The 144,179-nt window shown below is 37.2% G+C and overlaps 1 protein-coding gene, 1 long non-coding RNA gene and 2 pseudogenes across 2 annotated transcripts; 3 read left to right on the top strand and 1 right to left on the bottom strand.

Annotated features, from left to right (window-relative positions):
* Positions 1-19,257: 19,257 nt before the first annotated feature.
* Positions 19,258-20,192, bottom strand: LOC141372646 (uncharacterized). Its single transcript, XR_012378009.1, has 2 exons — positions 20,114-20,192; positions 19,258-19,755 (listed from the first exon to the last, which is right to left on the bottom strand). It is a non-coding gene; the product is annotated as an uncharacterized lncRNA (long non-coding RNA).
* Positions 20,193-26,395: 6,203 nt separating this feature from the next.
* On the top strand, positions 26,396-33,393 carry LOC112825965 (large ribosomal subunit protein P1 pseudogene; annotated as a pseudogene).
* Positions 33,394-35,721: 2,328 nt separating this feature from the next.
* On the top strand, positions 35,722-114,642 carry ARSJ (arylsulfatase family member J). The gene is made up of 2 exons (XM_025874022.2): positions 35,722-36,943; positions 109,604-114,642. Exons 1-2 carry the CDS (start codon positions 36,540-36,542, stop codon positions 111,006-111,008), a joined length of 1,809 nt encoding a protein of 602 aa, XP_025729807.1. The 5' UTR covers positions 35,722-36,539; the 3' UTR covers positions 111,009-114,642.
* A 3,444-nt stretch (positions 114,643-118,086) lies between these two features.
* LOC112825773 (cytochrome b-c1 complex subunit 7 pseudogene) lies at positions 118,087-118,417 on the top strand (annotated as a pseudogene).
* The last annotated feature ends 25,762 nt before the right edge of the window (positions 118,418-144,179 follow it).

Here is a 144,179-nt window from a genome sequence, read left to right as displayed (position 1 = left end):
GTTCATCTAAAAACACTATTTTACTTGATCTTCATAGCTACACTGAAAGGTTGAGTATTTTTATCTCCATTTAACAAAAATTTCTAAGACCTGAATTAAGTTTTCTTAAGGAAGAAGTGGAGAAACTAGAAAGCCTTCACTGAAAAGTTTCTTTTGGAAAGTAAGTACCAAGAAAAATTTCAATGTAGATTACCTTCACTATCAATCTTTCCAGCCTACTTCTAGAAAATTCCAACTTGCAGCTAGAGGAAATCCTCCCTTCAACCAGGCAGAGCACCCACACACAAATAAATAACCATAACGGGTTGGTCTAGCAAAATTCTTCAATCCTTAGTTTTAAATTCTTTCCCCTTTGCTCAGAAGAATTCAACGTTGATTCTGGGTAGCTGATGAACATTTGGTTCTCATCACAGGACTTCTTGCATCAGGGTTTGGCTTTAATCTTAAGGAAAGAAAAGCCACCATGTTGAAAATGGTCAAAAGATTTCACTAAGTACTTGAGACTAAAACAGTCATCCTTACTTAGAAGTGAAGGGGTAGTTTCCATGGCAGCAGCTTTGGGGAAGGAGAGCAGCAGCTACAGATTTCTCTAACTGTGCCTTAAAAAAAAAAAAAAAAAAAAAGAACCAGATATTCAAATATATCATAAGCTATTCAATTAAGCTCAACAAATATACTTTGGGACCCTACTCTATGGCCTCCTTATCTGGGAATGTCTTTATTTTACTTAGACTAAGCTCTTTGCAGGAGTTCCAGCACTTTCTCAAGTCCATGGGGATCTCTCTACAGGCCTCTATATCACATTATTCTATCAGACCACACAGATGCCTTTTCTCCTGCTTCTCTTTGCATTTTTTATTTCATTCTTTTCCTTTTTTCCATGGAATAAAAAAAAAAGATATCTTCTTGCATATACTCAGGCAAAAATCTAATGAGTTCTGTTGTTTCTATTTAGAAGCATTTAGATGTAACTAAAACCTACTAAAGAAATACCTGGAAAGCTATGACTAAAATGGTGTATTTCAGGGGCACCTGAGTGGTTCTGTCGGTTAAGCATCTGCCGTTGGTCCTGCGATGGAGCTCCCTGTCTGTCTCCCTGCTCAGTGGGGATCCTGCGTCTCCCTCTCCCTCTGCACCTCCCCCCTTCTTGTGCTCTCTATCTCAAATAAGTAAAATCTTTAAAAAATTAAAAAATGGTATATTTCATCCTTTATAATATTCATTTGCTTGTGTTTCTTTGTCAGGCATAAAGACATATAAGAATCACTAATGAACTAAGCTGGCTAGAAGTGTTTACTTGTTTTTTCACATTATGTTTTTGCCGATTCAAAAACTGTTAAATGATTTTATTGTTCTCTTGCTCCTAAATGCCATATAATAGAATACAATTTTTAATTAATCTCTCTTAGTGGTGTATATAAATGATATCTATAGCGTATTTTCTATGTTTTTCCAAATGGGCGACATTCGAGCAGGTAATACAATTTCCCTTTAAAACAGTGTAACAACAACGACAATAAACTAATTACAGAAAAAGAATTCCATTTCAACATGAAAATCAGTTCCACTACATAACAATGATTTAGGACATTTATGCCCTGTTTGCCCATTCCATCTCTTCCACTATTTGATAAACTGGATCTCTTCATTTGTATCCTTCTGTAAGGAAGGGGCAGTGTTGTAGCCTTGGTAATTTTCCAGGTCTGCCCAAAACCATGAAATGAGTGGTGCCTATGGCCTTTTCACAATGGACAAGCTGTGAACTGGTTTGTTTTCACACCTCCACCCAAATGGCAGCTCGAAAGTAATTCTCGGGCTCAGATGTGGCACAGAGCCTGACACCACCAATTGATTTATATAGCCTATTTGCCAGTTGAAAAGAAAAAGTAGATGAGATTAGATCTGGCATAAAATTTATATATATCTATATATAGAGGTTGTGTTTTACCATGTTTTTAAGATAAACTGTCTTCATACTAGAAAATATGTACAAACGAACCAGTTAATTTGTAACAGAACCTTATTAGCAAGTCTATGAATTGGCAGATGTTCCGTTTCTACTTACATATTGAGTTCAGTGCTGGCATTAAACTCAGTCATATAGGCAAAGATGTAAACTTTGAGGTATTTTTAATACAAAAATCCATATGTCGACCTTTTCATTTTTTTTTTTGTTGGTCAGAACATAGAAAATCAGCAGTAAATTCTTAAGATATTACACAATCAATCCATTAGTGACATGTTTTCATGATTTCTGCCAACTGGCACCAATATAAGAACTTTACTTACAATATTAAGCAAAAGTTTAGCAAATTTGTTTTTTAAAAAAGGAAATGGTTAGATCTGAAGGAACAATTAATCTAAAAACTCTTACTAAGCAGAAGTCACTGGGCTGATCCTAAGGATAAAATGTGGTTTAAGAAGGAAGGGATGCCTTCAAGAAGTTTATAAGATACTTTCGAGGAGAAGCCACATAAATCTAAAACATACCAAAAACTAATCACTGAATCCTATTATTTTGAGAAATGGGATATTTAATAGATCAACAAACATTCTCTCATACTCCTTTATAATGAATCTTAAGACATTTTTCCTAAGAGGTTATCCTACATGTATAAAATATCTTACACTAATTATTTTTCCATAAATATTTAAAAGCCCAGCATCTTGGGCTTGCTAGATTTTAAAGACCCTTAAAAAGATTATTGGCTAAAAATATGAAAATTAAATTATACATTGAAATTATTAATTGATAATAAAATGTATACAAAATAGTGCATTATATCAAACTATTCAGCTGCACTGAAAATCAATTTAACATAAATAATGTTTAATGTGGGATCTGGGAGCATATGAATATAGTTGATATATAGTAATAGAGAATCAGATCTCTAAGAGTTCCTAAACTCTATGAAGGCATTTAAATGGTCATGCCCCAACCAAATTTCCAAATGGCATTGCTAAACATTTTGAGTAAACAACAATGAAACACAATTAAATAGCAGGGTTAAAATCATATGAATAATGTAATAAGCCTCAAAAAAATGTCTTTACCAGAAAAATAATAGAAAGAATACAAAAACATTTTTTAATATATAATAGTCCTATGATCTGGACCAGGTAGTAAAATTTCGGACACCTAAATCAGGATAGCAATAATACTCTGATTGTTCTATTTTCAATCATTTCCTCACTTCCCATCTACTAGTAACTGCTGGTTGACCAATTTTCTCTCTGAAATGATGCTGCCATTCCTACCTCCAAGTCTCAGTTCATGCTTTCCTCACAAGGCAAGTTTTTGCCTTTCTCTCTCAGATCCAAAGCCACCCACTTTTCCAACCATTGCACTGAAAAAACTTGCTATGCTATTTAGTGAAAACGTGGTATCATATTATTGTTATGAAAGGCCCATCTATTTCTTCATGTTCTTTTCAAATATGAAAAGAATTTCAACTGCCCTGTTCTTTTGCCCAGTTTCTTCATATCCACAGAATGGGAAGCAAATGGGGGAGAAGTGTCACCTCACCTCAGACACCGTGGTCCAGAACTGCCCGTGCTCACCCATGATCCATAATTATGAGCTCCCCACTGCCTGATCCTATCCCCTAAATCTAGGAAAGTTGCTCCAACAGTAACCTAGTGCTGGACTGTGTGCCACACTCATGGAGGTGGCTGGTTCTCCTTGGATTTTGATCTCTGTTGCCAGTCTCTCTGCACTGGTTCTTGGCCAAGAGTTCAGGGGCTTTCTCCCTAGATTTTGGATTGGTTGTCTCTCCAATCTGATCCTTCAACATTATTTGACAGTTTGGTTCTCATTCTCTTCATGGCTCTGACCTTCACTATTCCTGCCTGCCCACTTTGTTGCTTCCCCCATCACTTTGAATTACTCATCTACTTCCTCATGCACCATTCTCTTTTGTTATTATATTATTTCTTAACCCTTAGCTTCTGAACTCTTCTTTAGTCCTACTTGACAAATCCTGTTCACCTGACTAAAGTTCATCTTTATAAGATCTATTATCAATTTTTAAAATAGTGGTTATCTTCTGAGTATCAATTTTTGACAGGTGTTTTACATATGATTTACTCTAATCTATATAGCAGGTTATCATTTCCCCCTTTTCAATGATGAGAAAAGTGAGACTCAACAAATTGAGACCTTAGTATCTCTGACATCAGCTCTCTTCTGGCGATTGCAGTGGGAGCTCCCATACTAGAGAGATTTTTAAAATAGGATTCTCAGGACATATCCTAGAACTTCTGATTGTAGTGGTTGCAGGGGCTATGCCGAGACATTTCAACCATGAGCCAGGTTTGGGAACCATGCTACTGCACATGTTGTCACTACCATACTATGTGTAACCTGTATTGTGGGGCACACCACCCTTAAAATGAAACTTGGGATCATTTTTAAAACTGGCAGTGTGTTCTTACAGATTATGAAGTGTAATTTTACTCAGGGTCCTTCCATGTACTATTATGCTTATCTGAAGAATATGTTACACATTCTAGATTATATGTCATCCATATTCTCCTCTTTTAACCCAGACCTCAAATTTGAAGAGCAGTTGGTTAACGCCAGTAGTCTTGGAGTGAGAATTTTTCTCCTGAGGCACAGAAGACCTACATAAAAACAAAAATCATGACCATGAGGTCAAAATCATATGGACACAAGTTTACATTGTGTGTTAGGAGAAAATAATAATACGGTGACAGTATGCTCTTTTAGTCATTAGCACAAAGAAGTATATGCAACTGTATTGTTCTTACAACGAGATCAAACTTTAACCTAACTATTCTAAAATAAATCTTTCTACTAGAAAATAACCATGAACATTTCTCATGACTTGAGGATATACTTTGTTGTGTCACTATATTCCAACTAAAAACAAGAGGCAAAAATAATTCATTCCTCTGAGACCTGAGACCTTCTAGGTGCTTCATAGCTTGAAATCAAGTATTAATTTTTAATGTAAATTGAGATGCATAGGATAGTTGCAATTAATATTGCTACTTGTACTCCTTAATCAAATGAATCATTAAACACTCAGATATTTTAAGGGGATAGTGAGTGAATCTTCATACTGATGGATTAAAAAAATAAGAACAAAGCATCTAGATAGCTATTTTACCAAACATGATAGTGACCATAATTTTTTCCACACTTATGCAAGAGAGAGAAATAAGGAATAGAGATATCCAGTAATTCTCTGAATCAATTTAGAATTTACTGGAAGATACAGAGAGGAAACCCAGGATGTATGACTTATGATTGCTCACTAAATGCAACAGTGCCTCATGACGCTCACATTAATGTTCCCACCTTGCTTTCCCATCGTTACAGAATTCTTAGTTGACATTATCAATTGTGTTTTTCCTACAGGTCAATAAAATAATCTAAAAACTGATGTTTAAAGTACAAAGTAAATCAGCACAGCAGTGGAAACCATCAACAAAGTGAAAAGGCAACATACTGAATGGAAGAAAATATTTGCAAATCATATATCGGATAAGGAGCTAACGCCTAAAATGTATAAAGAACTTACACAACTCAATAGCAAAAAAATACAAACAAGCAATTTAAAAAATGGGCAGGAGATCTGAATAGGCAGTTTTCCAAAGAAGACATACAGATAGCCAACAGGTACATGAAAAGATGCTCAATAGCACTAATCATCAGGGAAATGCAAATCTAAACCACAATGAGATATCACCTTACCTTATCAAAAAGACAAGAAATTACAAGTATTGGTGAGGCTGTGGAGAAAAGGGAAAACTTGTGGACTGTTTATAGGAATATAAATTGGTGCAGCGACTATTATGGAGGTTCCTTAAAAAGTTAAAAATAGAACTACCACATGATCCAGCAATTCCACTTCTGGGTATTTATCCAAAGAAAAAAAATCAGTAACTCAAAAAGATATATGCACCCACATATTCACTGCAGCATTACTAACAATAGCAAAGATGGAAACAACCTAAGTGTCCATGAATGGATGAATGAATAAAGATAATATGGGGTGGGGGGGTGGAATACTATTTAGTCATTAAGAAGGATGAAATGTTGCCATCACAACAACATGGATAGACCTCAAGGGCATTATGCTAAGGGAAATAAGTCAGACAGAGAAAGACAAATACCATATGATCTCACTTACATGTGGAATCTAAAACAAAAATAAAAGCTTATAGATACAGAAAACAGATTGGTGGCTGCCAGAGGTGGAAAGTGGGGGAATGGGGAAAATGGGTGAAGGGGGTCAAAAGGTGCAAACTTTCAGTTACAAAATAAATAAGTCATGGGGATGTAATGTACACCATGGTGACTATAATTAATAACAATGAAAGTTGCTAGGAGAGTAGATCTTTAAGGTTCTCATCACAAGAACAAGAAAAAAACATTTTGTAACTATCTAAGTTGACAGATGTTAACTAGACTTATTGTGGTCATCATTTTACAATGTATACAAATATCAAATCATTATGTTGTATACCGTATATTCATATAATGGTATATGTCAATTATACCTCATTAAAAAAAAAAGGTATAAAGTAAAGAAGACCAAATGAGGTATGTTGCTTTTGTTTGGTTATTTTATCTGTGGTAGCACCATAAGAAAATAGATCTGGACCTTGGTTGGTCAAAACTCCACATAAAAGTTCTGAGTTGAATATAGTTGATTTTGGAATAAACCCAAAGAAGGACGAGAATCTACTTCTGAGATGGCAGCCCAAGAGGGCACTATGCCAGGAAAGAGTTTAAAAGCCAGGAAATGAATCAGGCTTGTGAATGGAGAGAGTCAAACACATCACTAAATCAGGAAGACCAGGCAGATGGAGAAGCAGAAAAATGTGCCCAGCTTTGAAAAATGCCCATTGCAAAGGAGAATGAGGTCAGATGGGCTGATGTTTTACTGGTTTAATCATCTATCTCATTGTTCTTTTTATCCACAACATGCTGGGTCAGGGTAATTTCCATAAAGCAAGGCATATCTACTTTCGTTATGCTGTGTTCCTTTAACAGAGAAACCATGTTTTCTAAATTCTGACCTGTTGTCTGGATTTACACCTCTTGTGAACTCTAAAAAATAGGCTAAGAGAAAGATCTCAACATTTAATATAAATAGCATCTTTTTTTCAAGGATGGGAATTTGTCATATATACTAGTGTTGAATTTCTGAAAATTATTCATTCACTTATTCATAATGTATTTTTACTCTAGACAAAGCAGGATTGTGTCAAGTGCTAGGGACTGCATATTACCAACTGGCCACAGCCTATATTTAGTAATGTGAATTTCAAAGGAAGAAGAAATTCTCTAGTTCTTCACACATATTAATATTGCTCAAAGCAAGCTATTATGTATAAACCTGAGCCAAAAAAAAATTAATCTATGCCTTGGAGAGCTAAGCAAAAGGAGAATGTTTCTAATTTTGTTCTGTTAAACTCCATTGGCTTTACACCTTGTCAAAAGATTGCCCTCTTTGCATAATAACTTGATAGTTTTAAAAATCTTATATTTATAATTTGACATTCAGACAAAGCATCTCTAAGAGGTATTTCAGGATTCTTATCAATTAATTTATGTATCACAAAATTAGTATCTAATGACTTTTTAAGGTTTCTCTGCAAATCTGTAGTTAAAAGTCAAACCCTCACCTTACTGAAACAATACTATTTTCTATGCCATAAAAATTTTCCAGTTATAAAAAGTGTATATACTTTTTCATCTGTTATGTTTTCTTTACTTCATCTATAAGCTTTAACACTTTTGCTGTGCTGGGAGAGCGGGGACAGAGGATGTCCAAGCTTTGCTTCATAAAGCCTTAGAAAATGGGGGTCTGTAGGTAGAAAAACATTCCACTGAGTTACTTATGAAATCCAAACCAAATTTAAACCCTGACATTGGGAGGTTTATTGTGGTTTCTTTTTATTTAACATATAGTCACTAATAAAGTAAAATACCTCTAAAATGGACGTTTGAAAGTCAAAAATGTTTTTACTTCTCCTCTAACAAAAAGGTGGGGAGACCTGGAAATTGAGTTTCTTTGTGTGTGTTTGAGGTATGCTTAATTACCTACTTCTTTAGTTTTCCTTTAGAGTTTAATTTTGCTGCTTATTATAATACTTAGTTATATAAAGTACTTAAAATAGGCATATATGTATACTTTAAATCCTCACAATAACCCTATGAGATAATTAATTATTATCCTTATTTTATGGATTAAGAAACTAAAACACAAAAAATGGAAATAACTTGTCATGAAAGTTACTGGCTTATATTTCAATGGTGTCACTGACACATATCACAAGTAAACTATTTCTTGAAGGATTGTCATGTAATATAAAATAACAGAAAGAGGAATTTTCTTCCTAATTATTGATTTTTGAGGTTAAAATATAATTACTGATTTAATATACTCTGCTTACTTGAAGTTGAACAACCAGATACAATGTGCACATGAGTTTAGGATAAAACTCAAGTGAGGCATTTTCTATAGAAATTAACAGATGCAAGTATGTCATTATTTTGAGAAATTTTCACCTAGCATATATAAATAGCAAAGATTTTTATATGAAGCAAAAATAGTTACAAGAATCTTTCTTTCTCTTGCCTCTTTCCTTTCTAGAATTGATTTTTCTTTTCTCCAAATATAAGTATTTTTTACATTCTATTTCTTGACTTTACATCTGCATCAAATCCAAAAAGTATTGAATTGTTACCTGTAAATACTTGTGTAATGGCAATTTCTTGATGTTAAAGTAACCATCCTTAATAAGTATTACACAATCACATATGGTCTAGGGGAGTCTTTCATTTGTCAGTTTTAAAATAACACAGTCCTACTCAGGATGTAGTAAGAGCGCAAAACTCCACCCAGGTGTGGGATATAAAGCATGATCATTTCCTGAGAGAGGGCTTAGAGCCCATTCTTCCCAGATGCTTCAGTGTTTTTTTTTAGCAGTCTTCTATTTGCTTCTTCCACAGGGAACAGCAGAATTCCAAGCATCTCCTTTATAACTTTCAAAGTAAGACTTATCATTTGCAACACATATTGTGATTTTGAAAAGCTACCATCAAAAGTTTTAGACTATTTACTCAGAGGCCGTTGTAAATCACAGGGAATCATTTTGTTGCTAAATGTTGACTCTGATAATCTAACTAGGTTAGTGGGTCATTGAAATTTTTTCCCTCATTTTAAGCAAATCTTTTTTTAGGGGAAAAATACTATAACCAAATATCAACAGATCAGTTTTTCTGTGGTTTTTAAGAACTAGCTACAGAAAAATAGCAAGTCTGTGAACTACATTTCAGAGTTGAAAAGAAGCTATGGTTTGGCTCATCTCTCTTTATGTATGCTAGCAATAGTAGAGTGACAGATGCTCTTTTTCTGCCCCTGTGTCCTAATTTACTTTATTCACTGGACCAACTTGCAACATACATAAACATAGCCTCTGCTCTTATTTTATCATGATAATGGTGAAAAATTCTTAATTTTTCCCTTGTTGCCTCTATGTCTTTCTATATTTTTTAGCACTGAGACTTGTATGTGCTTGGTTTTTCTATTCACACAATTCCATTATGAATAATCTGATTAATTATGTTTATTTCAAGTATTTGCCTCCCCTTTTATAAATTCTCTGTTAAGTTCAGATTCTCATGTTCCTTTGTTTTCAGTTAAAAGACAGAATTATTGGGGCGCCTGGGTGGCTCAGTTGTTGGGTGTCTGCCTTTGGCTCAGGTCATGATACCAGGGTCCTGGGATCGAGCCCCACATCAGGCTCCCTGCTCAGCGGGAAGCCTGCTTCTCCCTCTCCCACTACCTCTGCTTGTGTTCCTGCTCTCACTCTCTCTCTCTGTCAAATAAATAAATAAAATCTTAAAAAAAGATAGAATTATTTATTGAACAAGAGAGGAAAAGGCAGCAAAATGTGGTTGAAATCAATGGACCCGAGGGTAAGGGCCTGAGTCTAAAACCCAACTAATTCATTCAGACTTTGTCCAAAATAAGCTAGAATTCCATACCCTCCTGAAATCAACGGACCCGAGGGTAAGGGCTTGAGTCTAAAACCCAACTAATTCAATCAGACTTCGTCCACAATAAGTGTTTTTAAATCTCCAATTCTGTGCCAGATAATGAAAGAATATGGCATACGAAGTATTTATTGTCCTCACTCTTGTGACACAATCTGGTGGGGAACTCACCAGTGATAATCAGATAATCACACAAATAAAAATGTAATTACAAAATGTGAAAAATGCATTAGGACGTAGGAGAGCTTGACTCCACCAGAGAGGCTAAAGAATGCTTTCTGGAGAAAGCAACATCTAACCTGAGAAATGAAATAACAGGGTAGTAGGGTAAGGAACAGGGAAGATTGGTCCAGGCAAGGAAAAGGGCAAGGGAAAGCCTTGAGGCAGAGTAGTTTACTTATTTTTTCTATTTTTAAAGATTTTATTTATTTGACAGAGAATGAGAGCAAGCAGAAGCAGGGGGAGTAGCAGAGGAAGAGGAAGAGGGAGAGGGAGATGGAGAAGCAGACTCCCCACCGAGCAGGGAGTCCAATATGGGGCTCCATCCCAGGACACTGGGATCATGATGGAGCTGAAGGCAGATGCTTAACTGACTCAGCCACCCAGGCACCCTCACAGAGTAGTTTAAATAAGGAATTCTAAGCCCCTAGATAAGAGGAAGAGAGATTCCAGGTATCAAAAAGCATACCTGTAATATCGTGTAGGATCTACTAGGAGTTGTTAGTGATTTTGGTCTCGATGTTAATAGCAATCTGAAGAAATTGAACTGGTGTGATCACATTTGCATTTTAAAAGAATTACTGTGCCAAATCCATGGAGAATGGATTAGGAAGATAGAAGAGCAGAATCAGGGAAGAAACTATTACAGGAATCCAGAATGTAGATCATGGCCATTTGGATCAGTAGGAAGAGAGAAAAACAAATGGATTCAGAATATACTTCACTTGAAAAATAAAATCAGTAGGATTTCATGATAGACTGGATGTGGTAGATGAGAGCATCAGCAGGGACTTGCAATTTGGGGGCTTGCATATCACCACTGACTGAAATAGAACATGTTTTCAAGGAAGATCATGAGTTTGGCTTTAGACTGCTAGAGCTTTGAAACTGAGGCTTGTAAGGGGTATCTACAAAATGAGAGTGAGTAAATCATCTCCAAGATTCCCTTTCAGCTACATATTTTGATTTTTATTCTGTCTCTTTTAAATTTTACCTATAGGAAAAACCAGGAAATTGTCCTTGTTCTAATAAGTTCCTTGATCATACTCAGAAAATTTTAGAACTGGGAAAGAAGCAACTTTACCCTAGTGTTGACTAAGTATATTTTCAAGTGTACTTTCAAGGAAATGACTTTTGGAGTTCAATCTGTCAACTATAGTTTACTATTTTGGCCTCTAAATGAAATACAGTTAAATTCCCTATCCAATTTTTTTGCCAGTAGTTCTCAAACACTTTTATAGGCCCCTGTTCCATGGAGAAGAAGGGGAGTGATAACAAAGAATTGGTAAAAATGAAATGCTATTAAAAAGTAGAAAAGTAAGGGTGCCTGGGTGGCTCAGTCGGTTGTGTCTGACTCTTGTTTTGGGCTCAGGTCATGATCTCAAAGTGGTGAGATCAAGCTCCACATCAGGCTCCACACTCAGCCGGGAGTCTGCTTCTCTCTCTTGTTCTCTCTCTCTCTCTCTCCCTCTGCTCCTCCCCCCACTTGTGCTCTCTCCCTCTCTAAAATAAATAAATCAAAAAAAATAAAATAAAATAGAATAAAATAAATAAATCAATCTTAAAAAAAAGTAGAAAATCAGTACACACACAAAAATAAAAGGTCAGGAAAAGTAAATTTTAAGGTCAAGTTTACAAATGTATTAAATAATGCATTCATTCCAGGAAGTATAAATCATGGTTAGTTCAAGGCAACACTACATTCGCAGTGACAATACAGAGTCCTTCCTGAAAATGGCAGTAATTCCAACTACCTACATGGACATGTTAAAAGAATTTGGCTGCTGTGGTAAGTAGCTTCTAAGATGGCCCTCAGTGATCCCCATTCCTTGGAATCCACACCCTTGAACGAAAGCTGGTCTTTCTAGACGATACTAGAGACTTAACTCCATATCTAACTAAAAGGTGAGAGCCCATCAGAAAAATTTTACTCACTCATATTACATGCAGTACAGAGCTCCATTTTTTAGCTCCTCTGAAAGATTCAACTGTCAGTAGGAAGAGGCAGTGCAAACTCTAGCTATGACTGAAACCTTTTAATTTCCTACCCCAAAATTATATACATCTTAAATATACCTCCACATTCTCTCATGAGAATATCATTCATCCCCACATGAACTTTGAGAAATCTTGAAAGGATAGAAATAACATGTTAACATGGTAGTCACACTTTGAAGCTCCTGGGATATACCCATTATTTCATATAATTCTTACAACTTCATAAAGAACATTGACTAGCACCTTCATAAAAAAACCTGAGACACTTAGACAAGCACATTATTCAAGGTTTTATCTAGCAATTGATAGAACAGGGCTTGTATACGAGTCTATCTATCACATTCTGAACTGCCTTTTTCCCGTGGCCCTATTCCCATCCCTCAAAGATATGCTTGAAGAAGGCAGCTCCCAACTACCCAAAGGGTCTTTCAGACCCTTTCAGATGTCATCAGCTTTCATAAATCCTTGTTTCCTCACAGGACCAGTAGATTTCCTTGCATATTTCATTATTAGCAATGCATCTGATTGTTTTAGAATTCTCCAAAAAGTATTAGATTATCTTTTCAAAGGATGAACCCTTTCAACGGATGTCTTTCCAGTGGTACAGAATGGCTTTTCTTTGTATCTTCTGTCAATTTCTTCTCTCTCTCTTTGTCTGTCTCTCTTACTGCCAGATGTGTGTTCCTTTCATATTACTGAAGTGTTCACATTCTATTTTGGTTTTATGCCCTCCATTAACTCTAGCAACTCTTTCATCTCTAGACCTGCAGAATGTGTGGGGAAGTGCTCCTTAAGCCTTCTCCGTCTCTCAAGCATGCTGTATAGTCTGTTTGTGATGTTGGCATTCACCTTTGGCAGGAAGGAGGAACTCTCCCACCAGCCACTTAAACAGCCTTCCAGCTTTGAATCCTCCTACTTAGGGCTGGCATTGGTAACATAAACCTTGCCTCTTAGGGCACAGTGCTTAACTTGCTTGGCTAACTGTGCAATAGGAAATGGATACATACATTGTTTTCTATGTAAGCTGGTTTGAACAGGGCTTCATGTTAAGTTTCCATATGGGAAAGAATGGGTAAGGATGGCGGGGTTATTTTTCAGTTTGGGCTCCATCCCCCTATAGAGGAAAGAACCTCTGCTGGCCAGCTAAGCTGCATATTAATTCTTTAACCCACCCTTTCTGGAAAGGAAACTGTTCTCTCAGGTGAGCAAGCTCTTGAGTAAGGAAATTGCCCTATGAGTTCAATGCACAATTGCATTCTGCAATATTGCTAGTTGAGAAAGAAGACCTGGGTAGATAGTTAGAATTCCTCTATTACCCTCTATTCTAATGTTTGCCATAATATACTTCTTAAATATTTATTGAGTGGAAATCCAAGAGTAAATTAATAAATATGAGAGTTAAGTTATCCCAGTGTACCTGTGGAAGACCACAGCAATTTTTTCAGCCAGATATTTGATGGAACTTAGCAGCATCAGGAGCTTCTCAACCAATCTCTCCTTTCTAAAGGTGGGGATTGGGCATTTAACTGAGGCATTTTTAGAAGCTAAGAAGAAATAGCAAATATCCCAGGACTTTCATATTCACTGAAGATGATTAGACATAATATAGGAAGGAACTTTGTTTCATGCAACATCAGTTTCCATGGCCCCCTTTTCCTTCAGCTAGTATTTATTAAGTACTTGGTATGAAACAGGAACTATGGTAACCCCGGGCCTAGAATAGTGAACAAAACCTAACCTAGTCCCTATTCCAGTGTGGGGACTGGCATTAATCAAATACTCACAGTGTCTTTATAAGCTGAAATAAACATTCTGGACAAAAAGGAATATGGAGAAGATGGAGGGCAGGACTGGTGCATAATGAGATCTGTGATTTTTTTTTTAAAACATAATTGCTGAATGTAGAAAATCAATTGGAGGAAACCCAAGTAATTACTCAGTAGTAAAATGTTCTAATGTCGCTTTGCAAGGGAACTGACTTTTCATATTAGTTAATAAAGGTACACATAGAAGAAACCTCATTTTATGTGCACTTGTCTGGAACTTTGAAAAATAAATTTTATATTCTATGTGGGAAAACATGTAAGCTGGGCAACATTCAGGCAAAACTACTCTATGTTCATGGTACTTTTGATGTTTATTGTGTATCCTTCTTATGCATGTTTTAGCTGGAGTAGGGTCTGAGTGGGTGATAAGCAAGCCCCCTTTGTTAAAACTTGCTCTACTCATTTGCTCTATAAAGTTTCAGACTATGGCTACCAGTGGGACTAGATTCAACTAGTTATTATTTCTGAATCAAAATATTAGGTCAACATGGATCCTTAAAATAAACCATAATATAAAACATACCATCACAATAGATTCCTCTAGTTATTTCCAGAAAATAACATTGACAGGTAATTCAGCTAACAAACATGATATAGAAATGTTAAATTAGAATAGTACAAGAAAATAACTTTCTCCTGAAAGTAATTTAAATAAAATATATTTCAAAATGTTTAATGAGACAGATTTCCCATCTTTATCTTTTCATCTTTATATAATACATATTTGTATATGTGCTGTCTCTGAAAATTCCATTATTCTTCCACTATTCTTCTATGATCTTTTCCTATTTAACCTCAAATTAATTGAAACACCACTATTTGCTTACCACTCCCTATACAGTCTAAAGTTTAGAAAGTCTCTGACATTATATTTACTTCCTTCCCTTGCATTTGATCTTTTCTACTTCACGAGGTATGAACTAGAAATCCTCTCATTACAAATGACATCAAAGTTTACCACACAGGGAAAGTATGCTTAACCAAAATCAGAATTATTTTCTACCTATTAATTATGAATTTGAAAACCTTTCATCACACTAGCTATACACATATAATTATTGTTTTTTTATGTTGAATTCAAATACACATAAATTAATTGTATAGTTGCACAAAGAGATACTATATGATTAAATGTACATTTACATGTAAAATTTTATAAAAACTATTAACATATCATCGTAAAGTACAGATTCCTTAAAATCATTCCAAATTTATGAATGTTACAAAACTTGTTTTGATGTGGTATTAAAGTAAAAGAAACAATAAATACATTCAATTTCTTTCCAAAGGCTTTTAAGGAGCATACAGGTTTTTTTTTAAAGATTTATTTAGTTAGTTATTTGAGAGAGAGAGCATGAGCAGGGAAGGGGCAGAGGGAGAGGGAGAGAATCTCAAGCAGACTCCCTGTGAAAGAGGACTCCATCCCAGGACCCCTAGTTAATGACCTGAACCAAAATCAAGAGTTGGACACTTAACTGACTGAGCCACCCAGGCACCCCAAGGAGCATATAGTTTATAAAACACTGTGTGGATCAAAATCCTCAATATGTTAAGAAGAACATCTGCAAAAATTCTGTTTTTTTTTTCTATTGTGGTAAGTAAACACAAGATAGCCACAAAGGGAAACATGTCTTATAAAACCTTATTTTTATGAGCCAGATCTTCAATATTAAAAGGAAATTATATTAATTGCAATAACATTTAAAGTACTGAAGGGCCCTTCTCATGAGATTATTTTAATATGAAAAGCTGACAACACTTTTTAATAGGGAATGCTGTTTTAAAAGGCGTTTGAAAAAAATCTTATCAGCAAAATTAGTGCTCCCCATTTTGGACAAGAAATATTGCAAGACATCCGTATTTGTTTTAATGTTGCCAAAAGATGGTGTTATTGCTTCAGCTGACCCATTGACTTAAAATCATTTGCTTCCTAAGAGTTGGGGGTGGGGAGGCTAAGCAGGGGAGAGGAGGAGAGGTCCTCTTCAAGAATACATCACAATATAAGAGCATATTCTTTGCCAAATCTACTTATTTTCTGAAAATTAAATTCCTTCCAAATAACTGAGTATAAGAACTGACCTTACTAATGATGTATTTATGGAGTGCTGTGTTTTAATTTTTTTAATTAAAATCCTCTGGCCTTTAATTATAAACAAGAGGGAAGACACCTACTTTAAAAAATAATAATCAAGAGCATGATGTAGTGAAAAAGGAAAGCAGAGGCAAGAGGTCTGTACTTTCGCTGACTCTTCAGTCACTGATTGCTATGTGACCTTGAAAAGTCAAGGAATGACTTGAAGCCAGACTCTCTTTACTCATTTGTGAAGTGAATACATATAGTAATGGTTACCAGCTGTTTCCAGGATTGATGAGTTTGGGTGTGATCCTCCCATGTTACAGAAATACACCCCAGCTAGGCCTGGCTGAGCCTATTACCAAAAGGAATGGGGTATATCACGAAGCATCAGGCCTGTGCCAGGCACCACACAGGATGCCACCCAGCTGAAGGCGGTCCAAGATGAAAACTAGGAAGATCCTGAACCTGCCTCCTGCAGACTCACCAAATCTATAGCTACACATGGAAAAATTCCCTCAGAAAAAGACCTGAAAACTTGCTAAACGTTTCCTTCTCAGCCACAAATGAGAAAAGGGGAGGAGAGGCTGAGACGTGGTCTCGTCATAAACCCCAGCCCCAGCACAGCAACTCACAATCAGAAGAGAACTTACAAATCCAGAGCTGCTTTCTGAGGCATGAAAGGTTGGTACCCCACATCAGGCACCTCAACTTTTACAATCTGCACCTGAGAGATGAGACCCCAAAATATCTGACTTTGAAAACCAATAGGGCTTTTGTCCACAAGACCCAAAGGGCTGTAGCAAACACAGAAACTGCCCTTAAAGGGATCATGTGCAGACTCACTCGCTCCCAGGCCCCAAGCAGAAGTGGAAGTTTGAAAAACACCCAGTCTATACGTGATGGAGATTCACTTGCTAATCTTAAAGTGTCCACCGGATGAGCAGAGGCCTGTCAGGATACTCTCTGGGGAATAAGGTGCAGGCAGGTGTAGTTCCTTAAAGCCAATATGTGTCAGGCAACTTTTTTTTTTTTTAATTCTGGGGGTGCTTTCTTCATGCTCTCCCTCTGCAATGCTCCACAATGCCAGTTTCTCTGGGGTGGGGTGGGAGTGGGGCTTTTATACACACAGCTGATGCCCTGGTTTTTATGTCTGGTGTTCTGGTTTTTGCAGCTGTAACCCAGGGAGCACCCTTTGAACTCCTGGCTCTAGTGGTCAGGGAGACTTGCATTCCTGGGTCCCCTGAAACTGTAACAGTCAGACAGTTCTTGCCAGACTACCACACTCAGGGCCCTGCACAGATAGCAACTAAAACACACCCCCTGTTTTTCTGATAAAGAGGCCTATTTGGTTGTCTGGGATCTTTGGCCTGAAGGGCAGGCTTCTGGTTGAGCTCACTGTATAGGAGCCTACAGAGGTGCTCTCAGGCAAGGAGACCAGCAGATTCAGTCTTTGTGCTTTCCCTCTGCCTTGCTCCTTCTCCCTGGCATCTTCCAGGAAGGACCTTACATCTTTGTCCGATTTCCTGATTTTTGTAGCTGCTGCCAGGGGACACCTCTACATCACCTGGTTCTGGTGCCCAGCAGGGTTTATGCTCACAGGTCCTACAGGACTGTGTATATTTGCATACTTTAAAAGTTGTTGACCGAGGCTTTGGCTTCTAATCAGTCTGATTCTAGGTGCTGAGATCTCCCCCTCTGGGACATTGACAGGTCTTGGGACACCCTCACAACTGGAAGCCATAAAAAATAAACGAGGCTGCTTAGATAATCACAAAGATTCAAAAGACTACTAAGAGCTAGGGCAAGGTTGAATGATAAGGTTCATCTCTCCTACATGAGGCCATTCTTTCAAGACTGAAAGAGGTGGCTGTTAGACCTAATACATAGAAACACAGAGAGTCAAGCAAAATGAGGAAACGGGGGAATATGTTTTAATGAAAGTACAAGACAAACCTCCAGAAAAAAGATGAAACAGAAATAAGGAAACAGAGATAAAGAGTTCAGAGTAACGGTCATAAAATTGCTCACCAAACTAATGAATGAACACAGTAAGAACTTCAACAAAGTGATAGAAAATGTAAGAAAGTACCAAACATAAGTCCCAGAGCTGAAGAATACAATAACTGAACTGAAAATTACACTAGAAGGGCTCAACAGCAGACTGGATGAAGACTGGATGAAGCAGAGGAAAGGCAGCTCAGGTGAGTGTCTGGAGAATGAAGCTGGCACAACTGGGAGACAGGAGACTCTCTCAGTCACTGCAGAACCAGGAGCAGAGAGGGCAACACTGAAAGCAGGGAGAAAAAGGGAAAAGAGGGACACAAATCCAGCACATTTTGAGCACTTACTATAAAATGCAGATAGCCATAGTACTTCAGGGTGAAATTATGAGAATTAAAGAATTTGACTCTTTTTGGAGAAACCTTAGCAAAATTCCTGAAATACGAAAGTGCTAAAAAAAGATTGGTTTTATGGAGGTGGCTTGGGATCCAGACGGATTAGGTTCAGATTCCTATTCCAATATATTATCTATATAACTAATTAATTTCCTTTTGTCTCAGTTCCCTTAGTTATAAAATGAAAAGTAAAGATACTACCAACTCACAGGGCTGATGCAAGGATAAATATGTTAATAACGGCACAGCACAAAGAACAGTGCCTGGCACCACTAAGCCATTCAATAAGTGTTATAGTTACAGTGAGCTTTTCACTTCCTGCCAGATTCTGTGCATGATGCTTTCACAAGATTATCTCATTTTCCATGTCCAATTAATGTTCTCTGGGGCAAAAAAGGTTATATGGTAATTTGTATTCTCTTGGAGAAAGATATCACGAGGATGGTATTATGTTTCTGACCCAAAGAAATCTAATATAAAATAATTTTAAAGTAGATAGCGCTGTGCAGTATGCTAATCTTGAAATACCATAATGAAAAATATCCATTGATGTTTTATTTATTCCACAAATGTTTACTGTTTACTCACCATGTGCCAGACATATGTTGAAACTCTATATGCAGAATATTGAAGAGATTTCTTTTGAAAAGCTCTTTTTACTATCTGATGAAGGTTAAGATCAGAATAAACTTTCTACCAAGTACATTATATTCAATAATTTTATTCCCAGGAGACATTTTTTCCTTCTAGTTTTTTACTTCCTTTCTAAGAAGACATTCAGCTTCCTGTTCACTTTGGTCTCTGCAATCAGTCCTTGTTAGTCTTTTCATTCCCATCTTGGGATGCTTCTCCTTTAGGAAGACTCCATCAATTCTGATCCCTTTGTTGCCAGGCTTTGTATCATGGCCTGAGCATAGATGAAGCTGAATGAACCATGGCAGGAGGACTGTTGTTGTATAAGAAACCATACCCAAACTTAGAAGCTTGAAAGAACAGGTCACTTCATTTGCTCATGATTCTGGGCCAGCTTGATGGATCTCTATGGTTAGATGGTAACTCAGCTGGGGCTGATGGTCTAGAATGGCCTTATTTATAGCTAGGTGGTTCTAGTATGCCTCATCTCTGGAAGAAGGGGCGACTTGTTTTTGCTTCATGTAATTTCCCATCCTCCAGTAGGTTATTCCTGGTTTCTACCCACAAGTTCTGAAAAACAGAAAGAGAAAAGGCAAGTCCCGAGGTACAAGCACTTTTTAAGCCTCTGCTAATATCAAGTTTACTTGTGTCCCACTGGCAAAAAAAAAGTCATACGGTTGAGCCCAGATTCAAGGAGAGGAAAAAAATAGATTCTTCGTCTTAATTGGAGGAGTTTTGCAAAGAGGCAGCATACAGAGATGGGAAGAATTTAAGACTAGTGTGCACAAGAGGCTAAGCCTAAAAAAAAAAAAAAAAGGCAAGACATCACAAATGTTGGAGAAAAATAAAATTTTTGATATTTGAAAATTCAAAAAAGCATTAAAGTGATTATAATGAAAAAAACAGTACTGAGTTAGATTGTTCTTACACTTATAACGATATATAAGATCTTGATGTTTTCGACCAAGTGGGATTTATTCCTAGGCTGCCAGGTTGGTTCCACATCCGCAAATCAATCAATGTGATACAATACATTAATAAAGGAAAGAACAAGAACCATATGATACTCTCAATAGATGCCGAAAAAGCATTTGACAAAGTACAGCATCCTTTCTTGATTAAAACTGTTCACAGTGTAGGGATAGAGGGTGCATAATATCATAAAAGCCATCTATGAAAAACCTACAGAGAATATCATTCTCAATGGAGAAAACCTGAGAGCTTTTCCCCTAAGGTCAGGAACATGGCAGGGATGTCCACTATCACCATTGCTACTCAACATAGTACTAGAAGTCCTCAGCAGTCAGACAACAACAACAACAACAAAATAAATAAATAAAAGGCATCCGAATTGGCAAAGAAGAAGTCAAACTCTCACTCTTTGCAGATGATATGATACTTTATGTGGAAAACCCAAAAGACTCCACCCCAAAACTGCTAGAACTCATACAGGAATTCAGTCAAGTAGCAGGATATAAAATCAATGCACAGAAATCAGTGGCATTTCCATACACCAACAACAAGACAGAAGAGAGAGAAATTAAGGAGTCGATCCCATTTACAATTGCACCCAAAACCATAAGATACCTAGGAATAAATCTAACCAAAGAGGCAAAGGATCTGTACTCAGAAAACTATAGAATACTCATGAAAGAAATTGAGGAAGACACAAAGAAATGGAAAAACATCCCATGCTCATGGATTGGAAGAACAAATATTGTGAAGATGTCAATGCTACCTAGAGCAATCTACACATTTAATGCAATCCCTATCAAAATACCATCAACTTTTTTCAAGGAAATGGAACAAATAATCCTAAAATTTATATGGAACCAGAAAAGACCCCGAATAGCCAGAGAAATGTTGAAAAAGAAAAGCAAAGCTGGGAGCATCACAATTCCAGACTTCAAGCCTATTACAAAGCTGTAATCATCAAGACAGTATGGTACTGGCACAAAAACAGACATATAGATCAATGGAACAGAATAGAGAGCCCAGAAATGGACCCTCAACTCTAGGGTCAACTAATCTTTGACAAAGCAGGAAAAACAGTCCAATGGAAAAAAGACAGTCTCTTTAACAAATGGTGTTGGGAAAATTGGACAGCCACATGCAGAAGAATGAAACTGGACCATTTCCTTACACCACACACAAAAGAGACTCAAAATAGTTGAAAGACCTCAATGTGAGAGAGGAATCCATCAAAATCCTTGAGGAGAACACAGGCAGCAACCTCTTCCACCTCAGCCACAGCAACTTCTTCCTAGAAACATCACCAAAGGCAAGGGAAACAAAGGTAAAAAGAAACTATTGGGACTTCATCAGGATAAAAAAGCTTTTGCACAGAAAAGGGAACAGTCAACAAAACCAAAAGATAACTGACAGAATGGGAGAAGATATTTGCAAATGACATAGCAGATAAAGGGCTAGTATCCAAAATCTATAAAGGACTTCTCAAACTCAACACCCAAATAACAATCCAACCAAGAAATGGGCAGAAGACATGAACAGACATTTCTGCAAAGAAGACATCCAAATGGCCAACAGACACATGAAAAAGTGCTCAACATCACTCGGCATCAGGGAAATACAAATCAAAACCTCAATGAGATACCACCTCACACTAGTCAGAATGGCTAAAATTAACAAGTCAGGAAATGACAGATGTTGGTGAGGATGCGGAGAAAGTGGAACCCTCCTACACTGGTGGTGGGAATGCAAACTGGTGCAGCCACTCTGGAAAACAGTATGTAGGTTCCTCAAAAAGTTGAAAATAGAGCTACCCTATGACCTAGCAATTGCCCTACAGGGTATTTACCCCAAAGATACAAATGTAGTGATCCGAAGGGGTACGTGTACCCCAATGTTTATAGCAGCATTGTCCACAATAGCCAAACTATGGAAAGAGCCTAGATGTCCATCAATAGATGAATGGATGAAGACAATGTGGTATACACACACACACACACACACACACACACACACAGGAATATTATGCAGCCATCAAAAAATTGAAATCTTTCCATTTGCAACGACGTGGGTGGAACTACAGGGTATTATGCTAAGTGAAATAAGTCAGTCAGAGAAAGACAATTATCATATGATCTCACTGATACGAGGAATTTGAGAAACAAGACAGAGGATCATAGGAGAAGGGAGGGAAAAATGAAACAAGAGGAAACCTGAGAGGGAGACAAACCATAAGAGACTCTTAATCTCAGGAAACAAACTGAGGGTTGCTGGAGTGGTGGGGGGTGGGAGGGATGGGGTGGCTGGGTGATGGATATTGGGGAGGGTATGTGCTATGGTGAGTGCTGTGAATTGTGTAAGACTGAGGAATCACAGACCTGTACCCCTGAAACAAATAATACATTATATGTTAATAAAAAAATCTTGATGTTTTAAATAACATATGGAGCAAACGTGGACACCAATTTCTTTTCATGATTCAGTGTCTTAGTCTATTTGGGCTGCTAAAACAAAATACCACAGACTGGATGGTTGGGGTCTGATTGCTCCCACACTGGGCTAGGACCCCTGTTTTAGACTCTCAGAGATACACATCATCTTCATAGCACTCATCACAATTGTAACTGATCACCATTATCAGTTCTCCCAGTAAACTGCAATTTCCATGAAGACATGGACTGTGCCTGTCTTATACCCTGTTGTATGTATCACCAATGACTGACCAATCGTGGACCCTTATGGGGAATAGTTGAATGAATGGCAAAGCAGGAGAGAGGAAAGAACAAAGAGATAAGTATACACACATATCTTTGAAATTGATTGAGAGGATGTGAACTGAGTAAGGAGATAAATAGAGAGGCCTGCCTGCACAAGTTAACAAAGGAAATGATTATCCACCGAGAGAATGATAACAAATAAAGATGTATTTGGGAGGAATTAAAGTAGAAAAAGGGAATGAGCAAAGATTTCCCATTTTGAGGATTAGAAAGCCCAAAGTGAAACTGAGCCCAAGAGTGGCTACAGTGGAGGTAAGTAGGACATTGGGCAATGAAATTGGTTGATAAATTAAAAGGCCAGAAACAGTACGGTAGGCCTGGGCAAGAGTGGCAACAACCCAGAGTTCCCACCCTGTGAGGGCTATTCTCTGGCCCTCCTCCAGCCCTGCTCCTTCCCAAAAAGGTAGGGAGCCCACCCAGTGTCCAAATACCTCCTTTTAGATCATATTTGGAATATCTGGGACCCAGAAGCTCCATGCAAAGATCACTCTAGATGTCTGTCCTCATGAGAATGGATCACACAGCTACAGCATACGTCTCTGGATTAAGGGGAGAGGAAGACAGGACTGTTTAGGGCCAGTTTGACCACGTAATCTGGAGTGTCTACACACTTTTACAAGGGTCTTGTGGTACAGGAGCAGGAGCAGGGGAAGAAAGAAAAAAAAGAGTGAACATGAACTGGGGACTAGTTCCCAACCCACCAATTAGTGACATGGAACTCTGATTAAGTCCAGGAATTCTAATCTTGAATCAGTCTTCCAGCTCTCAAATTGTATCTTTCTTCCCCATATATATTCCTTTGCTCTCCCTATAACAAAAGAGAATGCAGGCTTTCTAGGGCAGAAACAAGCTGGACACCAGCTAAATTGATGAAGTCAGAGATTTCAAAGTGAGGTTTGACTTATTAGCTTGACTTATAACTATTAAATATTTAAGTATATGACATATAGACCTCCATTTTTGATCTTGACACTAGCCCTACAATGTTAGGGGTGGACCTGGACAGGATGTTTACCTTATACTAGAAAGCTATGATTCTTAAATGATCTTTCACTATGGGTTGATCTTGGCTGGTTATGGACTTCTTACTATCCACAACTCTTATTTTTATGTGGAAACTTAACTAGACTATTCCACAACCATTGGCTTAAGTTTAGAGTTCCACTTACTCTTTTCAGATGGACGCTGAGTCATGTATTTGCTCAGGAGTCCCTAGAGGCTAGAGGTTTTCTGAACTCAGAGAAATAAGAAAATTGGGGAGAGATGAAGAACATACAGGCATATGGTATTTGATAATTTCAAAACCCTTTCATATATATTGTCCTAATTTGGTTCTTAGAACCACCCTGTAAAAATAGATAGGGAAGATATTACTTCTTTACCTGACAGTTGAGAAAACTGAAACTCCAAGAGCTTGCACCATGTTGGATAGCAGAACTAGAATTTGAACCTAGTCTTCAAATATCCTTTTATTTTTCATGTAAGGAAAGAGGTGATATATTTACAAAATTTGAGGGTTTTTTCCTTAAAAAAATAAGACATGTAAACCTACAGTGAATACATATATGTAATCTCACCATGAGAAGATGTTGTAAGCACTTTTTGAAAAGATAAAAATTCCTCTAGTTGGCTTCTGTTTGAAATCTCTCTGTCTTCATCAATTTGGCAGGTGTCCAACTGATGTATGCCCTAGAAATTCTGCACTTTCTTTTATTAAGGGGAGAGAAAGGAAACAAAAAAAAAAAGGGAGGGGAATCAAAGGATATAATTTTAGGGATAGTTTTCATCTAATTCTTTATTTTTACTTGAGGTCACTGCAACTCAGAGACGTTAAGTGAGTTGCCCTAAATCTCAGAGAGATAGAAGGAAGAGCTAGACCATGAAACCACATCTGATCCAGATCTCTGAGTCTTCCCCCTCTTTCTGTGTCCTATGTAATAGTCTTTACTCCCCCAGTTAATTTTATTTTTTTTCTTAATTTCTCATCACCTTCTTTTTAACAGTCTCTGCTACTAGTTTGAAACTATGTAGAAGATATGCATACATATATCTTGTATGTTAACATATATATTTTGTATATATATTCCTAGTATACAAAATATTTCACATTATATTCATTATGCATTACTTTAGATGCATATTTTATGTCCTTTATTATATTCATAATTATCATTTCTAGTGATCAAGGCATTGCATGAAGTTGATGACTCATAATTTATTTAACCCATTTTCCTATTACTTAAAATTAAGACCATTTCAATATTACCTGTTATAGATAGAGCTCTCATGACCATTTTTATTAAGTATTTCTTTTATTCTACTGAATTAATAGGATAAATGTCAAAGAATGATACTACTGAGCTAATGTGTAGATATTTGTGTGGTTTGTATGTGATACTGTGATATACACTGCCATGTTATTTTTTGAAAAATATATCTCAAACCAACAATCTCAGCAGAGTACCAGTTTCAATCCAATCTTACTAATATTACAAATCATTTATCATTCTTTTTACTAGTTTCATAGGTATAAAAATTACGAGAGTTTGCTTTACTTTATATTCCTCTCATTACAAATAAGACCAATATTTTTACCTCTTTTGATCCATTTCTATTTGCATTAGTTGTCCAAATTCTCTACATATTTATTATTGGAGGTCAAGATATTTTTCTTAAAAATTTGAATGAACTCTTTTAATGGAATACATATGAACTCTTTTCTTGTTATATTACTAGAAATATTCTCCCAGTTTACTTTCCTTTTTGATTTAGTTTTGTAATTAATTTTCATACAGTTAAAATTTCCTGTTACATTGAACAAGAAAAACCAGTAGATACCCACAACTTTGTTTTTATTTCTCAATGTCTCTAAATTCTGTGGGCCAAGCTTCTCTTGCCCTTCAGACTTCTGGAGTCCATCCTAAAAACAAATAGTCTGTGATCACTCTACTTCACAAAATCTGATATTCAGATTTAGGATGCCCAATAATATATAGTTCTGAAAACTGTGAACTTCATTTAAAGTATATCTTTTGTCCCTTCCCCAGATCAGGACTACTTCAGCCTGGAAACCTAGAGTATTTCTCTCGTTTACTGTTCCCTGCCTAGTATTTCTACCGTTCCTTCCCTAGCTTGTTAACTTCAACTTCTCCTCCAGGATGAGTGTGCAGAGAGGGCAAAGGTGAGTCTAGTAAGTCCTTAAACGACCAGTATGATGCACTCTGGGCCTGGCAGTTGTGCAAGGGTAATTTTTTCTCCATGTGCTCCCAACCAACTTTTGACCATCTCCTATCTGCAGTTTCTTTGATGTGAGAACAGGTATCTGTAGGCATAATCCGGAGAGTTAGCCTTTCAGATTGGACAGCTACCTCGTGATTCTTTTTTTGGAAGTCTCGTTGACTGAGCCTTCAGGAGACCTTTCCGAACAGGGCCAAAGACAACTCAAGGCCTGCTTTTACTCACACATGGCCCACACCTGGTTCCCAGGAAGCCCTCAAGCATCCTTTGCCCTGTCAAACTGTGGGAAAGCTGGCCAGTCCCTGGGAGACTCTCTCTTCCTCTGGCTTGTCAGCAGTCGCCCTGAGGCCTTCTCCAGCAGCAGGCAGACACCAGACCCCTTGAATCTCAGGAGGTCAGCACCTCCCTCCCCAGGCCCATGTAGGCAGCAGGGTGAGGAGTTCTCAGGGCACACCAACAGGTTATTAAAATATCTCTTCACTCATACTCTCCAATGGCCACAAGCTCTGACCCTCTTATTACCTTTGCATGGGTAAGAATGTTAAGAGTTGTCCAACTGGTTTTTAATAATCTTTGAAAACTGGCATCTTGTTCTGGCATACCTCTTTGGAAAAAAATCACAGCTTTGAATCTTAGTGCCTTAGTTAAAACTTCTGATTTAATAGTCTATTAAAATATTTTATAATCATCTGTCATTGAAATTTCTTCATCATTTAAAAGCCAAAAAATAGAAGAGTTTCCCTACATATCTTTAATATAGTCAATTAAATTTTCTGTTGGGCTTTCTTTAACTTTTTTTCATTTAGCTCTCCAATTTCAACTAGATATGTTTTTCTCTTGGTATGTGCTATAAGATATGGATTAATTAATCTTTTTTGATGTGGTTATATAATTATCCAATTATTATGTTCATCATTCTAAATGCTTACTTCCTTTTATTTTGAAAAGTTTATTTTCACATATTGTTGTCCTATAGCATCAGATCAGTTTTTGGCCTCTCCTTTCTTTCACCCATCAGCATTAAATTACTGTTGTATAGTAATAAGTCCTATCTATGGTCAGGTAGGAACTTTATGTCATTTGGTAAGAGTTTATCATGCATATAAGAATAGTTCAGAAAACTGGGAGCTTTCAAACCAACAGTGGAATGAGGCTCAGAGGTATATGCTGATCAGATAGTTTATATAGTGACAATGCAGAGGCTGTTTGTTCTTCACGATGATTGGTTATGGCTTTAGACTTTTCTTAGTGATAGGGAATAGGTTAAAAGTGGTTACCTCACAGTTTTGGGGAACAGCTTTTGTCTGTTACTATTCTTATAAATATTATCATATGTTGAGTTCTGAATTATCATCGGACTGAGGTTTTATTGGAATAACATTACACTATTAATTTATTTAGGAATAATTATAATAGGAAAACAAATTAAAACAAGCCTTAATACTGCTTGCAATGGACAAAAGCTGTCCTATGTGCTTTCAAGTATTAACTCATTTAATTCTCAAACGACTGTGGTCGATTTAATTATTGGCCATATTTCATCACCTTTTCTGGCATCGACAACTTTTTTATAGCCTCATCCTGAGAAGGATGTATTTCCCACCCCTTGACTCTGGGCTTAGTTATAAGATTTGCATTGGCCAGTGAGATGTAAACAGGTAAACAGAGCCTTGATCTTGGTTCAGCTTGACCTCTTGTGCTTCAGCTATGCCCCGAGAAGAATTTGTGTCCATCCCACTGACCCCAGGAGGAGACGGGAAACAGTTGGAGCAGACCTGGCCCAGCAAATCCTCAAATCCATAAGAATATATTATTGTTGCTTTAAGCCTTTGAGTTTTGGGGTAGTTTGTCAAGCAGCATTGTTTGGTGACAGATAAGTAACATGCCTATGATAATAGGCATAGATTTCATTTCATAGATAATAACATACCTATGAAACAGGTATTATTATTTTCTATATTTTACAGATGAGAAAAATGAAGCAAGGAGAGACTCAGCAACTTATTAGCTAGCAAGTGGGCAGTATGATTCCACAGTGCATGTTTCTGATCATATTTATAACACTGAGTCCTTAGTTTGGAAAAACAGTGTATTCAAAACTGTGTATTCAAATATTTTCAACTCCAATATAAATATATACTTTTCTTTATAAAGATTTTGCACATGTCTCACCTAGTTCATCTAACACTTATATGATTTGATGATTATCAGTTTCTTTTCATACATTTTGAGTTAAAACCCTGTTTTCTTTCCAAACCTACTTTGTTCATCAACACCTCAATACCATAGAGCTCTATCATTGTCTCTGTTGGTAAATTCAGAGAAAGAAAAAAGCTTTAGTAAGTTATTTGCAGAGACCTTATTCCAAGGGATTAACACCTACTATGTTCCTGATCTCACTCTTCACTCTTGACTGGATTGACCTTTCTCACCTCCTGATGTGTTAGTTCTCTGGTTCAAAGCTATTTGATATTCTGTTCTCTTATGATGTCCTTCCCCTGTTTTCTCTTTGTACAACCACCTGATGTAACTTAACCTTGGTTTCTTCACATGTAAAATGGTAGTAATAACATCTATCTACATAGGTTGTGAAGAGCACTGGGATGGTTCATGAAAAACTACTTAGCATAGTGCTGGCACCCTGCCATTACTGAGTAATGTTCAATGAAATTGGCCATCTTTGCTGTTACATTTCTCTTGCTACTTCTTGGTTTCCCTGTGGGCCATATTTCGTCTTCCCTATCCTAAATAGTTCTGTCCCCAGCCCTTTTCTCACTTCTTATTCTCCAACTTCCCTTGGGAAATTTTACCCACCCTATCTAGATGTGGATACAATTTTCTCTCCTCCCTTGTTCTCTGAGGTCCAGACCCATATATCCACCTATCTACTGCGCTCGTCTATTGGGATGCTTCACATATATCAAGTTCAACAACACCAGAGTAATTTTTTCCATCTAGTCCTCAAATCTGCTAGTCCTTTTATGACTTCTACCATTATAAGTGGTACTACCATTCTGGCTATTTCCCCAAACCAGAAACTAGGTATAATCATTTATTCCTCCTTCATTTTTATTCTCCAATCACCAACTTCCATTGGTTTCACCACTATATCTTATAAATCCATATGATTTTTATTCTTATGATTTACATGATTCTTATAGTCTTTAAATCATATGATTTTTATAAATTCATACAGTTTAAAATTGGGAATATGCTACATTCTGGATGCCAGATCAGGCACTTACTCTTACTGAGTAGCCTTGACTCTAGGTGTCACAGCTATCTAGCCTCTTTGAGACAAGACACCAGAACATTTCAATCTCAGGAGGTCAGTACCTTAGACCTTTGGCCCATGCCACAGGAGAATACTATGAATCCTGCCAAAGGACATCACTATAGACGAGCTGGATTTAGAACTCAGCTTTTCCTTCCAGTCTTTCCTTTAAGTGCATCTGAATCCAGCAGTGCCTGCACAGGCTGTTGCCCCTGTCACTCACCCACTTAAGCTTTAATGCCTTTCCCTTCTTTTCTTGATCCTCATGGCTTGGCTATGTCCCAACTTTAATTCTTCCTGCCATCTTACAGAAACTCACTGTTCAGCCCTCAGATGTTCTGACTCTAGATTTATCCACCCATTTTTCAGCTGTGTTTCCCATACTGTATTTTATAGATGGCACCAACCTCATCCATTAAGTAACCTATGAAAACTTTTTGATGATTTGGCTTCTAAATCAGTGGTTTTCAAAATTCTATACATACCAGAATGACCTGGAGAGCTTTTCTTAACATAGATATTCCCAAACTCTGGATATTTTGATTTAGGTGGAGCTGCGAATTTCCTTAAAAAAAAAAAAAAAAAAAAAAAGGCCCTAAAGGAATCTGATGAGCAGCCAAATTTAGAAATTGATATTCTAAACAGAAAATTGCTATGTAAATACTAAAGAATTTTACTTACAATTTAAGCAGTAAGAACAGATTTTAAACTTGTGGAAATGACCAGGTTTCCCTATTGTAAAAATTCTGTTTAAGGGGTGCCTGGGTGCCTCAGTTGGTTTAGCGACTGCCTTCGGCTCAGGTCATGATCCTGGAATCCCAGAATCGAGTCCCACATCAGGCTCCCGGCTCAGCGGGGAGCCTGCTTCTCCCTCTGACCCTCCCCCCTCTCATGCTCTCTCTCTCTCTCATTCTCTCTCTCTAATAAATAAATAAAATCTTTAAAAAAATTCTATTTAAAAGTCTGCTTTCACACGTTTGCTGAAAGAAATATCTCTTTGACAGTTCCGATTTTCTGAGTTTCTAATGTCAAAAACCTTGTTACTTTTGGGTAGCTATGTTTATACACTGTTGAAACTTTAGTGTCACTCACATTACTCAAATTATTACAGCTTATTTCAACAGAGACTTCCCAAGAAAGAGAAATGATTTTTACTTAACAATTACTAAATCAGCTACTTAACCACCCTAATCAGAGAGCTCTTGTTTCTTGAGACAATGGCTCAAAGCAGCCTTTGTTCTGTAGACTAAAAAAGAGTTAATAATGATGAATAAGGAGTTGATTATATAGAATGCATATCAAAATGACTATATTAGGACAAATGTTTCTTTTAGACTGTGCATGAATTTAAACTTGGTGACTATTCTTTCATTTTTAAGTACTTAATGTACTTATAAACCCAAACAAGCGGCAACTGAGTTTTAAATCTTTTTAATAGTCTATAAATCCTGGAGTGACTATTTTCACAGCTTTTTAAGCCTACATTTAAAAAATTAGCTGTATCTTTTAAGCATCTAAGTACATGTTTAGTTGAAAATAAATGCCTATAGAGAAAGGGAAATAGGGTGGCAGGCATGCTCTCTTAGTAAGCAAAAACATAACAACAACAACTTATCTAGGTGTAACTACAACTACTTATCAGTAGTAAGCTAGGGCATTTCTGCCCATGCATATGGGGGGCGATGGGAAATATCTTTATGGTGAGGATTAACATGGAAGTTTCAAAGAACTACTGTGCAACTATCCATTTTAGTGTTTGTCTGTGATTTTCTTAGCTTCTGCATTTACTGATGAGCTTCTCATATCCACTCCTTTACTCCACCCTGGCATCCACCACCCGTCGTCTGTCCCCTAAAGAGCCCCAGGCCACACTGCGGTGTCTTACTCTGATCTCCCTCTCTGACAGTGACCTTCCTGACAATACATTCTATTATTTTTCTTTTTCCATCGTCCCGTCAAAGAAGGTCCTATACTGGGTCCCTGATTCCTTTGTCACTTGTTTTCCTCTTAGGTGATTAATTACTTCTTCCTAAACTTTTAACAAATGCCCCTCTCCCAGAAGATGATGTAATCTTTAACTTAAGGAATATATTGCTGTAGAGATTTCACACTGTGGCAGTTGTGTGATACTAGTCTTTACTCCCTCAAATCTCTCCCTAAAAACATCCTGGGATATCTTTTCCTATATTTTCATCATGTCTTGCCCTAACCAAAAAAACTTTAATAGACTCAGTGCTCTTGGGGTAAAATTCAACTCTTCAAATTTTTATGGACTGAAGCCACTTTGTTGTTTCTATGTCTATAAATCCATCCCAGAAAGGACCTTAATATGATTTACTTAAGTATTTTTTCATGTTATGTCCTGCACAAAGGACCTCATCACTCCTAATGCCCTCAAATCAAGTTCCAGCCCTTTATAACTTTTCAAAGCTTCTCAACATCTGGTGTACTCTGAATTTCCTAACATCGTATACCAGTCTCTCCCAGTCCAAATGTGTCTCAACCAGTTGGTCTTCTCTTTCCTTTCACCTGAAATGCCTTCCTGTAACTTCCTCTCTTCTTTCCCAAATTTTGATTGCCCTTTAAGGCATAGTTTCAGTCCCACCTCCTGATTAAGCCTCATCTGAATAATCAGTCCACACTGATTTCATCTCTAAGCAATTCTATTTCCTCTCTCTCTCTTTACTGAATCAGATAGTACCTTTAATTTTTATGCCATTTCATAACTAGAGGACTGTGTAATATGACTATATCTAAGCTGAAATAAACCTATGGTGTGGTTCCACAGGTGAAGCTGATGCCTGAACACCAGAAATGCTGGCTCTAAAGTCAGGGAAAAAAAACAGCTAAGTTATAGAGGGTCTTTAACCTGGGATTTCATGAGGACGCTAAAACTACTGCTTAGAGTGCATGAAACTCAATCCTGTAATGAGAAATGCGAAGTTTATGTGCTTATAATACCAGTGTATGTACAGTAAAGCATAGGGCATTCAAAAGCCTCTGATTTCATTCTCAAGGTATTCCTTGTGGATGTGGGAATAACCATTATCCATTTCCTAGTTTGGCTAGGGCACCCAACCAATGGATTTTCCCTTTGAGTCACATCTCATTTGGTCTGCTGTAGCATGACTATTAGTGTGTCTTGGCTCTTACTACTAATTGCAAATAGTTCTTAGTCTCCCTTAATATTAGTACTGTTTACTCTAGAAATGGCATCTTTAGGGCCAGAATTCTGCCCTTCTATCCTGAATGTGGAGAGCATGCATGCCTTGTGTGAAGATTGGAATTCTCTAACTCTGGCAGCTGTGTTCTCTCTGTGCTGTGTGGCTAGAAAAGATCTTAATGTCCACTTGTGGGGAGATTGTCTTTTGAAAAACGTGGGTTTTGAATACAGACAGATTTGCAAGTCTTTAAGTTTCCTGTAAAAAGGGCATAACAGGTTTTCCTCAGCTGCCACTAAGGCGCTCTGTTCTGCAGAAGCTAAGGCCAGGGTGGGGTGAAGCCCTCACTTCATCCTGTGACTATTACCTTGCCTGGCAGCATCCACTCAGCCCTCATCTGCACCAAGGCCTCAGAGCTCGCCTGCTTCTACTCAGCCCTCATCTGTACCAAGGCCTCCAACTGGGAGCTTGCCTGTTTCTACTCAGCCCTCATCCTGCACCATGATGAGGTGAGGCTCACAGAGGATAAGAGCCCTGCCTCATTAAAGCAACGGGTGTAAATGTTAAACCTTTCTGGCTGGGCTTGTTTGCAAAGTCTCTTGCCAGTGTCAATATAGGAGCCTCATTGGCAAGGTAGGGGCTAATGGACCCGTCCCAGCAGCTGGTGCCACACCAGCAGAAGGTCCTGCTCCCTCCACCACTGCTGCCCCAGCTGAGAAGAAAGTGGAAGCAAAGAAAAGAAGAATCAGAGGAGTCTGACGATGACATGAACTTTGGTCTTTTTTACTAAACTTCTTCCGTAATCTGAAAAAGCTGAACTCTTGAAAAAAAGAAAGGGGGGTAGATACCAAACAAAATAACATTTCCCTCAGTTTAAAGGTTATTTCCCTGTACCACCTCACCCATTAACCACACCTAGTCTAAGTCAGATTTCTTTGTGTTAAAATTTCTTTTAATTTTGTTCCTTTGCTTCAGAATACTGCAGAATAGTAGGTAACCTCTGGAGTTTGGGGGTGATTCATTGATCAGCGTATCTCTTCTCATCAATATAAGTTCCACAAGAGCACACGCTGTGCCTGATTTAGTTAACCATTATTTTCCCAGCTACTAGCATTAGCCCAGCTCCTCAGATATTTGTTGAATGGAAGAATACCTCATAAAATTGGTAGGGAAGGAAAAGCAATAAAGTATGTAAAGCACAATATAAACACCATAAGGCATATGTGTGTATATTTATGTGTGTGTGTGTGTGTATATATATATATATATATATATAAAATCAGTATATAGAGCACTATGGTTACCACATGGTAAGCCATAAATGTTAACATTATCATTATTTACTCTTGCTTGAAATCTGAACTGAAAAGGGCCCTCTTTCTTGCGTAGCAACATGGACTAAGTGCTAAGTCATTGACTATTCCCAACTAAAAGCAGCCGTTAAGCGTCTGCCTTCGGCTCAGGTCATGATCCCAGGGTCCTGGGATCGAGCCCCTCATCAGGCTCCCTGCTCCGTGGGGAGCCTGCTTCTCCCTCTCCCTCTCCCCCTGCTTGTGTTCCCTCTCTCTCTCTGTGTCAAATAAATAAATAAAATCTAAAAAAATAAAAAATAAAAGCAGCTGATTCATCCGAACGTCTTTTGACACTCAAGCACCTCGTTAGGCCTACAAAGCTGGGAGCCTTACCTCAGTGCTTTCCAATCTCCCAATATTCAGTTCAATCATTACATATTTGGTGATTTACCTTACAGAACTGCCAAGATCATATTTCCAAGTAGGCCTTCTAACACTGCTCATTCCTCCACAGACTAATCAGAATGGCTTCAGGGAAGAAAATAAACTGGTAGAAGGCTACACATGTTAGCAAAATTACCTGTGTGGAGCACACTGCAAGTTTCAAAGGTGCTAAGTTTCCATTTTACGAATGTTTTGCCTAGAAACTAAATGGGAACTTTAGTAACAGAAAGGAATTAAAAATAATGGCTAAATGAAACCTAGATTTATGCTTAGGCAATTGGGAGAATCTGGCTTTTTATGTGCCAGCCCATAGTAGGTGTTCAGTAAATAACTTGAATAAATTTGGGGAAAGAAAAACATGTCTCATTGATTGCCTCCTCTATAGATACCACAAATCCCTTTCCTGACTGAGCAGGGCTTTAAAAACCTGTGACTCTAGTAAAAGCAGGCATATCTTCCTAGTCAGGACAAGCTTTTACAATAGTTTCACTCCACATAGTTTAAAAAAAAAAAAAAAAGTGATGAAGCTCCTGGAACTATTAGATGCGAAATGGTTTCTTTACTGCAGGAGCGCAGACTGGGCTCTCAGTTCTTGAGGGTGAAATGCGTTAACTCCTCTTCACCCCACATTCTTGGCTGGAGACGCCCTGTGCGTAAGTTTGGGGGGAGGTAAGAACAAGGGGACAATTTCAACAACTTCACGTAGGGAGAAGCTCATGAGGAAGTCAGGCTGTCAAGGCCAGCAACAGGGAAAGGAAATTCGATTTAAAAACTTGTAGTCGCGACTGTTTAAAAAAAAAAAAAAAAAAGAGGCGGGGATAAAAAGAGTAGGAAAAATGGGGGGTGGTGGTGGAGGGAAGAGACTAGTAAAGGAAAACTGGAAGAGGAAGAAAGAGTGTGCCACCCAGTTTGTTGGTTCTCCTGCTCTTCCTCTCTCACTCCTTCCAGCAGCTAGAAAAAGTTCGCAAGCGCAGCATTCGGGATGGGCGAGAGAGCTCTTCATTTACGGACCCACGAAAAGAAGCAGCCGCTTCACCCCTCCCGATCCGCGCCGCCGCCGTCCTTTCCCCCCTCTCCGGATGATGGAGGGCAGCCGGCGAAACCCAGACAGGAGTTAGCCCTGGCGGACTCCCCTGGATCCCGCGGGGATCGAGGAGCGGCGCGCAGCTTTCTCTCTGTCCCGCAAAGCCTCCCCTCCCTCCTCCTCCCCGAAAGGAAAAAGGAAAGACCGAACCTCTAAACCAACCTTACCCCTCCCCCTCTTCCTGGAGGAGCTGAAGCCGAAAGTACCGTTCTGTGATTCACCGGACAGAAAGGAGGAAGGCGGCGGCCAAGAACGCCTAGCGCGCAAACTAAGTAAGTTAGCTGACAAAACGCACCCATCTTTCAGCGCCTCGGCCGGGTGCACCAACTCCGCGGAGACCAAGTGGGCTCGGCGTGGAGGGGCCACCGGGGCGGGGACCCCGCTTCGCTCCCCCACGCGCTCCAGCGGCCCAGAGGACTCGGCGCCCGAAGTTCCTGCAGAAAAGGGGTGGTTAGCCGTGGAAAGAAATCAGGAAACTGGGCTTTCCCCCCCTCACTTCGCCGCCTAGTGTCGGGGAGATTGGCAAACGCCTTGGAGAGGACCGGGAGAAATAGCCCTGGAAAAGTGGAGAAAGTGGTCAGGAAGTCGGTCCACTTCAGGCAGCTGTTTATCTGCTAGTGTATGGGCGAGGCGTGGCGGCTCAACCTCCAGTGCTTTCCAGGTGAGGGGACGGCCAGACTGCCGATCCCACCGACCCCCGCGCGCGCGCGCGCGCGCGCGCCCGCCGCAACCTCACTCCTCAATGTCCAGGGCGCTCTGGGCAGAAAAAGCCCCTGCTCAAGGTGATTCTCAATTCCTTACTAGACTTCTTCTCCCGAGAACTTTTGGGTGAAGGCATTGACTTTTTTTGGTGGCAGCTGCTCAGGGGAGCGAGGAGGAGGAGAAAGTGAAATTTGAAGGAGAAGAGCGACTCCTTGTTTTTCCGACGTCTCATCACTTCTAGGAAGTTAAAGAAAGTTGTTGGATGTGGTGACAGCCGAGAGGGGCGCAGGACTTCTTTACAGGTGGAGATAGTCCACCGCCTGTTCGGTCGACCCCTCCCGCGTGCATGTGTGCGCCGGCGGCGGCACGCGGTGAGTGGTTCGGCGAGTGGCGTCTCAGCCGCGACCCAAGTGAATGGCCCCCAGGGACTGTGCGGGGCCTCCGCCTCCGCCGCCTCCGCCTCCGCATGCCTGGGTCTGGCCGGGAAGGATGCTAGCCATGGGGGCGCTGGCAGCCTTCTGGGTCCTCAGCCTCCTCACCTACGGTTACCTGTCCTGGGGCCAGGGCTTGGAGGAGGAGGAGGAAGGGACCTTGCGAGCTCAATCTGGAGAGAGACCAGAGCCCAGCACAACGGCCACCTCCCAACCCCATCTCGTTTTCATCCTAGCGGATGATCAGGGATTTAGAGATGTGGGTTACCACGGCTCGGAGATCAAGACTCCCACTCTTGACAAGCTCGCAGCCGAAGGAGTTAAACTGGAGAACTACTATGTCCAACCTATTTGCACACCGTCCAGAAGTCAGTTTATTACTGGAAAGTAAGTGTTACCACTTTGTATATTTATTCCTTGGAGAAGTCCTAAGTATTTAATTAAGACCCAGCTCCTAATTTAAATGAGTAACAGAAAATATGGGGAACGAGTGAATGAATGAAATGTGGTATTGAGTTATGGTGAGTATCAAATTGGATGCCCTGTTAATGATCTTGAACGTGTCCTCTCTAGTCTAGTCTCATTTTGCTTACTCTCAGAGCCTGCTGTGAAGTGCCCTCCAAGTTTTTAAATGAGATCAGTACTTGTAAAAGTCTCACCTACCAACCACATGTCTCCAGAAGGGGTCTCCTTTTCCAAATCTATTTTGGCTTTTGAGCATGCTCAGATTTGGTTCAGGCCTCACAGTAGAATTCACAATAGCCATCACTGATAAGAAAGACAGATCAAAAATTTTCTGCAACTCTTGGTTTGTTCTTAAATCTAGAATTGAATGATCAAAACCATAGGTTCTCACGGACATAAAAGAGGCCAAGGAAACAGATGGAAAGCAACGTAAAATCAGTGTACAAATGACTCTGTTTGGGTCTTTGGTAGGTAATTTTCTCTGACTGGATCAATAAAGAGGGCAATGTGTGATTACCAAGGCAATTCTCAAGATGCAAGGAAATTCAATGATAAATGTTCAACAGGAGTCAAATTTCATCTGAAGTTTTCTGCTTTCATCTGAAGTCTGGGAATTTTCTTTTTAACTCTAAGAAAAATCAGATTATTTGGATGCTTAAGTAAAGCATTTTTAATTTGTTGTTTTGCTAAACAGCTAAACCTTCTACTTAAGGCATTCACTCATTTTCATAGTTTATTCTATCCTATTAGAATATAGGTTACTATTACTGATTTGGATGTCCAAAGTCAGCCTGTGCAACTGAGGTAGACTAGGAGGTCTGGAGGTCAAGCTACCACTGGACAGAGGTAGAAGAGAAGCCTTAGTGGTTCAGTATATGCATCCTGTGAGTTCAGTCTCAGGGAATCCTGCTTCAGTGAAGTTGTTCTTGGCACTGGATCCTCTAAAAGTAGCCACTATCCATTGGAAAAATAAAGATTATTTTGTAAGAATCTCTGTCTTGCAGAGACTTTTGCTTACAGCATGATTTCCACTGCTTAGCAAACTGTCAGAACGTAGCATCTCTGCCAGAAAAGAAAAGAAAAGAAAAAAAATCCCATCCTTTCCTTTCTTGAGAATGAGAGATTTAAAAAAAAGTCTCACTGTACTTCAGAGATAGTTTAAAGGTTATTTGTGGCATCAGAAAGTCAAGGGCATTTGATATTTATAAAGGAGCGGATTTTTGGCTGGAAAATAAGTCCATCTGGTGGCTGCAGGTCAAGTTCTTCATGTCTAATCCCAACCACTCCTGTATTTGGCTTATGAAATAAATGTGTCATAAGAACTCACTGAATCTCTTCAACTAATTTAAAGAATTTAGATTTACTGAGATAGCCAGTGGTAGTTGAAAATATGTACATGAATTATATGAATTTTATCTTTCACAATAGAGCATATGCTTTAAGGCTTTTCACCAAATAAGAACATTTAGTTCCTAAACATTATCTTGCACTGATAAAATATCTAGGTTTTATCTTTTAATCTTTATGTTTACTTAATGACATGAAACAGAAATGAAACTAGGGATGCATGGATGGCTCAGTCCTTAAGGGTCAGCCTTCGGCTCAGGTCATGATCCCAGGGTCCTGGGATCGAGCCCTGCATCAGGCTCCCTGCTCAGCGGGAAGCCTGCTTCTCCCTCTCCCACTCCCCCTGCTTGTGTTCCCTCTCTTGCTCTCTCTCTCTCTGTCAAATAAATAAATAAAAATCTTAAAAAAAAAGAAATGAAGCTAGAAATAATTACTTTTTTCTCTTTTTTTTAATTGAAGATGATATACAATGTTGCATTTGTTTTAGGCATACAACATATTGATTCAACAACTCTATACATTATGCTATGTTCACCAGAGTGTATTTAATTTTTCTCTTTTGTCAAAGGTTGACTCTCTTGTTCTTTCAATGCAATCGAACATCTAATGAAAAGATTTATTCTCCTATTAAAATTTTCTATTCCGTGCGACAAATTGTGTAGCTGTTTTATAGACAGAAAGTTTAAAAAGATACCGTAACTTGATTTGAATGTTTATTTGACTTAAATAGCTGAAGACATTTTCATTTGCAGTTCTCTTTTTAGACTGGAAACTTCCTTTAAATGAACACAAATATAAGAAAGAAAGTAATGATAGAAGCCTGGTTGTGGGCCTAATATTAATGGTGCAGAGCCCAGGGATTATGGTCATTTGTCCTCTCCATGAGCACATGTGTATACTCCCTGGATCTTCTAAAGTAAAACAAAACAAAACAAAACAAAACAAAACAAAAACAGAAAGCAATAAAAACCTAACTGTCCTGAATTATTTTAAGTGAAAAATGGGTTATATAAAATACAAGAGGATTCAAATATCTTTTATGAAGAAAGTTAAAATGATTAAAACTGAGGCTACCTTTTTTTCTTTTTTAACAAGCCTCCTTTTATGTTTTGCTGAAGTCAAAATGTCAAAATCTATTCCCCTATACTGCATAAATGTGTAACAAATTCCAGATTGCTTTAATAATTTATATCATACCCATCTGGTAATATTAAATATCAGTTAGACTGTCAGTAAGCATTCACTGTTTACAGATCCCTGTATTGGAGCTCTGAGGAAGAAGTAAGAAGCCTTAATCTCTGGATAGTGGTCTTCAGATTTAAATCTACAAAAATAATCACTCAAAAGCCTAGTTAAAATGCAGATTTCGAGGCCCAACTAGCAATTCAGCTTCAGTAGGTGTGGGGTTGAGCCCAGAAATCAATAGTGATTTAACAAACACTTCAGGTTATTCTGATGTTAACAGTATTAATACAAATTAAGGGTGTTATTATTAAGTGCTAACATCCACTGTTCCAGGATAATGCATTTTTATCTCGTTTAATCTTAATAACACTCTATAAGATAGTTGCTGTTGTTATCTTCATTTTATATAGTTATGGCAAAAAATTTCAGGAGAGGTAGTAATGCAGGGGCTCTGTACATGGGACTTTGAGAAACAGCATTGTATGTGTTCAAAGTTGGCCTGGTGATAAAAAAGGTTGATTGAGAAAGTGGCTGTCTATGTTTGATTTATTTCAAAGTAATTTTCTCACCTTTTGTTTTGTTTTTCACAGTTTTACAAATAAAGACATGGATAAATGACATCATTTTTTCTTAAAAGAGAATATGGTGAAGGCTTCAGAAAGAGAATTAAAAGTTTTGCAATATTTAGAGGCGCCAGGGTGTCTCAGTTGGTTAAGTGTCCAACTCTTGGTTTTGACTTAGGTAATGATCTCAGGGTCATGATATCTGGGTTGTGAGATGGAGCCCTGCATTGGGCTCCACACTCAGTGCAGAGTCTGCTTGAGGATTCTGTTTCTCCCTCTGCTCTCCGCCCCCCCCACTCTCTCTCTCAAATAAATAAATCTTGAAAAAAACGTTTTGCAAAATTTAGGCACGCATTTTATGCAGACTTTAAAGTAGGAAAAATCGGCAATCTGAACTGAACTTATATCTTTGGCAATAATTTCGTTTTTTTACTACTTTGTTATTAATTTTTCTACTTGAAGTTACCATGGTGATCATTTTTATAAATGCAAAGGTAACTCAAATGTGTATCTGTAATAGGATATTTGATAAATTAATTGCGTATTAAAGCAACTCCTGCTTCTTGCCGAGGGTAGTCACTCTCCCAACTTCTAACAGCTCAGGTTAATTTTTGCCTTGTGTTTGAACTTTATCTTAATGGAATTATAGAAAATGTACTCTTTCATGTCTGCCTCTTTCTCTTAACATTATCCTTGTAAAACTTTTCCATGTTGTTGCCTGTAGATGTAATTCATTCATCCTCATTACTGAACAGTGTTCTTTTGTATAAATATACTATAATTTATTCATCCATTCTGCTGTTGACAGATACTAAGGTGGTTTCCAGTGTTGGGCCATTATGAATAGTTCTGCCATGAATATGTATTTGTATGTGTTTGTTGATGAACATACAGATATGTTTCTCTTGAATATCTATCAAGAACTTGGATTGCTGGGTTATGGGAATGTGTGTATTCATTTTCTGTAGAGACTGCCCAACAGTTTCGCTAAGTGGTTCCACCAGTTTACGCTCCTACCAATACACACTCTTAGCAGTGTGTGGAGTGTTCTGTTTGTTTCATATCTTTGTCAACGTTTGATATTGTCTTTTTCAACTTAGTCATTCTGGTTGTTATGCACTGGTATACCATTATGGCTTAAATTTGCATTTCTTGAGTGACTAAGGAAGTTGATCATCTTTTTGTATTTTTATGGACTATTTGAATATTCCCTTTTAAGAAGTATCTGTTTACGTCTTTTGTCTATTTTCTCATTAGATGATTGCTCTTCTTTGTTGATTTATGGTAGTTATTTATATATTCTGTTTCTTTGTCAGATATTTGTACTGCAGATGTCTTCTTCCACCCCATGGCTTACTTTTTCACTCTTAATAGTGTTTTTGATGAACAGAAGGTTTTAATTTTATTGTAGTCTAATTAATAATCTTTTTCTTTTTATGTCCTGTTTAAGGTATATTTGACTAAATCAAGATCATGATTTGGTCTTTCTTTCCTAAAAGTTTTATTGTTTTATTTTTATATTTAGATCTATAATTCATCTGAAATTAATTTTCTGTTATGGTGTAAGTCGGGGTTCAAGACTATTCTTTTTCCATGTGTACCTCCATTTGGCCCACACTATTTATTAAAAAGGCCATACGTTCTCCACTACACATCAGTGTCACTTTTTCATAAATCAGAAAAATATAGATGTTTGGGTCTATTTCTGGACTCTATTCTGTTCCATTATTCTGTCTATCCTTGTGCCAATACTACATTCTTAACTATTACAGCTTTATAATACTGATATCTGGAATGTAAGTTCTCTGACTTGTTCTTCAAAATTGCCTTAGTTCTTCTTTAACAGTTCATTCATTTTAAAAATATGGATGTACAAATGCTAAAGGTTGGGAGATTTGGTTTTGGAATATGGAGTAGCTCTTTTCTCAATTATTCTACTCTCTAAGTGAAATAACAAATGAGGTCATTAGCTGAGAATAAAGATCTGGAGGTTTAAAGACCAAAATAGAAAATATTCTTCCAGGAGAATGAGAAAGTGAATTAAGTAGGGAAATGCTGTACAAATACAGGGCACTCAACTGAGCCCACTTGAGATTTGTAGTCATAAATTTAAACAGAGATTGGTCATCGTTTGTTTGTTTTTCTCGTGCCACAGCCCAGTGCTGGTGTGCAGAAGAAGCGCCATTGAAGAGGTAGATTTAACTAGATTTGGGGCTTTGCCAAATGAATCAAGTGGGATCATGGACTCTAAATTGGCAAGGAAAAGGGGAAGACGTTTAAGGGGTTAATGTTCTCTAAGAAATCACCAGGTCAGTGAATTGACTCTGGCTGCGGTTGAAGTGAGGATATATAATAAGCTTGGAAAGCTAGATAGATACTGGTAGTTGGAGAAGTGTATGCTTGGGGTTAAAATTGTGTGAATAGTACAGTTTTGGGAAATGATAGGGGAATGGGTGCTAAGGTGAGATGGAAGAAAACATCTTTGGAAATGAGGAAGGCATGGTTTAAAGGGCAAGGTATTGGAGAGATCACTTCAGTGGAAATTGAAATTATTAACAATGAGAGAAGTAGTATTCAAGAGGATGGTGAACTAGGTGCTGGAATCATCAGCTGCTGGAGGTAAGGGGCAGGGCCTGGAACTGGGTGTGTGAAGGAGTCAAATAGGAAAGATAGTCTATAATCTGTTGCCTTGCTTTTCAAGGGAGTTGAGCTTTTAAAAGAAGACAAGAGCCAAAATTGTCTGAAAGTGACAGTGAGGAACTAGGAGGACATTCATCCCTGCTTCAGGCTCTGTGATAATTGGGGTATGAGTAAAAGAACAGCCCCAAGTTGAGAGGATGTCAGGGATACCCAGCAATCAACTAAAGCAAGAAGGTGGAGAGAAAGTCCAGGAAAGAGGAGAAGTCATAGTAAATTTTGCTAATGTCAGACTTTCAGTAACAGAAGGCTTCTTGGCAAAGGTTAGGGAGTTAGGAACGGAGAGGGATTGGTTGAATCAGAGTAGAGATGTATAGAGACATATAGAGATTAGAACCTGAATGAAAGAAGTTACATTGGGAAGATTGGAGTTACAGTGAAAACACAAATGGCGCTGAAAGGCACTGTAGGATTTTCTCCACACAATCTCCTAGGAAATGATAAGTGTTCAGTTTTAATTTTAGTCTCATTCTGGAGATTGATTGAGCTCCTGACCGTTCATCACCAACTACTGCAACCATACTGTGTATAGTCAGGCACAGTCAGGAGCTCTTGGGGCCTCATCTGGTCCAGGAAGATAGGATCCATGTAGGCCTCCTTCCTCTGTAGACTGCAATGGGCTGTACAGGCAGGGAAACATGTCTCACGAGTTTACAAAGTATTGTTTCTAGATATGAAATTGTTGATCAACAATTATGCTAGTGTTGAAAACCCTGAAAAAGTAATTGAATTCTTTCAGTCATTCTCACAGGAGAAAGATTCAAGGAAGCTAAGGAGAGTAGGGTTTGATTATTCCATTTCATAGGCATGTGGGTACACATATACATTTCCCCTCCACTTCTATTGTAAACATAACATCGAGAGTCATGCATGCTTTCTCTTCCATCAACTTCTTTTATCCAAAGCCTAGTTTTAAGTAGTGTTCTACATACTAAGAGTACACAATAAAAATCAGTTGCTAAGAGTTCACTTATTACATTTGTAAATATTTAGTTAATGCATAAACATCTAGAGAAATGTTTATGGTTAGAAGTTTAGAAGAAACTATTTTTTTCCAAGACTCACTTTGGCTTTGGAAAATGAATGTAACAACAAATGAAGAGGGTGGCTTTAAAGCCTCACATATCCATTTCAAAAAGAACAGCTCAATAGAGGAGACCACTCAACAAATAGCTGCCTCTTCCTATTTGACCTCATGGGTTTTTCTGACAGTAGAATCATGGTCAAGTAAACTACTGGCACACTCTTGTGATCAAAGTCCCTAATTTTAAATGAGTCTTTTAAAAAAGATACCCTTTGAAATGAATTTCTATTCAGGTAATCCTGGGTGAGTTTCCTGAGTAGCTGCTCTGAAAGGTGGACATTTATTCAGGTTTGGAGAGTTGAGAACATTTCCTTTCATCCAAATGACCTCTCCCAGAGATCAAAGGTGGGAGAAGCGAAAGACTTAGAGCACCCTGCTTCTAATATGAGCTCAGTATGAAAGCCTCTTTTATTTCAAAGTTTCATTCAGATTTTTTCCTACAGCAATATTCCAGAATTAAATTCACTGTAATCTTTTTCTGTATTTTACTTTGATATAATTAGAGTGTTTTGCAATGTTCTTTTATCATTCTAGATAGTAAACATTCCCGGTAGTGTTACCTCATTGAGACATTCATTCCCCTGTGTGCTCTATTGCAAAAAAGACTTTTTACCTCTAATCATTTACTCCCTCTCTCTTCTGATTCACCCAGCGTATTTGCTTTATTCAAGCATTACTCTCATTATATCACCAGCCCCAGCAAACACCCTCCCGGGTTCAACCCTGACTACCACAGAAGGGGAACAGAAATTAATTTTTACTGACAACCTTATTGTACCAATCACTTTTCCAAACATCTTGTCATTTGATCTTCACACCCACCCTGAAGGTAAAATATTTTTATTATTTTGAAAAATAGCTATGAAATATTTAACAGATGTCTTCCTTTCATGGATAATATATGAAAGTTTTAGAGAAATTATATAAGTTGATCATAGTCACACAGCTTCTAAGTAGCAGAGCCTGTATTTGAACCTAAACTTGTGTGGCTTCAGCAAGACCCTTGCTGTTTTCATCACCTTATTCTGCCCGATATGGAAACTGTAAGCACCTTAGTCTAGTCTTTAAAAAAGTTTTTAGCCTTATTTTCCTCTCTCAAGCTTCATGCTCTCCTCCAGCAAAAAAGATGATTCACTGTTTCTTGAGCATGTTCCATACTTCACTTTCTTCCTTCTTTTGCACATACTGTTTCCACTCCTTGGAATTCATGCCCTATCTCTCTTTGCCCAAATGCCAGCCACTCAGGCTCACCAAAAAACTGCCTTTCCTGTACAGCTTTACGTGATTCCTTAGCCAGGAATAATTTATTCCAGTGATGACCTTTCATAATTCTTTCTATTACTGTCTTATTATGCATCTCATTCATAGCTGTCACTAAACCTCGTACCTCTGATTTATAATCTCCATAAATCTCACAGTGCTTCGTACTAATAGGCACTAAGTATATATGTGAAGAATGAATGAATGAATGAATGAATAGATGAATAAATGATTATTTATTTCCCTCTGGCAGGCAATGTGATAGAGCAGAAAAAGCATAGAATTTATAGTGAGGAAATCTGAATTACAGTGCTGATTCAATGAACAAATTCCTGACTGTCTGACCTTGAATAAGTAGTTTAATCTCTAGGACTCCGTGGTTTCACCTGTAAAACAGGAATAATGATATTATTTATATTGCTAAACTTAAATTGATCAATTGAGGTAATATCTGAAAAATGTGAAAACTTTTAAGTATTATAGAACTTTTAAGTAAAAATTCTTTTAAATTTAGAGCTATAGCTCTGTAATTTTTAATCATATACAAACTTTAAAGGAATAGTTTGTTCTTTTAAAAAGTTTTCTGTGATACAGTCATATCTCTTTTCCAATTTCAATCTATTGGTGCAAAGAGTTAAAATTGAATCCCATTTGTTTTAATTTCTATACATAAGTTATTTTCAAAAGATATTGTTAGTTCTGAGATGTTCAGGAAGGTGATTAGGGGTATATATATATTTCTTAATTTCTGCACTTGGAAATTGTGCGTATTGTTGTCATCATGCTTGGCAGAATCTGATGGAACCCTGCTAAGCTTGTGACAACTGAAAGCAGATGCATATTTAAACAATGACATTAAGAGTACAACACTAAGTGAGAAGACATGGAAATAGGGTAATGGAAAGGCCAGTGATTAATTAACTTCAAATTCCTCCAATCAACAACAACTTTAAAATTTTACTGCGTATCATTAACATATCTCATTCAGCTTTGAATGCCAGTTCACCCCAGGGACTACCACTCAGTAGGTATTCAGTAAGTTGTTTTGAATTAAGACATTGCTCTTGGCTTCTTGGGAATTGGAATTTGATATGCTCTGTGACCACTATTTCAGTCACCTTCTAAATGACTATGTTGCCTGCAGCATCTGCCCCTAATACTAGGACCTGGGTGAAATTTCAATACGTTCAAAATCATACCACTTCTCTGGTTAAAATCTTTTAGAAACCGACATTACCTATAGGCTAAAGCCCCATTCCTAAGCATTCTATATGAGGACCTTCAAAGTATGGCTTCTGATAAAATTCTGGTGCAATCTCCCAACACATTGCCATTTATACCTTCTCTGGATTATCACTGCCAAGGTACTATGCCTCCCAACCCTCCTGTTTCCATCTAAGCAGGTTTCCCTTTGCTAGAATATCCTTCATTCTCCTCTTTGTTGCATCCCTCCAGACCCTCTACTACCTTCATCTCCTCTGCAATCCTTCTCTGATCATTTTCTTACCCTACACCAGGCAGAATCAAGTGTATTCTCCTCTGTTCCTACAGCCTCTCCTCTTTACATTTTTATAATATTTGTAATTATTTATGTACCTATTTCCTCCCAATTCCAAAATGCACAACAATACATTAAACTGTAAACTTCTGTCTTTTTAAAGACTTTATTTATTTATTTATTTAAGGGGAGAGGGGCAGAAGGAGAGGGAGAGGTAGAGACTCTCAAGCAGACTGAGCATGGAGCCCAGTGTGGGGCTGGATCTCATGACCCTGAGATCACAACCTGAGGTGAAACCAAGAGTCAGATGTTTAACCAAATGAGCCATCCAGGTGCCCCTGAACTGTAAACTTCTTACAATGTAGTCTATTTAAACAAAAACAACATATCCTACTGATTAAAAAGAAGGATTCTGTAAGACACCAGCCATGTAACTTAAGCTATATATGCCTCATTTTCTCATGGGAAATGGCCATGATAATTATAGTACCTACCTCAAAGAGTTTATTGTGAGGGTTAAGTGGGATTATGTACATGGAACATATAGAATAGAGTCTGCCACATAGAAACTTATTTATTTATTTATTTATTTATTTATTTATTTATTTATATAAAATCTTGATCATCTTGGTTATTCTCTTCATGCTGGGCAACTTTAAGCTATCCCACAAATAGTGAATGTTGATAAGCAGACTCTCAATAAATATTTCTTCAATAATTATACTGAATCACCATTGCTAATCAACTGGGATTTGATACTGTATTTCATAGAGTTAGGTGGACATAAATATTTAGATTGGTAGGAACTTTTAACAATTGTTCAAGTATAATTTTAACCTTTATCATGTTCAGCGAAAGCAGCCATGTTAAGTGGAAGTTATTTGAGGAGCAGGGTGCTATGTGGGAAGAACAGTAGGGATAGGGTTGAAGACCTGGGTCTAAACACCAGTTCCCACCTACAGTGAAACCTTAGATAGTTACTTCATGCCTCTGAGTCTCCTCATCAAATGAGAGTAATAGGAGCTAACAGACCATTACTTTCTGGTTTGATTATCCTATTAAATGAGACCATGTTGGTGAAAACATATAGAGTATTGCCTGACATATAATAGATGCGCAATACATTCTAGTTTTAGGTTTAACTGAATTCTGCAGGGCATTTATTTTGAACAGAAAAGGAAAAATCTTTCCAAAGTCTCAACTACACTTTTAAATGTTTTCCAAATTGGGGGTGTGTAGAGCCTTACCAAAAATTGTGACAATACTCACGAACCTTTTGGGTTTACCGTATGTTGGCTTTATACACCTTTTCTTGGGTATGATTATGACAGCCAACACAGTGATAGAACTCTTAGAATTCAAAGGGATATCACATGTGATTTTTTTCCAACCGCCTCATTTTATGACAATGGATAGGAATATTCTTTCCACTGACCAAACAGAATCAATAATAATGCATCTCTATCATAACACCAATACCAATCTACTAAGAACCTGGACCTAGTAGGGAGACGAGCCAGACAATAATCACTAGATTATTGTCCTCTTGCTGAAGAGATATATTAATGTGCTTTTCTCAATCCTTGGTTGTTCTCAGACTTGACTGGAGAGGGTAAGGGAACCAGACAGACCTAGATGAGAAAGAAGCTGAGGAAACTAACTGGACCCTATGGGATTACTGGATTGGTCTATGCACAGTGACCACACAGGCTTTGTGAGCATGGTTTGGCAACATTCAGTGTCCAATAAGGTCCAGCCAAGAGGTACATAGCAGCAGGAACATGAGTGGCAATCAATACTGGATTAAATTCATGCCCACAAATCCAGAATAGGCACTCAAAAATGCCCAGTGATCTTTTTAACTTCCTCTAGTATATGTTCCATTCTTTAGAACTACTATTTCAGAATTTCTCATCTCCTCAAACTGCCAGTATCCTATCATGAGCTCATTACCTGACCTCAAAATTCCATTGACAGAAGCAATAATGAATAATCTATACCACAATATTAACGTATACTATAAATTATCTATAATTTTAACATTTTTAATAAATCTGTGATTTATTAGAAAGTTATAAAAAGATTTGCCATAATCTTGGATCTGAGGACCTCAAGAATTTTTTTAATTGTTTTATCAGACTTTAAATAATTATCTTCAGGGTTGAATATTACAAGATTAAAGACTATATTATATCCTTTGAACATACCAGGTTTTTGCACAGAATAAGGCTATAATAAAAGTACGTGAATTGAGTGTATCAAACTTATCAAATTAAAATTTTTTTAGTTTAGGACACCTGGGTGGCTCAGTTGGTTAAGCTTAGGACTCTTGATTTCAGCTCATGTCATGATCTCGAGCCCCACATCAGGCTCCACGCTGGGCATCAAGCATGTTTAAGATTCTCTGCCTCCCTCTGCCCCTCCCCCCAACATAGGAAAAAAAAATAAAGTTTTGTTAGTTTAGATAATTTTTAACATACTTGAAAATATAAGCTCAAATACTTGAAATCAGTTTTGGTTTTTGTTTTCTTTCTTTTTTTTTTTTTTTGCTTTGGTTCTAGTTTGGTTGTCTTTCAGTGTTCTGAAGTATAATTTAATAATAAATTTTTCTAACTAAAAGGTTTAGTTGAAGATAAAATCTTGGGAGTAGAGATGTAACATTTATTTGGCACTTAACAAGTGTTAAGAAATTATATATATATGTATATACATATATAAATAATTCAATATTATATATTCTCTAATTTGTCTATGTATGTATCTTTCTCTCTTCCAATATATATATAGACCTCATAACTCAGGGGTAATTATTATTATCCACATTTTATATATGAAGAAATCAAGCTCACAGAAGTAGAATATCTTGGCCGAGATCCCATAGTAAGTAATGAGGCTAGAACTCCAATCCTAACACTACGATTGTTCTACTACATTACTCAGATGGTTGACAAGATGGGTTTAGTATATCTGCATAGCTACTCTTTAGAGTTAGAGTGGAAATTAATAAATATCTTGTTCAAGTAAAGCCACAACAGGCTAAAATAGGTGTAGCTATTCTAAAAAGCAGAAACTCATTTTCAAACTGGCTTTCTCATACAATTTGGGCAAATTGGAATAAGTTCTTATTATTCGTTTCATATCTACATTAAGGATGACACTATTATTTTACCTTTCAAAATTTGTAATACTTAAATTGTTAATCAAACTACACTTTCTCATATTGAAATGAAAAAAGAATTTAAGTGGTCCAAAGGGATTTAAAATATAATCCCAGCTCTGTTTTGTTACTGTGTTTTGAAGTAATAGTTGAATACTTCCTATAAAATGTTTTGTTTGAATTTGACTTTGAAAAGTTTTAAGGATTTTTTTCATATGTATTATTGCCCCTAACCTATTAAATATTAACAATTAGACATTTAGAACCGTAAGATGTACGTTAATAGTGCAATGCGTAAGAATTACCTGGAGAGCTTGTTAAAGCCTTCATTCCTCTGGACCCCACCCAGAAATTTTGTTTCAGAAGGTCCTGGGTGGGACCTGAGATTCCTCATTTCCGGTAAACAGCCTGGTGACGATGAAGTTGCTGGTCTGGGGACCACAGTGAGTGCGGAGTAACACTGCAATACAGTTTTGGTCTCTAAGGCTCCATGACAGTTTATTACCATCTTCTTTCTTTTTTCCCCCACCATTTAACACCCACCATATGCATAAGGCTGTTTAATTTAAATGCCATCCAAGTAGCAAGTGCCGTTAATAATTCATGTGGTTTTCTTTATATCCTCTATAGTTGAAGGTTTGTTTCAGGTTACGTAGATCTGGCTCCTGGAAGAGACAGCTTCTTTATTAATGTGCTTCTGCTCTCCCACAGAATGAATGATAAAAAAGATTCCTATTTTGGGCAAAGCAATTGCCTCAAGAGCAAAAGCAACTGAATTTCTGAGAACTAAATTGTGAAATTAAAGGTGCTAGGAGATACAGATATTTTAGCACATTGTTCTCTTTTAGAACCTTTCTACCACAATGCCAACTTAGAGAAAATGGACATTTATTTTGGGGTCTTGTTTAAATCAATAAATTAAGAATTTGATCTAGGGCGCCTGGGTGGCTCAGTTGGTTAAGCGACTGCCTTCGGCTCAGGTCATGATCCTGGAGTCCCGGGATCGAGTCCCACATCGGGCTTCCTCCTCAGTGGGGAGTCTGCTTCTCCCTCTGACCCTCTTCCCTCTCGTGCTTTCTATCTCTCATTCTCTCTCTCTCTCAAATAAATAAATAAAATCTTTAAAAAAAAAGAATTTGATCTAGTTTGCATCCGTTTCAGGATGAGTTCAGGTATATCCTGATTTTTTTAAAGTGTTCTAGCTGGTCTGAATTAGCTGAGGAATTCATTGTCATCATTTACCTTTAAATGAAATTAGGTCATTTGGTTTAACAGTCTGAGATTTGCTAAAATAATTCAGTGATTTGGTTTTAACAATAGAACTTCTCAGATCTCTTTTCTGATGTGGCTCTGAATGATCGCAGATGCCAAAATAATAAAAAAATATATATAATTTAAAATAGAGGGTTTTTTATTTTTTAAGATCAGTGTTAAGCCTCACCACAAATCTATGAAGAAGGTGAGTGTTAATATTTCTCAGTCTTAAAAAGGAGTCTCCCAGGGTTAAATGCATACCCTTGGAAGTTCTGTGAAGGAGAAAACTACACATTGACTAATTTGTCACACTCATGTGTAAACCTTCGTGAAGCTTTCCATTACCAGTTAATGGTTCTTGAGGTAATCACCTTTGATTTAATTAGGCTTCTTGTTTTTATTTCTCTGAGATTCATTCAGCATTCATTCATTCAGTACTGACCACCTACTCTGCCAGATACTGTTCTAGACACTGGGAGACGTATCAGTCAACACAACCTACAAAAATCCCTGCTCTGGTGACTTTTATATTTTAGTGCAAGGAAACACAAATAAGTGAAATATATAGTATGCTAGCGGACACTATGCTCTGTGAAGGACAATACAGCAGGAAAGGGGATTAAGAGGGTAATGTTATGGAGGTCATGGAAGGCCTCATTAAGAAAGAAAGTGAAGGAGGGAGTCTTGTATGTTGGTGCTCCGGGCAGACAGAACAGTAGAAGCATAGGCCCTGTGGTAGGAGCACCTTTGATATGTTGAGGAACCATTAAGAAGTCCATCTAGCTGGACTGATCAGAGGGAGGACTGGGGGCGGGGTAAGAGGAGGTGGGGTCAAGGTGGTTAAAGGAGCCAGATTCTGTAGTGCAGTGCAGGCCAGGACGGGATAGGGACTTCCACTGTGAGCAAAATGGGAGCCATGGAAGGCTTTGAGCGGAGACGTGACATGACCTAACTTAGTTTCAACTGATTTACTTTGGTGCTTGTGTTGAGGATAGATTGTAGAAGCAAGGTTTGCAGCAGGAAGACCTGGTACAGAGATCATCCATTAACCTGTGTGGGGAAATTATAGCTGTGGAGAGGGGTGATGGAAAGCAGTAGATTCTGAGTATACAGAATCTCCACAGGTAGAGCAGACAAAATATTTTTATGAAGTACAGATAGTTTTGGGGGAAAAAGAGGAGTCAAGGATAACTTTAAGGTCATTCATTCTGCTAATAGCACAAAAACAAAATGTGCTCGCTCAAGTAGGTGAAGTTACTACTGATTACAAATTACAGGAATGCCTTCAGCAATTACATTTGACACTTCAAAGCCCACCAATACACGAGAGCCTTTGTTTCTCCCTTCTCCTTTACCTGACTCTCTGAGTTTTTACAGTTTGAAGGAGTGCCATAACACATACATTTTTTTCATTTAGCAGTAAGGTCCACAGAAGGGCATAGTAGATGGAGTTGGAAGACCTGCATTTGAATTCTAGCTCAACCACTTACTAACATTTCAAAGGAAAGATAAAGCAGCGCAGGGGAATGTGGAAGAGGCGGCTCTGTCAAGACAAGAACAAGAACAAGAACAAGAACAGGGCTCCTTTGGCCCCAAAGTTGTCCAGAATGGCATTAACTAGGTAAAGTTGCCATTCCCATCACTTCGCCACCTCAAACTTGAAGTCACAAACCCTGCGCATTATTGGTACAGTACACATTACTAGTATTAGAGTTGCTCAGATGCTTGCTAAAAAAAGGAAACCAACAAGCACAACCAATGTATAAATTGGACATTCCTCTCTATTGCCATTACCCTGAAAATGCTGCTACTTCAGACAGATTAAATGTCAAGTGTAGACAGCACACACACACACACACACACACACGCACACGTTTCTCCCTTTCTCCTGGATTAACGTCAAGGCCAAAGAGTCTGAGTAGCACTTGGTGTTTGAATCTTCACCTGCACTTATGGAGTTATGACTTTTAAGGATTTATTTCTGGTAAGAATTTTTTTTTTTAATTCGAGCTGTGCTCATTTTGTTTCTTAGTTTATAAATAGCTAAAAATAGAACATCTGGTTTTATTCTTAGAAGACAGTCATTTTAAAAAACTTTTCCACGTTGGTGATCTCTTCTTTTTGTTCTCTGAGTTAATAAAATTGTTCTCTAAACAATTTGTGAACCACCCTGGGTAAGTTGTATCGCTGCTGGCTTCTGTGTTGTTTTCTAGGCCAGAGAGTTAACAGCTGTGCAGATACGGAGACAAGTTTTAATGAGATGAATGTTTGTTTCAGTGAGTTCATTCACCTTCGTTACCCCCTAGTATTAAGATTGAAAGGTCCACCCTCCATCTGACATAACAGTGAGCCCAAACTTTCCCTTTCTTGGCTTTTGAAGGACAGGCACTGTAAAAAATTTTATACTGAAGCAAAAGAAATTTTTAGAACTATTTCTTAAAGACCACTGAATCTCAAGAGTCTTTTACATTCTCTAATTTCTCCTCAAAATCCCTCCGTTTTAAATATTTGTGGGAAACTTTAGTGAAACCTGTCCTGAAAGAGTTGCCTTCCTTCCCCGCGTGCTGAGGCCTTTCGGTGCCTTTCTGGGCCCGGGGCAGGGCTGTAATCGCACGCCTCCAGCTGTCTGCATAGGACCCACACAGTCCCCTCTTTGTCCCAGGGCCTCCTTCTGACCTCGAGGAGCTGGCCGGTTCACAGGTTTGTCTGCCACAGGTAAACTGATTTATTTCCTTGTTGGACTTGAAACTTGTTCTGTGACTTACAAACTCTTTTTCTATGGTGGAACTTTTTATTCAAGTGAGGTCTTTGATGGAAAAGCTCAGTATATAAAACAGATGGAAGTAGAGAGTCTGGCAGAGGTTCCTAGCCTCAACCCCTTCCTTCAAAGGCTGGCTCAGGGCCCCTCTGCCCCATCTCCAGGGTTCCTGGGTCATGGTCTGAGATACTGAGGCCTATTTTGTCTACTCTGGGAGTCATTTCCCAACAGGTCAAGAAAGATACCTGACTGACTTAATGCTGCAAATGAGTACTCTGTGGACAATGCAGTTATTCTCAAGAATAGAGAATGTAGGCATTTAGTTACAAAATATAAAAATAGTACACAGCAGCAGCAACAACAAAACGCCGCCTATCTCTTCAATACATCTTTAATAAGTCCTTGCTTTGGTTTCAACAGATTTTTTTTTTTACAGATTATGATGTTTGTCCTGATGCTTTTAATGAATTGATCACAGTTTTTAAAGATGATGCAGTTAGTAATAATCTTAAGGTATTGTAATGCTCTAGTGCAGGGGCATGAAAGACTTTAATATACAAACTAGAGTACATGGAAGTATGAGGAAAATAATAACGAAGCAACAATATCTGTGGAGTGGAGAAGACTTTCCAGGTAGTGTCAGACTTTCAAGGCTTTTTTTTTTTTTTTTTTTTTGTCTTCAAATACCATTTCAGTAGCCCAATAGAGAGTACCAGGGAGCTATTACTTAATAACTAAGTTATAGGTAAGCATGTTGCAGAACAGTTATTGAGAACTAATACTTAAATTTGTCCTCTTTCTATGCATATTCAATAAAATGCTTACTATAACCCTACTGCCTCATTATTATCTCTCTAATTCTGTAGCAGGAAAATCAGTAGGAAGTTGTTCAGATGAGAAATGAGAAGCTGGAAAGACATAATAATAAGAATGGAAAAGAGAACAAAACTTCAAGAGATAATCCGTATTAGAATGGACATTACTGAATCCCCAAATGAACATAGCTGGAAATGAAAAGAAGAGAAACTACAAGACTTTCAGGAAAGTTCTCTTTGGGTGGCTGGTGGATCACATAACATTATCCAAAGTACACATTAATTGAAATGCAAGGTGGCAAGTATTCTACCTTTAAACTGTGCTGCTTGTCTTCTTTATGTTTTCATTCTGTTTTCCAGAAACCAAATATCTTTTGATAATATGCAACCATATAAACACATTCTGGTGAAACAATCCCACATCCTTGCCCTCCCATTGTAGTTGCCAAATGGTCTAAAAAAATCATGGTAAATAAATATAAACTGGAACACAGCAAATGTCTGTAAGATTTTTTTTTAATGCTACACATGATCATTGTAAATCCTATATAAATAAAAAATTATAGCAAACTGAGGTTCCTCTAGTAAATGTTGAAATTCAGAAAAGATAAGACATGAAAACAGTAAAATCTTATTTCTCTCTTACCCTGGCCTCTTGTGAAAGCTAAAAATTCTGTCTCGTTTGAGACTGTGAAATTGTTCACAGGTTCACGTATGTCCCTAACATTTTAATAGCTAACTGTCTCAGAAAGCTTTATGACTCTGACTCATGTTTGGCCAGAATGATTCAACCTTAGGGAATCAGTGCACTAGACCAGAACTAGTCTGTACATTTGAAACATTAAACAGAAGATTTTTTTAAAGGAAATATTATGTATGTTTAGAAGTAAAGCTGTTAACAGAACACTGGACTGAGGGTGAACAGAAATTATTTTTCTCCACAGTGTACTCTTGGCTTATGAGGTTTATGTTCTGTGTGAGCCACTCAGAAAGATGTCTACAGCAATTTCAGGCAGATTACTTAATTTAACATTTGCCTGAAAAGAAATGTGCTTTTTAGACAGTTCTAGTTATTATTTAAAAAAATATATAGTGCTTTTAAGTTGCTATTTTAAGAAGAAAGACATTTTTATCACCCCCTCCCCCTAAAGAACCTAAAACCACAAATGGCTTTGATTTTGGAGAGGTTACTAAAAGGGCTGGTGGAATAGAAATGGAGAGAGTTGTGTAATTTGTGAGAGGAGTTTGACTTTGAAACAAAGGTAAGAGAGAAATATTCTGGTGATTTAAAAAGTAGCAGGTTCAAAGAGAGGATATTTTCAAGATAGACATGGGCTTGAAGATGTGGGTGAAGGTATAGCAGAAAATAAAGGGGAATTTAGGGGAAAGTAGATCTTTAAACAAATGGAAGTGGTACATTTTTATCACAGTTGCTTCTTCTCTTGTCTATTTGAATCTTGTTTATCCTTGAAGAGCCAGATCAACGTCTGTCTGCCTTTCTCCAAATCTTCCTCACCTTCAGCTCTGTTATGCATGCATTTGTATATATATATAACTGCTAACAATAAAATATTCAGGTTAACAACCATAGAGAAAAAACATATAAAAACCTGTGATGTAGGGGCCTGATATTTGTCAAAGTAAATGGTTTACAGACCTTCTATAATTATCACAGGTGTCTGGTTTGGGGAACATAGTACAAATAGAAAAATTATTAATGGGTTTCTTAATTTCTCTACATCCAGGGCAACCTCTTAGACCGCATTTTATCTTTAGTCATAGCATCGATTATACTGTTTGTACTACTGGCTATGCACATAATTTTTCATTTAACACTAATTTTGGCTCTATAACTCTCTCCCTAATTAGACTGGATTTTCATACAGCAATGCTTTATGTACAGGGACATTCAATAAGGTGGCTGATTTGTCATCTCCTTTTTCATCGAACCACCTCACTGAGTTCAAGTTGCATCAGGAGCACTGTTCTTCAGTTTCTTTTCCATGGTATTTTGGAAGGAGCTGGTAAGAGGAAGTAGAGGCTCCAGGCAGTGGCAACAGCTGGAAGGCATCTCTAATTAGATTCCAGCCGGACTTGGGCCACATTTATAACTTTCCATATGCTGGCTTACATTTCCTTATAAAAAGGTTCCCAAAACAACACGCAAATTTAAAAAGATTTGCTGCACTTGTATATGTCACTCAATATGACGCTGTTTTCTTTGAGCACCTTAGTATGGAACATAGAATGGTGATCACCGAGTGCTAAGTTAGAAGATGTTATCCAGAAAGGATGTCTTAGAAGGTCTGTGTGCTTGACTGATTTGTTATTTATTCATAAGAGTTTTAAGACTTCCATTGCCTCATAAAATTAAAAGATATAAGCCTAGCAGATGAAATTCTATCTGGCTTTTAAGTTTTTTCTCTCACGTATGTGATTTGGAATCTCTCTTGTAAGTTACTGGTTTTTTTAAGAAACACAAAAGAAGCAAACCATTGTGTTCAATATACAAACCAATCAGTGGCCATGAACTATGAAACATATGTTGTGCATTTGTGATTATAGTGTTGTGCTCAGCAGTAGAGAGAAGGTTTGGAGTTGTTGGGTTTTATTTTTTTAGCATTCTATCCTGGAAAAACTGATTTAAAATTTTCTTTCTCAAGGAAATTAAAAGTTATATTTGTTGCAGAAGAATTAAAGACCCATTGCTATTCTCAAATGGATTATCCGTCTACTTAATTTTAGATTTTATAAATTTTCCCATAAAACTTATTGCTTATTAGTTTTGTACTTATGAAGGATTTGTTTTTGTATTTGCTTTCTCCAGAGAGAAATTAACTTAAAAAAAAAGATTTATTTATTTACTTGAGGGCAGGGAGGGGCAGAGGGAGAGAAAATCTCAAGCGGACTCCACCTGGAACGCGGAGCCCAACAGTGGGCTCCGCCTCACAATCCTGAGATCACGACCTGAGATCATGACCTGAGCGGAAACCAAGAGCCAGGTGCTTTTAACTGACTGCACCACCCAGGAACTCCTTAACATTTTTTTTTAATATTTTATTTATTTATTTGTCAGAGAGAGAGAGAGAGAGAGAGAGAGAGCACAGCAGGGCGGACTGTAGGCAGAAGAAGCAGGCTTCCCTGCTGAGCAGGGAGCCTGATGCGGGACTTGATCCTAGGACCCTGGGATCATGACTTGAGCTGAAGACAGACGCTCAGCCCAGCGGACTGAGCCACTCAGGTGTCCCACCCCTTAACATTTTTTTTTATTATGTTATGTTAATCACCATACGTTACATCATCAGTTTCTGATGTAGTGTTCCATGATTCATTATTTGCGACCCCTTAACATTTTTAAAAGAAGAAACCCTTAATATTTAAGGATGTTAACAAAGATATGTAAATGGGGATACCAGGGTCCTGGGATCGAGCCCTGCATTGGGAGAGTCTGCTCCCTCTCCCTCTGTCACTCTCCCTGCTTGTGCTCTCTCTCTCTCTCTCTCTCACTTGCTCTCTCTCAAATAAATAAATAAAATCTTAAAAAAATAAAATAAATAAAGACATGTAAATGAAATGGTAGTAATACCTTTTGGAGAACTGAATATAAAAGAACAGTCACCATCCCAAGGTGTCAGACATCATATTGAAGACTTTATTGCTATTAACTTACTATGTAATGAATCTTCCTCAAGACCCTCCTCCCCACACCTAGCCTTACCTCAAAACATTTCATATTTATGAGCTGCCCACAATTACTAAAAACATTAATTATTCTAAAGTAAAATGATTCTTTAATTTATGATAACATACATCATTATGTAGTTTCCTCTTGCCTGTACAATTGCAATCACCTGTGAAATGGTCTCCTGCCGCCAGTCTCTTCTTTCCATCGTTTTTCCTCCCATAAGCCCCTGGAACTGTCTTTGTAAATTACCAGTCAGAGAGACTGATCATGTCACCTTTGTGAACTTACCTCTTTTACATATCTCTTTGCCTTTCCACAGGCTGTTCCTTTTGAGGAGTTCCCTTTCTCAGTTTATTTGTGATTCATCCTTCAGAACTCAAATCAAATTTTACTTCCTTCACTCATTCCTGTAGATGAGTCTCTCTTTTTTTATTAGTAGATTTTATTTATACTTACCAGGACTGTAGCACTTGTTGCCATATTCTCCATTGTATGCTGAGCTCTTCAAAGGCATAGGCCTTGTCTTATAAATTTAAATTCACCCTGTACCTAGCATTACATGGCATTTAACAAACAGTCAATAAATATTTATTAAGTGAAAGTATGTTCCCACTGATTCTAGCATATTGGTAATATTTTTTAGTATTTTTATTTTAATATTCTAGATCCACTTCTCTTTATTTTTTCTGTCAAATGACTGATAAGTACCTCTTTATGTTCTAAGGAAATAATATATTAACCACACCCTGTAAGAAGAGATGTCTCCTTTATTATTATGAATAATTTCGATCCTAATTTTTTATTCTAAATATATGTTTTCAAAGAAGGCTTTGCCTCACTTTCTTTCAAAATCAGTACAAGTTCTACCCTTAATATTATCCTCGCATTTTTAGACAAAGAAATTAAATACTATATTATAATTATTTTTCAGCTTGGGCATATAACTGAATGAATATTCAACTTCTCCGGTGCTGGTTTGAAAAATTATTATATTTCAGTACAAGTCTGTTTTGTTAAGTTGTTCCATCTACAAATTATCCAGTCTTGGTGAAGATATGGAGTTCAATGAATACTTGGTTATAGTTTACATCTTGGTTCCAACTAGTGAAAATGGAGCTTATGTAAGTCAGCTGGAAATATAAAGACAAAGAGAAGAGAAAGGGAAAAAGAAATGATGACACTATAAACCAAACAGCTACCAATTGGGTACAGTTGTCAAAGAAGGCTAAAAATATGCTGTATATCTTTTAGATATTTTATATCTGTTCATGTTTGACCATTAATATATCCTGCTGAGAAACAGTTATCCTATATCTCTACCATAAATTTCAAATCAAGTCTTTTAAAGTTATAAAACTGTTTTGTCCTTCCTGAATAAAACCCATTAATTTTACTTATTATAAATTATTATGTAAATAGAAATTAAATATTATAAATTATTTGCCATATTCCCCTAACATGTTAATTTTCTAATTAAAATCAGGATATAATAAGCAGAGGTTGAATTATCTTCTGTCTTCTTGTAAGTAAGATATATTATTACTTTAGAATAATTAGATAACACGTTTCATTTTCTTCTGTAGTAGTTTTGGATATAGTCCATTTGCGTATCTTAGGTTGGAGTTACACGATAGCTGAATAATCCCCAAAAGGGGAAAATTTTCATTCAAAAAAAACCCACCAAATTCTAGAGAAGAAAATTCCAAAGCCTTCTTTAAAAATGTCATGGTTACTTTCAACCACATAGGCAGGAAAGTTTTCCTTCATAATAACCAATTGTAAATTCCAGTTAGGCTTCTTCTATCCTTCTTCATATTCAGTGGAATTAGAATACTTCTAAGCTATCATTTTCATAACTTATAAATGCCTTAATTCATCCCTTAGCCTTTATTTCCTTGAGCTTTTGTTTTTGTGGAGTGTTTTTCTGTGTCATCATGACCGGATCACACATGTAATGAGAGTCTGATGTGAAGTAATTGTTTGCAAAGTACTTTAGCTTTCATAAATTATAATGCTGTATAAAGCTATATTTATATCATAGTTTCTATATAATAAAGGCATTTTGTGACACACACACACAAAATTTTGTGACACTAGATAATCTTTCAACTTAAACAGGGTAGAATAGAAGAGACAAAATAGAACACACTGATCCAACCAGCATTGCATTCTTCCTAATAGAAGTAGATTTACATGAAATTTTTTCACCGAGCAGAAAAATACGTCCATGAAGTTATATGTATATCTACTAGATTAAGTTCCTGATATTTGGGCTTTTTTTTAACCTATGAAAATGATACTTTTGTACCTAATACTTACATTAATAAAATGATGATACAATGCCAAGAAGTAGCAGATACTATGAAGAAAAATAAGGCAACTTAAGGAAAAAGACAACAAAAGGAATTGCCCTATTTCTAAAGGTACTCAGGAAAGGTGTCTTTGAGGAGGAAACATTTGCAACCTGAATGAAATGAAGCAAAAGCTAATGTACAATTGGTCTAGGCTAAGGAAGCCACAGTGGCAAAGGTCCAGGGATTGGAGATGCCTCGGCATGTTTGAGAAACCGGCAGTAGGCTGGTGTGCAGTGAATGAACAGGGCATGGAGGGAAATGAGAACAGAGACAGAGTCTGTCTTGCAACCCATGGTAAAGACTTTGAAACTTAACCTAAGCGTGAGGAGATGCCACTGAAAGATTTTGAGCAGAAGTGTAACATGATATAATCTATATTCCAAAATGGTTTTTTGTAGCTCTTAGTACTTTGGTCAGGCTGTATGATGCAGAGGGCTACAGCCTCCCAGAATAAAGGATAGTGTATCTCCCAGGATAGAACGAAATTTGCTTTCCTTCCTTATAGCCACTTGGATTTTGGGCTAGGTTAAGAGGAGCTGGTCCACAGAAGTGAATTTTGACTGTCAAACTCTACCGTAAAATGTGGACTCATGCACCTGCACAAATGCAGTCTGACTCCCCATGTGTCCAAGGCAGGCTTCCCCACTTCTGCCTGGAGCCCAAACCAAGTGTTCAGAAGCAGGGGACACCACCATGGCTCATCATAGGCTGCAGGAGCCTCCATAGCTTATCCACCATAACACCGGCCAGCTACTGAGTGTGGGGCTTTGTCCCTGATGCCAGCGCACTAGTGGAAGAAATTTGATAGAGTTACGGCAACGTCGTAAAAAGGCAGCTGTATAGGTCGTTTATGGACCTTCCACGGAGGCACCTGTACTGTACCATCAGAGGTTTGATGACGACCGAAGAATACATTTATTTTGGCCTCTGGACAAGATCAAAATCTGTAAAGAAATAGACTTGTTAATTGCATTCTTTGTTTCTCTTAAAATAACTGAATTGCCATTTTCAAACGTTTAAAGAATAGCATTCCTATTTTAGCTACTCAGAACTTTATAAAACCGGTTCCTATTTCAGTCAAACATTTTTACATTTTGCCCCAAACTAGAGTGAATATACTTGCTTTAAAATTTGAGGCAATTGTCTTCAACTTTTCTTGAATGTTTTTACTATAGAAAAATTTCAGGTTTTTTTTTTTTTTAAGTGTGAGCTCAAACATGGTTAACATGAAACTGCTATAGCAATTACATTTTATACTTAAAGACATGGTTATCTATTTTTCCCTCTTCTGAATAGGTATATATCCTTTATCTTTTGTCTAGAAACACTGATAATTGGGACAGGACCTTTATCAAAGGTGATCAAATTTAGTGTGCCTTGAAACTTTATGTTCTTAACACATTTTGTTTTAAATCGGTGCTCTTTGTTCTGAGGCATTACATTGCTCCTGATTTGTTGGCCCATTTGTTTAGGGCACATGTCAGTAACCATGAGGATCCCTGAGTGAGGGTCTGGGGTTTTCTATGGTTGTAGTCTACCCAAACTGCAAATTTCAATACATAGAAAAAAAATATTTTTGGTCACAAGTGGAACCAAGTTAAAATGTTTAAAAACTTTCAGTAGTATTTTCAAATTTTCAGTTTAAAAATGATGTTTCCATAGTACGAATGGCTCAGAAATATTATCTTCACAAATTATTAGACCGTAAGCCCCTATTGTTGGAAGATACTAAAAGACAACATTTTCTAAAAGTAACATTAAAAAGTATAATTACAATATTATTGTTCTTACAATGAAGAATTTGTTAAAATGTTTCAAAGACAGGCAGCACACCTTAGTAGAATTTAGGCTAGATTTGGAATTAAAAAAAAAAATCCACTCATTTTGGAATCAAAAGTTATGGCTTAAAACATTGTCTTATGCTATGTGATCATAATGATTTCATTTTAGCTCCTTAAGCCTTAGTTGCCTTACCCGTCAGTGAGGATTCTAATGCTTATGAAGGGTAAGCAAAGCAACGTGTAGACCAGAAAGCACTATACAGGTGTTGGTCAGTATTATTTTCATGGTATTTATCAAGCTGTACCCATATGAATTTGGTGCTTGAAAACACCAAACAGACTTCATCCTTATACTTTCTGTTATAATAAAAACTATGACGTAACTCCTGCGGGGTGGCACGGAACCTGGGCTTCCAAGCAATTCTGTTGATTTTTTTCCCCTGAATTTTCTGTTTAATTATGTAATCATTTAGATTACCATGAGTCCATGCAGATTTAGGACCTAAAAGAAGTTGGTTAATTGTTTGAGTTAATATGTAAATAATAACCTGTCTGCCCACTTACTCTGATAGACGTTGATGAGAATTTGGGGGAGGGGGAAGGAAGTATAGTATATCTGCCACAGTTGCTCAAGCTAGATGTATGCAGGGTCACTGGATCTGGCAAAACTTTGAGAAGTGGTTTAGTGTGTTTCTGACAATGAGTGTCTCTGGTTTTCACTTGTACCCTTCCATTATCTCCTTCCTGTGTTAAAAGTACCTTGATCTCCCTTTCCTCAGATTTCTCCAATAATTAATTTTATCCATCTGGCATAGACTCAGAAGCAGATGCTGTGTGCTCACATATGCTAAAGAAAACAGTCAAGAAATTGAGAGGAGGAATAAAAAAGAACACAGCTCTGTTTGTAGCGGTAAAGAATGGGACCAAAATAACACAAGACAGGTAAATGCAAAGGGGAAGCATTACTGCATTAGAACAAATTGGAAATCATTTCTAAGAGGTTCCAGACATCTGGCTCCTGGGGTTTGGGGGTTGAAGATCCATAGACCTTTTGGGAAACAGTGCAAATGTAAAAGGCATGGCTCTATTTTCAGCAAATGGGCCTTTGGTGGATCACTGCCCCTGTGTGATCTGGCTTCATCTGTCTCACTGCTCTGAGATAAATTCCCACCTAGTGGCAATACCCATACATCAAAAAATGCCCATAATAACTGTGGAAATCTTTGTCCCAGGGACAGTTTGTTCAGTGAGAGTTAAAGGAGATAGATGTGGACCTCTAAAGTACAATCTATGTTTAACTTTAACTGAAATAAGGGAAGATATTTGATTTTTGGAAGCAGTGTTTCTTAGGTATTTTGTTTGGGACAGAATTTGAAATAAACGCTTCATTTATTTTCTTTTACAAATATTTAAAATCTGTATTTTCATAAAGAATGAAAACATAAACAAGAACATAAACCTAAAATTTTGTTCCATTTCACACTCCTTGCAGATTATATATTTTAAGATCAGAGAAAGCTATTATGGAAACATTATTTATTAATTTTAATGAAATTCTGTGTTAATTACAAAGAATATTTTATATATACCGGGAAGGAGGGAGGCAAAGAGGAGGGAGACCATGGCTAATAGATTTCTATACATTCACATATGTAATGGATATAGTCACATATCTAATGAGATGTCAGTGACTCGAGGAAACCAGAGGACATCCCTTCAGAAAGCCTAAAATAGATCTTGGTGGTAATATATTGTTTTAATTATTTCTTGTCTGAGAAAGCCATTAGAACCCCAAAACAATAAAGCTACAAAGAGCCACACTCACTTATGTAGACCTATAACTCATTCCTAATATCTGCCTTTTTGAATCTCACATTTCTTGAAATAATTTTATTCAAACTTATGTGATGCATCTTTGGTATCAATGACCTTATCATTGCTCCTGCTACCTTTTTGATCCTTTTTCCCCCCAGAGCACTTTATCTTTACTTCCATCTAAGTTATTTAACATTCAGCACTTCTAAAATTCTTTTCTTGTGCTACCACTGATCATTTCTTTTGATTTTACAGATACTAAAATTGAAAATCTTTTTTTACCCTTTAAAATATTTTCTCCCTTAATTAATGAGTTAACATTTTCACTAGGATGATCTGGTGCCACATATGTAGGGCCAGTATTTGGGGCCAAAAGGTACAGGTCCTGTTTGAAATTCAAATTATTATTGAGAATTCTCATTGCATTACATTTGTCTTAACTCCATTATACTAAACCAAAGAGTCGTATGTTGTCTTTACAAAAGTATACGTTCATCACAAGGCTTTAAAGAAAATAGAATGTACTAAGAGAATGTATTTTGTTTACATCCTAAAGCAGAATGAACTTCAAACTGAGGGACTGATGAAGTACAATTACCAGCAAATAGTAGCACGAGACAAGTAAGATGTGTCTGCTCTCCACAGATTCTAAGAGAGATGGCTGGCTGTCACAGCTTCTGCCATGCTGTCTTCCCAGAGTCCTGATTTCCTGAATCAGTAGACACTACAGTCTTTCAGCACAGAGAACACAAGCTTTGGAGCTCAGCAGGCCTCACTCCAGATCCCACATCTGCCACTTCAGTTTCTTAATCCCTAGTTTCCCTTTGTCTAAAGCTCGGATGCCGTTACTTTCCAAAGGTTGTTCCAAGAATGAGAGATATTATTGGTTTATTGCTAGATGATATTGTATTCAATAAATTGTAGGTATCGTCACTGAATCTGTGCTATTTTGATCTTCGTTTTCAATATAGACTTCAATGGTGACACCAAGATTCCTGGTGTCAAAGCTATTTTCTGACACTGGTATCCAATGCTTCCTAAGAATGTTGTCATTGCTGGGGCGCCTGGGTGGCTCAGTTGGTTAAGCGACTGCCTTCAGCTCAGGTCATGATCTCAGGGTCCTGGGATCGAGCCCCGCATCAGGCTCCCTGCTCGGCGGGAAGCCTGCTTCTCCCTCTGACCCTCCCCCTGCTTGTGTTCCCTCTCTCGCTGTCTCTCTATCTGTGTCAATTAAATAAATAAATAAAATCTTTAAAAAGAAAAAAAAAAAAGAATGTTGTCATTGCTGTGTCCTCCAACTGATTGTGTCCCAGTTCTAGCCCAGTTCTTATGTGAACTGTATCTAAACTGGAATTTTTGGATAGCCTAAGAGATTTGCCTCTGCTACAGAGATCCCTCTTGATTGTGTCCCAGTTCTACCCCAGTTCTTATGTGAACCATATCTAAACTGGAATTTTTGGAGAGCCTAATTGGTTTGCCTTTCCTACAGAGGGCTGGCCATCTCTAACCTATAGGTCTCTTGGTCCTTCTAACCCGCTGTCACTCACACAGATCCCTATTTCTCAGCCCTCTGTTGCCCTCTAGTGATTGCTTTAAGCACTACCTCATTTGGTGGTTTATCATTGTACTGAAACTTGTTTACTTGGGTTCAGACTGTAAAAACAGTCAGTTGAATTGAGAGTCCACTGCGGATTAAATTACATTCCATATTTTAAACATTAACGTGTGTGAAAAAAATTGAAAAACAGCCATAGCAGACTCCTGAAAAGAGGTTATCAGAATAGTGAAGATGTGTAGGATCTCAGTGACAAAAAAAAGAGTCTAGATTATAGAAACAAGACCGATAAATTGGTTATAGTGCCCTGATTAAAAAAAAAAAATTCTACTTGACTAGGAAATGATTGTTATTGAGTAAGTTAGTAATGGAATCTGATCATTAGGATCTATCTTAGATTCATTGAGAAGAAATTATGCCCCCAAAATGTCATTTACTTTTCTTTTGGCATGCATGTCATCAGCAGAAGTTATAGGTATACTATATCTCAGTTTCAACAAAGCTCATAGAAAAAAGCTCATTAAAAAGGATTTTTTTAATAAAAAAAATTAGATTGGTAAGTAAAAAGTTGAGCCATTCAAAGCGAATTGAGTAATAAATCAAAGTTAACCTGAGGGCAGGTCTCCAGTAACATTTTATAAGGTTTTGATCTGAGTTAGTGTTGTCCCCTCAAAATCTGTAACATATGGTTCAGATGAAGACATATATTGCCAAAATTAACGGAGGAGGAATAACTAAGGTATTGGATAACAAAATCAAGTATCTGCTGGGTCCCTAAATGGCAGGAAGAATGAGAGAAAACATCCAGAAGTGGAAAATTCTCTGTAGATTCACAAATTAAACTGTTCTTCTACAAAATACAGGAAACCTGGCTTAAGGAAAGTATACATGAAAAAAGAATAATGTCGGGCTTTAGCCGCCTGCAAGCTCACCATGTGCCAACAGTGTGATGAGCTGCCAAATAAGCTAATGTGAGTCCTAATAAAGTGTAGAGTTCAGATCAAGGAAAGTAATAGTCCCATTGAATTTTGCACCGTTCATACCACATCTGGAGTATTATGTTCAAATTCGAGTGCCAGATTTTAAGAGGGACACTGACAAACTGAACCTCGTGCCAAGGAGATCTGGCAAGTGCAGAGCGCGAGGACTGGCTGAGATCGCTGAGCTGACTCAGAAACATGGTAGCTGTCTTCACGTATTAGAAGGACGGTAATGTAGAAGAGAGTCTGCGTTCATCAAGATTCCAGACAAGTCGAGCCTGGATCAATCCAAGTAAGAACCTTCTATTAGCAAACTCTTCAGAAACAAAATGAGCTGTCTGGTGAGAAGTTGAACCCCCCGCCACTGGAAGTGTTCTAGAAAAAGCCACAGAACTAAAAAACTATGGCTCTTTATAGCTTTACTGTTTGGGCTGTCTACTGCCTTTCTTACAAATCTTTAACTTTTAGGATTCTATATTTCCTTTCCCTCTCTTTACATTTGTTTCTCCAAATGTAGAAACCCTCATTTATTTTCTTTTACTCTCCAATCCCTCCTCCCAAACTTGTGCAGAGTTGGACAAGGCAGTGCCATAAACAGGATTACAGCATATCATGGCCAAGGCTGTATGCCAATGCTTCAACTGTATGCAGATTTCTTTAAGAATAAGATGCTCTCTCAGAACAGACTTCAGAGAAAATAATTCCCATTCCTATCCCCAGTTATGGTATAATCAGAAAAGCATAGCTTCTTAATATATAAGCCTTTGTATTCAGTGGCCACAAAAATAAAGAGAACACAATCACTTTAGCACAAGCCTAAGGAGCTTATGTGTAGTGTTTTGATAGTCATATTACAGAACCAAATAGATTGACTGTCCCGTTCCTATGTTTCTCTTGAGTTGTTTCCTCATTACCAAACCCCACTGACTGCCGGGTCCAGGGCTCATCTAGCTGGTGCCCTCCTACATCTGCTGTGCTGGGAATAGCTTCCTCTTCACCAGCTGCCAGTAAAGCAACCATGAGGGTGCAGAGGGAGGCAGGTTTGCGAGGAGCATCAAAAGAATGGGGAGGAAGTAGAACAGAAATGTCCTTCTCTGTGATGGATTTCCTTCAGGGCAGCTCTAGACAGCTGAAATCTCTTCAAAGGGAGGGAAATGGAGAAGCTGTTCTTTCACAAGTAGGTTTCTCCTTTCAGATGGTCCAATATTTACTACTCCTATGTAATTACTTTTCAGTACATTTTATTAGAAGTTATTTTTATTTCCTGAGAAAGCATGTAGCTTGCATCTGTATGGCATGCGTTTCTGTGGACCTCTAGAGTTCTGGCGTTTACAGTGTCTGACTCCATTCCCGGATCAAAAGTTGGGAAAACCTAGGAAAGAAAATCTCCACATCTCCACACTTTTCTTCCTCCAAAGAGTCTTTAATATCAAGTGGCAGAGAGGCTGTGAACATTAATAACAAGGATGTCCTTCTGCTGTGCAGGGGCGCTGGGAGGTGTCAGGAGCTAATACGCACATATAGAGCAGAGTACAGATTTCAAAAGTATATTATGAGTGATGAAACCATCAACTTCATCTCTTTATGCCTTCATTTCTCCATATTTAAAATGACACTAATATATCTATCCCATGGGGTAATTATGAGGAAAAAACAGGAAGGATGTAAAACCCTTAGCATAGGGACTGGCACAGGGTAAATCCTCAATAGCACTGGGCTATTAACATCATTCCTGTCTATTTTTAAGTGGCAGTTAAGTTTTAACTTGAGGGAACCATCAGTAAATACCCGTGGAATGAAGGTGGGGGCCATTGAATACCAGTGTTAGTTCAGTATGTGCAGATCTTGAGCTTCATTCAGAAATGGCAGATTCTAGTGTGTGCTTCCTCAGCTCCCGTTCATGTGCTTCTTTTTCCTCCTTTAATGAAAGTCAAACAGAAAGGAAAAAGGCGGTCTCTGGTATTCACTGTATCTTCAGTTCTAACCAGCAAAAAAAGTGCCATGGTGAGATAGCATATTTCTTAAAGGTGGGCTTTAAGAAACCCTTTGAGCATCTGTTGCAATGAAGAGAGAGAAAATTCTAAGAGAAAGGGTAACTGGCTGGCTTAGTGGGTAGAGCAGTGTGTAACTCTTGATCTTGGGGTTGCGATTTCAAGCCCTGTGTTGGGGGTAGTGATTGCTTAAAAAAAAACCAGAAAGGAAATTCTAAGAGCAAAGCCAAATACCATCTAAGAGGCATGGAAGAGGATGTCATATAACAATATCCAGTTCATTCGTGGCTCAGGACTGCACTCTTCTCTGCCTGCTTCTGTAGTAATGAATTGTTATGTTTGCCACTATGTGCTTTATTTTTTTTGTATGTGCTTTAGAATGTGGTTCTAAAATATGATTGCCTAGACACATAAAAAAATCCATGAAGTGCAATAAAAATCAAAGCTATAAGGATAACAACAGTATGCTTGGAAAAAATTCTAGAATGCAGCATGCTTGCAAATATTATCAGGAAATAACAAAGTGTAAGTGTTTGTTTTTAAAATAAATAAAAATGCCTAGATATTATAAAATATGACATTTCATATAGCTGAGGGTTCCTGCAATGGAAAGGGAATGCTCCAATCTTTGTTAACTGTAAGGAAGTTTCTGAAGAAAAGATTAACAATTTTAAAGTTTTTCATGGTTTAAATTTCTTGGTGATTGTAAACCATTTTGGTTTACTGATCTATAGTTATGAAAGAATATAAATTTTGACAAGTAATTCCTTACCTGGGCTCATAGATAAGATAGTAGAATGAAGACATAAATAACTCACAAGCATATTACTTCTGTTGGAAACATTCTTCTCCACCCTCTCTGGGTCTCCGGCTGGGCCTCAGAAGTAACCTGACATCCGACAGATTAACAGGAGAAAAGCATTCAAGTTGTATTGAATTTCTACATGGACATGGAAGCCCCCACAAGAGAATGAAGACGCAAAGAAGTAACCAGAGCAGGACACTTTTAATACCTTTTAAATAAAGAAAGAATACATTTGTGAAGAATGGTAAAGAAATAAGGTTTCTTTACACAGCCTTCTTGGCCCTAAATTCCCCATCTCTGGTGATTAGAATGTCTTTCTTCCTCCTGGTACAGGGAGAGAACCTTCCACATGGGAGGTTTCTCTTTTGCTTTTTGAGAAGCGGTGCCAGAATGACCTTCCTACTGCTACTCTTTTCTCAAACTTCTTCATCTTATGTCAATATGTCAAGGTGTCATAACTTAGAGTGGCGTGTCCTGAACTCCGTCACTTCATAATATAATAGGGAAATATTATATTTTAATATATTTTCATCAGATACAAAGTTTAAATGCTTTCTTTTCAAATGTTTTAATTAAAGATAATACTCTATATTCAGATATGTTTGGTGATATGTGTTTATCATATTATACTTATCTAAAGAAAGCCTAAAGTATCTCAAGCTAAATGATCAAAAGCAAAAAGCAAAATTTATTAAGTAACTTATAAAATACAGTTTATGTAATTTCCTTATTTAATTGTCAAGGCAGTTTACTCTCTACTGGATAAAGAAAAAGCCATTTTTTTCATTTATAAATCACAGTTAAAGTACCTATATATCACAGTTTGAAAACTTTTGAATATATGTCAATATGTCAAAATATCTTATTAACAAAAAGAAAGTCAAATGTTTTCCATGAAGTTCATGGAATGGGTGAGAAGTGATATTCATCAATTTTTTTAGTACATAGTCATCAAATGTTAGATACCACTCATTTTGCTGATGTCTCCCCTCTAGTAAATGAAAATTTAATTATGTTAAGTTTTAAATTGCCTAAATAACCTTTAACTGTTATTATAATATTCTTAAAAGTTGTATAATTATAAAAATCATAACTATGTTTAGGAAAAGACAATAGGAATCTAGAAACCACTGTATAGGAAAACAAAACAACTGCAATTCAAATCACTAAAATAATTATAGTACTGCATTTGTTTCCTTATGGGCTACCCACTGAGCTCAATTGGAATAATGTATGTGAAAATAAAATTATGTAATTTATACAATATTATAAATGGATTATTATTGCTATTAAGGTCAAGGAGAAATGCAAAATTATCTAAATTAAAACAGAAGTTGGAGAGTTTGGCATATTAAATATATAAATCATATTTACAGGCATGTTTGTGTGTGCACACATGCATGTGTATGTGCACGGGGGTATGTTTGTGTACTGTGTGTACTTAATGCAAACTTTTTTTTTCTTAAGATTTTATTTATTTATTTGACAGAGAGAGAGACAGCGAGAGAGGGAACACAAGCAGGGGCAGCGGGAGGGGGAGAAGTAGGCTCCCCGCTGAACAAGGAGCCTGATGCGGGACTTGATCCCAGGGCCCTGAGATCATGACCTGAGTCAAAGGCAGACGCTTAACTGACTGAGCCACCCAGGTGCCCCTAATGTAACTTTTCTTGATTTCCTTTTTACTCTGAAATGTTCAGTGGAGACCATGTACAAAATTTGGGATGCTGATCACTGTAAAACATAACATATTTAAATTATCTTTAGTATCTCAACATTCTTTCCTCCCATGTACATTTTTTAATGCTTCTAAAAATACCACTTGATGTGCAAAGGAGTCTTCTCTATGCGGAACTTCCATGTGTGTCTGCATCATTGTATTTATGCATAATGATTTGCAAGTCATTAAAAGGTGGCAATAACATTTAGGATTTGTTTTCACTGTAATTTTGGAGCACAGTCCCTATTGTTTCCAGTTCTAAGAAAGTGTAAAGGAGACAGAAAAGAAATCGGTGAAAAAGACATCTAGAAGAGTGAAGGAGTAAATTCTGGCTTACTTTTTATTTATTTCCTTTTATTCAACCTAGGGAACACAGTTAGAAGTGACCTACACCTCTTTCATTTTAAGTTACTCTTTACAATAACCACAGGCACATTATTTTTATACCAAGGAGGAAAAGTGATTCTTAGGGTGGAGAAATTTAAAGTGTAGAAGGGAAGTAGTTTGTGTGAAATTGCTTTCCTAGATCACTCTGCCTGCAACCTATTGATATTGATATTGATTGATATTTTGATTTTTGATTGACATTTTTAAGCCCCCAGTATCCTCTACCAACAATCAAGATTATTGGTTCAAATCAGAAAAGAAGGTGTGTGGAAATTACTGGGAGAATTATTTTTCTTTTCATTAGGAAGAGAGAAGAATTCAAAGAATGGGCAAAATGCAGGTATACAGGGCACTTCTAAACAATAGTTCTTTCATCTATTTGTATAAATGTCAGATCCATAAAGGTAAACTGCATTAAGGATTTCAATATGAAAATGGAAGGGCGTCTGGGTGGCTCAGTCGTTAAGTGTCTGCTTTCGGCTCAGGTCATGATCCCAGACCTGATCTGGGATCAGGGATCACCTGATTGAGCCCCGCGTCTGGCTCCCTGCTCAGTGGGGAGCCTGCTTCTCCCTCTGCCTCTGCCCCTGCCCCCGCTCCTGCTCTCTCTCACTATTTCTCTCTCTTTCAAATAAATAAAATCTTTTAAAAAAGATATTTAATAACCCTCCTTTAAAAAAATAATATGAAAATGGAGAAATGGGATTTATGATGGCAATTAAACAGGTTTTCTCATAGCTGTTCATAATGCCTTTTTTGAAAGAATGACAAAAAAATTCCCTTAGAATGTTAAGTATCCTAGGAACAATTATATATATATATTCAATCACAATAATGACATTACCCATATCTCGACTGGTCAATTATAATTCTAACTAGTCAAAGTTTACTAATTTCTATTATATCCTCTTTAAATGTCAGAAATTGACATTTTAAGAGAGACCACCAAAGAACTAATCACAGCAAATCACTTCCTATTCGGAAATCAAAATTGCCCCTTTGATTTTTAGTGCACTATTGTTACTCTTGTTAATGTGTAACTTCAAAAGATAAAAATACTACTGTCATTCAAATATAAAATAAACATGTCAAAGATTTATTTTATTAAGTTCATTAAGGAAGAAATTCATTAAGGAGAAAACCATTAAGATGTCAATATTAATTTAAATGAGAATTTGAAGAAGATATATATGCAATCATGAATACTGAAATGAATTTGTTAATAAGTACAAAACTAGTTAATATTCTTGGGGCAATAGTGTTTGGAGTGATCTTTTCTATAGGGCAGAGATCAGTTGTAGCTCTGTCAGACAAAATTCATTTGCATCGCTATGGACGAGAATCATTTGTATTACCCTCGGTTTTCTGACACTTAACTTCTAACCTCTACAGAGTTGTAAAATAGCCTAGCCAATAATAAGACTCACATTTTCCTGTAGAGCTGATAATCCCCAGAAGATCTGGTAGAACACGCTACCTCCCTGCATAGCCCTGAAAGGACATTCAGAAGCCTCTTTCCCGTTCTTGGGAAATATTTCCTTCACAATGTATATAATTTTATTGGACATATTGGTTTTGATCACTGTTTGTTTTTTTTTAAGGTAATGGATCCCTTTTGGTGACTAGACAGCTTTAAAATTACGAGGCCATTTTATGAGTCCTCATCCACCTGATGAGGAGGAATGGCATTAATATAATAGTCTCAAACTTTTAAGACAGAGCTCTTGATTTCTTTATGTGTTCCTCTCCTTGTTTTCCCATTGTCCACACAGTTATTTAGTCCCAAATCCTGGGAATCATCTTGACTTCTGCTAATCCATCTCCCTCATCCCAAACACATAAAGCTACACAGTTATATACATATAGAAACACACGTACACACGCATCCCCTGTCTAGCCCTGTCAGATCTGCAAGCAAATCATTCCTTTCCTAAATACCACTTCTCTGAGTCACCTGGTTCTAAACCACAAACAGCACTTGCCTGGGCTAGTGTAGCATCATTCATACTGTTTCCTCTTTTGTCACCAAAATAGCATTCTCTACAAGTCAGCAGAGAGCTTTTGAAAAACTTAAATTGGATCATATTACTTCCCTGCTTAAAGCTTTCCAATGGCTTTACCATTTCAGTTAGAATAGAGTAAAAATTTTAGGACAAGGCCCAACACGTTCTGGTCTTATCTACGTCCCTGGCCTTGTTACCTAGCATCTTCGCTACTTCACTGTGCTCTAGCCACACTATCTTTCCCTCTGTTCACGGACACATCTATCTGATTCCTAGCTCAGGACCCTTACTTTTACCACTCCTTCTGCTTGAATGACTTCCCCCGTACCTTCACTTAGCTTCATCTTGTCATTCAGGTGTCAACTCAAAAGCTACAGCCGCAAAGAAGACTTCCCTTGCCCCCCTCTCTAATGTACCTCTCGTCAGTCACTACCAATTGCTTCTCTTAATTATTTCCATAGCAGTTATTACTACCTGAATTTTCTTATTTTGCAGCGGGTTTGTTTATTATCCGACTCCCCTTTGGGGAGAACAGAGCTATGGTTCATGTATACTCTAGTGCCTGTCCCATAGTGGTGTTCAACTGAGATTTGTTAAAGCACAGGTAAACCCCATCGGTAAAATGTTTGCAATATTTACTGAGGAATTTCTGCTCTGTTTAGGAATCTAAACTGCTACATGTAATGTGAGAGAACATCATGGAATGGTGCTCAGGACAGTAATAGATCTAATCCTCCATGATACCGTAGAACATAAGAGCAGCAAAGATTCCTGCATAGGGCTTTGGTAGGTACTCTTGGACTGGGAGGTGCAAGTAAGTCCTTAGATGTGAGCTAAGGAGTGAAGCACAGATTTGGATCACAGGAGCCCCAGGGTAGGAATATGAGCAGAGAAGGTTGACGTTGGGGTCTATGGCAGATGCTGACTCCTCTCTGTCAACTTCTAAAACGTATCTGAGCAGCTCGGTCCACGGTGATAAAGGTTGGCCAAAAGGAAGTCCATGGACTCCAGATAAATCCTGCTTGGGTTTCAAGACATGTGTTAGAATCAACCAAAGAGATTCAAAGTCTGCCTTTGTGAATGACTATCTTGAGATGCTTTGTACTCTTAATTGTTATTTATTTATTTATTTTTTTAGTATCTAGGTAAATTTCAGACTCATTAGGCAAGATCTTTTCTTCACATATATTTATTAGCTACACCAGTTAATTATTCTAGGCTATGATTGAACATATGGCTTGGGTGCTATTTAAGTAAATGTGATACATTTTTTTCATATTTTTGTGACTTTTCCATTTTAAGAAAAAGTTCCAAAATTCTAGCAGAATTATGCATTGTGTATATGCCAAATTAAAATGAAAATCTGAAAAGATCACTCGTCTCCACTGCTTGCCAAAATCTAAGAACATTCCCTAGTCATTGTTGATTGTGCTTGCTTTGTGCCTCAGGGGGAGGAGGCATATGACATGGGCCTTTAAATGTGGAAGTGGTACCAAAACAAGGATTTATATCAAGTGAAGTCTCAGGAGTAGTGTTGTTTGGGTTTATCTAGAACAGTGAGGAAATAAGCACTAGTTACTTGGGTCTGTGAAAATTTGCAGCCATAATTTCAAGGGCCACATATTCTGAGATGTCTATACTTTATGTACTTTGCAGGTAACTGATTTTTAGCAGCAAGCTTATATCACTGGGATTTATCTATAAAATATTGAACTGAAAACTGTCTGATAAATTAATTTGAGGAGAAAGGGATAGGAAGCAAGAAGAAAAAGTAGAAATGTGAATTCACTGGCTGCATCCATGGTCTTCAAGTAACCCATCATCTGATGTTCCTTTGCATTTCCTTTCATTCCAGCAAAACTTGACAGTTCTTCTGTTCTTCAAATTAAACATGTTTACCTAACAAGATTCCTTGTAACTGGTATCCGGTTTTCTTCTTTCAGTTTAGTCATACTTCAGGGAGGTCACGTCCTTAACACTTTCTCTAACCTGCTCTCACCATCATTCCTACAACTCTCCTTTCAGGAAGCATCACCTACATATGTTCCTTACCTCTCTAAACCTCTAACTTCTAATCTGTAATAATGATAGCATCCACCTCAGAACTGTGCCAAAGTAAATAATGAAAAGGTTTTGAGCATTCGTATTTTTAAATTGGTGCAGTTTGAACTTGGCAATATTAATTTAGCATTTTGTCTTGCTATACAGTAATTTATATACATGATTTATTGCTTCATCTAGATTCTAATTTAATTGAAAGTAGAAATTGTATATTATTTTTGTTTTCACCAAAGAGTTTATTATGGTGCCTTATGCATTAGACATTTAAGTTTTCGATTTGAATTAAGGGACATTTTATAATTGTTAACAGCACATCTGTCTTGAATTATGATTATGGGGGCTTTTAGACAACACACCAATATCAGATACTTTAGTTTGTTGCAACTCATTTGAAGGCATATAGGCCATGTCGTCTTCTTTTTTTTTTTTTAAGATTTCATTTATTTGAGAAAAAGAGAGACAGTGAGAGAGAGAGAGAGAGAGAGAGCACAAGCAGGTGGAGGGGCAGAGGTAGAGGGAGAAACAGACTCACTGCTGAGCAGGGACCCCAATGTGGGGCTCCATCCCAGGACCCTGAGATCATGACCTGAGTCAAAGTCAGATGCTTAAACAACTGAGCCACCCAGGTGCCCCCATGCCTTCTCATCTTTGCATTGTCCTATTACATTCCTAGTAGATTTTCTTCCTTCCATTTGGAAGAAACCATATGGCAGGAACCAAGTAAACATTCACTGAATCAAAACATGAACACCAAGGAAACAACTCGTATATTCTTTAAATTCTCTAAGATGTCAAAAAGCAACTACTTTGGCTTGCTTATTTATGTAATTGAAAAGTGTTTGTTTTATTTTACAATTTTTAAAGTCCCTAGAAACTCTTAACTAGTGTATCTTATTTCCAGAATATGGGGTGTGTTCACATGTTGCTGTGTATGTCACATTTGCATCTAAAAAGAAGTCATTCATTCTTTCTAGAAATATTTATGAGCTTCTACACTGTTCCTGGCTCTGTTTACTTTCTGTTGATAACCCCTCAAAGGCTACTCAGCTGAAAGGCTGTCTTTGTCCCTGTAACCTAGAGGTTGACTTTAGGAAGGCATTGTAGAAACTGGAAGAGAACAGGAAATCAGTTGTGTAAGGAACCCCTAAGAGCCTTGCTTTAAACATATATGCCAAGATTCAAGAAACATGCTTGCCATCTGTCAAAATATTTAGATTTAACATTAAAAAATTCTCATATTCAAATTTATAATCCATTTTGAATTTATTCTTTATCTCTTTCTTAGAGCCAATTTTAGGCCAACTTTTAAAGTGGGTGGAATCTATCTTTGGTAACTCCACCTCCTTCTCTGCGTCTTTTGTCTTCATCCATCTTTTCTAGGCACTCAGGGTTTTCCTGTTGCTTTAATATAGCGAGACCTAATTCTCACCAAGGTTTTAGCGTCTTTTAGATTCATTAATTTTCTTGTGTTCATAGACTTCAATGCAACGTAAGTAAAAGTGCTAGCATGAACATAGGAACAGAAGATATTAAAGATACATTAATATTTTACTTGAAATAATCAAATTCTTAGAAGCATTTTTTATTTATTTTTCTTCATTATTATTCTGTTTTTATGAGCTATAAAATAAAAGTTTTGATATTTGAGCAATTATAAAATATCTTCACCTCTATGATTAATGATAGTGCCTCTCTAATTGTTTTTAGATTAAGGAAAGCCTACAGTGAATCTGATTCTGATTCCAAAAGAATCCATTCTAGCTTTTTAAAAAAATTTTAATACAAGTGTGATGAGCACAGGGTGTTGCATGTAAGTGATGAATCACTAAATTCTACTCCTGAAACTCATATTACACTATATGTTAACTAACTGGAATTTAAATAAAAACTTGAAATAAAATAAACAAACAAACATTTTAATAACTACTTTTATGGTTAGATTATTTCCATGTAGTATAAATAGTAGAAGCCAAAGTATTTTTTTAAAAATTAGGCCACTATTTCTAATCCTAGCTATTAAAAATGTATCTTTATGTAGTAACATTCTCTAAATAATTCTTTGTTTAATGAAAAAAATGTTATTCTGTGTTTATGGGTTATAGCGGGGAAGACAACATTACTGTCTTTATTTTATGAACAGGGGTTAAAGACACTATAATTTTTATATTCCTTGCCTAATATTTAGTATGTAAATCCCATATAGCATTCTGCCCAATAATAAACTGTGAATATTCAACAAGTATCAGTTGTTATGATGAGTCCTTTTTCATGGTAACTTTCCTCTTTGTAATAGTTAACTTTATTCCCTTCTCCATTCCACCATGACTGTGCATTAAAACACACATACTGTACTATTTCAGTGGTATTATGCATTAGGCACTGTGCAATGCACCAACAATACTGTAATGAAAGAGTCAGAAAAGGCCTTCACCAGCGTGGAATTTAACATACTAGTTCTAGCGAGCAGGGAGAAGGGGACAAGTAAGAACCCAGTGAGTAAGATAATTTCAGATTATTCTAAACAGGAAAGAAGCAGGTTGATTTGATTGAGAATACTATTTAACATTCAACATTTATTCACACACACATTCATCCAATTTATTTATTTGTTATGTAGCTAGTATGTACACAAGAAATTACAGACTCAAATGTCTGTGTGTGAAGTGTGTAAAGCAGCAACTTAATGGAAGTTATAGATGTGTTTTCAAATGTTCTTCCAATTTGTTTTACTGGCTAAATCATAATCCCCTTTTGGAATGCATGTGGTCTACTGCTGTCTACTTCTACATGTAAATATCTTCTTTTAAGGGGCGCCTGGGTGGCTCAGTTGGTTAAGCGACTGCCTTTGGCTCAGGTCATGATCCTGGAGTCTCGGGATCGAGTCCCACATCAGGCTCCCTGCTCGGCGGGGAGTCTGCTTCTCCCTCTGACCCTCCCCACTCTCATGCTCTCTCTCTCTCTCATTCTCTCTAATAAATAAAATCTTTAAAAAATATATATCTTCTTTTAAGGCAGCAGATACATTGTCTTTCTTTTGATTGCCAATTGATTCATGAACACTCATGCATTTATTAATTCCCTCATTCATTCAATAACCTTTGAAGTGACACCTTTATTTCAGTATGCTTGTACCAAGTGGAAAACCAGGATGATATGACTCAGACTCTACCTTCCAATAAATTATAAACCATGTGACATATGAACCCTTCCCTCATCTTTCTGTCCACCCAGCCAGAATTAGTTTCCTTCTCTTTGGAACATTTAAATAATTTTCTGTCTTATATATGTTCCTATATATGTCTCATCCTCCTTACTTAGCTATTTCTTATATATCTCGGCATTCTTCATGCTATCAAAAATTGTTACTTACCCTCAGATATTGGTCAATATATGTTTATTATATGAGTAAGGGAAATGTCAGATTAAGTCAGAGCTCTTGCTCATATGATCACAATGTTTTTTATAGGTTAGAGCATCATTTTTGCATTTATTTACATCACAAATTATGGTGAGGATATAATGGACAGCACCTTCTCTAATGATTGGTTTTATTTGACATTTTATTCCCTCAATTGGTATCCTTAGTTAATTAATTAAGCTTAGAATGTTTAAAATACATTTTAAGTTTTAAGAGAGACTGACTTTCATAAAGAAGAATACTATTAATCACTATATTAGGGAAAGTTTGAGAATCATGGTATACACTTAGGATAAATGGGAAAGTAGAGGAATAGTTGAGCAAGCTGTCAAAATAAGGACATAGAATATTCTAAATCAGGTTATGGGAAAACTGATTTTGTTTGCTCTTACTTTCTTAGACCAGTTCCCATTCCAGTTTAGTAAAATATAAACCCCAATTGCATAATACACAATTTCAAATTATTTATTATTTTGAAACATACAAATACTTATTTCAAGGAGGGAGATAAATAAAAAGTTTATTTTGGGCCTTATTAAGCATGAGGCATATTCTAGACATTAAAGTAGAGTTGTCAGTTAAACAACTAAATACAAGAAACTGGGGTTTGGAAAAGAGATTATATCTGAAGATATACATGAAAGACATTAAGGGCCATGAGATTATATGGCATCCAAAGATGAACCCTAAGCACTCTAGAATTAGGAGGTCAGTGGATGAGGGGGATTTTCAAAAGCATACTAAAAAGAAGCAGCCAGTGAGTTAGGAGGAAAACCTAGAGAGTGTATTCTGGAAGCCAAGTGAAGAAAGTGTATGAAGGAGAGGGAAATGATCAACTTTGTCAAAAGCTACTCATGGATCAAGCGAGAGGAAGGCTGAACATTGATCATTGGCTTTAACAACATGGAGGTCAATGGTGATCTTGTAGTAGAACAGTAAATAGAAAAACTTACCAGAATATATGCAAAAGAGGATGGGAGAAAACTAGATGGAGACAACAGGTATCAAGTATTTCAAGGAGTTTTGATGTAAAAGTGAAAAGAAAACAAAACAGGGCAATACCTGGAAAGGGAAATCAGGTCAAGAGAAGATGTTTGTAAGTTGGAATAAATAATAGCAACAGCATATGTTAGCTGATGGGAATGGTTCAACAGAGAGGCAAAATTTGCTGATGCTGAATATAGAAAGATGTTCTTGAGTAGGCAAGAGAGGATGAGATCTAGTGCGCAAGGTGAGGGATTGGCATTAGCCATGAACACAGGAAGGAAGACAGGGTGTTATGAATACAGAAGCAAGGAGGTGGTAGATTAAATTGAGTAACTTATGGAAGTTAGAAAAGAATCTGAGTGATTCTGTTTCCTTTGTGAAATAAGTAACTTCTACCAGCAAGAGTGAGGGAGAGGGAGGAGCTGTTAAAGATCTGAGGAGAAGACTATGGTATGAAATATGTATCTAAGAAAGTGAGAGGCAATGAAGGAGGAAAATAAAGTAAGACTAGGGTCAGCATCAGGGCCCACTTGAGATTAGTGATCATGATTTTTTTTAATTAAAGATTTTATTTATTTATTTGACAGAGAGAGACAGCCAGAGAGAGAACACAAGCAGGGTAAGTGGGAGAGAGAGATGCAGGCTTCCCGCCGAGCAGGGAGCCCAATGCGGGGCTCGATCCCAGGACCCTGGGATCATGACCTGAGCTGAAGGCAGATGCTTAACGACTGAGCCACCCAGGTGCCCCAGTGATCATGACTTTAACGTTAGACCAGCACACTTCATTTTAGGTTGTTCTCTGGAAATGGGTTAGGCAGAGAGTTGGATTTAATCAAAATTGGAGTTTTAACAAAAGAGTATGATAAAGTTAGAGGGAAGGAAAGAGAGTGGTACACATGTGTAAGAAGATAAATACAATGATGGCACGTGGAATTTAAACTAGGCAATTGGGTATGGGGTAGTGGAAAGGTAGTATAATAAATGGATTACTAGTCTCAAAGAGAACAGATTTTTTTTATTAATTAAGATGTTAGAAGGAATGAGCAGGAAAAAAAGTTGGAAACAGTGATTAGAGTATGAGGTGCTTAAAATTGTGGTTAGAGTGGGGTTTCCATAAATGGTAGTGAGAAGATCTTCTAGGGCATGATCACTGGAGTTGGTAGCTGGATGAAAAGACCATGGGAGCAGAGGAAGTCAAGAAATCAAGAGTCCAGGGCATTGGAAGAATCATTCGTGTAGATATTGAAGTAGAACTGAAGAATGTTTTACAGTACAGTAAGAGACAAAATCTTCAAGAACTGAAAGGGAAGAATGACATGGAAAGGGGGTGCTAGAAAAATGATATACAGTGGATTCTATAATCTGATAACATGGGATTCAAAGTTTGGCGTTACAGGGAGAAGAAAGAGAATTGTTTGGAAGTGGTAATAAAGTGTAAGTGGGGTATTTGCATTCCAGGGCTCTTCCAGGCCCGGTGGTGTGAGAGGTATCAAAAAGAGAAGGGCCACCACTTGAGAATGTTATAGGGGATGGAGTGTCTTCACAAGAGAGCCAGCTTTCAGTGGAAACCAGAAGATAAAGATCCCATTCAAGAGGAGACTGAAGATAAAGGGGACTATGCTTATGACTGGCTGAGAGCTCCAGAGGGCACAGTGTGCTGGGGAGGAGTCAGGGATGGGAACAGAAAGATGAATATTACAGGGCCTTATGGAAATTAGAGACTGAGACATGAGAGACCCAGGTTTTACCTGGGGTGTGAACAAAGAGGACTGGTGCCGAGCAGGAGAGTGGTGGGGACCTGTCAGTGGTGTGAGAGAGCACCTTGCCTATGGCCTACAGAACTGAGAATATACTATTGGGAAATAAACATGTTTAACAAATGATGTTTAATGTTCATAAGTGGAAAGGTAGAATGTGAATAAGAATACGTGGATGGAACTGGAGGGTGTTATGCTGAGTGAAATAAGTCAATCAGAGAAAGACATGTATCACATGACCTCACTGATATGAGGAATTCTTAATCTCAGGAAACAAACTGAGTGTTACTGGAGTGGTTGGGGGTGAGAGGGATGGGATGGCTGGGTGATAGACATTGGGGAGGGTATGTGCTACGGTGAGCGCTGTGAATTGTGCAAGACTGTTGAATCACAGATCTGTACTTCTGAAACAAATAACGCAACATATTTTAAGAAAAAAGGAAAAGAAGAAGATAACAGGAGAGGAAGAAAAGGGGAGTATGTCAGAGGGGGAGACGAACCATGAGAGATGATGGACTCTGAAAAACAAACTGAGGGTTCTAGAGGGTAGGGGGGTGGGGGGATGGGTTAGCCTGGTGATGGGTATTGAGGAGGGCACGTTTTGCATGGTGCACTGGGTGTTATGAACAAACAATGAATCATGGAACACTGCATCAAAAACTAATGATGTAATATATGGTGATTAACATAACAATAAAAAATTAAAAAAAAAAAAGAAAGGTATGAAGAAGAAAATTGAAATTACCCAAAAAAAAAAAAAAGAATAGAGTCTAACTAAAAAAAAAAAAAAAGACTAACTTTTTGCTAGGAAATTCTGCCTTAGATCATTTACAAATTGATGATATTCTGCAGAAATTTAGCCTAAGTTGATCTTAGCTTATTAAAAAAAAAAGGTCTTTTAGGGAATGTCTTTTATGAATTTCGTCAGATCTAGGCTGATACTGTAGTTCCAAAAATTCACATATGTTTTGACATTGACTTCATGGGAAAATCTGGAGTTTCACATAATATGATTTGTTTTCCCCATATTTCCCTTCAGTTCTCCAGAGTCTAATAATATTTAGCTTTATTGTGGTAAAAGGGACTTAGTTCTCTGGGCAAACCAATTTTCTGGTCCATGCATCAGATTTAATTATTCTAAAAATACATATATACTGTGGGGCGCCTGGCTGGCTCAGTTGGTGGAGTGTGTGGCTCTCAATTTCAGAGTTGTAGGTTCGAGCCCCACATTGGATGTGGCGATTACTTAAAAAAATAAAACCTTAAAAACTACATTTATGCTCTTAAATCCTCTGCTTATGAATAAAAACCAGGTTGCCAACTAAATAATAGCAAATTGTTTAAGTCTCTGAACTATTTACCTTTTCTTTCATTTCTTGCGTCATTTTCTGACTCTTTAGCAGATTCTCTTCATTGCCATTTTTGAGGCTATGATGTTCAGTTTCTGTCTCTGTTGGTTTCTTATCAATGTCATCACTTTTTCCTGATTGAGATTAATGTTTACATTTCAGTTTGTCTTGATACAGACATTAAAGTGCATTTTAATTTCTCCTGGATCAAGATATTTCCTGCTTTTCAATTTAATTCTAATTTTTATTTTTTATTTGTTCTTATAATTATTACTTTTTTCTTGCAGATCTTTTGAGCCTCTTGACATTAGTTCTTGCTTGCATACAAAGCTTCCTCAGACGAAAGACATTGCCCATTCCAAAATAATCTAAAAATTATTTTTAATCATGACTAGGTAAAAATACTTTCTTGGAGACATTTACTTTAAACGAAGTTCAGTAGCATAATAAAATCAGGGATGGAGCAGGGGAGAGTATATCTAGTCTTTTTGAGGGTGGCGGTCCTCTCTTCTGAACAGGCAGAAATAATAGCTACTCCTTTCATAGCATGACTGACCTCCTCCTCTACCCTTTTCTACTTTGGTTATCTCAGTAATTCTTTTCCCTTCTTCACTTAATCTTGGATAATGGCAGGTCCAAAAGGAGTGTAAAGTTGTTAATGAAGAGGAAAAATTCATACTTATTATTTTTCTTCTTGCTCAGAATATTGAATTTGGGCCAAAGCAGAGGAAGCTGAGCCATTAACAGTCTTTATTTTTACACACGTTTATTTATACTTCTGTTGGCTACAGTTAGCAGACTTAGAAACATGTGTGGACCATATTGAAAAATCAAATTAAAAAGCAGTACTTAATTGTTGATACTTAATTGGATGATATTTAACTTTTAAGTTTCCTTGATTCAGGGTGTGGTATCTTTCAGGCACTGCATTGAAAATGAACCTTTTTCTTAGATTATTAGATCATTCTTAGATTCTTAATAGCCAGGATCATAAGATAAAGTACTGCCATTTTCGCTATAGGGATAAACTTGTCTCAGGACCTGGACAGATTGACGAGTCCAATAAATGAGGTGTCCAAATGACAGGGCAATCTCAGAGACACAAAAGTTAAAAACTGCCACTCTGATTTATTTTTTTTTGGATGACTTGCAAATCATTGTTCCTCTTTCTGAGTTACACATTCATTCCTTTTTATATATGTGCTAAGGTAAAATTAACAGTCGCCACCAAATGACTTACATATACCACAATTCCTGCCTAACATGTTAATTTTGTAGTTTAGTTCTCACAGGGTTCATCTTTTTTTTTTCCCTTCTGAGTTTGTTAAGATGCTGTTCTCACATACCTCTTCACAGCAACCCACACTGTTGTATTGTCTGCAGTGAAGCTAGCCCTCCTTCTGTGGAACTTCATCTGATTAACCGGACATTGTGAAAAATGAGGTGTATGAAAGTTGGCTTTTAGAACTCCCATTTTCTATTTCAGTATTTCCCTCCCTTATAACTGGGCTCCATCGCCTCATTGCACAGTTCTTTTCTGGTATATCTCATTGCCTCATCCTGCATTTTGTGGACAGCCCCATGGCTCCATGCCTGTCTCTTCCAGATTCTACTTTTTGAAACTTTATGGTTCTGCATTCCTTAGTAGATGTACTCTCTCCTTGCTGTAACTTGAAAACTAGAGCAAACTATAGAGTTCTACTGGCAAATTCATACCAGCAGACATCCCAGTTAGCTAGTTTTACCTACGCTTTTACCACACAAAGACCCTTACCCCCATCCCCAATCCTGGCCCTTGCCTACCGCATTGAACTACTCAATATTCCACCACTGCGCCTGTTCACATCGTTTAGCCTCAGTTTGAAAGGTTCTTTCCCACCCTGCTTCACCTTTCCATTCTACATTCTGGTCTCTGCTTAAATATTTCCCAGGGAACATTTCCTTGAACTTTCTTGATCTGCAAACATTTGAGTCCCCATATCACACTGTCATCACCCCTGTTTAAGCACTTAACACACTGAATTGAAATCACCTGGACATTTATCTTTTATTATTTGGCTGTAAAGTCCTTAAGATAAAGCACTATGTCTTATTCACCTTTGTTTGAGCAGCGGATTGTTGGAGAAGGGAGGGAGGGAATAAATAAAGGAGGGAAGAAAGAAGTTAGTTATACAGCTAAAGAAGGCTAAAGAGCTATGGGTCTTTTCTTCTACCTTTAAACAGACAAAAGTAAATATTTGCTGGAAAGCCTTCATAATGTGAAGGATAGGGACATAAATTTGAAGTTTTATAGTACGGCATAAAATAAAACAAATTATCTTGTTCCGAGCTATTCATCTCAATGTTTCTGCCTAATTTATTTCTTATGGTTCTTTTAGAATTTGTATCACTTTGATATGCAAATTTTAGACCTATGCATTGCTCTGGAAATATATTTCATATTTTATTGATTATAAGATGCCATTAATAGTGGAGAACCCAATATATTATATAAAACCACATAAAATATGTAAGTCAGTTATAAAATACTTCACGATTTGGGAATTGTTAAGTTATGAAAAATGTGCATTTTAGGATTAAGGACTATAGTAATAATACTAACAGTAAAATCTAACAATTATTGAATGCTTAGAAAATACCAAGTACTTCACATACATTATAATACTTCATTCTCAAAATAACCCTAGGTGGTAAATCTACTCTTATTATCATATTACATATAAGGAAACTAAATGTACAGAGAGGGGTGTGTGGAGGGGTGTAGTGTGGGTATGTAGAGAGAGGGAGAGGGAGAGATTGATTTTAAAGAATTGACTCACATGATTATGGAGGCTGGCAAGTCCAAAATCTGCAAAATAAGTCATCAGGCTAGACACCCAGGTAATGGTCGATGCTGCAGTTCAAGCCCAAAGGCAGAATTTCCTTTTCTTCAGAGGAGATCAGTCTTCTTCTATCAAGGCTTCAGCTGATTGGAATATCCCCACTCACATTAAGGATGGTAATCTGCTTCATTCAAAATCTGCTGATTTAAATGCTCATCTCATCTAAAAAAATATTTTCACAGAAACATCTAGAATAGTGTTTGAACAAATATCTGGGTACCATGGCCTACCCAAGTTGATATATAAAATTAATTATCCCATAGTTCGCTGAACACATTTGTATGCAGTACAACAAATTACGTTGTTCCATGAGGTATACTGGAAAGGGATTTGACTAGTATTAAAGTAAGTTGCTTTTATATAATCAAACAAAACTGACATGTTTAATCAATCACCAGATAGAGCACTCTGAGTTAATGTTATATTGGTTCACGGTATTCTAAAACTCTTTGATGCTATCTAATTACTACCAAATATGACTTTTTTGTTTCCTGTAATGTATGAGTAAAAGTATGAAGACTGCTTTAAATGTTATCATTTTCTCCATAGTGAAAATACAACAGTGATTGATGGGAGTTGAAGCCACCATTACTTCTATCAAATAACTAGAGAATATACCTAGTATATTTCTATATTTGAAAAAAAGAAAAGGTTAGCAATAGAGCTGATAGGATGATATTATGTTACTCATACCATAATTAAACATTGAACAATAGCTAATCACAAAAGAATAATTAGAATTTCTGTTAATAATCCTGTTTATGTTTCAAATATGAAAATTAAATGTTAAATTACATTTCTTCATTGATTGCAAACTCTTAGTAATTAGAGCTATTTAAAATTTAATAACAATATTTGATTTGGTCTGGTTTTTAATTTCACACCATGGATTTCAGCTCATTACTTTCCTAACATAACATCTTTGACTAAGGCATGATGTTTTACTTAAGCAGAGGACTGCCCTTGGAAAGAGAAGTAGAGACAGAGCTATTTCTTCTATTTTTTTAAAGATTTTATTTATTTATTTGAGAGAGACAGCACGGGCGAGGGGTGTGGGGGGGGCAAAGGGAGAGGGAGAAGCAGATTCCCTGCTGAGCCGGGAGCCCAACCGGGACCTCCATACTATGACCCTGAGATCATGACCTGAGCTGAAGGCAGACACTTAACTGACTGAGCCACCCAGGCACCCCTATTTCTTATATTTTTTAAATGGTTTTCCATGTGGTAGATATTACTTTCCACACAAACTGTGGTGTTGATATTGTTCTCTTTCCCACTAGAATAGGGAAGATGAATCACAAGGAAAACAATCTGCCCTATTCACGTTGTACAAGCATGGTGGTTGTTACTTGATTTATTCTTAGGACTATTTGAGAATTCATTGATATTTGCCTATTTGTTTAGACTCGTCCACCTGAAGTTTTCACCAACTTACCCCATTCCTGGCATTGCCCACCAGGCTTTCTGCATGCATGTGGCTGTCTGAAAGATGAAATTTTATGTTGCATTTGGATTAGAAAATATTGAGTTACAGCCTTTATTTTAGTAGTTTGCAAAATACAAAGTGACTATAGCTTTCTTACTAAGAGGAGAAGCTATGCCATTTGGCAAGTTTAATTAACACAAGACTGGTGAGATCATTCCTAGAGTTATGGGTTAATAATCACTAAGATGGTGGCTTCATTTATATCTTGGATGAGCAAATCTGTTTAATCAGCTTTATGTTTAACCTAACTCTTGGTTAAAAGTTACATTCCTGGTAGATTAAACACATTTTGTAGTTTCAGGTGAATAATTCTGAGAGCCTCTTGCCCCTGCCCTCCTCAACAAACATTAAACAGAAGAACTGTCATCCAAGATAAGAAGAAAAAGAGTATGTATAAACCAAAAGAATCTTACCTAAATCTTTTGCACACACCTCCCACCCTCAAGTCTCCTAACAGCCTGGCTCTTTGTGTTCTTCCTTCTGTTGGAGGAATGAGTAATACTCCACACAGTTTATGGAAGTTGCAGAGCATGTGTGTCAACAAGATTCTTTTCTCTCAAGGCTTGTCATCAAATACCATGGTTTCCTATAGTTTCTTTTCATTTTAAGCAAAGCTGACTCAAAGTTTAAAGCTTCTAATTTTTCTTTCCACACTCTGGTTTCACAGTTATGGTCATTTAAAATGTGTATCTGCATATCTATTTCAGAGAATTTTAAGCAACATTCTGCTCTCTCTCTTTGTTTGATGAATCTCACTCAACTCCATACAGCAGGCGCCTGCAGCATCCAGCCATCCCATTTCATTCCCAGTTAATGTTCCAGTATGTCATTATTGGTGCCATTGCTTTTAATCTAATACCTTCTAAACTTTGTCAGTGTCCCAGATTAAATTGTTCAAGAATGTAAATGTGACTTCTGTAGTTATCATGGACCTCTGGGTTATTTAAAAATTCTAAAACTTCAGTTTTATTCTAAAATGTGATAATGTACATGAAATACCAAATTGACTTCCCCATAGTAGGCAGTTAAAACAGGCAAATTATCATGTCACGTCCCTCCATGGACTTTTATTTAAGTATGGCCCACTCTTAGCCTCTGAAGAGACATATAGGCCCCTGGATTCTTTGTGATTTCTCTCTTTAAACAGGTTTTCATCTTAGGAGAATTCCATCCATCTTTCAGCTTTTAATTGCCAATAAAAATTATTTATTCATAGAATGTTAGAACTGAAAGGCCCGGAGGCTCTGTACACAGAGATGTTGTGAAGTGATCCTGGATGATTTTTGTTTGCTCCTTTGTGCTATGAATGTGTGCTTTAAGCCTGTTCACCTAATAGCTACTGAACACTTTTCTAGAGAATATTTTATGACACTTGAACATTCATGCAAACATAAATATTCTGTAGAAGGCTTTTTTTTTTCTTTCACACTGAAACTAGCCTGTTCCAAGAAATAGAGAATAATTATGACCTTTGGCACAATGTTAGTATTAATTTTTCTCTCAGAAACTAGCTGTTGGCTTTATACAAAGGAATATCAAGCTGCCTTCGCTTTTATTGAAATTCAAAGGAATGTAGAGCGCTGTTTTCAATACTCAAAAGGAAGTGCTTCATTTCAATAGAAACAGTGCATTTCTAGTTCCTACTAGAAAGCACTAATAAATCTTAACCATACTCACTTTGCAGAGCATGATTTCCTGCTAAATATGAAACTTTCAACAACAAGATTATCTCTATGGGAGGGATCTACAGGACTGTCTTGCTTCCCGCTCTTGTTACTTAATAATGATAACTAAACTTCCATAACATTTCATTCTTCAAAGAGGGAGTTTATACATATTATCTTATTTAATTTTCACAACAATCTGAAGAGAAAGGTGAGTGTATGATTGTGACCATGTTAAGTGAAAGTCAGGTGTCACACGAGGTAGAGATTTAACTACAAACCACAGCTCACTTCCATAGTCAGGGCTCGTGAAAGCCATTCCCATTGTTTTTCTTTGCCTTTCTCAGCCTGCGCTCCTTCATCTGCCCACATTCCAGATTCCTCTCTTTGTCACGCTGAACCGTGAATCTCTGCCTTTCTCCTGTCTCCACAAGATCCCCAGTGCTTTTCTGAGTCATGACTAACTTTTCTGAAAATGCGGGGTCATGTTGCATAGCAACAGGTTTCTGCCATTTCTCTGGCTCTCCACCTGACAAGCGACTCCCTCCCAAAGTCCACACACCTCAGACATGTCCCTCCACCTCATACAGATGGGGAAAGTTAGGTTTAGGAAGGGTAAACAATGAATCCAAATGATGACGCATGATGTGAAAGCCATGTGTCTCATTACAGAATCAGGACTTCACTCATGACTTCAGCAATATTAACAAGAACCATTTGTTTGGCACATTGTAGTTTACATAGACATTTCATTTGCACTGACATGTTTTAATCTGTTTAATAACCCAATGAGGGAAGTATTACTATTCCATTTTGCAGAAGCAGATATGGATACATACAGAATTGACTTACCTAAGGCACTGCCTATTTATTATCATTCGACTTTAGCCTTTCCTTTGAAATTTCACTTACATAAAATTGATTTCAACTCCTAACCTACATCTTATTGAAGTCCAGTATTCTTTTCTTTTTTTAAGATTGTATTTATTTATTTATTTATTCAGAGAGAGCACCGGCCGGGGTGGGGGATGGGACAGAAGGAGAAGGAGAGAGAGAGAATCCAGTAGACTCCACGCTGAGCACGGAGACCGTTGTCACAGGACGCAATCCCACAACTCTGAGATCCTGTGACCTGAGCAGAAATCAAGAGTAGGTCGCTCACCTGACTGAGCTACCCAGAAGCCCCTCCCGAGGAATTCTGTTAATTACTAGGAGCTCACAGTCTCATGATCACCTCTTTCTATAGCCTTTGATCTCAGCTGAATCTCATGTTCTAGTCTAGGTGATATGTCTCTCAGCTTCAGTGCAACCAAAATACGAACAATAGTCCTTTTTATGTATTCATTTTTAACTTTTTATAAAAACCAAAGCCAACTACTCTAGAAGCTGAAGGAAGTGATATGGAAAATTTTCACGACTAATGTGCATTATGTCAGAGTCAGCTTATACTAAAAAATATTTGTTTCATCTTGCTCCAGAGTTAATAATGGATTCAGTATTGGAAATTTTACAGCTAATCTCATGTTCCTTTTATTATAAAATACTGCTTCAGGAAATTATTCATTATGTAGCTTTAATAATGACTGATGTGTCTATTCAGAAAGTTTTAACCATAGAATAATTTAGAGAATTTTATGACATCAGTGTTCCTCAAACTTTTGGGTCTCAGGACCTGCTTGCATTCTTAAAAATCACTGAGGATCTCAAAGAAATTTGTTTATGTGAGTTAACTGTTGTTTTTACCATAATAGAAATTAAAACTGAGAATTAAAGTATTTGCTTATCAATTCATTTAAAAATATAAATCAATTACATGTTAACATAAATAAGATCTTTTTATCAATACAATAGTTCCCCTTATCCACAGGGGATATGTCCAAGACCTCCCAGTGGATGCCTAAAACTGCAGAAAGTACCAAAACCTACATACACTCTATTTTTCCTATATATACACACCTATGATAAAGTTTAAAAATTAAACTCTCTAAGAGATTAACGATAGCTAATAAAAAAATAAAATAATTATAACAATATGCTATAAAAATGTTATGTGAATATGGTTTCTCTCCCTCAAAATATCTTATTATACTAGACTTACTCCTCTTGTGATAATGTAAGATGACAAAATGCCTATGGAACAACATGAAGTAAGGTGAATTACATAGGTGTCCTGATGTGGTGTCAGGCTACTATTGACCTGACACTATATCAAGAAGATCATCAGCTTCTAGACCATGGTTGACTCTGAGTAAATGAAACCACAGAAGGCAACACTGCAGTTAAGGGGGACTACTGTATAACTACATTCTTCCAAAAAATAATGAGAAGATGAGCACTATTTTTTACTTTTGCTAATCTCTTTAACAGCTAGTCTAATAGAAGATAATTGGCTTCTGGGGCGCCTGGGTGGCTCAGTTGGTTAAGCGTCTGCCTTCAGCTTGAGTCATGATCCCACTGGAATCGAGTCCCGCATCAGTCTCCTTGCTCTACGGGGAGTCTGCTTCTCCCTCTGCCTGCAGCTTCCCCTTGCTTGTGCTCTCTCTCTCTCTCTCTCTCTCTGTCTGACAGGAGATAATTGGCTTCTCATTGTTATACCTTTTACTATTGAAGTATATGAAGAAAATTCAGCTTCATGGAGGCATATAGTTGGAGAGGGAGATGTATTTAAGCTGTGCTTTCAGATAAATGTGGATATTCTTCTTTGATACTACACCAAAAATTTGATAAATGGTAGTTTCTTAGAGAGTCTTACTTACTCTGTTAGGTGAGATCAGACAACCAATAGGTTGGAAAATGTGTTAAGTCTACAAAATTCTAATAACCTCACTGCACTCTATAATTTTTTTCTATTGTGTTTCTCTTTGTTAGAAATTGTTCTAAGCACTTTAGATCTACTAATTCATTTAATTGTCTTGATAACTCAATAACAAAGGTGCTATTATTAACCTCATTTTATGCAAATAAGGAAACTGAGGCATAGAGAATCTCTAAAATGAACTTTCCTTGTTTCTGCTCAGCTCTATTGTTTCACAGGATAGTAAATTCAAAGTAAAATGAATCTAATGACAAGGATAAGTAATAGAATTTCAAAGTTACTGGTAAGCATATGACATATTGAACACTAATAATACATTGGTAAATTACAAAGGGAGATAACAGGCCCAAATCACTTACTATTCCCTTAGTATGCCTCCAATTATAATGTCTATTGAAATAGAATGATCTATTTTTGGCAACTTGTTTCTAATACGTTATTTTTCTGAGTATGACATCTAAGAACTACATCAATACAGCTTCTGAATATAATCTTCAGCACATTGCACTTTTGTATGCACTTTCCCTTATATTGCTATAAAAACACCTTAAACTGATTTTAAGAAGCCATGTTTGGGATCCTAGTAAAAAGTCGGCTGAAACAACATAGGTTTTCAGGATTTACATAGCTCTCTAGGATTGCAAAATCTCGAGAACATAGGGATAACAGTTTGGGACCTTATAACACAAATTTTTAGAGGAGTTGCCAGGAGAAACATAGCACAAGGATACATAATTCTTCTCAATGGCACAAGAAAGGAGCAGTGGGCACTAGAAGCAGTACCATAAAGGACAGTTTTTACTGCAGCAAATCTTAATGGTACCTTCTGGGAGCTTTCCAGAGTAGAGTCAGCTGAGAAACCTGTGCTCAAGAATGGGTGTGCTTTCCCAAGGTCATAAATGCAGATTTGTATAATATTTTGGAAATCTATCTGTTGTGGTATGAGTAAAGAATAAGAAAAAAATTGGATAGTGTATTCCACCTTAGGTTTATCTACCAAATCTTCCCTCTTATAGATAAGATAAACATTAATTAATAATATTAAAGCACTCAAAATAGAATTTGGGGGAATAAGTTTATCTCTACTTCTGAAATATGTCAAGAAGCATGTATTAAATTCATAGTAGAACTTATGATTCAGACAACTAATAGATTGGTTGGTTTTTGTTTATAAGTCATTATAACTCAGCATAATTTAAATATTCCTGTAGACTCAACACCTATCCTTGTCACAAACTGTTTCCATTCAGAGTATTTATTTCATAAAAATAAGGCTAAGTAATTGGCAAATAGAGCAATGTGAATTATATTTTTTGCATTCCTCATAGACATTTAGAGGAATTGACACATTTGTCAAGTAAAAGGGAGGGAAAGCAACTCCGTGGGCAAAACTTCAGTTTGACAATTGGAAATTCCAATCAAACTGCTGGGAATAAAGAATGGGCAAGATACTAGTTCACTAGTTCCAAGCAATGGAATCACATACTTGCTTTGGTTTGGTTTTGGTTGTATCACTTGCACACAGTAGGGCAGTGGAGGAAGAGGAGATGGAGTTGAAAAGATGATGGACAGGAAGGGCACAAGAAAAGATAAGATGTGGTAATAATTAGTATAATCAACATTTGTATAAAATTTTATAGTTTACCATATGTTTTAAGCATTTTATTTCATTTAAACCTAACCAAAAAGGGAGGGGGGAATCCTGTGAGTTGATGCATTGCTAATATTAATATCTCTGCTACAAACTAAGAGACTGAGGTTCAGGTTAAGTGGCTGTCCCAAGGCTCCATAGCCAGTAAGGAGGAGGATTCAGACATTGTGATTCCTAAGACTGTGGGTTTTTCTCAATACCACCATATAGGCTGGATTATTTCCACAATACATCCTAGAAAACATCCTGTGATGTCAAGTCATTGGGCAGAATGTCCAGAGTTAAATACAGCCTCTACTAATCCCTCCACCACCCTGATTTCTAACAAATAGAAAGATATACATTTTCCCACTTACTACCCGAGAAATGGGTTGGTTGTCCTCCTATGAGACATTGGGGCTGTAGACCCAACCCTGACCCCCAGGGCAATCCTTTTGGAGAAAATAAAGAAGATTATTGCCAGAGCACATGTGAAATAAACACTGTGAACTTTACAGTTAGTGCCCTTTTTAGTCTGTAAGCAGTGAGCCCTCTCCTGAGCAAAATAATCTGCCTGTATAATGATTACTTGCCACTTGTAATGTTTGGATAACTTTCCTGGAAAAAAAAAAAATAGAGGGCTGACTAGATGAAGGTTAACTGTGATAAAGGTATTCTGATGGTAAGCCAGAGTGGGGAGACTCTCCTCCCCAGGGTATGTTTCAAGGCAATAGGTTTTTTTTTTTTTTTTTTTTAGAGATCTTCAGAGTATATTTATTTTTTCTTTTTATTTCTAGTTTTAAACATTATTTTTATTATCACTGTGAAACATTTCAAACATACTAAATCTTTTTGAGAATAATATGACAAATACTCTGGGCATTTTTCTACATAAGAAGAAAGCTGAGGGGCATCTGCCTTCGGCTCAGGTCATGATCTCAGGGTCCTGGGATCAAGCCCCCCATTGGGCTCCCTGCTCAGCGGGGAGTCGGCTTCTCCCTCTGCCTTTGCCCCTCCCCCACTTGTGTGCACTCACTCTCTCCCTCTCTTTCTCCCTTTCTCTCTCTCAGATAAATAAAATCTTTTTTAAAATAGTTGAATGAAAAGAATTATTACATAAAATTAAGACAGCTATAATCATCCTGTTATATATATGGTAGATGAAAGAGTATCTATAATAATTATTAAAGCAAGGGGTCCATTTTAATTTCTAATTTTCCTACTCTCATTTAAAGCTATGCATAAAGCTCAACACTTCAGAATATAAAATATCAATTCCACATCCTTATCTGCCAGCACTAATTGCTTATTAATGCTGCCATTTTAACGATAAATCCTAAGCTATTCAAAATAGTTCAATATCTGTATTCAGGACAGAATCAATAGTCCATCACTATTAGAATTTAGAGAGAAACCAATAAAAGGGCAAAGTCACAGACAGAAGTCCATGAATTCAGCTTTTAGGAAAAAAATTATCTAATAATGCCAGTTATTGCCTAAGTTCTAAGTCTAATGATGCCTGTGTGAAAATGCATGGCTCTAGCCTTGAGAATTTGGTCATACCAATTAATGGAATTTTTATTCAATAATTCTCTTTTTCTTTCGTTGAAACTGTTATGTAGCATAGAATTATAAGCATATATTTTTTAAGATTTTATTTATTTATTTGACAGAGAGGGAGTGAGCAAAAGCAGGGGGAGCAGTGGAGGGAGAGGGAAAAGCAGGCTCCCCACTGAGCAGGGAGCCCGATCCGGGGCTCCATCCCAGGACCCTGAGATCATGACCTGAGCCGAAGGCAGACACCCAACCCACTGAGCCCTGAATTATAAGCATCTTTTAAAAATAATGCTAATCAACTGAAAGTATTAGTAAACCTAGTGGCTTTGAAGAATGTAGGTTCACAACTCTCTCTGTAGATTTCCTGGTATAATCTGAAACCTGTCACCATCCACAGAGAACAGGGGAGACCTAAAAAATAGGCCACTTTAGGTTGGTAGGTGGCATTTTTTAGGGGGAGGGTGGCATTTTTAATACTAGCGAAAGGAACTTACATAAAAGGTTTGTCCTGGGGGCACCTGGGTGGTTCAGCCGTTGGGCGTCTGCCTTCGGGTCGGGTCATGATCCCAGGGTCCTGCTTAGCAGGAAGCCTGCTTCCCCCCTCCCCACTCCTCCTGCTTGTGTTCCCTCTCTCGCTGTGTCTCTGTCAAATAAATAAATAAAATCTTTAAAAAAAAAAAAAAAGGCCTGTCTTGGGTGGCAGCAAGATGAATGGATCCCTGCACCCTCCCTCCAAATCTTAAAAACTTATTAAGAGTCCCTAACTGGACTCAGCCACCGATACTGTGCAGGTGCTCTCAACATCACATCACCATCTCAAGGCTCTGTCCTTGGAGCAGCCTCTGGGAGGAGGAAAGACAGTGGAACCCACATTCCCAGGACCAGGGAGAGGGTGAGGAGCCTCCTAATGCCCATGGCTAGCTCAAAGTTCAATTGACAGGCATGTCTTTTTGATCACATTCCCCACCAATTATATAATGGTTACATATTCCCTGCTAAATCATCTTTACTTTCAGTTTATTTTCACCTGGCTTGCAGCTAAGACACTAATGAGTTCCACAGGAGTTTGACATGAAATACTTTCACCTACGTGATAATTTCAGTGCAAAGATACTCAGTTATTTGAAAGATAATTCCTAACCTTGGCTAAGAGGAAGTAATTCTGTTCAAGAATGCAAGAATGTTACCACTTTTTTGGTAGCTAATTCCTAGAGAAGCCACATGGTGAACATAAATGTCAAGCTCTTCATAATTTTTTGTCTTCAAAGTAAGAACTATAAAGAAAATGTTGGACTTAAATATGGCAGTCCTTGGGCACCTGGGTGACTCAGTCGGTTAAACATCTGACTTCAGGTCATGATCTCAGGGTCCTGGGATCAAGCCCTATGTCGGGCTCCATGCTCAGCAAGGAGACCACTTCTCCCTCTCCCTCAGCCCCTCCTCCCCTGCCACGCCCCGCTCAATTTCTCTCTCTTGCTCTCTCACTCTCTTGCTCTCTTTTTCAAATAAATCAATAAAATCTTTAAAAAATAGTAAATAAATAAATATGGCCATCCTATTTCTAGGGAAATAACAATAATGATGGGCTAATGCATACAAAGGAAAATGGAGAGATATTTTCAAAATATTTGAAAGGATTTTTAATTTTTTCTAAGGAATCTATATTACTTTGAGAATTCTAGTATCAAAGGATATTAGGGATATTTTCTTTAACACATCCTGTCTCTAGGGTAAAGTTGATAACATGAAATGTGGTTTAACATTTAAGTATTCTCTGGTCCATACCTTCAGGTGCATTTTCTGTTTAGAATAGAAGACATTAAAACTTGCACGTTTAGAAAATATTGATTTAATAATACTCTGTGGTAGTAAAGAGAATAGCAAAAAAAAATTGAAAATTTTATTTTGACAGTATTGTTACATTTTGCTTTATGGAATATATGTGACCTTAAAATAGTCTCTATAAATTAAATAATTATCAATACACCTCTGGAGTTAAATTTTACTGTGTAAATAATTTTACAGAAAAGGAACATACTAATTATATAAATGATTGTTCATTTAGACAGATGTTTGGTAATCTTTTATTTATGTCTTAAATCTTTTTTTTTTAAAGATTTTATTTATTTGACACAGAGAGAGAGACAGCGAGAGAGGGAACACAAGCAGGGGGAGTGGGAGAGGGAAAAGCAGGCTTCCCGCTGAGCAGGGAGCCCGATGCGGGGCTCGATCCCAAGACCTTGGGATCATGACCTAAGCCGAAAACAGATGCTTAACGACTGAGCCCCCCAGGGACCCCTTAAATCTTTTTTTTTAATGGAGTAGAAAGTATCGATCTTCAAAAGGAATAATTCCAGAAGGAAAGACAACAGGGAAAAAAAGAGTCAGGGAGAAGACCTCTAGTTGGGAAGTAAATTTGCCTTTTGATGCAAACTACCAAGAATTCACATACACACTATAGATAAAACTGTAACTGAATAAAAGTTCATCCACCTGATGTGCAACAAGACAATAAAAACTGACACACTCAGCTTTTGCAGTAAAGAAAGACAGGCTAGGGGCACCTGGGTGGCTCAGTCGGTTGAGTGTCTGCCTTCGGCTCAGGTCAAGATCCCAGGGTACTGGTATCAAGCCCTGCATCGGGCTCCCTGCTCCGTGAGAAGCCTGCTTCTTCCTCTCCCACTCCCCCTGCTTGTGTTCCCTCTCTCACTGTATCTCTCTCTGTCAAATAAATAAAATAAAATCTTAAAAAAAAAAAAAAGCTATTTATTGGTATGGTGCCACCCAGGAGAATGGGAGCTAATATTCTAAATTTCCAAACTCCCTGATGGCTTTCAAATGAAGGGTTTTAAGGGCAAAATTTGGGGGTGGGGGGTCTCCTGAAAAGGGGGACACCATTGATTAGGGGTCCATGAGGTCATGCTAGCAGGTGCTCTGGTGCCACTTCATCTGATCTCCTGGAGGTCTTTCCCATCTCAAGACTTAGAATCTGAAAAATATCTTTATTCTTTATGCTAGAGATTCATTTGGTGCATCTGGTGATTATATCTTTAGGGTAGTGCTGATTAATACCTAAAAGCAAGTAAAGTTGCATTCCTACAGGTTCCTTGGTCAGTCCAGCCCTGCCTCGGGCACTATGACCTCTGGTGTTCATTCTTTCATCTGAACTGGCAAGATGGACACCGACTTCAAGATTAAAAGGGAAATTTCCAGAAAGAAGTCACTTAACATGTGATTTGCAGCCATGTTTCTAATGAGACCAGAAAGACTGTATTCAGTGTAGCAAAAGCTTTGATGTTGTAAATGTTAACATATTGTGGATGAGCAAGGCAATTGCAAGGACGAACAGCAGGCACTGATGATGAGGAAAGACCATTCAAAGCCAGGAATTTTTAAGTTACTTGACAAGTTATTTATTTATTTTTTTGGTTAAATGGAGCATTTTCTCTGGCTTCTAAGACAATTATAGAATCCATTTAGCTCATTCCATCTGCTTTCTTCTGTCTAAAGGTGGTCTCCTGAGTAGATGTCCCTAATAGGAAGAATGTTCCTTGATGAGATGAACATTTTCATTCATTTGGCATTTAATTTCTTTTTTATTTTAAATTAAAAATTAGTCCCATATGTAATCAGTCTGAGTAGAGTAAGCTAATTTTTAACACCCTTTCATCTAAGTTTCATTTATAATATATATAAATTATATGTAAATTTATATATCAGGAATGAAAGCTTCCCCTTATTATTATCTCCCTGGAAATAATCATGTCTAACTATTTGGAGTATATCTTTACAATTCTGTCTTTCTCTTTTTCTTTCTATGGATATATACTCACTCTCATTCATTTAATCATTCAACAAAATTTTATTGATGTCCTATATGGTGAGCCAGGTGATGCAGAACAGCAGTGAACAGTCCCTGTCCTCGTGGAATGTACACATTTTTTATTATAAAAATGTAGTAATACAACAGACATTCTGCCATAGCCAGATGTTCTTTTACTCAACAATACATCATAAGCATTTCACCACATCAGCACTTGGAGCCCCACCGTCTTCTTTTTTCTCCCTTCTTCCATTTATACATCTTGAAATAGTTTATACTCACCATCTATACATTTTGTCAACATAAAAAAAAAAGCCAATTATTTTACCAGCAAAATGGGTTTATTCAGGAATGGTAAAGAATTACAATTCGGGACCTGCAACCTACAGCAAAACCACAGGCAAGTCCAACAGACAAAGGAGAGGAAGATTATTTTATAGAGAAGAAGGAGGAAGTTGGGAGGGGTTGTTCTCAACTAAAGTCCACTGAAGAAAAGTAGGAGTTCAGGGTGATGACGGTTTCTCATTGGCTGAGAAACTGGAGGAGTTGATTTCTTCTAGAGGATGCAGTGTATATCTTTTCCTAGTAGGGCCTATAATTGATCATTCTTTCCTGTCGAAGATTCTTTGGCTGGGGTCTGTAATTGACAATTCTTCCTGTAACTGATGTTGAGTGATATGGTTCCTTCTTGCCTCCCAACTCCACTTCTGTGGAAAATTAATATTTTCACAGTTTTCATATTCCATTCAGGTCTCAACTCACTAAAATCTGGACTTCTACTAAAATATGGTTTACCAGGTTGTCAGGGAGAAAGAATTTCCTCTGCCCTTCAAGGTCCTTCTAGCTGGACTAAGAATCAAATTGACGCAAGACAGATTAACAGGAGAAAATCAAATTTAGTTTCATATGTATGGGAAATCCACACAGACATGAACTTCCAGAGACAGTCAGGCAACATGAGGTCTATTTGACTTTCTGAGCTAAGGAGAGGGGTAAGAGTTTGAGGATACAAAGGAAAGGAAGTCTATTAGCGGGAAGGTGGGGGGCGAGGTTTGGAAAACAAAGTTTACCCTATTATATGATCAAGTTTCTTAGGTAAAAAGGAACTTATGTTAGTATCTCTCTTCCTGGTACATCCAGGAAGTTGTGGGGTGGGTAAAGAGCTTTTTCTGAATTTGCTGTGTTTAACTCAAAATAAATTTCATGCCAAAGTAGCCGGTCTTGAGGCAGACTGCCCTTGGCTCCTACAAGGTCATACAGGCTTATTGCCAAGTTCAGTTGATGTCTTTTAATTCTCACCTTTCTTGGCTTCTCTACCGTATGTGATGCTGTCAACTCTAAAACTGCCCTTTACTACTCTAGTTCACACAGTAGCTATTTCATCTCAAACTCTTTCACTGGTGCTCTTGCTTTTCTTCTGAGTGATAGCATTTCCTGGGCTCCATCTTTGGCCCTCAGTCTCCATCTTATCTTTAGATGGCCTCATGAGCTCCCATGAATTCACCCGCCACCTATATGCTAATGAGTCTCAAATCTTAGAGCTATTTCATCGTATACATCTCTACCTGGATATCTTACAGGTGCTTCCAACCAAACAGAGCAGGATTCATCATCTTCCTATTCATTCCTGTTCTTCTTCCTACATTTCTTAACTTAATGCAAGAAAACTCCTTTCACCCCCACCACCCGGCCCAGACACTTGGGACTCATTTTTAACATCCCCTGTCTCATCCCCACAGCCTATAGCCCCCTCAGATGTGCCTCGTTAGAGTCCTCCCCTCATCCTTACTGTCACACATCTCCGTTTCAACTGTCACTGTTTATCTCTTACACTAGAGCAAAACATCCTTGTCTTTGTCTTGTTCCACTACAATCACCCTTCACACTACAATCAGAGTGTTTTTTCTAATGCAAACTTTTATTATGTATTAGTCTTTTCAAAAGTATTTCGGTGGTTTCTTGTGAGTGTCACATTAAGTACAAAAACCTTTGTACAGCTGTATGCTGTAACACAACTCTATGTAACTTGGCACCTACTTGTCTCTGTATTCTCATCTTCCATCAAGATCTGTCTGAATCTCTGTTCTCATATTCTGAACTGTTGATCCACAGAGGGCCAAATTCTCTCCCTTTGTGCATTTGAACATTCTGCTCCTCTTATTGAAGTACTCTCTTTGCCTTCCCTTCAACTCTTCACCTGGCTGGCACCTCCTCCCTCAACAATCACCTCAGATTCATGTTCCCTTGTGAGTACGTGCTTTTGTCCATATTGGTCTGGGTGTTTCACATATCTGCCTTTTCCCCATATTCACCTAGATACCCCTATGAATGCACTCAGATCAAACATGGCCCCTTTTGAGAGCATTTTCTGACCTTCTGTGAGTACTCAGAGAATGCTTTGGTTGTCTTTCTTTCAGTGTTTACTCCTGTCATGATAATCCTCTAATTGTTGTCTGTCTCTAACACTGGACTTGTTACCTAACCATCTATCATAGCCTCTAATTCAGGAAATGAGGGGAAGCCCTGGTATGTTGCCACAGCCAACTGCTCCATCCCGGGGAATCCCAACAAATCAAAAGCATATCTCCTGGCTGGGTTTGCCAACAACAGTGTTGGCCAACAAATTCAGATAAACTTGTCACAAGAGAAGCCAATAATTCAAGAGGGGGTTTTGGAAAAGAGAAAGAGAGAAATTTATTTTGGGTGCAGGCAGCTGGGGAGGTGGCAGGCTCAAGCCTTAACAACTGACCTCTTCACTGGCAACCTGAAATTTTATAAGGAGAGGATGGAGGTTGGGGGTACGTGCAAGAGAGCAGGCAGAGTACATGATCGTGGATAGGGGTCAGTATGTGTTCAGCCCATGAACATGGGTGGGGAAGGGGATGTGTAGTCTTCTAGGCAGTCCATTACTATCTGGGCTTTTCTGGCCTGGTGGTTAGAATGTTCCAGTCATTGCAAGACACCTTCCTTAATGCCTCAAGAAAGTGTGATAGGAATATAAGCACAATGGGTTTTAGTTAGAGCATGAATTAAGCGATTTTATCTATTTCTGATTTTAACTGTTGGGGTCTATAGTTGAGCAAGAGGGCTCACTAACTGAGTGCCTTGTGAGCAGAAATCATCTTCTACAAATTTATGACCCCCAAGTCAGCAGGGTCTGGCTCATTGTAGGTGAATGAGTTTTAAATAAGTGATTCATTCTAAACTATGATGAGTTTTTCATCTCATGAATGAATATCCAATGAATACCCCTTCATTTATAAGATAAAAATCTGGACATTGAGTTGTTATGGTACCTCTCTCCCACTTACACCCCTTGTCAGAAGATATAATTAACTGAAAGCTGAAAGAAATTAAGGCCTATAAATAGAATGACAGTCTTTGAGATAAAAGAGTCTTTTGGAAGGAAGTGATGAAGGAACACCTTTCAGAATATGGAAAATTAATTATATTTTTCTAATTTATAAATATCTCAGTGACATTTGATTCATAACCTAGTGTCTTATACCTGGTTCCTTCCATTCAAAATACCAATTTCTCCTGCACTATTGGCTGATTTTGTATTCTGTAACAATCCTAGACACTGGAGTCTGCATGGAACTGTGAGGATTCATGTTTTATCTTTATAAGAATCTTGTCTTTATAAGGGTACATTAACTATGTAATTGGATTAAAACAATGATATTATATTAGTCATTCCTAGACAAAAGAGAATTCAAAACTACTGCCACTACCAGAACCCAGTGGTATAAATTAATATTTAAAAAGATTACAGAAGTCTTTACACATTCTAATGCCCAAGCTGAAGGCCCACTTAGCTTTTGTCTTTTAAGTTGGCAGGAAAGTGAGAATGATGGCTATTGATGTTAACAGATTTGGCATCAACTCTAGGTTCACTATTGTTCATATGGAATTTTCTTCACATGGTACCCAGATGGTAACAAAAAAGTAGAATAAATTTCAAAATTAGTTTAGTTTTTAGTCATGATTACTTCATTCAGAAAATATTATGTGAAAAACCTATTTTTTAAGCTAACTTTATATTATTCAAAGAAAGAACTTAAGTATATATGGATGCATTGTGGAAACTTCTTTATCAAACACCTGTACATAATATTATAAACTTGTTTTTGTAAAGCTGCTCTGAGGTTGCACAGCATTCTTTAAGGAAACGTTGACCTGTCATCCTTGATCCATGAATTCTCAGGTTTAGAAGGCACCTTACAGGTAACCTAGTACTCCTTTCCCAATTCAAATACATCTTTTAAAGAATCCCTGGCAGATGATTATGTAGTCTATTTTGTTGTTGTTTTTTTTCTTTTTTTAGTTGTGGGGTTTTGTAGTTGTTGTTTGCATTGTTGTTGTTTTGCAATCTACCATTTTGTAATGTTATCCATTAGTCATAATTGTATACTTTGGAACAAAACAGAGATCAGCTGGTCCATCCACTGTTCACCAAAATATGAAAGCCACAAATTCAGAAGTCCTTGATTTTTTTTCCTCTCCCTTTCCCACTACCCTCCCTTCACTGATTTTGTCCTGTCAGTTCTAAATTTAAATTATACATCTGATTTACCCACTTACTTCCATTTTTACTGCCACTAGGTGGTAGTCCAAGCCACCATCATCTTTGACCCACACTACTGTAATAGCCTTCTCATTAATCCCTGTTTCAATTCTTATCTCTTTACAAGCAACTTTCTGTACCAGTGGTCTCCACATTGGAATATATACACCCCAGGGCAATGCAGGATCATTCATTAGGATGCAAGAAAAAATACCAGAAATTCTATTTCTATTTATTTGTATCCCATTCTTCTTAGTTTCTATTTCATGTATGCTTATAATGTTGATAAATTAGTACAGTACTGCATGTATGTCATTTATAAATAAATAAATGTACATGCATTTGGGGGAGCATGCTTAAATATTGAATACTCTGTTCCAGATATGTTCTGATTAGCACAGAGTAGGATTATTACTTCTTAGAATCTGCACACTGCCCTTATGTAATGTAAGATCTTATTAGCATTTTAACTCTTTGCTTTTTTTCAAATTCATAATCTGATATATCCAACTTCCCAGATCCATAACGAACATGTAAATCATTGCTTTTTAACATGCACTGCCTTCCATTTGTCCCAATTAGATTTTGTTACACTTTCTAAAAGAATTTTGAAACAATCTCATACTTATGGAAAAAGTCAAGTACCCTATAAGTACAACACAAATAACATTTTTTTCTGGACCATTTGAGAGTTCACTGCCAACCTGATGCCCCATCATCTCTAATACTTTATATTTCTGACAAAATCTCTTTCTACACTGGTCACAAGACTGTCAAAATCAGGAAATTAACATTGTTATTCCCATTTAATCCTTAGACCCTATTAAAATTTTGCCAGTTCTCAAAGTATGTCCTTTATCATAACTATTCCAATTCAGAATCACATGCTGCAATTATTTGTCATGTTCCCTTATTCTCTTTCAAATTGGAAAAATTAACTCATTCCTTCTTTGACTTACATTATCTGAACACTTTTGAATATTTTAGACCAGTTATTTTGTAGAATATCCCTCAATTTGGGTTTGCCCATTGTTTTCTCGGGATGAGATTGAGGTGATGCATCTTAGGCTGGCACACATGGAAACAGTGCAGTGCTCCTCTCATTACATTCTATCTGGAGGCACATGATGTTGGTTTGTCCCAGTTATTGGTGACGTTAACTTTGATCGCTAGATTAATATGGCATTTATCAGGTGCTTTCACTGTACAGTTACGATTTAAAGATTTTGTTTATTTATTTGTCAGAGAGAGAGCACACAAGCAGGGGGAGCAGGCCGAGAGAGAGGAGGGCTCTCCACTGAGCAAGGAGCCCAATGTGGGAGTTGACCCCAGGACCCTGGGACCACGACCTGAGCTGCTGAAGGCAGACACATAACCGACTGAGCCACCCAGGCGCCCCTGTACAGTTACTCTTTTATTAGATGTTTTGTGGGGAGGTACTGTGCGACTATGTCATTATCCTATTCCATAGCAAACTTTTATTATTTACCAATTTATATTAGTATGAACTCAGGGTTTCTATTTTATTCAGTGGGTATAATTTTTTACTATTTTTTACCATCATTTATTTTGATACTCGCATTGTCCCATATTTGGCCAGTGAGATCCCCTTCATTCAGGCTTCTGCATCTTTTTTGACATTCCCTTCACTCTTTGAGCACTTCCTTGATTTTTAATCTATACCTCACTTTCTTTGTTTTGACATTTCAGGTCATTTATATTACTTTGAGTCTTGATTATGCCACTTATAAGATCAGCTATTCCTCCTAGATGATAAGTATTTCTTCTGTTTCTTTATTTAAGTCATGGATAATAATGGATATATAATGGATTATAATAATAAGTGGATAATAATGACCAATGTGTTGAAGCCGAGGAAAGAGCCCTCTTGTACTGTTCCAGAGACTACTTCCCAGATCAGCAGTCTTCAACCAATTAATCAATATACTATTTTGTAGTGTATTTTGAAGACTTATTGATCATCAAGCTAGTTGCTGCTGCCAAGTCAGAGTCACTATCAAGCCAAAGATTCTTCCCTGGATTCCAACCATCTCCTTCCAGAAAGAAAATAGTTTCTTAGCATTCAGTGCTGTTCTCCATGACTAAAAGCACTGTCTCCATCCCCACCTGATCCCAGGGTTCAGAGAACTCATACTTTAAAGTCACTCCCATTGCAAGAAGGATCTTGACTTAGAGCTCACTTAAGGATATCAAAGCTTTGGGTACCAGGAGGTGGTAGACAAAACAAACAACAACTTAGTCCCTGGCACACATTTTACACTCAGTATACTGCTTAACTGAGCAAATGAATAAATACTGAAGATTAATGCAAATAAATTAACCCAAACTTGAAATGGGTCTTCCTGTTCAATAATCTGTGCATGTTCATGGAAAAGCCTCTAATGCCAAAAATCTGGATTCCAGATTTTTTTTTCAAGACTTACAGCTGTGAAACTTGACAAACCACTGAATTACTCTGAGTTTCAGTATTTTTTGTTTTTGTTGTTATTAGATGAAAATAATAAATGGAACACTCCTACCTAGTCCACAGACTTGTATAAGCCAGAGAAATCACATAAATGAAAATTATCTGTATGCCTTAATTGGTATTAATGTGTAACATTATCATTCTTATGGTGAATATACAATGTTACCAGTTATTTTTTCATTATTTTATAAGAAAATGAGCAGATTAAAAAAAAACTGAGCAGATTTTTGAAATGCCCATCATTTTCCTAAACTGTTTACCTAATACTGACATTTTTTTAAAAAGAAAATGAAGCTTAAAAATTTTTTAATTTTAAAAAAATTTAATTTAAATTTAATTTAATTTAAAAATTTAATTTAAAAATTTAATTTAAAAAAATTTTTTAAAAGAAAATGAAGCTAACTTAGCTTTTTGAAATGCTCACGAATCATCTACTTAAAAATTGTTCTCAGATTTTTTTGGAATCAATATAAACCTCACTATTTGATTTACAAAAATCCTTCCTTTCTTTAATTAGAAAGTTAGAACAGATTTGCTTCTCAAAACTGATGGCATTTTTCACCTGCTCTTTGATTTTTCAAAAAGTACTGATTTTTTTTTAAAGATTTTATTTATTTATTTGTCAGAGAGAGAGGGAGGGGGAACACAAGCAGGGGGAGTGGGAGAGGGAGAAGCAGGCTTCCCGCTGAGCAAGGAGCCCGATGCGGGGCTCGATCCCAGGACCCCTGGGTCACAACCCGAGCCGAAGGCAGATGCTCAACCAACTGAGCCAACCAGGCATCCAAGAAGTACTGATTTTAACTCTTAAAAAGAGTTAAAGCATCAGATTTAACTCCTGTCCTTCAGGAAACATTTCCCAGCTTGGTGGGCAGGCTGGAGGAGTTGGGGGTCATCTCTATATCTCTACTCTATCTATAAAATTAACATACAAGCATCCTACTTCTTACTGTTGTAGTGAGGACTAAATGTAATAATGCATGTGAAAGAAGGCCTATAAATAATAAAACTTTGTACAAATATGTAAGTAACATATGACTCAGAACTTCAAAGTAATAATAGCGAAACCTGTCATCTATTGACGTAGTCTCCTTATCAGATTCTATGCTCTCTTTCAATGCTACAACGACCCAATATGTATTATTATCCCTGTTTTACAGACGAGGAAACTGAGGATCAGAGGGATTAAGTACTGCCCAAAGTCACACAGCTAATAAGCAGTGGAGCAAATTCAATCCCAGGTCTGTCTGACCCCCAAACTCTACCCTTAACCCATGCCACAAATTCTACCCCAAACTCCACCAATTTGGCCCCAAAGTCTTGAATCCATTTAATAAGAGTCTGTCCTGAAAAGATTGCTTCTATTCGTGAGCTGCTGCCCAACCTTTATGTTGTTGGTTCTAAATTTTCCAATATGAAAACTGTTCTAGGTCGTGGGGAGAACAGAAACCATACAGTTAATAGTTTTGATGATGTCTCTTACTTATCTGCTAACACTGTATCCTCTCCTGAAAGAAGCAGACCTCTTCTTTCCTACTCTTTTTGTGAGCATTTTCTGTATTTCATGCTTTTCAAAAGGCTCAATTACTTTTGCTTTTAGTACTAGCTGAGAAAATGCCCAGTTTGATTAGAAAGACTTGAATTGGTTAGCCATTCAATGAGTTGAATAGATACTCTGGCCCAGTACATTTTCTGCATAGAATAATTTAGTTAATAATTAAAATTCTTACCCATGCAGATTTTTCCATTTTTAAATTTACTCAATGCTTACATTCATAGGTGTTACCAATTTGTCATGTACTCATACAAAATCGATGGTCTCACAAGTAAATGTTTTGGATCCTGAACTGGATCATGAGAAATTATCAAGGATAGTAATAATACTTTATGAATTGGGTGTTAAATAACGCTTATGAAATGCTTATTTCTTTGAGAGTTTATTACATTTTAAATTACCACAATTGGGCTAATTGTGAAACTTTCACAGCTTAATGATCAGCAGAGTAGACAGGGCCCATGTTGAATGCTGCTTTGTATTAGTGACCAAATTTCCCTATGGATCCTACAAAACCATCAATGTTACTGCAACTGATGCTTCAGAAGAATTCACAGTTACATTATACTATCATTTGAAAATTTAAATAAATTGCACTATTCACCCAAGGTATGTATGACATGTTGGCCTTTCAGGTTAAATCAATTTTAAAAATTTTTTATTTTGATTTCAATATTACTCTTTGTAACTTGATTCCAAGGATATTTTCATATCTACCTTCTGCAACCTTCATTTTCTCAGAATTTCTGTATTTTCTATTTTAAAAGTCCTTTTGAACTTATATAATAACTATGGAATCAATTGCTTTTAAATGTCATGAACTAATAAACACATCTTGACCCAAATGAAAATTCATACACTTATGTGATGATAACCATTCTCTGAGGAAAAGTGCTTGGCAATATATCCTTGGGAAAAGAACAATACTGGAAACTAACATTCATTTAATTTTAATGTATAATGTTTGCCTTGTTTTCTTAGACTATAAGTGAATGTAATTTTTTTTAAATGGAGACACCGGAAAAAATATGAAAGGACTTGTTTCCTGCTGTTTTTGGGAAAATGTAATCCTTCCCTAGCATTAGCTAAAACCCTTACTCTAAAATGGTTTTTCCAAAATAATGTATTGTGAGCCAGAAAAATTCCCTTTCTCTTTACAGAGATCTAACAGGTTGGGAACTAATTATAAAGTATTTTTTGACAATCAAACAGCAGACTTTTATATAACTTTTGCTTGTATTTTTAGTGCTTCAGAATTAGCTCGAAATAGATCTCAGGAAATGATTCAGGAGCTAATGTGAGGTCCCTAGACTAAAAACTAATAATAATACTACTCTAACATTTGTATCCTTTTCCTCATCACATTAGTTTTCTATGTCATATAATTAATTAAGAGATTAAAGTTTATTCAGATTAATTCCATTAAAAGAACGTTAAAAACACTTGAGATAGGGGTGCCTGCGTGGCTCAGTTGGTTAAGCGTCCAACTCTTGATTTCGGCTCAGGTCATGATCAGGGTCATGAGATCGAGCCCTGTGTAGGGCTCTGAGCTCCATGCTCAAGATTCTCTCTCCTTCTGCCCCTCCCCCATCCCACTCGCACTCTCAAAAAAACAAAAGTACTTTGAGATAAGGGGTGAAATCTTAGTTTCAAAAGTACTAATTTAGAGTCAAATGTATTTCAAATGTTAAATATGAAGCTAATTAGGATAAGACTTCTGAGTCAACAGTAGAAATGCTGAATTGGTCCTATTTCATTTGGGGTAAAGTTTCTCTACATAGAACCATTGTTTAATTTAAGAATCATTGTAAAATCTCTTTTATACTGCACTGACAACATTTTTACTCTTGTCAAGGTATCAGATACACACCGGACTTCAACATTCTATCATAAGACCTACCCAACCCAACTGCTTACCTCTGGACAATGCAACCCTACCTCAGAAGCTGAAGGAGGTTGGCTATTCAACACATATGGTTGGAAAATGGCACTTGGGTTTTTATAGAAAAGAATGTATGCCCACCAAGAGAGGATTTGATACCTTTTTTGGTTCCCTCTTGGGAAGTGGTGATTACTATACACACTACAAATGTGACAGTCCTGGGATGTGTGGCTATGACTTGTATGAAAATGACAATGCTGCCTGGGACTATGACAATGGCATCTACTCCACACAGATGTACACTCAAAGAGTTCAGCAAATCTTAGCTTCTCATGACCCCAGAAAGCCTATATTTTTATATATTGCCTATCAAGCTGTTCACTCACCACTGCAAGCCCCCGGCAGGTATTTTGAACACTACAGATCCATTATCAATATAAATAGGCGGAGGTATGCTGCCATGCTTTCCTGCTTAGATGAAGCAATCAACAATGTGACCCTGGCCCTGAAGACATATGGTTTCTATAACAACAGCATTATCATATACTCTTCAGATAATGGCGGCCAGCCCACAGCAGGAGGAAGTAACTGGCCTCTCAGAGGTAGCAAAGGAACATACTGGGAAGGGGGCATTCGGGCTGTCGGCTTTGTGCATAGTCCACTTCTGAAAAACAAGGGAACGGTGTGTAAGGAGCTTGTGCACATCACCGACTGGTACCCCACTCTGATTTCATTGGCTGAAGGACAGATTGATGAGGACATTCAGCTGGATGGCTATGATGTCTGGGAAACCATAAGTGAGGGCCTTCGTTCACCGCGGGTGGATATTTTGCACAACATTGATCCCATTTATACCAAGGCAAAAAATGGCTCGTGGGCAGCAGGCTACGGCATCTGGAACACTGCCATCCAGTCAGCCATCAGGGTGCAGCACTGGAAACTGCTTACAGGAAACCCTGGCTACAGTGACTGGGTTCCCCCTCAGTCTTTCAGCAACCTGGGGCCCAACCGGTGGCACAACGAACGAATCACCTTATCGACCGGCAAAAGCGTATGGCTCTTCAACATCACAGCTGACCCATATGAGAGAGTGGACCTGTCTCACAGGTATCCTGGAATCGTGAAGCAGCTCCTACGGAGGCTCTCGCAGTTCAACAAAACTGCAGTGCCTGTCAGGTACCCCCCCAAAGACCCCAGAAGTAACCCTCGGCTCAATGGAGGAGTCTGGGGACCATGGTATAAAGAGGAATACAAGAAAAAGAAGCCAAACAAAAATAAGGCTGAGAAAAAGAAGAAGAAAAGTAAGACAAAGAAGAAACAGCAGAAAGCAGGTTCATTTCCAAATTGCCGTTCTGGTGTTTGCCATCACCGTGGATAAGTACACATTTTTCCCTGTCTGGTTAAACTTAAGTCAGTCTTAGTCAAGACTTTTTAGCTGTTTTCTAGGTAAACCAGCAAATCTGGCTCAATAATATCACCGCCATAACACCAGGCTTATTTTCATGTGTTGGCCACAGGGAAAACAGGGCTATTCAGTGCCAAAGGTGCTACCCTTGCAAGCCACACTTGGAGGAGAATAGAGATGTTTATTTCTTTTGCTCCTTTGTGAAAGTGCTCATTAAGGATTTCAGCTGTTGTGTTTCAGTCAACAGACCAAACACTTGCTTTAAACTGCAATCCATGAATATGTTAATTTGATGGAAGTTACAGGGTAGCATGATGAAAACTACCTTTCATCAAGTACAAAGGTTGCCTCACCTCAAAAGGCCTTGAAAAGTACTTTTTCTTAGTGAATTATTGTATCTCCATCTTATGATACTTGGTTTTTTAAATTAATTCCATTTCATGTATCATTTCCTTTCCTGTGAAAATAAGCTGTTTCCTCCTGTGTAAACAGCTTGCACCTCATTTTATCACGCATGAGGGAATGGCAAATAAGAATGTTTGAGCACACTGCCAAAACGTGAATGTAACTATTTTCTAAACACTTTAACAGAATGACATTTCAACGTAAAGTACATAATTTATTTTACAGAAAAAATATTAATTATTTTGTTTTCATAAAAAGTTAGACAAATTACTTTTATTTTTATTTTCTATACACTGTTAGAAGTTTATTTCATATCTTCAAGATTACCAAGCACTGTACTACTATAAATTACTGTAATACTGTGTGAATTCATAGAATATAAAAAGAAAATAAGTCAGAAAAAATGATAATCATCATTGTTCAACCATTATTTTGAATGTAAAAAGATGAAGATATTCCTTACAGATTACTTGGAAATTCAGTGTTGTACGGGGTTGAGAGACAACTTTATTGTTTCTATCATAAACACTTTATTTGTCTTTATTATTAAAATGACTTATTTTATAGCACTAGCAAATTTAGTGTGGTTTTCCTGATCTAGTTTCTAGATAAAATTGTATTACAACAAAAATCTTTACAAATAGGCAATTGAAGGTATGATTTTCTAACAACCATATTATTTATATATAAAAATATATAAATATAGAAAATATATATGTATTTTAAATATATAAATATATAAAATATATTTGTATATTATTTATAATATGGATTTTGCAAATAAGAGGTGTTTCCGCTTGGCTATTTCATAGAGAAAAATGTTATTTTGTTAATCTATAACATTTATAATGATCCTACTCTTACACAAAGTAGATACGGTGGGGATGTGATTTTAAGTTCTCTATTAATGACCATAACTTTTTCAATGGAAATAAATTAGCCCACAGTCTTCTATCTGGAAATGGCTTCACAGATGTTGTTCGCTATTTGTAAGAATACCTGCCACCTGCACATGGTCCTAGGTAGACTGTGATTTAAGAGAAGTCTCTCTTGCAGGGCACCTGGGTGACTCAGTTGGTTAGGTCATGCTCCTGGACTCTCTGCTCAACAGGGAGTCTGCTTCTGCCCCTCCCCCTGCTCATGTGCTGTGCTTACTCTCTCTCTCTCTCAAATAAATAAAATCTTTTTTTTTTAAAGTCTATCTTGCCCCTTAAAAAACTAAAGTCTAACATAATAGTCATCTATAAATAATGATCAAAAATATTTTCCCAAAATGCTTTCAGCAAACCTCTAGGTATTTCAAGACATCCAGGAAGGGAAATCCTCTACAGTTGACTTTCATGCCCTAATCATTAAAACTGTGTTAATACTGGACATTTGGTCTCAGGTGTCATTCTCCTAAACTATGATTCTCAGGCTGCATTTCTAGAGCTGTCTGTGGCTCTTTCAACTGTAAACTGCAGCTCTTTAAAACCTCTGATCCTTTTACCAGGAGACCAAAAGAAAGTCCTGGACTGAAAAATAAGTTTCCCACTAGTTTTGTCAGAAAACAGTTTGTGGATATGGCTATGCATCTTGGATGAGAAAGGATATAAAACAGTTAATTCGAATAAAAAAAGCAACAAACCCTTATAGTCCCTTTCCAGTGAAAACATCCACCCCAGGTCTGTCAAGTCTACTAAAGGAGTTGTTTCATCTATATTTACATACTCTTACTTCACTTTTCAAAAAATTGAGTGAATGTTACAGTTTTCTTGACCAGGCCCTTTTTGAAAATCTGAAGGATAGAGAAAACACTGTGCCACTGACAGTTGAATAAATATACAGTAAATACACTTTAGCATTTGCTATTCCAAGGTCCATGAATTTGGCATCAGGATTAGCTTATTAAGCATTTTATTCATAGGATTCTTGAGCACCCAAATTGTGAATTTGTCAGTAGCCATCAGAATAGATGTTGGCAGAAAGATATACATTCATTCAACAAATATTTATTAAATTCTACTATTTGTCAGGTAAAATTCTAGGGGCTTGGGATGTATCAATGAACAAAATGAATAAAAATTCTTACCTTTGTGCAAGTTATGCTCTTGCCAAGTTAGGCAGACAATAAATAATGAACATAACTAATAAGCAAATTATATACATAGTCTCCCGCCTTAGCCACAATTTTGCTTTCCGTGGTTTCAGTTACTCCAAGTTCACTGTAGTCCGGAAGTAGGTGATCCTCCTTCTGTATCGTCAGGTCACTTGTTGCCATCCCAATGCCTATGTCATTCACCTCGCTTCATTTCATCACTTTGGGATCACAAGAAGGCTGAGTTCAGTACAATAAGATATTTGAGAGAGAGAGAGAAACCACGTTCATGCAACTTTTATTACAGCATGTTGTTATAATTGTTATTTTTTATTAGTTATTGCTGTTAATCTCTTACTGTGCTTAATTTATAAATTAAGCTTTATATAGGTATGTAGGTATAGGAAAAAATATAGTATATATATAGGGTTAGATATTATCCGCAGTTTCAGGCATCTCCTGGAGGTCTTGGGACTGCTGTATATATGTACTATATAAAGTAATATGAAAAGGAAAAAGTATATCAGGAAAAGGGGAGGATTCATTCAATGCCAAGTTTATCCACCCATTTATTCAACATTTGTGAAGTGCCACATGTAATGGTATCTGCTAGGGTCTGGTGACAAGTATCATCAGACAGAGTTCCTGCCTTCAGGTCGTGTACATTCTCCTGGGAAACATACACAAATCAAACTGACATCCTCATCTCCCCCACACTTCTTCCCTGATTGATCTCTCTCCGTAGCACTTCTCACCCTTTAATATAGTTCATATTTTACTTACATATTTTCTTTATTCTCTTGACTCTTCCCTCTAGAGTGTAAGCTTCTTAAAAGTGGTTTATGTCTGGGGCGCCTGGGTGGCTCAGTCGGTTGAGTGCAGGTCATGATTTCAGGGTCCTGGCATCGAGCCCTGAGCAGGGAGCCCGCTTTTCTCTCTCTCCCTCTGCCTCCCCACCAGCTTGTGCTCTCTCACTCACTCTCTCTCAAATAAATAAATAAAATCTCTTTTTAAAAAAGTGGTTTATGTCTGTTTACATCTGCTTCATCAGTATATAAAGCAATACCTGGCTCATAGTCAGCATTCAATATATATTTTTTGAATGAATAAATAAAATAATCACGTATGTCCATATGTTCAGCTATATTTGCTTGAGTTTCTGTTTTCCATTTTTTTGGTTTGCTTTCCATTTCTTATAAAGGGATTTCACTGTTGAAAATAGAACTAATCATCCCTAATGCTTTCCTCATAATAATAGCAATAATGTGAAATGCAGACATTTCTAGCACTATAAAAAAGTAACTCTAATAATGTATAGTTATAAAAACAGAATGTTATAGCAAAAGCCAAGCAAAAGTCACACAAAACTGAGAGCCAATTTTATCTATATCATCTTTATTACCTAACAGGGCAGAACAGTATTATTCTAACACTACTTTGAATATCACAGAATACATTAGCTGAAATGAGAGTTTCCAGAAAGGAGAGGTGGGGGCTTAAATTGTGAATAATTTTTTTGTAGCAAATGGTGAAAGGAAAAAAAAACATAAATAGCAAAAACCTCTATGTCTTCATAGAATTATGAAGCCACATGGGCTATAGTTCCTATCCTTGGGTGTTCTATTATAAACTTCTCCAATTTGGCAGAGTAGGAGTTCTTCTTTGAAGATACATTTTTCTTAAGCTGGGTTGTAGCATCTCTATGAAGTCTGTTGATTTATAGGCTAGCTATGACATTATTAAACCCAGGACAACAAAATGTCCTTGTGAGTTGGGCAGACAAACACATCACCTAATCTTCCATTTCATATCTATGACTTGAAGTTTCCTTTCTCTCAAATTTTTCTACAATCCTATATTCTTGGTCAGTTGGTTTATGCAATTTTGTGTAAAACTAATCCCAACAACCTCAAAGGAGCAAGAAAATAACATAAACTCATGAGCAATGTCTACATAGTCACTCCTTGCAGAAATTCTCTAGCTGAAAATTTTAAGTGAGGAACATCTTATGAGTCAAAGAAAAGTGAAATTTGTCTTTCAGAATAAAAATCCAAAAACAATTTTCAAGAGGACATATTAATCTCTCCGGAAACAATAAAGAATTAATGTTCCTTCAACCTTGAGAGTTGTGAATGACTGGTGGATACTTTCAACTGAACTTCTAAATCCTAAACAACTATGAGAAAAGAAAATTTTATAACTAAGTTTAACAGAAGCAAAACCTTGATTTGAGGTAGCATCTGAAACTGTATTTTCTCACCTCACCATCACCAGAACTTCCAGAGGCTCTTTATCAGCAAAAAAATTATAGCATAATTCATCAGTCATGGAGATGCATTCTAATACATGTCCCACTAACATTTCTCTATTTGTAGCTTTTTGTGATTGGAGTATCAATCCCCTCTAGCACCTGGGAGGTAGGGAATTACAAGCATGTCGCATCCACATTATTTTCTACTATGCAGTCACACTTAATTCAGCAACAAAATGTAGGGGTTCAGAGTCTATCACCCCAAAATATGCTGTCTTGGCATATTGGTTACTTTGAGTGAGTTAAAGGCAAGTTAAAAATGGCAGATGCAAGAATGGACCTCTGACCTTCCTTTTTCTTCCGGAAGGCAGGAGATAAAACTCCCATGAAAAGTGCCCTCCTGTACCAGGAGGAAGGAAGACATTCTCGTCACCAGAGAAGGGGACTGAAGGCTGAGAGAAATCTGTACAAACTTGTTAAACTGATCCTCATCTCTCTAGTCACGTTTCCACAATTAACTGCCCTAGCCCAAACCCCTTTGTTTTCTCACGTTCTTACAATTTACCACCCTTTGTCCAACCTAGTACGTAGCATTCAACTCTAGCTACTTCTTTGGGTCTTCATTTTCCGGTGAAGGTGCCCACGTACGTGTAAAAATAAAATACACAGTCTTTTTATTATACTTGTCTTTCTTTTCTTCAGGTTTTGCTCAAAGCCCTAAGAGTTAACTTAGCCTTTCAAAGATTACAGTAACTGCTGCCAAGATAAGCTATTACTTTCCAGCGGGGAGAAGTGGCTGCAGTGACCATCAGACTAGGTAAGTAGATAAGTGGAAAGGTTTTTCCCTTCTTTCTTTCTTTGGCTCCATGCCTGTGTACTTCCCTAGCATCCGGGCTATGGTTGCGCTGTTTCTTTCTGTCCTCTATGGCTCCACATTTTACATTTTTAGTACCTTCATTATCCATCCCTGAGTCCCACACCACTTCCTGCCACAGAACTAGGCACAGAGACACCTGTGTCCAGCAAATTATTGACATCTTAATTTCTCCCCTCCTAAAGTTCCCCAGCATAAAGAGATGAGTGCATAGAGCTACCCTCATCCCCTGGTGACGGGAAGTCCTGAGCCCCACACTTAAACCTTTAGCAGTAGAGATCACAGTAGAAGGGGAGTGGGGGAGGGGAGAAGCAAAGTGTTTCTATAGGAACAAGTGAGATCTAGCTCCCTTCAGGTTTGAGCAGCTTAGCAGCTGCAGTGCCCAAAGCCTTACTACAGTTTTGGTAACTAATTAATGCTGTCTCCTCCTGTCTACAGGAGAAAGCAATAAACAAAGTAATTTCTACTGTTTGGGGCCTACCCAAAGCCCACCTTTAGGAATTCCTGCTCTTTCTCATCTAGACTGGAGGAGAAAGCAACTGAGACTTCTTGTCTACCTACCCACAGCCCAATTTGGGGAATTCCTGGACCTTTTCTTCCCTTGCCTGGAAGAGAGAACAAAAACCAAAAGCACCATTTGGGCTGCTTGTTCCAATCCTACCTCCCACTCCTCAGCCAACAAGGGTCTCCCCATCCTTTCAAAATGGTAGCTACTAGCTTCTGTTGACATCTCTCAAATCCTGTTAGTCCGCCTATGAGGTTCTCCTGTGACTCTCCCAGCAAACCAGGTTTCAAACAGGATCCCATCCTTGTCAGCAAAATTGATACATTTTTACTATTTATATTTCTTCATAGTTATCCTGAAAGAAACCCTGACCTTGCTGGGGTAGAGATCAGAGTCATTGTTATTATTTACTCATGATGACATCACCAATTTCCCAGAGGTAACCTCCTAACAGCCACATGGTTAGGACTCCGTGTCTAGGAGTTGTACCACAGGAGAAGAACCCTGAGATTAGGAATTGGGGTTTTATATAGGAACAGGATACCTCTCCCCTCCTCCCCTTCTGAGAAAAAGGAGAAACCTCTGCTCTGCAGGCTTTCACAATTGTTTGGAGTGTAAATGAATTAAGTCTGCACCACAGAACGCAAAGCATTTGGCTCTGGAAGAGGTAAATTTTATTACCCTTTGAATGAGAGCAGATGGTTAAAGGTCTGTCCAATACCCTTTAACTTCCAAGGCTTGTCCTTTAACCCAAATGCCAATAATGTTTTCTCAGAAAGGCCTAACTGTGTAGAACCATGAAGACAGCCACCTCTTGACACAGATCAGTGGTTGCCTGTGGCTGAATGTTGGAGGGGTACTGAGAGGAAATAGGTAGGAGGGAATCTTCTGGGGTGAGGGAAGTGTTTTAAAACTGAATTGTGGGGTCTCGGGATCAAAATGGCAAGCGGGCCTGCTATTGCAGCATCCAGCCAGTGGCTGGAGGCTATTCGGAAATGGTATCACAATGCCACAGTGTTCAATAAACTGGAGTTAGTGTGAGATGATACAGGATATGAGAATGAGGATGTGAAAGAGGCCATAAGCTTCCTGAGAACCTGTATAACCACAGGGTGTTTCACACTGAGAGAGCACTGGATCTGACCAGGAGGCAGCAGATCATGCCTAATGAGCAGTGGACAAAATATGAGGAGGATAAATTCTACTTGAACCCTACTTGAAAGAAGTTATTTTGAAAACAGAAGAGAGAGAAGAATGGGCAAAGAAATAATCATGGAGTTGAAATCTGTGGTTGCAGCTTCCCTCAAATATTTTTAAGAAGTTGGGTAAATCTGAAGTGTACAATTGAGAACTATTTGGGCTGTAAATGTACTACTTTAAAGAAATGTCTATTGTAATTTTTAAAAATTAAATTTAAAAAATGTTAATTAAAAAAACTGAATTGCAGGGATGGTTTCACAACTGCACAATGTACTAAAAATCACTGAACTGTACACTTGAGATAGGAAAATGAAGGGACCCCAGGAAGGATTGCTTTTTTGCTGCCTCTATTCTTGCAAGGACCTGCACCTCTGCTTTACCCATGCCTTAATGTATGTCCTCCTCATCAAGGTCAAGGAGTTACTGATTTCTTTGGAGTCTTCCAGCATGATAGGTAACATTTAAGGAGAAACTGGGCGAGGTCATTTTTTAAGACCACTGACTCCAGACACCTTGATGCCAAGACTCTTGGCTTCAGGGCATAAGTGACTTATGGAGGGCACCTGAGCACTTGTCCTTGTTTTGACTAGTTCCTGGATGCTTGGGAGGACATGTACACCAGACCACTATCCTCAATAAAACCTCCCAAAAACCAAGCAAAGATGACAGTCTCTCTCTTTCCTTTCCAAGTCTCCCAGATGCTCGGTCTGTATCTGCACTCTCTCTATATCTTCAATAAACTCTGCTCTCACTTCCTCTTGGCTCCCGTTTGATTTCTATATGGCAAGAAGCCAAGGACCCTCTTGGCTGGTCCTGTGGGACCCCCTTGGGGTCCTTGGACCTGACCTGCCTACATCACACTTACAATGGGCAAATTGTGTGGTATGTAAATCATTCAATAAAGCTATTAAATATAAACCATAGATTGGGAGGATTATTTATAACAACTATAACTTAACAAAAGATCTGTTTCCAGGTTATATAAGGAACTCTTACAAATCAATAAGAAAAAAGAAATAAAGGTCCCTCACAAAAGATGACACACCCAATAGCCAATAAATATTTGAAAATGTGCTCAAAATCATTAGGCATTAGGGAAGTGCAAATTAAAGTCATAATGCTATACCATTACACACCCACCAGAAAGGCTAAAATGAAAAAGACAAAACCAAGTGTTGACAAATATCTTGAACAACTGGGTGAGAGTGTTCATGGGAGTGTAAATTGGTGCAACTGTGTTAGAAACTTAAGTCCATCAATGAAAGTTGAACATATATATCCCTATGACCCAGAAATCTCACTCCTGGGTATATACTGAAGAGAAATGTCTATCTATAGTCATCAAAAGTCATACAAAAGGATATAGCATGATTCATAGTAGGTCAACACTGAAAAACACCCAAATATCCATCAAGAGTAGAATGAATAAATTATGGTATACTCACAAAAAGAAAACACTTCTACTCTCACCAACATTTCTGATGCCACATATGTGGGATTTTTCCACACCAAGTAATACCCCAATTCTTGGTGGGTACCAACTAGATATCCTACAATTTAACTCAATTCTGACACAGACTGCCTGGAGTTAGCACAGATCCCACAGGTTAAGGGCTCAGTCCTACAAGACTGCCCTTCCTCCGCTTCTGACTCCAATCAGAAGTCTAGGCCTCCCATACTTCTGACTGGTGGCAAACAATAAATCAGGGATTCCCAAGACTCCCTCTGAAGGTACAGTAATTTACTAGAATAGCTCACAGAACTCGGAAAAACTGTTTACTTACTAGATTACTGGTTTACTATAAAAGGAAACAATTCAGGAACAGGCAGACAGAAAAGATACTACGGAGGACAAAGTGTGGGGACAGGCACAAAGCTTGCAAGCTCTCTGCAGGTGTGCCCTATCTTCAAACACCTTCCTGTGTTCAGGATCTCAGGAGCTCTCTGAATCCCTTAGGTTAGGGTTTTTTTAATATAGGCCTTATTACATAAATATGGTGGATTAAATCATTGACCTTTAGTGATTAACTAAACTTTCAACGCCTCATTTCTCCCCAGAGGTCAGGAGGTGGGGCTGAAAGTTCCACAAATAATGTTGGGTCCCATGGCAACCAGCCCTAATCCCTAGGGGCTTTCCAAAAGCTACCTCATTAACATAAATTCAGGGGTGGTTGGAAGGGACCTATAATGAACAAGAAATGATACTCTTTTCACCTTATGGCTCTGGAACTATTTCAGAAGCCAGGAACAAGAACCAAATATTATAACAAAAGATGTTCCTATGGCTCTTATCACTTTGGAAAATACAAGGGTTTGAGGAGCTTTGTTCAGAAGCTTGGAGGAAGGCCAAACATTTTTCTTATTATATCACAATATCATATCCATATTGTGGAATGTTATTTCATAGAGGGAAGAGTGTGGGAGAAGGGGGACAAGTGGAGCTTTGGGGTTCTGTTAATTCTTTATCTTGGTGCTGCTTATGGTAGTATGTTCACCTTTTACAACATTATTAAGCTACTCATTTTTGATTTGTGTACTTTATTTTTGTTATACTTCACACCAACCCCACCACTACCAGAGTTCATTTTATATGTAGAGTCTACTATATAGGTCTACTCCTTGTGTGTGTATATATGTATATACATATACATATATATATGATAGGTGTATAAAATAGACATGTCTACTGTGTACCTACCCTATGACACAGCAGTATCTACTCCCAGATATTTATTTACCCAAACCCAGTGATAAAACTAATAGGTACCTAGCAGAGTATCTTGAACACTATGGTACACAATTAACATTGAACACAGAACAAAAAAAGACCAAATAGAGTCACCTAATATTTTAATCATTTTCTTTTTACCATGTTAACCAGCATGCAGAAATCAGTGGGGCCTAAATAAATATCACCCCCATTACATTATAGATGACTGCCACCAGGTATCATGCTAACAGGTTTCTGTCAACTGATTGAAGCTGTAACTACTTTTGTTATTTTTAATTATTCAAATCCAAATCCTTTAAAATTAAATCATAAAACTAGGGCAATGTGAATAATCATATTGAACGGTTAAATGCAAATGTATCTGTATATGCATTTCATTCACAACTGATTCATGTTTAATAATCCCAGTTGAAACTCAATTCTAATCAAAAGTACTAATAAGTATAAATTTGAAATAAAGAACCATGCCTTTATGCAAATATGGCTCTCTGGTTATATGATATTCTACCGAGAAAATATGAATTCCCCTTGAAACCTCCCTTTTGTTCTCATGTTTTCATGACTATTTCTCTATTTCTCTGACCCTCTTCACCCTACTCCTCCAGCACTTCCTCTATTTGCCTATCCCCCACTCCTCTTTGGTTCTTTTCTCTTTCTCACGCTTACCTTTTCTTCTTCATCTTTCTTTTTTTTCCTTAAGATTTTATTTATTTATTTGAGAGAGAGAGCATAAGCGGAGGGAGGGAGAGGGAGAAGCAGACTCCCCACTGAGCAGGGAGCTTGACCTGGGGCTCGATCCCTGGATCCTGAGATCATGACCTGAGCTGAAGGCAGGCGCTTAACCCGCTAAGCCAACAGACGCCCCTCTTCGTCTTTCAATAAGTCTCACCTGCTTAAAAACTAAACAAACCAACTTGTTGAAATTCAACATTAACTCCTTTTAGTTCTGTGCACCTATCGTTAAAAAAAGTCTTTGAGCAACAGTTCATATTAGGATGCACTGTTCCCAGTAGGTTCCACCCTAATCTAAGAGTGAAAAAGACTACTGATTGAAAATCTAGATTTTACCTACAAAGGTAGTGATCATATTTCAACAATAGAGAACTTTATTTATGGGGTACCTGGGTGGCTCAGTCAGTTAAGCATATAATCTAGGGACTTGATTGGACTCAGGTCATGATCTCAGGGTTGTGAGGTGGCGCCCCCTTGTCCGGCTCTGTGCTGGGTGTGGAGCCTGCTTAAGATTCTCTCTTGGGGTGCCTGGGTGGCTCAGTCCATTAAGCATCTGTCTTCGGCTCAGGTCATGATCTCAGGGTTCTAGGATCTAGTCCCACATCAGGCTCCATGCTCAATGGCGAGACTGCTTCTCCTTCTCCCTCTGCCCCTCACCCCCACTCATGCTCTCTTTCTCTCTCTCAAATAAATAAATAAAATTAAAAAAAAATTCTCTTTCCCTCTTCCTCTGCCCCTCACTCCCCTTTCCCTCTCTCTCTAAAAAAAAAAAAAGAATTTTATTTACTATTACCAGATTCTTAAGTATCATTATGAATATATTTGTATGCTTAATTATAATCACATGTTTGCTTGAATTATGGTTCTCAGAAGTAATTACAGTTGTTACTGGCTATTAAATAAGAAAATGTATTTGCAGCTCAAAAATTTGTCTTGTTATATTTCCTGGTGGAAAAAGGCATGTATACTGACAGGATGTTAATTAATTTTAATGGAGTCACATTATTATCCAGCACCATAAAACAGAAAGCAAGGCTCTGCTATCTGGATTGTGAATTATTAGTATCTGTATTATTTTCTGTTTGTCTGCATTGTCAATATTTTTATATATGTGATCATTTTTGTAACTAAAATTGATGTAAGATTTAATTTTAAATACTTGTGAACAGAGAATGAATCACCATTTTCTATTAAACTGCATTAATACGTTCAAGCAAGAAAGTTTATTAAATTAGATTCTATTAACCTTCAGCATTTATGCACTTGTCAAATTACCTAGCTTATGCTGTATTATAGGATAATTTTAGTAAAATATATTTTGAATTATTCTAAATTGTCTTAAGTTGACTGATAAATTTACAAAACAATAGTGTTTTATGAGCTATGTAATTCAATCTCTAAATATGACTTATTTCAATTCAAAACAAAGTTATGGTTACAATAAACTTCAGGTTATTAACACATTATACCCCACCTTTTCCCTCTAACCATCATTTGACCATTTTTTCTACTGTGAATTATTCTGTTTCCTTTACAATTCTTAAATAAATCTTAAGGGTTTTTTTTGTCAATATGAAAATGCTGTGATTTCCTTATAACTTGTTATTAATGCTAATTTACTCCATAATTTATTTGCCCTTTAAAGCGTCTTTCTCTTTGACATTTATCTTAAAATTTCTTTGTAGGCAGCCAGTTACCGAGCTGAAGCATTTCATTAGCTGATTTGGATGCTGTACATGCTCATCCAATATTGCCAAGTAGATCTTTGAACATTTTGCCTGTCATTGCTTGTCTTTTCTCTTATACTAAAAAGTATTATGTACACCATTTACATACAAAATACACATTGCTGAAATCTGACTTCCAAAGTCCATTTTTTTTATCTCACCCTCAAGGAGTAAAGGAACTTAAACACATAGATTTCAACTAATATTCAAATGTACTAACATCTCTTTATCTTAGGAAATATACTATTAATATTGTTATTATTATTTAATCTCTCTTTGAGAACCTTAAAGTATCATTTAAGATACAAGTGTACCTTATAAATAATGAGTAATAGGGTCAAATTTGCTGGGTTAAATTCATTCTCTCAAGTATCACCTCACATGTGTCATTTTAAAAATTATCCAGGAGTCAAAAATTAAACCAGTGTTGCTGAATGAACTTCCTATAGTTGTGTGTGAAAAGAGAGAGAATGCCTGTTTTATAAAAACATCAGTAACTTCATTTCTTTTTTACCCCCTTTCTCTGGATCAGACAACCAATCTTGATATATAAGTGGAAGAAAAATAGGTAGTGAGAGGCTTCACATTGCTGGCTATATATCCTCTACAGAGAACACAAGAATTTTACCACTTAAATTCAGATCTTTTATTTACTTCTTTCTTCCAAGATGAGAACCATGAGAATTTTGTAGAAAAATTGCATTCTCTTCGACCAGCTATTTGTACTTATTTTTCCACAAAAAGAAAGTTGGGCTAAATCAAAGCAAGACAGCAAAAGGCAAAATTAATTTTTACAAATCATAATGTTTAAAAATAGATGTCACTGATTCCCTTGGCTTGACACATTACTCATGAGTCTCATCTGACCCTCACATCATCCTTTGGATAGAGGTGGTTAACAGAGCAACAAACAATCAAAAGTCTGAAATCAATCAAATGATGAGTTCAACCAATCTTCTCTCGGTACCTCACACTCTTCAGCCTGGAGAGACTCACAGCCAGGGAAAGTTGCTGTTCCTATTTGTTTATAAAAATATAAAGTGATGGGCGCCTGGGTGGCTCAGTTGGTTAAGCGACTGCCTTCGGCTCAGGTCATGATCCTGGAGTCCCGGGATCGAGTCCCACATCGGGCTCCCTCCTCGGCAGGGAGTCTTGTTTCTCCCTCTGACCCTCTTCCCTCTCGTGCTCTCATTCTCTCTCTCTCAAATAAATAAATAAAATCTTTAAAAAAAATATAAAGTGATGTGTACATAATTGCACATAATAAACAATATTATTGCTAGTAATAGACATAGGTTGTTATTTATTATGGTTAATAATAGAGTTACAGTTACTAAGGGGCATAGTTAAACATATCATTGTTACACACATTATAAGAGGCATTAGCTTAATTAAAGCTCAGAAAGAGATTAAAATGTTTTTTTAAACTGCCTTCGGTGGCTCTCTAAAGCAAACCTAGGACGAACAGACGAAATCAGTAAATTTTAGGTCAATATAAGCAGAATGTTCTAGCAATTAATGCTGCCTTCACTGGAATATGGCAGACTCAGAAGTCTATCTGTGTTTCCTGTTATTGAAGGAAATATAACAGAAGTGGAATCACTAAGTGGGGGGACATATCCAGACTCTGTGTGTTAGTAATACCAGGAGACTTGTCCACAGCCCAGACGGCTATAAGTTTGCGTCCAAAGCCACCTTCCACAGGTGCCCTGAAAAATGAGCTCCCACAGTTTCTCTAATGTTCCTTCCCAGTGGTGATTCTAATATATAGTAATTGAGATGATGTAACTATATATGTATATGATTTATTTATTTTCCCTGACTTACCTGAAATCAGTAGAAAAAACAACAGATTTGTGCCAAATTCAGAAGCTCGTGAGCACGCAGGCTCAACTTCTCTCTTTGGAACATCACTCAAATTTTCTCTCATGACTTCATCTTTTGTCAATGGCATAAACCTGTCCCAAATTCTTTTCCAAACCTATCTCCAAGGAAGATAGGACCACTCTAATTATGATTTACTTCACCTTCACGTGTTTTCCTCATTATAAGGTTTTAGCATATTAAGACACTCCTGTTGCCAGGGCAACCTAAATGCACAATTGTTTCCTTAAAACCTACACCTGCCTTGTCAAAGTCCCTCTGTATTCCTGTCTGGTCTCACTTTTGTGTCCTGAAGATGTAAGCATTCTGCAGTTTCCCCCTTCAAAGTTTGCCATTTTTCACAAGGTCTTGTTGATCTATACACTCTTTTTCCTTTGATTCACTGACATTTTATTTTTATTAACTAATTCAAATACATTCCACCACATTGAAAACAAGATTTTTTTTCCATCTTTTACATGTTTCTCTCAAATTTCTCATCTCCATTAGAAAAAAATGAAGAGAGATCAGTTTATGTATTTAAAAAATCTATATTTCGGAAACATATGAGCATTACAACCATTTTTTAACTTGTGCATTTTTCGTTCCATCATAGAATCATGTCTCCTTTAAGATACTTAACAGGTTCAAATTGACCGTAATCATTTTTTTTTTCCTTTATGGTGTTAAAATTGATACACTGGGCCGCTGGAAGCCCTCTGATAAACTAGCCTATCTCTTTTTTTTATACTACCTCAGATATTTCTGAAAGCATCCTTGTTTTTGATAACATCAAGATATTTCAAGTCCATTCTTATTTTCCTGACTTTAAGTGGAGTCAGCTATACTCCAAGCAGCCCTCATTACTTTTAGGGGAGAAGAATATTAGAAGCCATATGTTGGCGTTAGATCATACATTAGACTATTCCATGTGATTACAAGAGGCGGGAAGAGTGACACCAGAGGACCCAAGAAATGCCTGCTTGTGTTATTAACACACACTGAATATTGGAATAGAAAAGTCTATTCACAAATAACAAAGGTATAATATTGTAGCTTTTTCAAAATTATGGAAATTTAAAAGGGTAAAAGCAGTTTGAAATTTTATAACTGATTTTTCTTAGCAAAATGAAACAAGTCATATGCAGCTACTAGAGTTTGCTGGAAAAGAATGGACAATCAGTAAGAATAGTGTTTGCCCATAAATAATTCTTTTTCCTCTTACGTATTCAAAACTGAAGACTGCAACTTGAGGAACCTTAACTGGAGTTAGTTCCTTTCTATGAATGATAGAACTTTCAAATAGATGACCTGGAAAGAGGTCAGAGGGCCTATACCTTCTTATGTTAATCACTTCACTACTTTAAATAAGACAGAATTGGTAAATGAAAGAACCAAGATCTCAGATGACAATCCAAAGTTTTGTGGCTGAAATTCGTATCTCACAACAAAGACAAATAAGCCCTTGTGTTTTTACCACCTCCTAACGGTTAAAATCTACACTTCCATCACGTCAATTATCTGGCCAAATATCCAGTGGAAACAGGAAAACGTGAAGTAACTTGAAATGATCTTCATGTATGTTTACACTTTAATAATATATAAAGTAACAGATACTTTCAGGGTGCCTGGGTGGTTCAGTCAGTTAAGCATCTGCCTTCGGCTCAGGTCATGGTCCCAGGGTCCTGGGCTCGAGCCCCGCCTCCGGCTCCCTGCTCAGCGGGAAGCCTGCTTCTCCCTCTCCCACTCCCCCTGCTTGTGTTCCCTCTCTCACGCTCTCTCTCTGTCAAATAAATAAATAAAATCTTAAAAAAAAAAAAGTAACAGATATTTTCAAAATGAAGTTCTGGAAATACATCCTGAAGATATATTCCATAAAATAAAACTTTTAAAAATTGTTTCTTTTTTTTAGGGTGTGGCTTTGTGGATTTATGAAAAGTATCACCCTTTGTTATATGGAAACTTTAGGGACAGACTAATTATTGCCAAATTACCTGCAGCTGGCAGCCATTCATCTGATGCACATGTCTCCCTCAAGAGCTTAAACTGTTGCATCAGATAAGAGTTGATTCATAAGCCTTAGCTGTGTTTCCAAAAGCTGTTGTTTTTCTTAATTACATCAACTACAAGTTTGCTGAATACATTCATAGGTATATGCTGAGCATTACATCAAGATCGATCTTCATTTATGATAACTACTCTTTGCTTATTGAGAAATTTATCAATGCCTAAGATTATTGTCATACTTTTAAGGTAGGATTCTTTGAAAATTTTTTTTTGTTTTCTAAAAAATTGAAATGGTTTTGAAAGATGTGGGATGTGACAGGAATTTGATTCGTTCAACAATATGTCATTCTTGAAGGACAAAACCTGAAATTAACTGTTAGTTATGAAATTAGTGAGAGTTCATAAAGAAATAAACATTAAATAAAAAAAATTCCTACTAATATTTGGCCAACAGATGAGAAGGCAAGGACTTGAACTGGATTTTTCACTAACTTATATTTCTGGCTGAATATTCTGTGTGGCAAGAATTTGCCTTTTTCTTGTACTAACTTGTAGAAGACTAATAGTCATAGTCACTCAAGAATTTTTATTATTTTACTAATCTTACTGAGAAGTGGAATAGAAATGAAAATAGAAAATGAATTTTCCTTCCAAGTCCAATGTAGTTTAGGACTCAGAATTAGTCTCAAAGTTATGAAACTGAATTTATATAGGAAATGAACACCCTAAAGTTCTCAGGTTGAGTGACTCTGTATACTATTCATTCTGGACAGTTACGCAAACCAGGGTGCTTTCTTACGTACATTTCACCTACTTTACCTTCATTGTTTATTTCTAATGCTATTTATAGTTTGATACTATCTCCAACAACCACAGTTGTCCATATTTTAAAACTTGATTGTTTTATTACAAACAGTTTTTTAATATAGCGCAGAGAATCCAACGATCTTCAATGATGTTTGCATAACATTTATGCAGAGGACAATTTTTGTCTTCAATGATAAGTTAGGTTATTATAACATGATGTTGTAGAGAACCCATGGAAAATCTTCTTACTGTCCCAGAAAAAATGCCTAAAGGTCCATAGTCTGACACCAAGTAATACAAGTGTATTTTCTTGTTTTCCCAGAAGTGACGCCCAGAATCCACATTCTAATGTCAAGTAATGTCAAATTCTAAGGTGAAAAACTACCAGCTGTGGGGCCAAACACTTTGAAGAGAGGATTTTTGAAAGGCACTATTTCAGCACAGCTAGAACCATCCGTTATAGCAACCCTCCACTTCTCCACTTCCCCTGAACTGTATACAGAGAAGGGAGGCTAGAAGTCATCATTGAAGGGAATGAGAGTTTGTGGAGCAGCTTCCCACACTCCTCCCATAGGTGAGGAGGAGCATTCAAAATATTCTTTCTGATCCTACATGGGTGAGGATATCAGAACCACTATCCCTTCCACTAAGTTGTGACTTCTGGTCATCCTCATGTAAAATTTTCTAAGCTACAGAACCAGCAGGACACTTGCTGCCCTAAACTTAAAAGTTAGTGATGAAAGAGAAGGGCAAGAGAGAGAAGAGACAACAAGGGGGTATTGCCTGTATCCCCACTGTGTGATGGGCAAGATTATGTTTCCCACAAGCACAGTGGGTATAGGTTAGAAATTGAGTGAGTTTGCCAGTACTCTCCAGGAGAGCTACCTACTAGAACAGGTATCCCCAACCATAAGAGGTAATGAAGTGAAATCCCCATGGCAGAAATGGGAAGCATAAGGGGTTAAGCCTCAGCTGACTCTTCCAAGCCATGGCCATCAAGGGTTAGAATCCATTAGGGCTCTTCACAGAACCAGGAAACATCTGCCCATTAGAAAACAAACATTTGGATGCCTACCACAGAGAAGTAGCTGGAACTGACAGAAAGGGAAGAACAAATTGCCACAGTGGATTTAAGTCATGGAAGAGCATTTCAACGAACAATGGAAACATCAGCCAATTATCCATAGACAGTTGCACATGGAAACACATTTTGACTCTTCTCCCTGTCTGCCTCCACACCAGAGGACTAAGAGCTTGAAAAAGGACAAGGTCGTAAGAGAGTTTGCTCCACTTCCACCGTTAACACAAGTCCTGAACCACTGGGCTAGGCTTGGGGGAAAGGAGAGCTTAAATTGATTAAAAGATTTATGTTCTAAAATAGACTGTTAATAACCAGGAATTTGTATTCTTTTTCTTACATGAAATACCTATGTACATCTCATGTGTGAAAGAAACTTCTGTTTAATCTGTAATTCTATGGTAACAATTATTTCCTTTCAGTACCTAGAATATATTATTCCACTGTCTTCTGGCTTCCGTTTCTGCTGTTGAGAAGTCAAATTTTAATCTAATTGTTCTTCCATTGTGATTAATTTGTTTTACCCCCTCATGCTTTAAATAACTCCTCTTTTTTCGTTAATGTTTTAATTTCACCATGTCTAGGTGTGTATTTGTTTTAATTTCAGATATCAAATTGAGAAAACTCAATGAATTTTCTCAATTTGATAACATCTGAAGTGGCAATTATCTCTTTAAATATGTCCTTTTCACCATCCTTTCTATGTTATTATTCTGGAACTATCTTTAGGGGTATCTGAAAGTCTTCCCTCTATCTTCTCTTTCATATTTTCATGTCCTTCTCTCTCTTTGCTGATCCTGGATAATTTTTTAGCATCAATCTTCCATTGAGTAATTCTTTCTTCAACTGTGTAATGTGTTATTTTATCCATTGATCAGGTTTAATTTAATTTTATATTTTAATTTTTAGAACTTCTGTTTGGCTCTTTATCAATAGCAATTTGATCTTTGTTTATATTTTTGATTCATTCTTAAAGATTTAAAAAATACTCAAGCATATTTTTCTGATTATTATATCTACAGCCTTTGCAGGTAGGTTCATAATGTTTTATTTCTGCTAACTTTGCTTATGGCTTATTTCTTCATGTTATTAATGACATTTTATTGGGAGATGATATTGATTGGAACTCTGGGAAATGTTCTGAAAGGTGATTTTAAAGTTCTTTTGTCAGGTTCTTGGGGCCACTACCAATCCAGAATCATTTTAACTTAATTATTGGCTTGGTTTTAAAGTCACACAGTAGTGTGAATTCATGCTCCATTTCCATGTGTGTTAAAATATTCTGGTTAGAGGGGTGCCTGGGTGGCTCGGTTGGTTTAGTGTCCAACTCGTGTCTCAGCTCAGGTCTTGATCTCAGGGTTGTGAGTTCAAGCCCCACACTGGGCTCCATGCTAGGTGTGGAGCCTACTTAAAAAAAAAAAAAGAAAAATTCTGGTTAGAAACTCTTAAAAGATTTTTGTTCTTCTTATATTTGCTTTTAATTTTATATTCTGTCCTACCCAAACCCAGTGTGTTTTAATGTGTACTTGGGGTTTGTTTTAATCAAGTGCGGTAAGATGACAGACCTGAAGGAAATTGCCTCAAAGAAAGACTTTCTTCCTCACAATTTCCCAGAGACTGGGGCATGCATGCCATGCAGAGCCATGTGGGGAATCACCAGGGTTGACCAGAAGGCAAAGGGAACAAAAGAGAAACGAGGGCAGAGGCTTTATCATGATTTTTGCCGGAAGGAAGGGGTAGGCAAGCCAAGCAAGCTTAGTATCGCATACTTTGAATAATGTGGGGGGCCTCCGGACTATAATGTGGTCCCCTATTATTGGGTACCTGGTCTTGGGGTGATTTAAGGCAAAGGGAGTCGGGTTGGTGTGTGAGAGTTACACAAAAGAGGTGGTTGAGGTTATGGACTGAGGATTATTTGGTTTGAATATGAAAGGCATGCTCACAGGCAAGTCCTTAGCTAGCTCTAGGAATTAGGTAGCCCTGGGAGGGGCAGTCTTCCAAGGATCAGCAAGGCCCCAAGATGACAAAGTATCATAGATCTTAAAACAAACAAATAAACAAATATAATACCCAAGGCTAGATGGGCAAGTATCCTCAATAGCTTCTTCTGTAAGGGGATTTCCCCTCATGTTCAGTCACTAGGGTATTGTCCTCTGGGAACTGGGCTCTCAGAGTTTTGAAGTTAACTCTGACTCAGACTTCTATGAAATTCAGGCCTGTGGTCTGCCTCCAGCCTGTACCACAGGCCTTAAAAAATCCAGGCTCTAGGTTACTAACAATTAGCAGGTGCTCTCTGGCAAACACTGACTCTAGTGCTCACTTACTGTTCTGGATATGTGGGGGGTTTTGTTGTTGTTATTTCTGCCTTCTGATGATTTTTCTTAATTTACTACAATTTTTAAAGCATTTTCACATTTAACTCATTATTTCAGGCATTCTCTGCTCTACTAGTCATACATTTTGCTAAAATTAAAGTCTTTGGGATACCTGGGTGGCTCAGTTGGTTGAGTGACCTACTACTCTTGGTTTCAGCCCAGGTCTTGATCTCTGATCTCACCTTTGGGTTCTGAGGGTGGAGTCCGCTTCAGAATCTCTCTTCCTCTCCCACTGCTCCTCCCCTCCATTCGCTCTCTCTCTCTCCAAAATAAATAAATAAAATCTTTAAAAAAAATTTAAAAAATAAGAAATAAAATTAAAGTCTTTGATTTACCCTTTAATGTCTCTTTCCTTGTTAAAGGTTATTCTTAAACTCTATTAAAAGCAAGACAAAAAAATCCTAAAATAGTATCTAATGAAATTTCAATTTGGATTTTTTTAGGCTTTCAAATAGTTTTGTACATTTTGAGCGATTGCCATGAAAGTGAAGCTACTTGAATTTTTGAATAAACGTTTTGTAATTTTTATTTTCTCTAAGAAATTGAAAACCTTTCCAGTGATTTCATACCTTGCAATCTGAAATTTAATTTTAAAATGTGAGAACATCTGTCTTCCCTTTTCAATATTGAAACTATTTTTGTAAAAGATGTCAATATTTCTTAACATACAGATCGAATTTTTTGCTCACCTTAGAACACAGAAGTCATCGACCTTATCTTCTGAATATTCAATATCCTCTAAATAGGCAGTAAGAAAACATTTCAAAAGCCAACCAGAGCCAATCTGTACACATTAGATAATAATATAAATGTGTAGTCCATACATTGTTATCAGGAAATAAAATTTGAATTACATAGGATATTACCTGCAATTTAAATACCGTATTAATTTTGTCACTTCGCTTTAATTTCAAGATCTGATAATACTAAAAAATACAAAAAGCTGATCCTACAACTTTATTATCATGAGACAACTATGCTTGATTGTTCACAGTTCAACAAATTAAACTAAAACTGTTTAATTTATTGATTCATTTTTAATTTTAATTAAAATCCCTGAAAGTGGGCGGGTGGGTGGCTCAGATGGTTAAGCGTCTGTCTTCGGCTCAGGTCATGATCCCAGGGTCCTGGGATCGAGTCCCGCATCGGGCTCCCCGCTCCTTGGGAGCCTGCTTCTCCCTCTGCCTCTCTCTCTCTCTCTCTCTCTCTCTTTCATGAATAAATAAACAAAATCTTTAAAAAAATAAAAAATAAAAAAAATAAAATACCTGAAAGTTCCTAAGAGTCATTTCAGCATTTTTATGTTACCAAATGATGTTGGGAATTCAAGCAACTATTATCAATAATTAACCATCATTTTCGTTTTCTTAGGAGTCAAGCCAGATCTGAGAGCTAACTAGCAAGGGCAAAGCTTGGGAAAGGCTGGTTTAACAAAAGGGATATGAAGAAATACTTTGTGTATTTCATGTCTATTCCAACGTCATGGCCAATTAAGTTATCTGCCTTGTGAGAATTAAAGTATTCTAGTCTATTTATATCAAGATTAGCAGACAAGAGGAAAGAGGAAGAGAAGAGATGCTGAATAACCAAATTTTCCTTCTATAAGAACTTGGGTCAGTCTCAATAACAATCAAAGGTGCACAATTTAAAACAAGATATCTTTCGCCTCTCAGATTAGCAAAGAAAACAGTGTGATAATACCAGGGTTAGACAAAGTGGAAGTAAAAAAGATGGTTTTTTGCCCAGTTTAAATAGAAATTGCTACCAGCCACAGGACAAATTGACACCATATATCATTAAAAACCTTTTAAAATGTGTATATTCTTTAGTCAACTCAACTTTCAGAACTTTTTCCTAAACAAAACAAAACAGAGGTGTAAAGATGTAGATACACAAGTGTTTATAATTGTGAAACTTTCTGACAGGAGTGAGGTCCTTTACTAAAATCAGATGAAGGAATTTGCATAGTTCTGCTCTTTGAAGAAAGACATGCCTACCAATGAGCTGACTCTTAAGTCGCCTGCAAGTAAACCTTTCCTTATGACCGACTCCCATTAGCCTGCTTCTTGCATGGGTGTTTCCTGCCTTTACTAAAAACTGATTTCTGCAGTTCATCACCTCAATATTCACCTAAAATTTATTATTAATAACTTATATGCTGTGTACTCCCAATTTTTATTCTATTTTATTTTTATATCTTGGATTTTCTGGCTCTTATTTTCTTGTAACTTAAAAATTTATTTCTACAGTTTTAATACAAAAACTTTATATTCTTAAAAACTACTTTTAGTCTTAATAACCTCTTTCTTAACTTTTTACTTATTAGACCTCACTTCTTATCTTGAATCTATTTTCAAGTCTATTTAATTTTTGTAATTCAACTGCTTTTTTATATTTTAAAATTAATATTTTTTCTTTGGGATAAATTCTCTTACCTTAAAATTATACTCTAATTCTGCTTCTATTGTTTTTAGACTTCACCCATTTTAAATGTCTGTTTTTCCATTTATTATTATATTTTAATTTTTTTTCTCTCTCTTGTTGAACAACCTCATTTTGTGGCTCATATTCAAGAGGAGAATCCTGGCCCTGCCCACCCCTTCAGTCCATCTGCATGAAGAAATCAGGTTACTTTGTTGCGGCTGTCCTTATTAAGTTCTGCTTTCACAGGACAATGTGGGTTTTGCTTGCCAGCTCCATTGAAACTTAACTGGTAATTAATTTGAAATGTAACTGGCAACATGTTGCAATTGCAATCCAGTTCTTAACAAAGGCTCATTTGAAAGAAACATGACTGACTGAAGACTGGGGAAAAGTTGTGCAATCCTTCCCTGCCTAAGTGCTGCAGTGTGAATCCCTGGATGAAGTCAGATCATCAGAAAGACTGCACCTGAATTTATAGTATTCTGGTATTATCTAGATTGATCATACTAAATTTGGTGTTCTCTCATTGGTCTATTTCAAATAATTTTATAAGAAATTGCCCTATGAAAGTGTTGATATATCTATGGTAGAGAAGTTCCCAGGATCATAGTGTCCTGGGAATAACTGCTTTGTTTTTGGTTTTGTATGGCTATTGATACTGTCAATTCTTGTCATACTGACCCTCCAAATTGTGTGACCCACATTTTTTTTTCCTTTTTGTTGGCTGCTAGAGAATACAGAGTCAAAATCATGGCTCATGTCCAACAAGCACACGGTATCTCTTGGCAAATATTTTACTACTCACTTCTAGTTTCATTTTATTTCTCTCATTTCAGTATTCCCTCTGCAGTGATTTTCTTAGTTACATATTTTTATTTTATCCGGATATATGACATGCATTATTATACTTCACCTTAAAGAATTTCAAAATCTGAAATACTCTAAAGGAGAGAGAAGCAGAAACGATCAGCATTATAACCCCATTTTACACATTAAAAAACCAGGACAATGTGATAATAATAGGAAGCCAGTCAGTAGCAGAACTGAAATTGGAACAGCCACCTTCAAGTTATGAAATGACTTAAAATTCAAGAATCCAAAGCCATCAGACTCTTCCTGTTATAACTGCCAGATTTCCATCAACACTGGGGATCAACCACCAGTCAGAAATAATCAAATTCTTTGTGCTGTTTTCTCTACTTTATTTTGAGTAATATTAAAGTTCCAGAAATATCAGTCCAGGCAAATCCAGCGAGTATAAGTAACTAAAAGTGTTAGCTCCCACCTCTTTGCCATATGTTCAGAAAAATCTCAGACATGTTCAACTTGATGTTTTGTGAACCACCCATCTAGAAACATTGCAAGCTTTACTGGGCGGGGGGGTGGCAATTTTAAAGTACGCCAGTTTAGTCAAGGATATGTAGAGGAACGTAAAAGAAAGATTCACTTTGCCATAAAGATTCAATTTTGCCATTTAATATTAAACAAAATACTTAAATAATACTTGTAAATATTTCAGGTAGTGGGTGAAATGATTCTAACAGATCCAATTTCTAAGCCACAAAACTTGGAAATTCAACCTCTGTTCCATAGAACTTTATATTTGTTTTGGAGCTTAATACTGTGTAAGTACCAGCCAGAGATTTTTCTTCAAACCTTTCCTTGTTTTCTTCTCTGATTATAAAAGTAACTATTCTTATTGTAGAATATTAGAGAAGCAAAAAGTATAGAAATAAAAATGAAAATTTAATAGAAACCATTCTAGCTAACATTTTTTTAGCACTTACTTAGTATAAACACAAATCTAAGCATCTTACACACATTTTCTCTACCTCTGAACAATGCTGCAAAATAGATACACTGCTTAGCTCTATTTTATGGCTGGAGAAAACAACACTCAGTGAGTTGGATTAAGTGATTAAGGGAATGAACCACTAATTATAAAAGTTGAAAGTGGCATTTGATGCATTACATTCCGGTTTTTATTCATTTATTCATTTGCAATAAATAATGGATGGATAGATATGGACAAAGAGAGAGACAGATGGATAGATAGGCAGGTGGGTAAGTAGACAGATGATAGGTAGATAGATGGATGGGCAGATATAGATATTTCTCTTATTGTTAGGACAATCATGTTTGGAACCTGATTCTGCCACATACAATTATATCATGAGTAATTTTTTTGTGTCTTGAAATTTTACCAAAAATTTAAAAGCCTGCTGAGTCAGTTTAAATTACATCCAGCTGGAAGGGACAGCAAACCTAATAGACAAGCTTAGCATTTAAAACATGTAAGTGCTGGGCGCCTGGGTGGCTCAGTTGGTTAAGCGACTGCCTTCGGCTCAGGTCATGATCCTGGAGTCCCGGGATCGAGTCTCACATCAGGCTCCCTGCTCAGCGGGGAGTCTGCTTCTCTCTCTGACCCTCCCTCCTCTCATGCTTTCTCTCTCTCAAATAAATAAATAAAATCTTTAAAAATAAATAAATAAAACATGTAAGTGCTTATCTACCTACAAGAATTCTGGGGGGTAGGCAGAGGTGAGGCAGGGTGGTAGTTCAAGGATGCTTTCAGCAATCTAACCCTTTCCATATTTCCCCATGCTGTTCTTAGTACATAGAAGTTCATCCTCCTACTGTCACCTCACCATCATAGAGTGGTGCCACGTCTGTAGCTGCCATGTTTCAGAAAAGAGAAAAAGAAAGAGGGACATGCCCAGAGGTGTTGTGCCTCAGAAGCCCAGCTCACCATTAGCCATATCTGGTTCATGCTGTATTTCAGTTAACTTACTACTGCTTAACAAATCATCCCAAAACATAAAGGCTAGAACATCAACAAAATGGCAGACAGCTGCCAAATGGATGGGTTTTACTAGGGAGAGTTAGTCCCTGCTCTGAGTGACATTAGCTGGGGCAACTCCACTGGGGTTGGAGGATCCAAGATGGCTTCACCTAGAAATTTGGCAGTCAGCTGGGGTGGCTAGAATCACTGGGGACAGATCTGGCCTCTCCTCTTTATAATTCCTCCAGGATCCTTCTCTCTCTCCCCATAAACTTTTTCTAGTTAGACAGTTGGAATTCTTTACATGATGGCTGGCTTCCAAGAGCATGAAAAAAGAGAAGCTGCAAAGTTTATTGAGACCTAGGCCCAAAAGTCAACCAACATCACTTTCACACAGTCTACTGGCCAAAGCAAATCATAGGACTAGTCCAGATTTAAGGCTAGAAGACTTTCGCCTCTTGATGGAAGGAGGGGCATATATATAGAGGAACGGAAGGACTTGTTGGTGGCCATCTTTGCAATAATCCACCACATGTAGATACTCCTATTCCAGTTACCGTTTAAAAGAAAATTGTAGTAGGGGGTGCCTGGCTGGCTCAGTTGGAAGAGCATGTGACTCTTGATTTCAGGGTTGTGAGTTCAAGCCCCACATTGGGTGTAGAGATTACTTAAATAAACAAACTTAAAAAAAAAACTGTAGTAGATCAAAGGGTATTCAATTAACAATGAGTCTGCCTTAATTAAAATCTTTTTTTTTCCAAGGAATTCCCATTCTCTCTCTCACTCTCTCTCCCAATGCACCCACCCCCCTTCTAGTTTTCTTATTCTCTCTCTCACTCTTGCTTTCTCTGCAACACACACATATACACATAATCACCTAAGATAAAATAATTTTTTTAAAAAAAGATTGATTAAAAATTAAATATAGAGCTCCCCCCTTTCCCTCTCTCTCTCCCGCTCTAAAAAGCAAAAGGGGTGCCTGGGTGGCTCAGTCAGTTAAGCATCCAACTCTTGGTTTCAGTTCAGGTCATGATCTCAGGTCTTGAGATCAAGCCCCAAGTTGGGCTCTGAGCTGGGTGGGGAGCCTGCTTAAGATTCTCTCTCCCATCGGGTGCCTGGGTGGCTCAGTCAGTTAAGCATCTGCCTTCCGCTCAGGTCATGATCCCAGGGTCCTGGGATCAACTCCGCATCATGCTCCCTGCTCAGCAAGGAGCCTGCTTCACCCTCTGCCTGCCACTGCCCCTGCCCCTGCCCCTGCCCCTGCTTGTGCTCACTCTCCCTCTCTGTCAAATAAATAAATAAAATCTTTAAAAAAAAATTAAAAAAAAGATTTTCTCTCTCTCCCTCTGCCCTCCCCCTCTAAAAAAATTAAATATGTAGTAAATACAGTTTAATCTTAACTAAAGATAGAAAAAAAATCACACACAAAATTTTCTGTGTGTAGTTGGGCTATAGGTAATCTTTTTGTTATTTTTTCAGTATTTTCTGATTTTCCATAATAACATTGTTACTTCTGTATCAGAAAATAATAATAAATGCTCTTTTCTAAAAGCTAATTTTTTACTAATGGTATAATATTCCATTATATAGATGCAAAAAAGTGATATACACATTCCCTTATAATTGGATATTTAGGCTGTTAATATTTTTTCCCCATCAAATCATGCAGAGATAAATGTATTTGAATAAATATAAATTTCTTTTCCTAGCAACTATTTTCCAAGAAATGTTATTTACATTTAGACTTTGACCAGCAATGTATAAAACAGTCTAAGCATATCTTCAGCACCATTGGGTATTTCAGCATTTTAAAAACTCATGGCAACTTATTTTTACTTGCATTTTTTATTATTAGTGAGTTTGAAATTTTATAAAGCATATTTATTGGCCATTTGTATATTTTCAGGTCTGAATTGTCTGCATCCTTTCCAGTTTTTCTGTTGGAACTAAAATGTTTTTCATTTATCATTAAAAATCTTCATACAGGGCGCCTGGGTGGCTCAGTTGGTTAAGCGACTGCCTTCGGCTCAGGTCATGATCCTGGAGTCCCTGGATCGAGTCCCGCATCGGGCTCCCTGCTCAGCAGGGAGTCTGCTTCTCCCTCTGACCCTCTTCTCTCTCGTGCTTTCTATCTCTCATTCTCTCTCTCTCTCAAATAAATAAATAAAATCTTTAAAAAAAAAGTCTTTATACAACAAAGCATATTATGTATAGTAGATTTCATATGTATACTTGTCTGGTTTTCAATATGTATACAATATGTATGACAACTCTAGTTATCAGTTTGTATATAAAGTAATCTGGGGAGAGGAAAAAAATGGATTCCCTCGTCTATATCACTGGTTTTCAAATCAGGTGTGTGTGTGTGTTTGGGTCAGGAGAGGGCTTAAATGAACTGGGCTTTGAAAATCCCACGAAAATTACTGCTGTAGATTAGTTTTATAACGAAGAAGTTTTAGTCTATGAATAATAGTTCTTAGATTTGTGCTTGTTATCGTTGCTCATTCTATTCAAGCCAAAAGCAGGATTATATTGGAGGTCTTTTTTTGAAGAATCTTTTGCAAGGTTGGTAAAGGGGAAGCAGGAATAAAACACTGTTTTCTAAAAATAGTGACATTTACTTATGAAATTGTGGCATTCTGAACAAGTATACTCTGGGTAACTGAAGGGCTCAAATCCAATAGTTTGTTTTTTTAAAAGTTTGCTTTATTTAACATTAAAAATGTGTTAAACAGAAAAACCAGGTCATTCCTCCTTGGCTAGTACTAATGGCTAAACGCTGTATAATTTACAAAGTGCTCTTTGCATACTCAAAAATAATGAGATGATACAAACAAATTAAGTGTATTTTTATTCCTTGCAGTGGAACAAATATATCCTATGTATTCATAAGGAAAGATTCTAGCATGCTTGTGACATGTAAATTGTCTCATGAGCATAAAATCTCTTTGTTATTGCCATTAACATGGACAATTAACACACAGTTAATTGGGTTACATTTGTTTAGCTTTCAAAAATTACAGTGTGGAAATTCTATGCTGATAGAGTAAGGAACATGATAGAATGTATCACTCAGGGGCAGAGTTTTAGATCAGTGGGGTACAGTACTACTGTGTTGGATATACAGGGCCTAGAGGAGAATAAAGGGGAAATAAATGGGAAATTTTCTTATGTAATATTATCCACCAGAGGGAGCATAGACAGTCCAAAAGAGTATAAATAATAACTAAAGTTTACCATTAAACTAAATAGATTTTCCCCTAGGCTGCAGTATTAAAAAGAAAAAGAAGATTTCCTGAATGACACCAGCCCTATTTTAGAGAAACAAAATGTCACAAAAAATCAGATAGCATTTTTGAACAGTGTCTTTGTGGCTATATTTGTATTTTGAATCAGGCCTTTCATCACAAATTATAAATAAAATATGAAACCTTTGCTTCACACATTGATAGCCAAATGCTTATATAATGCATGCTGAAATTATTTTTCACTTTACACAGTGAATCCAAACCAGATAAGAAAAAAGCACCTATTTTTAAAGTCTATAGCCTCATTTAATCTAGGCAAATGTGAACAGGAGAGAAGTAGTTGCTAAAAGATGACAAAGTTCACCCAAACCAATGAAATTTTAAAACATCCCAAAGTGAACAGAGCCAGAGACTCCATCAGCTGAGGCTACCTTATGAGCATACCTGCACAGGAAGTGATTCCAATGGCTACAGAACTGCCTTTCAGAGACGCCAGGGTTTTGAAAAGAATGTAAACCATATTGTGGTTTTACAAGGTCAATATTGAAAGTATTTCTGAGTACATTGCTGTTTTATCTTTTTCTTATGCATTATTTCAAAGTTTCTGGTTTCCATCTTTTTCTATCACTCAGTAAATGTTGAGATTGTCTTCAGTCACCCTTCTGTAACTAAAAAACGGTATTAAATATAATTATTACAGTGTTATGACAGTTGCTGGCCCCCTTTCTATATGTTTACAGAGCTGCCCATGGTTACACAGATGGTAGAGTTGAAGCCTGTGTTCCCATTCTGTCAGGTAACTGGACCTAACTCATAATATGTGTGATTGCCCTAAGCAATCCTCCATCTTGGCTTTTCCAGTTAAGATCAGAGTCTCTCTGCAACCAGTAACTATTTTCCCTTTGTGCTTCACAGGGGTCAAGAGCTCACATTCACCACTCTTTTAGATAGTTGTGAAAGGATGTATTTTATTAAAGAAATTTGCTTGAATTTGTGAACATTCTGAAGGAAATTCTTAAATACAGAAAGCACTAACCTGTCTGGTACTACGTAATCTATACGATATATGTATATAATATTATGTATCTACAGTCTCCTATCTGATACTGCTAATACTCACTGTAGCTATTAGTAGAGTTTTATACTGATAATCAGCATAAGATTGGTTGTGTACTTTTGTAAATAACCAAGGGATATTTAATTAACATTTGACAGATGAATGAATTAATGAATGATATTGAAGTTTTGGCTTTGAAACTATTTTGATTATGAGATGACTTATTATTGGGTCAATAACTAATGAATTGTCTAACATTAAAGGTAGTTATTTTATTTTACTTTATTGGAACACTACTAAAACATATCTGAATTCTGACCAGTGGTATTAAGCATGTCTCAGTTTATTTTATCGGCTCCAAAACATACAGCTAAAGGTACTAAAGGAAGTATTTCAAAACCACATTTAGGAATAATCCAAAAAGTTAAATCAAAAGGGAATTCACTACTATGAAAAAAGCAAGTTAAAGGTGTTCTTAGTATGTTAAATCTAATTATTCTGGTTTTTATCAGATTACTAACTAAAGTATATAAGTTTCAGGGCACTGGATTTTGAAAATGCTCTGAAACTTAGGGTATATGCTAAAACCAGAAAATAATGAAAAAATATGTAAAATAGCAGTTTAGTTTATGTTATAACAGGCATTTGAATGTGAAATTTTGTTCTTTTTTATGTGATGTTGTTTCTTCTCATTATTTTATACCCAACAGCCTGAGCTTCAGTACCAGCTGACCCTCAGGCAAGAAAGACAGTACGGCACAGTAATTTGTAAAGTAAAGCTAATTTTTGGTGAATCATCCAAGGAATTCATTGTTTCTCAACATTTCAAATTAACCTTTTCATGTCACACGTTATTAGAAATAAATCCAATTAAATTACATAGCTTCTGTGAAGTAATTTCCCCTCAAGATGCCATTTCCATCTCTCTAGGGAAAACAACATTTTAAAAACCTAAAACTAAAACTAGAGAAATTATAATTTTAAACTTTGTGTAATGCAAATATATGTGTTACATTTAACACTATTACTTTCTCATGTGTCTGTCATGTGAATAGCTCATCCAATCAAATATACCCAAGAGCGGGGCTTCCCACAGACCTGATTTCCCTACACGAAGGAGGCACCATGGCCACTGAGGTAAGAAGCATCTGAAGAAATTTTACATCTTACATCCTCTTATTTCTTTTAACATTAATTTCCTCTTTCCTTTTGGTACTAAGACCAAAAATAATCAAGGAAAGTAGGCAAAATAAGATGATGAATAAAAGGAAGAGAAAGTAGCAATAAAAGATGATAAGTGATAAGGGGACTAACTACATTTTTAACTCTACTAAATGCATTTTTTTAAAGTGCTCAAAACAAAACAAAGACCTGTAAGAACACTGTTGGCCCACAGACACTTTGTCCCTGTTCCTTTCCTGAGGCCTGATAAATTATCTGGAGATGTAACTGATCTCACATTCCACAGTTGGGATCCAGAGAAACATTATTTTGTAACATTCACTCAGGGCTATAAATGTCCTTGAACTTTAGTAATCGTGTCCTTGTTTTCAAATCAATGGACATTTTTGAGCACCAGCTATTGCTAGGTGCTGCGTCCTGTGGACAGAAAATGTGTTCTAACATATGGTTAGACTACCTGAATTTGAGCTTAGGCTTGACACTTGCTAGCCTGCCATCTAGGACCCATCCTTTAAATGCTCTAAGTCTTACTTACCTCATCTCTAAAATGGGGATACTATCTACCCTGGCAATGTCGACTAATGAAGGTTAGATGCATAAATTACCTTGTCCATTGGAAAGCACTAAGCAAGTAAATATTATTATCATACCTCTAGTACCATAAAAAATGTCTTATTTATTGCTTTTAACCGGTTAAGGTCCTCAGTATAATGTGAATCTTGTACACAGTGCTTGACAAATAGTGGATAAATGAATACATTCGTGAGTAGCTCATAGCAATGAAAAACTACCTCACTAAAGAGAACAGTGTGAGGTAGAGCTACAGTGGGATTCCAGTCCCCGTTTGCTGCTAATCCCTGAACCTTTTCTGGAGACTGTATTGCCTAGTAGACACAGAGACCTGGTTTGGAGATGGGCTGTGCTCCCTGAGAGCAACAGAATAATTAGAACCAGATAGTAGCTAAGAAGGAGACTTAGCTCTTGCATGTAGACTTATTTCCACACTGATATTGTATTTCTGGGATTTTGTTCCACTCTGGTAGACAGCATAGAGAATAAAATGGAATGTCTTCCCTTCACATTCATTCATTCACATTCATCTTTTGAATAAAATTTGTACTGTTACCTACACTAGCTGTTAGTAAACCTTGACCTCTAAGGAGTAGCTGATTCCATTTTTTAGACAATCAGATTCTATTTAATGTTACCAATTTAAATTCTATAGCCATTAATGAACACATTAACTATTCTCATTTCCTTTCGTAAATCTGCCTTTTTTACCTCCTGCCACACGATTCCTTTAGCAGAATAAAAGCAGTCAAAAAGCATGTTTTTCCAACTATTGCTACTTGCCTCAATATCTTCATGAACAAATGTACACATCCTTTACTTAGAAGCTGTAAAACGGAATTAAGAGATATCCTCTGGCTATTTTTATTCTGAGACTTTAAACAATAGCACACCAACTTGAAAGGCATGTCTGTGAGACATGAGCAAATATTAACCAGTGTAGCTCAAATAAATATATACTTGAGTTCCCACTATGTGTCAGGCTCTAGGCCAGGCATTTGGGATAAAAATATGAGTAACAAATGTTCTTTGTTCATGAAGAACTTACAGATAAATGTGTATTATTACTTAGTTGACTATATATAAGATGGAAAGCAGTGAAAGGGACAGAAGGAACCTCAATAAAAGCCAGAAGCCAGAAGACTCAACCACAGAGGGTCAAAAGGGAAAGGCTTCAACTCCATATAGGATAGAAGGGTGAGGGTGGTAAGAGCTACTAGTGTCATCACGTTTCTGGGACTCAGTTTCC

This window comes from Callorhinus ursinus, unplaced genomic scaffold (assembly GCF_003265705.2).
Source record: "Callorhinus ursinus isolate GAN/ISIS: 27379988/994484 unplaced genomic scaffold, GSC_fseal_2.0 scaffold4, whole genome shotgun sequence".
NCBI classification, from domain to species: Eukaryota; Metazoa; Chordata; class Mammalia; order Carnivora; family Otariidae; genus Callorhinus; species Callorhinus ursinus.
The sequence above is the reverse complement of the archived record's forward strand: the minus strand, read 5'-3'. Positions and strand labels throughout refer to the sequence as shown.

What these genes read in the sequence shown, in the direction of transcription:
- ARSJ (XM_025874022.2), top strand. Translation starts at nt 36,540, where the DNA reads ATGGCCCCCAGGGACTGTGCGGGGCCTCCGCCTCCGCCGCCTCCGCCT. An exon ending in AGTCAGTTTATTACTGGAAA is followed by an intron (nt 36,944 to 109,603) that starts GTAAGTGTTACC and finishes ACTCTTGTCAAG; the next exon opens with GTATCAGATACACACCGGAC.